Source organism: Erpetoichthys calabaricus, chromosome 1 (genome assembly GCF_900747795.2).
Source record: "Erpetoichthys calabaricus chromosome 1, fErpCal1.3, whole genome shotgun sequence".
In the NCBI taxonomy this organism is placed as follows: Eukaryota; Metazoa; Chordata; class Cladistia; order Polypteriformes; family Polypteridae; genus Erpetoichthys; species Erpetoichthys calabaricus.
In genome coordinates, this window is record NC_041394.2 from 170,999,532 (window position 1) to 171,121,427 (window position 121,896).

At 38.5% G+C, this 121,896-nt stretch overlaps 1 protein-coding gene across 1 annotated transcript; it reads left to right on the plus strand.

The window, feature by feature from the left end:
• Window positions 1–5,600: 5,600 nt before the first annotated feature.
• On the plus strand, window positions 5,601–121,588 carry LOC114642687 (protein FAM180A). The gene is made up of 3 exons (XM_028791531.2): window positions 5,601–5,886; window positions 62,685–62,782; window positions 121,127–121,588. Exons 1-3 carry the CDS (start codon window positions 5,811–5,813, stop codon window positions 121,442–121,444), a joined length of 492 nt encoding a protein of 163 aa, XP_028647364.1. The 5' UTR covers window positions 5,601–5,810; the 3' UTR covers window positions 121,445–121,588.
• The last annotated feature ends 308 nt before the right edge of the window (window positions 121,589–121,896 follow it).

Sequence of the window (121,896 nt, forward strand, 5' to 3'; positions counted from 1 at the left end):
AGGTAGCAGGAAGCAGGTGGAGAAAGCTGGTGTGAGGAAGGAGAGCGAGTGAGCAAGAGCAGGCTCGCATTAGAGAAAACAGGCAGCTGGGAAGAGAGCCCATGAAAGGAGAGTATGGCCGACACTCAGTGGGGCTGAGAAAGCGGTCGCTCCAGCTGAGCGACTAAGTAGCTGGAGTGACCAGTAGAGGTATCGACTTGGCCGTTGCTAGGAGCAGGAGTCGAGGAGGCTTTGGGCTGGTGTAGCCCCAGCGTGAGCGCCTTGGCTTCTGGGATATATCCCAATTCTCAGTCCAGTTGGGAGCCCGACGAAGCCAAGGTTCGGAGGGCTACCGGACCTGAATGAAGGGCAGCTGTTCCTGCAGGTAGGCGACTCTCCTGTCGAGCAGTCCAAATGGGAGTAGCAGGGGAGCCGCCATGGTAAAGGAAGACACCGGGCTTTATAACCTTAAAGGATTGCTTTTTGGTGGATTTTTAATCTCGTTATTTTTAGAAGAGTTTTTCTATTTATTGATTTTAACCTTCACGTTTCATTTTATGGATTATTTATTTAATGAAGACATTTGAATGAACTGTACAGCACTTTATTAGAACACTGATTGTTTTGATTGTTCTTTGAATAAAAGCACTTTGCACATTTAATACATCATCCCACCTGGGTTCGATTCCCGGGTCCTCCCTGCGTGGAGTTTGCATGTTCTCCCTGTGTCTGCGTGGGTTTCCTCCGGGCGCTCCGGTTTCCTCCCACATTCCAAAGACATGCAGGTTAGGTGGATTGGCGATTCTAAATTGGCCCTAGTGTGCTTGGTGTGTGGATGTGTTTGTGTGTGTCCTGCGGTGGGTTGGCACCCTGCCCGGGATTGGTCCCTGCCTTGTGCCCTGTGTTGGCTGGGATTGGCTCCAGCAGACCCCTGTGACCCTGTGTTCGGATTCAGCAGGTTGGAAACTGGATGGATGGATGGATACATCATCCCCTTGCTCAATTGTTTATTGCCTCACTGTCTAGCTCATCGGTGACATTACCGACGGTGTTGGGTTCAAGAGCTCCCTAACAGGAGATGGGAGCATGTTGCAGAACCCGCATCGTCACATTGCAACAGCAAACACTTGGACTCAACAAACCCATTCATTCCTATTAACCCAATTTTAAATACTGTATATATTCAGGATAAATAATACGTAACTGAGAAACTGGACCATCTGGGACTAAATGAGGGACTGCACAATCCCTCTCAGGCTGTAAAATTCTTTGTAATGCTTATATCTCCTGTTATTGGTTATTATGCAAAAAATATGTTTAAGTAAAAGATCAAATCAAAGTCTCTGTCTGAATTGCTACTAATGAGTTAAGAATCTAAGATTGATGTTTCCTTGTTAAGTTGCAGTCCCTTAAGGGCTTATGGGAATTCATTTTAGAAGTCATTTATTGTTGCATACTAGGATGAAGTAAAGAAGTAAAAGTAAAGACAGTCCAAGTCACTGAAGTAGCCCTGAAAGAGATCCCTAAGGTGAAATACCTGGGGTATAATATAGACAGTGAGACTGTGAGATTACATGTAACAGTGGTATATACAGTAATATTTGTTTTTGACAATTCTTTCTATCACCAATTAAGAACAGAACCTAAACAAGGTTAGTTTAGTTTGTACGTTTAGTATTACTGTAGGTGCAAGTCATAGGGGATCTGATTACATGACAAAACAGATCCAAATAGCCATATCTCACTAAGATGTGTCTCATTATTCATTTGAAGCAGACATGCATTTATTTAAATTCTCTTTTAGATAAATAGCAATCCCATCACCATTTCAACATTGTCTGTCTTTCCTAAAGAATGCTTTCCCATCTAATGGATTTAGCCACTTTTCAGTTATTGCTATAAAAACTAACTACCTGGAGCTACATAAAACTCTTTATTTTATTCTTGATACTTCTGGCATAACAAAAAAACAGGTCCCATTTTTTCTTGAATGCAGCCAATGTTTCATAAACCTATGCTACATGCAACATGTTAAAACTTCTAATCTTCTCAGTCTTACCTTGACTGGTACATGGCACAGGAAGAACTTTGGACAACACCACCTGGTCAGTTTTGCTCTTCAGCTTTGCAACCAACTCATTAAATTCTGATTGCAGAACTAACAGTCCGTGTGATAATTCGCCTACCAGGCATTATCACCTTATAGGGGAAAAGTACTAAGAATAGGGTAAAGTCGACTTTTGCCAAATAAAAGTTAAAACACTTACCTGTTTATGTCGTTAAAGTGCAGGGTGTGCTTTCACGGTCATTTTAACTTTGGCTTCAGCAGGTTCACACAGCGGGATGCTGGTGACAGGTCGGGCCAAACGTATTTAATATACCAAACAATGGCTTCGGAATATATACCAGCAAACCCGCGATTCTCAAAAGAATCGCAAATCCAAGAATGGCAATCACTTTCTGTTTCTTCTGATATTTGGAGGGAAGAAAAATCATGGAGGGTGGGTGCGTCTTGGGAAAGTTTTCATTGAATTAAATAAATATATTTGTAATAAAGCGGTTTCTTTTTGGAGCCGTGACTCATCTGGTTCTGGTGTTTCAGAAGTGCGTTGTAGGCGCCTGCGTTCATTGTTATTATCCATGCGGTCTCATTTTTTTTTTTCTATAGCTGTGTCGTTAGCTAGAAGTCGTTTGCTGATGGAGGCGGATTTCGCATGCTGAAGTGACCATGGCGGCGGATCCGGGCTTGGAGAGCTACATTACTAAATGAAGGTGGTATATGCGGTTGGTGTGTGCGGTCGCGTTCGGGCGGCGAATGTACTGTGTACGGCTTGCTTCTGGCCTCTGGCATCTGTGCATATATACAACCTGGCGTGCACGCTTTACCTGAAGTTTAGTTTAGAGGTTGTGTTGTTTGGGCGCCACCTACTGACTCTGGGAAGCTGTTGGGTTTGACTCGAGGGCGCTGAGGCACAGTGCGGGTGCACTTTCGGTGCTTCTTCCTTGCATATATACAAACATCACTAAAGGTTGTATATGCGGTGGTGTTCACGTTCAGGCGGCGGTTGTATTGTAACGTGAAGTTTAGTTTACAGGTTGTGTTGTGTTGTTTGGGCGCCACCTACTGACTCTGGGAAGCCGTTGGGTTTGACTCTGAGGCGCTGAGGCGCAGTGTGCGTGCGCCTTCGGTGCGTCTGGCATCCGTGCATATATACAACCTTCGTTTAGTAATATAGATTTGTAAATAGTTTTATATCGATATCTTCTAGTTGTAGTATTGTATTGTATTGGATTTTTTTCTTTGATTTTCATTGTGTATAGTTTCTTGTTTTTTTTTCTTTAGGAAGACTACAATTTTGTGTATATACATTCTTATATTTGTTATTCATTTTGGGACTGGAAAATTCACTGCATATATTGCTCACTATTGCTCACTATTTTAGCGATGATGCTGGTTATTCACTTACTTGTCCTGCCAGTTTCTGCTGCTACTCATGCTTATTACCTGGCATATACTGCAATGGTTTACAGAATTTATTTTTCAGCTGCTCTCAAACTCTTAGCTTTTTGTTCTTGTGCAAAGGACAAGCATAAAGGATATAAAGCTGTAAAATGTGCTCTGTATAACAGCAAAGTCATTTGGGTGATTCAGGAAAAGATTCAAGTAGCTGTGAGGCATAGAGTGTTGTTGGGAAAACAGTTGTTTTGAATAGTATGACTTAATGATCCCTCTCTAATATTAGTAGGTAGATCATTCCAGAGTTTTAGCAGCCATATGGTTCAAGTCTTTGCTTGGAATTTTAAGAAGGTCATGGTATCTTTCATTGGTGGCTTCATGTTTTCTTTGGTTCTCTCAAAAAAAGTCAACAATACATCTACAGTATATGTAAGGTTAAAGTAAGTCAAAACAGTAGGTGGTGCTTTTTTGGAATGACTTTATTGGGTAAAGGAGATCTGTGCCCTAAACTGACAACACTGAGCCAGAGCCAGGCCCTCTGCCTTGATTTAATGTTGGACTACTGCAGGATTCATAAAAAATGACAGATGCATTTCAATTAATATTGTTAAGTAGGTAGTAGTGGCTCTGAGGCTAAGGATTTTGCGCGGTATCTGGTTGCTGGGTTGAATCCCCATTGCTGGCAAAAGAGATTCTGCTCTGCTGGGCCCTTGAGCAAGGCCCTTTAATCTGCAATTGCTCCAGGGGTGATATACAATGGCTGAACCCTGCACTCTAGCCCCAAGGAGTACGTGAAAACTAACAAATTCCTAATACAAGAAATTGTGTAAGGCGAAATAAAGTACTAAAAAAAAACTTTAAAGTGACACATTTTCTGTGGATTGTATAGGAAAACATGCCCATACAAGTCAAAGAAAGGTTAATTTTTTGAATGAACTAGAATATAATCACCTGCGGGGGGGGGTGTTTTTATCTCCATTGACTTATCATTTTACTGTACCTTAAAACACACTGCACTTTATATTTAACAGCACTTTATTTTTACAGAAAGGAATACCTTAGTAGGGGCTAGAAGCTGCATTAACTCATGAGCCACACTCTTACTGGGATTCACAAATATGTCAGCACTGAAGCCTCTCCTTACCAAGACACGAATATAGCAGTCCATGTTTGGACTGCTACTCCTGAAAGAATTTAATCTGAACGAACACAGCTCATATTAACACTCATCAGTCATTGTCAAATGTCAGTAAACAGTATTGCAGAAAAACTGCACATAAATGTTAGATGTGAAATACTTGCAACCTGAACGATTCAAATTAGGGTCACACAGCAGGTTACATATTAGGTGGCTATAGTTTTAATTGTTGCAGACTTGTTTGTCTTCTTAAGCCTGGTGCGATGCTTGGGAGCAGAGGGATGGAAAATGGCAAATCTGACAGAGATGTCTTCTCTCTCTGGCAATAGTGATATCTCCGAAAATGTTTTTAAAAATGTTTCCTTTATAGGGTGTCTTTGTTGGCTGTTTTAAATAAGATCTTGTATCAGCTGAAATTACAGAATTGATAAATTCCCATAGTCTGGATAGTTGTCAGTGAGGTTATACAGTATTTAGTTACAGTAATTTTGAGAGACATGTTGACTCCAAGACCCTATTTCATATTTTCTTACATGCATAAACACACTGGTTAGTTTTTCTGAGCTTAAACATATATATGGATAAAATAATAACACTCTTAATAGTTATTTGTAAACTAGTCTTCCCAGAATTCTTTAATATGTCTGTATTCATTCAAAATTCTTATGCTATCTTCTATGATATATCCTATGAGTTATCATGTCCCTGTATGTATCTGGAACCTCCTGCTAAAAATAATGCTAGCTTTAGTCACACGGTTAGTTCACTTAAACGCAACATCTAAATCAACCTGAAACAAAAACTCATAAATTAAATATTAAATGTTGTAAAGCAAAATGGAAATGTATTATCCTTATGTCCACTTTAATTATTTTCCCTCACTTCACTTCAAAAAGATGAACTGCCACTGCAAGCAAATTTAGTCTGGACTCTTAACACGGTGTGTACTGACAATCTAGAAACTCCAGTAGTTGGATTATTCCTTGAGCAGAGAGTCTAACAGGAAACAGCTGCCAAGAGTTTCGGCACTCATTTTGATCACTTCCAGATGAAGTAAAAATCACAAGGTCTGGAAAGCAGACAGTGAAAAAAAATATAAAGAGTCACGCTTAGAGAGGGAGAAATACACAGCAGATAGGCTTGTTATTTTGTTTTATGCAAGAGTGTTGAGCACACATCTGGATGGACACTGAATAAGCTGCAATCAATTGTATCTATTTTTCTTACAAAGAAAGGATGCATTGGATAATCTTCTTTATTTCCCTTTTTTATTATAATGTCGGTATATGTGCTGACTCTGAAAAGAATAAAGGTAAGTTAATTTGGTTATTTAACTTTTTTGGTTTTACATAGTAATGTGAATGTGATATTCCATAATTGCTATTATTGTATGAAAATAAAAACAAAAAACATACAAATAATTAAAATCAATACACAAACTTTAATTGATAAAAATCACTGCAAAGAAACATTTAAAATTAGGAATAGCTAAACCCCAGCAATATGTAAGTACGGGTATTAGCAGCATTTAAATGCTACATAATTATATCACACTTTTCTTAAGGAATAAAATGACTAGCTGTTCAAAGTAAGATCAACAAAATTATGATATACTTAAGGCAGTATTTATTTTATTGTTACATCATAGAATTTCCATCTGCTGAGTTGATTTAAGTAATAAATGTTAAGTTTTATACCTGATGCAGTTTATTACCTATAAAAATATGTACTTGTTAAATACTTTTGTTTGAAAATTCACTTTTTAAGCTCTCTTCCAAGCAACATTTCTGAAGAAATGCCTAGATGATTTGTTTTTGTTTAAAAGGATAACTGCCCATCACTGCACTTTTGCAGATACAAAAGATAATTAACCTTTAATTAAATATCATACTGTAGTTTTCTGATGCTGTATTCCTAAAGTAAAGTAAATCTATAGTTAAGTATGGTATTATACAAATGATTCTTTTAGTTTCAACTGTCTAAAGTATAGACAGTTACAGTAGACAGTACAAAATCAATGCACTTGCAGTTTGTGTTCACTGACAGTAGACTGTCTGTGTTTAATTCAAAAATTTAAATTAGAATAAAAAAATTTTAAAAATTAATTCAAAAATAAAAAAATAAATTACAAAATTACATGAAGAAATTCAAACCTAACCAGATGAATTGCACATTACAAGCCAAGTCACTGTGTACCCAGAGAATGTAAAAGTGGGTGTGGATATAATGTAAAAGCCCATCATAATCTTTCTGTCTGTACCAACATCAGTCCTCTCTAAAGAAGTTCAATGTGACCATTTCTGAGGAAAAATGATCTCATAAAGAGCAGTAAACAAATTTAAATGTTTTCCCAGAAAAGTGAACATTTTTTTTTTTTTTTACATAACACATTAAATAACAACTGGCACACTGCTGTATTTGATTTATGCACATTTATAAGTCATGTGACCCACTCACAGGAAAGTCGCCTGAACACATTAGGTGGGGTTCCAGTCAGAAGGAGGAAAAATTCTTGCAATGTCTTATTCAGAATTTAGGCCAAGAAGAAAAGAGGATGCAGATTTTGTTGGCATGCCACGTATCAGAGAAAAAAAACATTCCCAGAATCTGTCCTAACAGGGCTGCAACCACTAGGGAGTGACAGTCTCTTAATTTATATTAAGTGCACAATTGTAGAAGTTTGAAAAAGGTAGTGCTCTGTACAGGCTAGGGTAGGCAGTCAAGAGTCTTTAAGAGAATATAAAATATCAGGGATGCATAAACATCAGGGGCCACTAAACCATATGGTTGCAAGGTTGTTTACCATTGATTTTAAAAATCAATCTTGACTTTGTGAATTTTTGCATAAATGAGATGGATGGGAATCCCATTTGGCGTAAAAAAAATTGCCACACAATTGAGTTTCAAGGAAGATGTTGACAACTCTCCTGGAGAGACAGAGAAGAATAATAATAAACAATAAGATATACTTTGAAGAGCTAAGTGAATTGAAAACCAGGTGAGAAAGTATACTAGCTGATCTCTCACTTAGAAGGGGGTATCTGACAACTGTTGGTCATACCTGTTTAACTGTGTTTTAATTTCAAATTCTGTAAAAAGAGACACTGTAGTTAGGATATAATGGGTTAGATAATGGATGGATGGACGGATATTTCAAGGATTTAATGTTTTCCTTAATTAGCTGATATTCACTCTTCAGTAGTTTTCCTTGCTTTTTAAAATAGTATTTTTTGTGACAAAGTATTTTGCAGCATACATTTAAATAAATTGAAGTTGAAACCCTTTATAAAGTTGATTTTTGTATCTTCCCTTACTCCCAATAGCAGGGTTCAATATGTTCAAACATCTGAAATTATGAAACAATGTATATCCAAGAAGGCCTTAGCTTTACCACTGTATTTGGCAGGACTGCATATTGCTCAGTATAGTTGATGCAAAGCATTCCATGAAGTCCTCCCACACAAAACTTTTACTGTGTTGTAGGATATCACAAGCTAAAATGATGTGACTTCTCTGATTTGCAGAAAAGAAGAAGGTTGTGAGAACTGCTGCCCATGGCAGAAGGGAGTGGTAATACTATCCCTACAAAAAGAATGAAAAACAAAATAAATAAACCCAGGTCTTCAATGAAATTACTGTGTTTATGTGTTAAAAGCTATCACTGCTTGGCTGGTTTTAGAGCAGGATGCTGTGGACCTCAGTGTATTGGATTTACGTTCCATTGTTGTGCTGTCTATATTCAGTGACATTTTCAGTAAGTTATGTGATGGCAATGAGGATGTTTTTATTTTATGTGATAAAAGGACAATTCTAATTTTCAACTGCTGTCCTTTTACATACTTGCAGGTGGAAATATCTGAGGTTTTAATTGGTGAACATCAGGGGCCTCATGTATAAATGGTGCGTATGCACAAAAAGGTGGCACTTTGGTGCCACTTGGTTTTGCAAACTGGCAGCACCCACTGTCAAAGCAGTGTTACTGTTCCTGTGTGGTTACCTTTTCTTTTTTAGATCCACATCCCTGACGTGCCTTTATCATATACACTGAAACTAACTGCATGTTGTTTATTAGTTTAAGGCATCTGATTGTAATTAACTTGTAACAATATAATGGTCCAGGGAATAGCCAAAGTATTCCAAACACCATAGCCGCTTTAGCGTTGTTACTCTCACTGCACTTTGTTTTTCTTCTTTCAGCTGCTCCCTTTAGGGGTTGCCACAGTGGATCATCTTTTTCTTTATAACTCTCACTGCACCACTCGGAGTATTTATATCACTATATCTGAGTGGGGAATCACAGCTCTACAGCAGCTGATTGGAAAGAGAATTATCGGTATACAACATCAAGCACACGCTGCCTCAGCCATGCTGTCTATTGAAATGCTCTCAAATGGCAAATACTTCAAAGCCTCTCCTGTACGGACATCGCGGTTCAGAAACAGTTTCATCCCAAGAAATATAAATGCACTCAATCAGTCCATCAAGTGCTCCTTGTAGAACTGTTTGTACTTATAAGTACAATTCTGATGTTTTGGTGGAGGGATATACATATTTTTTTTTTTTTACATTGGGAATGTGCAGTAGTGTTTTGTTTTCTATTTAATATATCCACTTATTTGACATACCTGTTTTTGCGTGCTTGTGTAAACCGTCGATTGAGGAGAAAATTTCATTTGTTAGAGGTACGGCTTGATATATAAGATTCAATCTCAGCAATTTATCCAGGCCACAGGTCTTGGAGGTGTAGCTGCCGGCTGGGTAAGGGGTCGGCTGTTACATAAGTGGGGGAAGGGGTATGCGAATTTGTTCATAAATCAAAAGAAGATCTGGGTTCAGAATTAATTGGTTTCTACGCGGCAGTGAAGAGCGACGCAAGCACCTCGGCGGCAGCCCCTGTGGAGGAACAGCCCGAAGAGGTGAGGCCGGTGCTGAAGAAGTGGGCAGAGGTGTGGACTGAAAAATTAGGAGTCGCCCGTGGGGTTAGCCACGTGATCCACACCTCGGACAAAATTCCAGTAAGGCACGAGCCTACCACGTTTCTCTACTAAATAAGGGCATAATTAAAGAACATCTTGATCGAATGCTCGCTGAGGAAATAATCGAACCATCTTCCTCCTACTGGGCGTTCTCTGTAGTCCTCGTGAAGAAGACTGATGACACATATCGTTTCTATGTGGACTACAGGGGGGTTAACGGAAAGACGAGCCTGGACGCATATCCCATGCCCCTGGTTCATGAGATTCTGGAGTCACTGCATGGAGCTGTAGTTTTCAGCACACTGCACCTCCGCAGTGGCTATTGGCAGGTGCCGATGCACGAGGGGAGTAAGAGGAAGACGGCAGTCATCACCCCCGAAGGCTTTTTATAACTCAAAGTCATGCCTTTTGGGCTTAAAAATGCTGGGGCCACCTTCCAGCGGCTCATGAAACAAGTACTGAGGGGGTTGATAGGCAAGGTCTGCTTTGTTTACATCGACAACGTCATTGTTTACTCCCCTTCTATTAAACAACATCTCCAGGACTTGGACACCATCTTCCAACGATTTCATCAAGCGCACCTCACGCTGAACACGAAGAAATGTACCTTCATTCAACCCCACATCCGCTTCCTCGAGCACATTCTTTCATCGGAGGGGGTCTCTGTAGACCACAAGAAGACCTTAGCCATCCAGGACTACCTCACAGTAATCCAGCAACCTGGGGCTTGGCGCCGTGCTTACTCAGAAAATCCACCAGGCTGAACATGTCATCGCGTACGCCTCTCGAGCATTGCATGGCGCTGAGCTGAATTATTCGACAGCTGAAAAAGAGTGTTTGGCTGTCGTGTGGGCTGTGGAACAATGGAGACACTTTCTGGAGGGGGTTGAGTTTGAAGTATACACAGACCATCACGCTCTGACCTGGGTATTTAATCACCCGAAGACCTCCTCCCGTCTAACAAGGTGGGTGCTCCGCCTCCAGAACTTTACTTTCAAGGTGACCTATTGGAAGGGCTGTGGCAATATCGTACCTGATGCTCTGTCCAGGGCGTCAGAGCCACTGGGGATGGTGTGTTTGGCAGAGGCAAAGAAGATGGTCCTCCCTCTGCCAAGAAGCCTTCAAGACCTGGCTCAAACACAAGCCACCAGTCCATTCTGCCAGAACATCAGGGAGGGACTGGAGCAGCAGCGTACTGACCGGGTACACTGTAAACTTGCACTGCTGTAAAGTAATAATATTGCACAACCTGAGCCACTTTATAAAGTGTGTATTTACATTGATGATGATTCCATTTTTAAGATGAGCAGCAATATATGTTTATTACACAGATAAAACTTTAACTTCATTTAAATAACCAATATTGTTAATAATTAAACGTGAGGACACTGTGCCGCAGTGCTAGCGAGGAGCTGGCGCCCCATTCATGATTGTTCCTGCCTCACGCTGTATTCTTGCTGGTGCTGGCGTGACATTGGAAGGATAGATGGATAGAATAATTAAATACGTACTACGAAGATATTTCAATGTTCCTTAAAAGTTTTGAAGAATCGGTGTTCTAAGCTTACAGATGGCTTAATGTCTATTACAGAGCTGATTGTGTGGTGATTGGGTATTTGGAGAAAGAAAAGTAACGACAGGAATTGGGGCTTAGTACGTTTGAAAGAGACGTTACTGCCACAATGCAAGCATCTTACGTGAGACATGAACAATCACTGCATCACCGTGTTCCCATGGTTAATAACATGCTTTAACTCCTATCATCATGAAAATGATATCACGTATACATCTCAGTATTTTAATTATTCAGAGAGCTGTAATATTACGAATGTAATGGATTCTGTGTCCTGTCGGAGGAAGAGAAAGCCGGGAAGCACACTTAGAGCACATAGAAGATCAAATATAAAACAAAGCATTTAACGTGCTACTTTAGTTATGATGGGATTTGAGAAACTAGTAAATTAAACGATTTTAAGATGGTTTATGATGTTCTATTTTAATGACAAAATAAACTACGTGATTAAAGTGGAAATTTCGAGATTAAAGTTAACATTTCGTGCTTTTTTCCCCACTGTGTGCCTTTTTTTTCTCTGTATCCTAATAAGCTTTCATATGACACTCAGACAGTGGGCTACGACTCGCCTTTTCACGGCGATTTTGATATGTGACAACTTCTTTTTTATTTTGAGCATTGTGCGACTTGAGCTTTTGAGTTTCTCTGACATGCTATGTCACTCGATCAACTTCCTTTTGTTGTTTATACCACTGTTTAAACCAACAAATAGAACGTTTTTTCCCTGCTTCTACTTGGTATTCGCTGAAATTCTTCTATTTTCCCTCATGCTTTTGCCATTGTCTTTTCACAGAAGGCTGAGCTGAAGGGCTATTTAAATTGATTTTCATATTCAAAGAGGCGTAATTCTGGGAGGAGTTGGGGCGGGAGAGCAGGCACATGCACGTACGTTATCTTTTCACGCTGACCGGGATTTATGTAGCGGAAGAACGTGGAAGTTGGCGTTCGCACAGATTTATGCATCTGGATTTTTTTGTGCATATGAACATTTCCGCTTTTGTGCTTAGGCCATGTTATAGTTTGAGTTCTACGCACGCCGTTATATATGAGGCCCCAGGACACTTAATTGTGAATACTTAAGATAAAATTGCTTTGTAGTTATAATAGTATTTTTCTGGAAAGTACATGTAAATGTATAAAATAAGTGACTTATAAAACAAAACATTTTTTTTCATTATTCTTCCAGTTGTTTAGTTATAAATTATTTAATTCTGAAGTTTAATCTGAGATGCTATATATTTTTTGTCTATTTGGCAGATTTATTAGAATTGCAATCTTAGTGCATTTGCGAAGCTCTGTCAAATATAGCAAAGACAGTGTATTTCCCCAGTGCACTTTATGTGGCTCAAGATAGAATTTTGATCTCTTTAGTATTTTTGGTTGAGATAAATTAATTTGCATGGAGGCTTGCAAGTTCTTTCAGCACCCCTTCCAGTGGGTTGACTCTTTACAAGTACTTTCACTATCTATTACACCTATCAAATAAAATTAAACAGCAAAAATAAAACACACCAATATCATATCTAAGAAAAGACAGTGTATAAATGGAAGTAAATCTCTGTAAATATTGATTCACTTGTATAACACAGCCACACAAGAAACTCCTTTGTTTTAAATAAATAGAATGCATATTAAAATGCACAAAAAATAATGAAAAATAATTTAGAATTGCCTTAATTTTGATTTTGTTTCTTATGAGCAATTCTCAGTTTATTGTGTCCTAAAATACCACTGTACATAAGGAGAAATTTTATTTAGTGTATTCATCCATTTTTGGATTATGAAGTCTTAAGAAGCCAGAATTTATCTCAGCATATGGTTGGATCCAAGCATATTTACTCTTTCATACTAGGCTAAATGAAGGTGCCAGTTAATCTAACATATGCATGCTTAGAATGAGGGAGGAAATCTAAAATAAGCTGAGATAATTTATCTGAACACAAGAAAAAGTGCAGGATCTGCAATAACAGTAAACAAGGTGGAACTGAACCTAGATCTCTGCATCTATGAAATCCCTGCATCTGAGTCATAATTGTGCCATAATAGGAGGTGTTTTTAAATTAATTTGCATTACCTCATAATATTCAGGAAAAATATAAGACATAGTTTAGTCATTTATGTTAAGTTACCAAGTTTATGTATTATACGTTAGTGCTGACAAGTATTATTATACTAGCATGGAAGTCTGTATGGCTGCTTGTATCCTCTTAATGTTATTCTGTCAATGTTTACAGAACTCGCATGCCATAGATATTCTCTGAGTTATCTAAATAAAAATTAAATTTACATGCAATTCAACTTTTCAGTATTGACTGCAAAAAGAACAAAAATATTTGTTTGAGCATATTCATTATTGTCATATAATGTTTTACACATCCCTTTTACCATGTTGTCTAAGCTCTCTGGTCTTTGTCATGTTTAATTTTAGGTTACTAGATTACATACTGATTTTAAAGAATTTTGATATTTAAGTGCAAAAAATAAAAAAAGCCAAAAATCACTAACTGGGTGCCATGTTGCAAATGAAATTAATTTGTAGAGACTCTGCTCCACCCGTTAGGTTTCTAAAGTAACTGCGGTCATCAATCTGCACTACTCTAGACAGACTAAAGAATAGCAACTGATCTTGTGAAAGGGGAGAACAGTGAGTAATGTTCTAAATATAATATATATATCACCCATTCTAACATCAAAGGATTTTCTTTTTTATGTCAGTGATGTTATTTAAAACAAATGTACATATCTGTCTTGTTGAAACAGTGTTATATTGCTCAAAACTAGTACAGGATTCTATGTGCTCCCTGCTTCAATGTCAGAAGTGAAGTAGACAAGAAAGAAAGGCTGCGGGCAATAAGTATAGTCATGTCCCAATTTTGTATTGTGCTGCCTAAAGTTAAATAATTTTTCCAAAGCACCACTGCAATGTTTCATTATCACTCTTTAATTTATAAGGTACACTGTGAAGCAGTTATCTGTTTAGCTAGTTACTCATGATGTTGGCTGTCTGTCCTGGCTTTCTCCCTTTGTTGATCACAGAGTTGTTTAATCCAGTGAATTAAAACACTGCCAGTGCAGTTGCAGATTCCGTGTAAACTCCCACAGCAATGGAGTAAGGAAAAAGTGCTAGTACCCAGGAGTGCTGGTTTTGCCGATGTGAATACTAAAGCTTCTGGAGGTGAAGCTTGTGGTGATCCAAGAAGTGGTAACTGCAAAAAATTAAAACATATGAAGCATGCAAAGAGGTAAAGGGCACAAAATATTAAGAGTTGGCACACATAATTGTCTGTCCTGAAAATGTATGCATTTAAAATGAAGCTGGCTGGAAAAAATTGTCAATCACTGATTAAAAGTAAGTGAAATCTTATTTATTGAAATATTTTATTTTTTATTGGAGTGGCTTTGATAGTGATGGCTTACATCTCTAAAAATGAAATGAACCTGGCCTATTAATACTCAGGTGGAAGAATCCTTTGAGTATCAAGATAAAATATACCTTGACGTTCTTACATCTAATAAAGGATTTACTTTTCACATGGTGGCATGAGGTTTGTTTCTAGATCTTTCTTAAAATTAATACATTTTTTTTCTTTCCTTTCTGCCTTTTGACTGGCAATTACGGTTCATGACAGTATTGAGTTAAAACAAAGATATATTAAATTTATTTGCCCTTAAAATAAGAGAAAAAAATCTTGGATGGAAGTTAAGCAAATAGCACAATAACAAATATTGATTTAAAAGGCTTGAACTGTATTTTGGGTGACTCCACATGAAATGTAGGTGTTGCCTTTGAAAGTGATTTAACCTTTGTAGTCATATTTTTACACTTTCCCAAGCCTGCTTTCTCCTGCTTATAAATATTGCAAAACTCAGGTGGCTTATTAATATGCAGGGAAACATGTATATTGTAATATTTTTGTCAAAATTTTCAAAGTATAAGCTTACTGCTCTACAGCTGTTGCACAGACTTCCATGTAATCTGGTGAACATTAAAAACATGTTTTTTTGGCATACAAAGATGTAAATTGCTTTACATTCTGTTATTTTACATAACTTTTTAATATTAGTATTCCAGGCTAAACTCTGTGGTTACAAGATGCAAGGGATATAAAATTTCCAGAATAAGCAAAAACATTGTAGAGGGAAGACCTTTTAGCTATTGTGCCACACAATTCTAGAATGATACCTGCCATTATTAGTCCTAGCATTTAAATCCAATTCAATTACTTTTTTTAGTATGGCATACTCTAGGTTTACATTTTGTCTTTTGTAATATCTATGGCAATGCATTTTATTTGGTTTTAACTAAGTCTTCCCTTTCCTCTTTCTTTTTCATGTCTTGTACCTTATAATGGAACCTTACAGTGGACTTACAATATTAGTATAGTATATAGGAATAAACTAAATTGAAGGTAACACACATATTTAAAATCAGATTTTTGTGGCCTTCTAGCATGATTCTTTTATTATTAACGCCTTTAAATCCAGTGGAAGACATTGTACTTTTTGATGAGCAGTAGTGAATGAATCTTGCTGAGTGGCTTTCTCTCTTTCACCATTCAGTCATGATCTGAGATCCTTGTTTTGTTAGCTAAAAATCACTCAGTCTTAACAATAATAAGTAAAAACCAAGACTTCCTGCTATTCATTCTTTGAATGGAAAAAAGAAATATTACTTAAAAACATTTCATTGTGAAAAAGTTGAATTTTCAAGCTGTTTCTGCCAAGGGTTTCATCTCCTAAGTAGTATTATATATATATATGATTTGGAACTGCTTGCAAAAGGATACTATTAAACAGAGAAGTTGAATATTTTGGCATTATTATTTTAAAATGACTGTCCTATTCCTATATTTGAAAGGTCTAACTAAAATGATACTCTTAAAAAATAAAAAAAAAATACGTTGGTTATGCTTTGAAGAATTCATGTGAAGCTTTTGTGTATTAAAATTATCGTCACTAATGCAATCCACATAGAAACTATTTAAAGAAAATAAAACTGAAACCAATTTAAAGTACAGTTAAACTTCTCTGAAATAAACAAAAATTCCTCTGTTACTCATTTAATATTATGTAACCAGCCTTTAACATTCACTTCTTTGGGTCTTCTTAACACTTACAGACCATCAGTAAAGTGGTCTGAGGTGGGTTAACTGAGACACATTTATTTCGATATTACATAGTTAGTATAAGACCTAGTGAATTTCTCACATTAACAAGTTATTTTACCAGCATGTTAATATGCCTCACTGCACAAAGATGAATAACCAATCTACTGATGTTTTATAAGTGTTATGGAAACCAAATGAAGCCTTTGCTAAGGGCTTCTTATATGCGAGTAAATGAGTAACAGAGGCATTTTTGCAGTGTTACCTTTAACTGTTTTTGTTTTATTTCTTGCTTTGTATTTGCATTTGGATTCCTTCCCATTTCTTCTGTTTAAAAAAAAAAAAACAACCAACCTACAGCATCCCTGTGATCAGATGCTGTCATAAGTTAACTGGCCCTCCCTGTGCTCTTATATATTTCTTTTTTATGCTGGCAACTCTCCACCTCTGGGTCATTTTACACACCTGTAAAACATTTGTACAAGATCCTACACATAAACAGCGTGTCCTGCTACCCATATGTTCACCTACTGATATCATATGTGGGTGCTTAGTTGAAATGCTTCTGCTGGAATGTTGCCTCTATGTGTTGGAAAAGCTGGAATGTAATAATGTTTTTCTTCAATGCTGCCTTGCAGATCCAGTGACCCAGGTTTTAACCCTGGCTGATAACTGTTTGTATGGTTTTTCTCAAGGTACTCAGCTTTTCCTTTTGAGTCCCAAGACATGAATATTTGGTTATGTGCTGAATCTAAACTACCATTTGCTGGTATTAATGGATGTCTATGAGATTATACACTGTGTGTGCCTGCTTTATACCCAGTACTGTCAGGATATTGTCTAGCCAAAGTGATTTTCTGCTATTCAATCCTTCTGCTATTCGATTCTTAGGCAATGTTTCCATTTTAATTAATCTCTTCGGCCTCTTTATTTTTCTTCCACTTCCTACATGTTATTTATTTCTTCAAAACCTGAAAATATATTGTGTATCTGCAATCATGTCCACTTAAATGTTGTGAAACACAGTCAAAAAGTTCATGATTATTATGATTATTCTGTAATGGACACAAGTCACATTCATTATGCATCTGAAACACTGAATCTTCACAACCTCAATAGGGGAATATGTTCAATGGCTTGAGCTTTGTCAAGTGTTTTCATAAACCTAACAAAAGTTATGTGAGCCAGAAACTCTGGTTTCCATGGGCTTTTGTGGTATACTGTGATATACTACTTAGCAAGTCTATGGCTACTCACATATCGTGTTACTTCTTTTCTTTTACTTATCATTTTTCATCTTTTATGACTTTACTCACTAAAGGTTCTAACCAAAATATGAACCATTAAGCATTAGTTATTTCACTTGTATCTTTTTTCTCTCTAATCATACTGTCTTTCAGTACCGTTTTACTCATATTCTACTCATTTTAGCAATATTTTTCATAGACATCCATGAGTTACTTTGTCATTTGTTTGAACATGCAAAGATCTAAAGTAGGCGTAACAGTGCTAAAGTCATTTTTCCTGTCTTCCCTCTAATTTATTTCATCACTAAATAAGAATAGGTTTTGAATTCCATGTCACCTAGATTTCATATACTATATATCTGCTCATCTCTAATGACCTTCTAGACTGCCTCACTCAGAAGAATCTCAGTATAAGAATGTTAATATGTACTAGTGTATCATTTCTTAGCCTTTTTATTTCTTTTGTGTTAAAGATATTATGCATTTTTTAAAATTATTTCCTCTTGCAGTATAAATATTTTGTGATATAGTTGGAATAACTCCCATTTATTATTTTCAATAATGTCATATAAATTATGTTGTTCTTTTTTAAATTTTGCTTTAATGTTTCAAAAAAAATTTTCTCTATAAATTTAAGTCGTTCTGTTTTCTATTGATACAATCTCATTTATTTCTTTTAGCTTTTGCACAACATATTTATTTTAACCTTGGTTTTTATACTGATGATTCAGTATCAACTTTATTCTTCTTCCTTATCTATTAACTTTTCTATTTTTCATTTTAATTACCTTCTTTGCTTTTTTAAGTGAAATATTTTATTATTTCTGACCATTTTTGTACTGTGCTTATTAATTGCATTCTTTTTTCCTTTTCTCTTAATAAGAGGCACTCTGATCTTTTCATTTACAGTTTTCTTTATCTACTCTATATTTTTTCATTTATTTTTTATTTTATATATTTTATTATTTTCAGCATTTCTCATCTTATTACACAGTTCTTTAAATATAACCTACTACTTATAAGTTTTGCAATGCAATAGTTATTCATATCTAACTCTAAGGTTTACATCCTGTTTCTCTTCTCTCATGAACTGACAATCTAATTTGTTTTTAGATGTTGCTCATTCAAAATCTTTTCTCTTATTATTTTATTTATCATATGAAGACTCTGTTGCTTTCTTTTGCAAATTTTCTTTTTCAAGTTCCAGTATTTTTCAGTCTCTCTTGTTTATCAGTCACTGCATATGTGATAATTGCAGTAATTATTTCCTCATTGTGCATTTTACCTTTCTTCATTAAAAACCTGCATTTTATAATCTCCTCACTCTGCTTGATTTAAGTCTCATGATTTTTAATTAGTATTCCCACTCATTCCATTTTCAGTTGTCCCAAAAAGAAAGCTTAGGACTTTTCTCTGTCTTCCTGTTATTCATTATACAATCATTTAACCAGTTGCTTATAAGAGGTTTGACAAACTACCACAGACTAAGCTTGTATGGTTAATGTATAGCTAAATTGTCCCAATATTTTATTTTAATAATTCTTTTTAAAGATTTCATGTTTTCTGCTTAAATTACTGTATATCAGTTATTTGTTGTGGTCTTCATGACATTTTTTGTTTAAAGAAATATTCCCTGGTCTCCTTTAATTTGCACCAGTATCCTTGAGCATGTGATTCACTACTTAAAAGAAAGAATGCTACTGGATTATGTTTATATTAAGTCCTTAGATTAGGTCCCCACAAAGCCACCTCTGCTCAAAACTGAGAAAGTTTAAATTCCCTTAGTCTGTCATTGTAGGCCATACCCATTAGTCCTGGGATGCACTTGGCTGCTGTACTTGGTTGTAGTATGATGCCCAGGACTGAATACACTACTCCAGATGTGATCTCAGTAACTCATTATACAGTCTGTGCTTTGTATCCCTTAATATTTATGCAACAGTTTTTGCAATATAACCAAATCTTTTATTTGCTTCTCGTTATCACTTAGATGCTGAAAATATTATATCAGTGTAAAACTCCAAATTCTTTTTAAACCTGAGCTGAATGATTTTTTTTCATTAAGTCATGCATTGGCTAAGTTAAAGCTTGTAATACCCCTCTTAATTTAAGTAAAGACACCATTACACAAAATACTGTCTACAAATGCAACCCAATAATGCAGCTAATGCACTGAAAATCTTCTACCAGGACCAACATAGTTACCACAAAACATTCAGAAGCCATGATATGTGAAGCATATACTTTGTTATAGTATGAGTGTAAGTTTTAAAATATTATGTTATTTTACAAAGTGTAATTAACCTTCCAAACACAAATAAGCAAAGCCTCTTTTTGTTAGTTTTTGTTTTCATTGTTTTAAAAATTCTTTGTTGTCAAAAGATTACATTTAATAAACCACTGGAGATTCACTCACCTACTTTAGAATGCAGGTAAAAGACCTATGAGATCTAATAAGGAATTTAGTGTTTGCATTGACTTTTGTCTAATGGTTCCTTGGTCTTAGCAAAAATACAAATCTTAACACTGTATTTTGAAAATTTGTCTAAAAGTTTAAATTAAGTTGAAAACCATATGCACTCATCAAGACATTCGCATTTCAAAAATGTCAGCAATAGCCAAATTTTATATTGATAATACTAAAATAGCTAGTTTTATCTTGAACCATTTAATAAAAAATAGTACCATAAATTATCTAAAACTGCTTAATCTAGTTCACAGTTATTGAGGCCCAGAGTCCACCCCAGCAGCTCTGGGAAAAGGCTAGAAACAAAATTGGACAGGGTGTCAGCCTTTGAAGGGTCCACTACTTCACACAATATGGTGAGTTTAGAGTTGCAGGTTAACATGTCCCACATGTCTATGGGGATGTGGGAAAGGAAAACACTCAAAATCAACACAGAAATGACTAAGGGCAAGATTTGAATCCTGACACTGGATCCATGAAGCAGCACTACACTGCTGTGCCACTCTGTAAACAAATGAGTTTGAAACAAATTAAATTAATTCAATGTATTATTTAAAATGGAAGCAATATTAAAAAAAACGTATATTTCATCAATGATGGCATGGACTAAATTGATGATTACTACTGTCTCTCAGATCCAGCATTCTAGGGTTTGAATTTCATGCTCTGTTATTTGTATAGAGTTTGTGTGATCTCCCTGTGTCTATGTGATCTTTACTCCAGGTTTCTTCTCACATACCAAAGATATACAGTACATGCTAATTTAATGGGTGATTTTAGATGGACCTAGTGTCAGTGTCTGCTTTAGTTGGACCGTCTTTAGGTTGGCACCTGGTGCAAGGTTAGTTCCTTTCTTGCACCCCATACACTGGCCACCTAAATTTTAATTTATACATTTTATAAATGTTGTGCCATGTATTTTTGTTGATAAATCCAACATTTTAAATCATACAGGCTCACAGTTAATGTAGTAAACTTATTTGTAGCATAAATGAAGGTGGTGACCATAACATCTTGACAACCATTCAGCTTTGTTCAGTTTTATGATGTTCTTGCAGGTATTTTTGACAGTTCATATAACATGTACAAAAAATCTACAAAACATGTACAAAAAATTTTTCTATGCGATCAGGATATTTTTGTATGCCTTTGCCATAACTTTTTTTGAGGCACAGCACACTTGTTTGCAAAACATCAAAGAATATTTACTTATTTAGAAACCTTGCACTTTAGACTTTATATTTGGTAAAAAATATGAAAATGTCAAGTCAAATGCCAATATTAGTTATCTCCCACAAATTGGATTATACTGAATGGTTTTGAGATGTGATAAGAAACTGTAGTTGGTGGAGAAAGCTCATGGACACAGAAGTACAACATTTAAAGTCCACATATAAGGTATCCCAATCAGAAAATTGACATACCTGGACTGTAGGTTATAATACATCAAGGGAGCTTGGTCCCCCTTGGTGTTACGCGCTTGGACTGTATACAGTGTCCATCCTCTCATCCCCATCCCTGTCTGTCATGAGGAATCAAGCACCTTCTGGATTTCTCTCTCCCTCCCTGATTGCTCTAGACACCTACATTTGATAATAATAGCACTTATAGTTGACAGATCTAGCAGAACAGATATTTCATGTGCTGATTTTGATGAAAGTGGCATCCTATGACAGTGCCTCACTTAACGTCGCTAAGCTCTTCAGTAGGATGCATTCAACTGCCATTGTTTGTCAATGGAGATTGCATGGCTACGTATGTGCTTGATTTTAAACATCTTTGGGTGTACACAAAACCACTTTTTAGTTTTGAGGGGTGTTCACATACTTTTGGCTGTATGGTGTACCTCTCAAACTCCAAAACATAGCTAAAAAACAGCATAGTGGTATAATGGTTACCACTACTGCCTCCTACTGTAAAGGACTGGGTTGGAATCCTAACCGTGACAATGTATATGTAAAGTCTGAGTGTTTTGTTCATCCCCTCTAGTCCAAAATGATAGAAGACAAAGCCAAGACACTCCAGCAATCAAAATATTAACAATTTCCATATAGTCATGCTCCTTTTGTTAAACAAGTGTTTTTTTCCAAATCAATGGAGAAAACAATTTTTGCAAAGCATGTATATGGGCATAGCAATATACCATATGAAGAATAAATGTTCACAACTCACAATATTGAACTATGAATTAAACACTATATAAAGTAGGAACTTGGATTGCAAGCAAGTCAAAATTTGAAAATGTGAACTGTGAGAGCTAATACTGATTAACGTACCAGCAATTAGGACACCTGAGTAAACAGTATTTAGAGAACCTGGACCCTTTTCTTTGCTTCAACAGAGCCTCCTTAAATTTTTAAACTCTGGACTCTAAATTCCATTTCAAACTAACTCTTGTGCATCTCTTTAAGTGACTGCTATAGATTGATTCTATGTCCTGTATTTTTACTGACTTGAACATTGTATTTTTTTAGATCATTCTTTTAAAATCCTAAAAAACAAATTGTTACAAATACATTTTGTAATTTATTAGCCTGGGATAATTAGATTAGAATGGAATTAGAATGGAAAAGAAAAACAAACACTTATTGATTATTTTTGTTATCATTGCTAGTTCCACACAAAATTATCAGTTTATGTTTGGGATGCATGCTGCACATAGAAGGGAAAGCAGAGAAGAGCACAACAAAAGAAAGAAGAACCCAAAGAAACTGGCAAGACCTCTGCGGACTGAAGAAAATCCGAGGTAGCTTAGCACCCAGACTTGAAAAGACTAATCTTCATCACTTGAATTTTTACACAAATATTTTTTAACAAGACTCTTTTTCAAAGACATTTTTAACATTTTAGGACTCTTTTCAAGTATATTTCCTACTAAAAGCCTATAGTTAAAAACAAAGTACTAGCATATATCTGGAGAATCAGGATGAAGAGCTAACTTGCCTGTTTATATTTTTAGAATTTATAATGGTTCTAATTGCTAGATTGTGAGCTGAATACATCTTCAAACATTTTGTATTAATACAGCAAATTCTAATCTGTAACGTTTACACTGCTCCTAAAAAAACATGATTAAAGATGCTGATAAATCTAATAAGACATGTCCCAAACAACATGGATTATTCTTGCAAAAGCAAATTGCATACATTTTCTCAATATAAATCAATTTGTACCATTACATAACGAATAATAGAACACACTTTTTATTGCTTTTCCCTCACCCATTAGTAACATCTTATTATATACTGTAATAATAATAAATATTGTCAATTCAGAATTCATTCAATGAAAATATTTATTGATTTAATTACCTCAGGCAGGGAGATTACCTCCGGGCCTTGAGAGCAGAAGTGGCAGCAAGTATTAATCCAATCAGTTGAGGCTTTTGGTTTAATAAGATAACAGGTACTATCATTTTGATATGTATCAAGCAATAATCCATCATATATTTTAATTTTATACAAAAATCAAAATAGAATGGAGAAATTTATAATCTCTCAGTAAATCAACTTTTTATTCTTTCTGTCATTTTTAAATATGGCACAGTGACTTACAGTAGTGTTAGTAAAGAAAAGGAGTTTAGCACCTTTTTGTCATATTACAAGTAGTTTTATCCAAGACTTAGAAGAATAAATACATTTTTACTCGATTCATACTCTTTAAAGGCCACTAAAACATCATTTTGCTACATAATTAATCACACATTGTGGACAGAATGATATACTATACATTGTCAGAGGCTTGCTAACCCACACAAGAGAGTCTAGAAAAGCAGTTACTGAGGTTATCCCATGCATTTTCTATATTAGGAATGACCCCGGAGGGTTGTAGTGTTTGATTTTTATTAAAGTCACACTAAAAGTGAGGTTTTTTCATGACTTTAATTAAACTTCTCGCTTAATTAAACTTTACTTTTCTTTATTGATGAACATAATATTTAACTGATTAGTTAAGCACAGAAAATACTCATGGGAAAACTTGTTCTCTAGGTAGCCTCATTAAAATAGAAATTCTCTTCTATCTTTAAAAAAAGCTTTTTTGTCTACAATGTATTAGAATAAGCAAGTTAGAGACATAATCAAATGGCAGCTTCAGCCTTCTACAGTCACAGTCATATAATCCTTTGGGAGATCATTAAAAGGTTGGTTCATGTTATAGATGTATAAATAAAGTTGGAATGAAGAGTCACTGAAGAATAGGAATAGCAAAATTAAGTGAATAGAACGGAGTAGAAATTAAGAAGCATATTGCATTTGATGATTGTTTATACTATGTATGCTACATTTTTTATTTTTGTAATATATATACACTGTTACATCCATCCATCCATTTTCCAACCCGCTGAATCCAAACACAGGGTCACGGGGGTCTGCTGGAGCTAATCCCAGCCAACACAGGGCACAAGGCAGGAACCAATCCCGGGCAGGGTGCCAACCCACCGCAGACACTGTTACATTTGATTACCAATATACTGTTCTATAAAAAGAATTGAAGGGAGATGGGAGAAAGAGTGCTGATATTAATTTATAGAAAAGTGGGTCACTTCTCTAATTCACGCTATAAGAATTTCCTCCAACTACAGATCATTCAGCTTAAATCTGAAGTTACTTACAGTCTTATCCACATTTCATTTCAAACAAGTGGAGATCAAAGTCAGGTTTCCTTTTGCCATAAAAGAAAACATAAAAGCTCTGGGGGAGTTTTGTATGTAAAATGCAGGTTTTCTAGATGTGGCATTGCAGCTGCTCAAGATTAATCTCTTTTCATACATGCTATAACAGTTTCAGCAGAGGCTAATAGTTTGTGTACATTCTCATTTCTTTTAAAACTATCTGAAGGTACTTAAAGATCTATTTCCTCCATACTACCTAGCAATCTGTTCAATGTGTCTAAGGTTCTTTGCATGAAGAAAAACATTTGTGTCAAATGTGCTCTTAGCAAGTTTCCAACTGTGTCTCTGTATTCTTGTTACAGAATTTATTTTAAAGAAACAACTGGAATCCACTATGCTTATTCCTTTCATAATTTTACAATAGTATTCTACCCATAATGATTTTTGTTTTTATATGTTACTTATCCTATGTAGTTTGAAGTGGTGGCTGAGAAAAAGAATGTAATCTCATGTTTTCATGGCAAAGGAACATAACAGAGTTTTTGACAGAACAGGAATTAATGGTAACCAGCATTGAACAATAACAAACAATATAAAATACTCCTGCAAAAATCTCATATTACTTGTGTTGCATAATCCACACATTAAGTCATCCAGTCATATCCTCAGAATGTGCAAAACACACATTTTTGCAAAATATTGTTAAATAAAATAAAATAAAAAGTAATTCACAAACACGAAGCCTCTTCACATGCAGTTGCGCATTTGCATTAAAGAAACGCCTCCCGTCCCCATCATTAGTCAAGAGTCCTGTTTTCAAATCAGAAGCTGCATAAATAAGTGAGGCTTTTTGCAGACATTTTATATTGTTTTCTATTGTCCAGTGCTGGTCGCTATCACATCCTGTTCTATCAGAAACTTGCCCTTTGTCCATGAAAACATGAGCTTAAAAATTGTTCTGTCACCACTAAAAACTACATGGGAAAAGTAACATATAAAGTAACATACGCATTTTTGGTGGAGTATTCTTTCAAATGTTTCAGTCATGTCAGCTCTTAATCCCTGTTTTCTTAAACTGAAAAGGTTCAAATCCTTAATTTTCCCCTCATAATTTATACCTCTTAATCACAGATTCCACACAGTCCACCTTCTCAGGACTTTCTTTACCTCTATGTCTTTTTTTGTAATATACAGAGCAGCAATACGTAAAGTACTGCAAGAGAAGACCTTCTAGTGTGTTATATAACTTAAGCATGACTCCCCCATGACTTATACGCTACAATTCTGATATATAACCTAACATCCTATTAGGCTTCTTTATCGCTTCTGTACATTGTCTAGATATTGATAGTGACGAGTCCAATATGACTCTAAGATCCTTCACATAAATCGTACTTTCAAATTTCAAACCCCACATTGTGTACTTAAAAATAATGTTTCTACTTCCTATGTTTAATACCTTAAATTTACTTATACTACATTTCATATGCCACAAATCTGCCCAAGCCTGTATTATATCCCAGTTCCTCTCTAAAAATTTAACCGATCCTTGAAGGACGCCAGTTTCTAAATCAGCTAATTCTGAAAAAATTCTCCTCACCATAACCCTTTTCTTCCTGTGTTCAAGTGAACTTTTGTACCAAACTATAGAATTACCTGAATTTCCACTTCTTTTAATCAATAAGCTTTCATATGGTACTTTATCAAAAGCCTTCTGAAAATCAAGATAAATAATATATGCAAGTCTCTTCTTGTATGCTTTTCTTGCTTTCTCATATAATTCCAGCATATTAGTGAAGCACAACTTTCCTCATTTGAACCCATTTTGAATATGTACTAATACAACTGTTCTAGACTTGTGGTGCTCAATCTTGTCCTTAATTACTGCCTCCTTTAATTTACATGTGATACATGCTAAGCCTACTGGCTTATAGTAAATTGGATCAGTCTGATCGTCCATTTTATACAATAGGATAATATTTTCTAGCCTCCCAGTATTTAGGAATATCCCCAATGTGCAGAGATTCAAAAAGAAATGTTGTTATTGGTGATTTGTTTGATTTTAGACTATTTAATCTAAGCAGTATCTACTTAGTAGCCCCTGTTAACTTTTGGGAGGTTATTCACTTCTTCACATGTATAAACGTCAATAAAATCCAAGTTTCAAAGCATTTGCTATTTCAATGTCTTTATATTCTAAATTGCTGATTACTATTCCTTATATTCCTCAACTTTTCCTTATTCAGTCTTTTACTACTAAAATAATTGGTATCACTTTAGTTTAGGTACTACAATAGTTGCTGAGCTACTCTTATGTAACACAACCATAACAAAAAGCTTCTTTTGGTCTTCATAACATTTATAATACATCAGTAGATAGTATAACCACAAGGAAGCGTCACTGAGCCCCACACCTCAGGTACAACAATACCCAACACAATACTGGGATGAAATAAAAGATGTTGACCGAAGACACTTTTAAACATTCACCTGTGCAAAGATCAATGAACAAACCACAATACAAAAGCAATTCTTCCTCTTTCTGTCCTTCAATTGAGTGTTGCCTCCTCACATCAGGAGGTCAGAATCAGGAGACAGTGGGCTCCTTTTCAAGGTGGACCCGGGAATGCCACAACGGGTCTTCATGGAAACATATGGTCAAAAGCAAAGCAGGAAAATCCTTTTCCAACAGTGCTTCCGACCGGCACCCAGAGACCCTGAGATGGTTGGACTTCTGGACAGCAACTCCCAAGCACCTCTGTGGGTGTCCCAACTGGGCTGACACAAGAGGAAAACTCCCAGCTTCTGGCTTCCGCTGGTCCAACCGAGCATAAAGTTGTCTCTTTGTGCAGCCGGCCAACCCATCTGTCCTTCCTCTCTGTCCTCCTATCCAGGTAAGAAACTATCCTCCTTCCTGGCCTGGATGCCTGTTCTCCTTCTTGTATATCCACAATAGGTTAGTAAACTCTGTGCGGTGTAGTGTATTGATATGATAGTAAAATTACTTGCTAATATAAAAGATGTACAGGTCCTACACTAAATATGTAATATCAAGAGAAATGTATCTGAGTTAAGCCACCTCAGACCACTCTGAAGGAAAGTGTTCTTACTAGAACACATTACAGAGATGAATAAACACTTTACTGACACTCTGTAATGTTATGAAGACCCTAAAAAGTGTATGTTAAGTTTTTATTACATAATAGTAAATGAGAAATAGATGCATTTTTTCAGTACCTAAACTAAATTGTTATCAAATAATTAAAGAATCTCTTTGGGTTATCTTTTAATATTTCTCTCTTCCTAATGTGCATTTTAGCCATTGCTGTAATGCTCTCATATGCCCTACAGATACAGCTGGAGTTATTAGTCTTATATCCCTTTTAAAACTTTATTTATTTATTTTTAAGTTCCTTTTTAGCTCCTTATTTATCTACCTTCTAGTTTCCTTTGTATTCTTACTGCTTCTAAATTTCGGAATTAACTTGTTCTGCATTATATGTAAAACACTTTAACCCAGCTGCCACACACTTAAAAGCCTACCCCAATTTGTCATACTTAGGCTTTGCTGCATCTATTTAATGTTTGCCCTACTAAAATTAATTGTAACTGTTTTAGTTTTAGAGTATGCTCTTTGCCAAAACACTATGAAATCTATTATATTATGGTCACTAAATCCAAAATAATCTGTCTTTCCTAAATAATGCTCATCTCTGTTCTTTAAACAGGTTTCTGCCATTCATATTATATCAAAGTTATGGGCAACTACATTTAGTTCATTTTGTATTCTTAACACTCCTAGCATTATGGCAAGCAATATTTAATGAATTACTTACTTTATTTTGGCTAATCTGTCTATTTATACTATTGTTTATCTCCTTAAGTAAAGTTTGGAAGCAGACCTCCCCTAAACTCTCTGCCCATCCTGAGCTTAAACAATTCTCAACTCACCTACTCATATGTGTCCCCAATACATTGGTATCCCGTATGATCAAATGTAAACTGTCATGATGGACCAACTTTTACATCTCTGATCTGAACTCTCCTCCCATGCCACTTTTGGGGATGCACACTATCTTCCTAAAGGATACCTGGGAAAAACCTGCCAGTTCTATACCACAATGCAGGCTAACTACCTCCTCTTCCTCTTCCAGTTCAGCAACCCTGAGCTTCAGTTGATAAATCAGCTGGCATCTTCTGCAAATGTAACATTCCTGGAAGTGGACTTTCTTAAAGTCGGCTTACAAACAATTCAAAATCATATAGGAATTGCTTTTTGCTGGCCTCGTTATTATAATTTGTTTGGGAGACCATTAAGCCCTCTTAAATAAAAATTATGAGTTTAGAAAACTACAGTGCCTGTATAATATTCTCAAAAGATTAGAGAGGGCCAGTATTAACTGCTTAACTCTATGAGGGCAGAATATTTTTTCCAAAAAACAGTTTCTGAAAAGCAATGGTTTCAGACAGAAATCAACATAAAACGTCTGTTGCTGCATGCTGTGGCTGCCAGTTTGCGAAGAATGTGCAGCAGTGTTGCCCGGCTGTGTTCACGTGGCTGGGGCAGCAGCAGCAGCGATCATGGTCGCAGTGCATTGCAATGTGGTTTCTACCTCTTGTCATTATTAAGTGGCAGTTCTACCTGATGAACATTGTAGCACAAGCTGGAACCTCACATTTGTTTTCAATCACTTGTATCAAAATCAGAGTCCGACAAGTCATAGTCCAATTCAGAGATAATAGACAAAATGTTTGCAAATGCAAAGTATTTTGCATTACACATTTGCTTTGATCTCTTGTCAGATGTCAGTCCCATTTTTGCCGTTGTTTGTGCCTTGCTACTCACGTGAGTGCAGGAAATCTCGGTCAAACCCATGAATCTAATGTTTCTTCAGACAACGAGAGTCCAACTAAAGCCTAACAGTTGGTTTTGTCACAGTTTACAGTTGATTACCATCGTCAACTCCTCCTTTTGACAAAAGTCAACATCAGCCCTGAAAGAGTTAAGATAATCTCCCTGCTAAACGCTAACTCTCCTCTGCTACTTGACTTACAAGCTTATGCAAGCTGCATAAGTGTTTTTATGTCATACAAGACTTTTCTTTAACAATGTCTTTTTTCTAAGAAATTAACTTTACTGGTTCCATGTTTTTCTAACCCAACACAATTATAATAATAATAATAATACATTTTATTTATATAGCGCCTTCCCCATGCTCAAGGCACTTACAGAATATAAGAAAGAACGGCAGGGTATACAGTATATAGCATTGTACAAACCAGATAAATAAATAAAGAAGATTACGACAGTGAATTCAGAGAAAGAAAGCCTAACAGACAACATAATTGATGGTCTAGCACACACCCACACATACAGGTTACAAGAGCATCTTGACAGAGAAGTAAACTGAGAGAAAGGTAATATAGTTAAGTAGAGCTAAAAGCATTCCTGAACAGATGAGTTTTGAGTTGTTTTTTAAAAGAATTCATGGAGTCAGCTGACCTGATTAATTTCGGTAGGTCATTCCAGAGTCTGGGCGCTATACAGCTGAAGGCCCTGTCACCCATGGACTGTAGATTAGTGTGGGGCACAACAAGATTGCCAGAATCAGAGGACCTTAGTGGGAGAGCAGGCATATAGTGATGGAGAATGTCACTGATGTAGTTTGGCGCGAGGTTATTTAAGGCTTTGTAGGTTATTAGTAGGATTTTATATTTGATTCTGTAAGACACAGGGAGCCAGTGAAGACGGAGCAGGATGGGTGTGATGTGCTTGCTACTGCTGGTTCGAGTAAGGACTCTTACAGATGAGTTTTGAATAAGCTGGAGCTGTGATATAAGATTAGAAGGGGCAGCTGCCAGTAGGGAATTACAATAATCGATGCGGGATGTGATAAAAGCATGGACAAGTTTCTCAGCATTAGAGAAGGATATGTTACGGAGGTGAAAGTAAGAAAGTTTCTTAATGTGATTTATGTGGGCAGAATAAGAGAGGGAGGCATCAAAAATGACACCAAGATTCTTTACAGTAGAGGCAGGACTGATGAAATCACTGCCAAGATTGACTGGGAAGGAGCTCATTTTATTAAGCTGCATTTTAGTCCCAATTTGCAGGAGTTCAGTTTTGTTGCAATTTAATTTAAAGAGTTCTGCTCCATCCAGGTTTTAATTTCACTAAGGCATGTTGTGAGCTGAGAAAGCTCTGATGAAGTTCCACTTTTAACATTGAAGTGGAGTTGAGTATCGTCTGCATAAAAATGATAACCCAGTCCATAGCTACAGATAATATGGCCAAGGGGTAGTATATAAATACAGAAGAGAAGAGGGCCGAGGACACAGCCATGAGGGACTCCTTGTGTGACTGGCGTTGAGCTGGACCTGCTGTTGCCAAGACTAACAAACTCTTGCCTATCAGTCAGATAGGACTTGAACCGCTGGAGGGCAGTGCCAGAGATACCCAGCATGTTCTCCATTCTGGACAATAGAATGTCATGTCTGACAGAGTCAAATGCTGCACTGAGGTCTAACAGAATTAATATGCTGGTTTTTCCAGAGTCTGCTGCAATAAGCAAATCATTGGTTACCCGTAGCAGAGCAGTTTCACAGGTGTACCGCACCCTGAAACCAGACTGAAAGGGTTCCATCAAGTTATTAGAGGTTAAGTAACTGGTGAGTTGGGAAGCTACAACATGCTCGAGAACTTTTGACAGGAAAGATATGTGGGAAATAGGCAGGAAATTGTTAAGATTGTCAGCATCAAGACAAGACTTTTTTAACATTGGGGTTACAGAAGCAATTTTAAAAGTGAGCGGCACAAAGCCAGTGTCAAGGGATGAGTTTATTATTGTTGTAACAGTTGGGATTATGGCATGAAGGCATGATTTAAGTAGTGTGCTGGGGATGTGGTCCAGTACACAAGTAGATGGCCTCATTTTACAAAGCAGGTTATTAACAAATGCAGATGTGACTGTTGAGGACTTAGAGAAGGAGCTGGATGGAGTGGGAAAACAGGGAGAGATATAAACAGATGATGTATTTATGTTAGTTGAATTATTTAGATCTTTAATTTTGTTATGGAAAAAGTGGAGGAATTCCTCACAGACTTCAGTAGAAGAGGTAGTTGGGCCAGATGCGGGTTCGAGTAGTTTATTAACTACAGAGAACAAAACCCTTGGATTATCGTGGCTACTTTCTATTATTCTGCCATAATGGGTGTTCTTGGCAGAAGTTAGTGCTTTTCTGTGAGATCTTTGGTGGTCAGAGAAAGCCTGGATATGAACAGTGAGGCCAGTCTTACGTGACATTCTCTCAAGGCATTGGCCAGCTGCTTTCATAGATCGCAATTCTGAATTATACCAAGGAGATGAACATTTAAAGGAAAAATTATAAGTACTATAACTATTTAATTTCCTTCCTTTTAAAAATGTGTCATTTACCTTTCCCTCTAGCACCAATGCTTAATGTTTTTGAGTTAAATAGTAACCTTTTATTAGTACTTTATTGGGAAACCCACTTGATTATTTACTATTAACAGATATGAAGCTGGCTAATTACTTATTTATTGCCTGCCGCTAAAGTTTATTGCTTGCATTTTCTACCAATGTGCAATACACCAAACACACTAGCCCTTGGCTTTGCTCCTGGGTAGTTGAAAAAACAGCAAATATCATTCTAAAGGAAAAAATTCTGAAAAGACATGTACCAAATCTCTTTGTGGCAACCAAAAGCAAAGTTTTAGAAGCAATCAATGCAATTTAATTAAGTTTCACATACAGACAAAACACCACACTACACAGTAAGTACACTAGCAGAGATGATGCGCCAGTGCATAAAGTATTCAGTAAATGTTCTGCATGACAATAAAGAAAAGCTCCAAGCTGAGTCAAATCTCCAAACCAATTTTTTATGATCTTCTTTACTACACATAGTGAAAGATTGTGTGTGATTGTAAGTGTGACATTTTTTAGTGAGTATTGTCTAGTTGTCAACAGAACTGTGTGACGATGCGGGTTCTGCTCCATGCTCCCTTCGGCTGTTAGGGAGCCCTTGAACCCAACACCGTCGGTAATGTCACCGATGAGCTAGACAGTGAGGCAATAAACAATTGAGCAAGGGGATGATGTATAAAAGTGCAAAGTGCACTTCAAATAGAACAAAACAGTGTTCAAAATAAAGTGCTGTGCAGTTCAAATGTCTTCATTAAATAAATAAACAATCCACAAAAAAGCAAGTGAAAAACCAAACGAACAAACGTGGAGGTTAAAATCCATTAGGAAAACTCTTCTAAAAACCACGAGGTAAAAATGTCACAGGAAGTAATATGTTAAAACCAAAAGCCCGGTGTCTTCTGTTTTCATGGCGGCTCCCCTGCTACACCCATCTGGACTGCTCTACAGGAGAGTCGCCTACCTGCAGGATCAGCTGCCCTTCAATCAGGTCCGGTAGCCCTCCGACCCTTGGCTTCATCAGGCTTCCAACCGGGCCAAGACTTTGGACCATTCCCCAGCGGCCAAGGTGCTCACACTGATGCTACACCAGTCCAAAACGTCATCGACTCTCACTGCCTTCTACGGTCAGTCGACTTCTCCACTGGTCACTCTGGCTCCTAAATCGCTCAGCTGGAGTGACTATATATGCGTATATATATACTCTATATATGCGGAGAGGACATGGCAGCTGCAGCCCATTAGCCACAGGAACGATCATGGATGTGGGCAGTCTCTCACCTGTGCACTTAGGTGAGAAATGCCCACACCGCAGATCGCCCTGCGGCTTGCTACAGTTACCACGCCCCCTCACTAAGCTGCAAGTGCGGTGATTATTTATTTAACTGACCATTGCTGGGAGAGCTGTGGACCCATAACACCACAAACTGTGGTAGAGTTCACCATCAGACAGCAACATTCAATAATGTCTGAAGATGCAGCTTAATACTCTGTAACACTCTTTGTTTGAAAGAATGTTTGTTAAGATTTAAGGCGTTTGTTTTCATATTTGGACTTCTGCCCCTTGAAAATATTACACTGCAAGAACTCAGAGAGTCACGGTTGACCTGCTGGATAGCAGTGAATCGGCCAAATGTAGACCACAAATAACATACTCAAGGAATGTACTGCTGAGTCTGGAGTCTGCAAACTTAAGTTTCTATCATGCATGATTCTCTTGGGACATCCACCAACTGCTACAAAAGACCTTATAGTAATCAAATGTGGCAATAAGGAGAGTTGCAGACTGTGATAAAGAGGAAATCATTCAGACAGCCACTTCCAACGATTATACTGGGGAACGTGCAAAGTATTCAAAATAAGACAGATAAGCTTCATGTCTGCATGCAATATTTATTTGAATTTCATCAGTCCTGTTTGATTTGTCTTTCGGAGACCTGGCTAACAGAAGCAGACCCCAACTCTGCTGTTGAACTAGTGGGATTCAGTCTAGTGAGAATGAACCAGAACCTGGATTGTGGAATGTGCTTTAATAATAACTAGATATACTGCAATCTTGCTCATATCATAACAAAAACCCTGGGTATGTACAAAGGACATTGAAATTTTAGATGTTGATCTTAGACCATATTTTTTGCCAAGACAAATCCATCAGATCAGAGGTTTTATTGTTTACATTGCCCCAACCTGCAGACACACAGGCAGCTGCTAGCATCATTCAGAATCATGTTTCTTTAGCCAAGGAACATTCACCAGATCCAGCTAATTTGATTATTGGAGTGCCAGCAATATGTTTTGTGTCCTATGCAAAACAGCGCCTGTGTCAGTCATTGGTATTACCTAGTCTGGGGAAACTCTGACCGTAATATAATACATTTACACAACTTTACACAGTACACGCTAAGACTTTGTACAAAATGAAAGCTCATGTATTGAAAGTTTCAGCATGTACAGAAATCACACTTGAGGATGTTATTTCACAGTTCACTTGTGCAAAGCAAGGTAAAGTTCACAGGCCGGATACCATTAGTTGTAAAATACTACAGGTATACTCTAATCAATTAGCGTGACCTTTTTCAAGTTGTTCCAATGGCCTCTAAATAAGGGAGTCATTCCAGATCTCTGTAAATGATCTGTGATTTTCCTGGTGTCCAAGAGCAGTAAGCCAAAAGAAATGAATGATATGTACCCAGTTGCATTAACATCTATTAATTTAAAACTGCTTACTTCCGGAGATTTACCACCATCTTTATCTACACCAGCTCACCTTTTATACAGGAATGGAATGGAAGATATGCTGTTGGGTTGGCTTAACAATGTCCCTGATCATCTGGAACAAAGTAAAAGCTTCATTAAGATTGTGTTTATATATTTTAGCTGTGCATTTAGTACTATTCAGCCACTTCTATTAGACGATAAATTGTTAGAATTTGGGGTAAGCTCTAAACTTACTATCTGACCTTTCAGTTTTCTTATAAATCACACCTAGAAAGTGAAATTTAGCAACACTGTTTCCTCCATGCAAATCATTTATACCAGAATGGCCCAGGGCTGTGTGTTGTCTTCAGTCTTCTGTATGCATACACTGTATACTTTATTACAAACTAGTGCCAGGCTGCGTTATCAGCCAGTATGGAAATATATATACATGAATATTTACTGGATATTTTTGTATAAAATAACACTGGATAATTAGAATATAGTATGCACAGAAATAGAATGTTTAAATTGATTAAACACTTATTTCAATTAAGCACTTGTGTAATTCTGCGCCTTATCTATCTATTATAAAAAGAAATCCTGTCCCCTGTCCTGATAGTCCATTATATGTGATAATCTCGAAAGACATTTTAAAGACCCGCGAGACCAAGGAGACTTGCCACGGTGCGTCTCGCGGGGACCGTAAACATGAGACGCACGGACGTGGGCCAGAAATAAAAGACAGGTATTGCTTTTACAATGTCACGCGAGACCAGGCAGTGAGCCATCATTTAAAACAAATTAACAGACCTCTAAGCTAGCAGTTGTTGGATTGCTTTTGGCAGGCAAGCATCATGTGTTCCCAGCTCTTAAAACAACGACATGCGACAGGCAGAAGAGGCAGCTAGCAAGCAACAAAAAGACAGCAAATGATCCAAAGGCATATCCTTAACGTACGTTCAGCCGCAACACCCTTCACAACATGAGCAGTATTATACGTCTGGGAAGAAAGAGATGTAACCTCGCGTGGGGCAGGAAATAAAGAAACAAGTATTGTTTTTACAAAAGTTTTTAAAGTAAAAGTGAAAATAATGCATATGTAACAATTCCCAAGAAAATGACAATCTCTTTAAATTGTAGATTGCCTGCCTAAGGTAAAGTCATCCCTGATGAATGGGGACGTGGGAATGAGGGGTTCTTTCATCAGATTAGCGCTATTTCAGATGTTGAAATGTTAAAATGGGGGAGGCAGCTTGATGAATGAGGTCTCCGGGACATAAAACAAATCCAAATCATATTATGTGATATCATCTAATGTGAAATTCTACTCCGTACTTCTAGAATTTTCATTTTTATACTGTATTGAGGATTTATTCTGTTCTATGTATTGTACTGTATGGCTCAGAATTAAAAGACAATGAGTAAAATGACAAAGTAGAACTTCATAAAGACGTTTACAAACGTTGGCACTAAACACATGCAGAGCAGGTTAGAGACTATGAAACCAGTGAAATTAGAAAGGCTAAAAAAAAAAAAAAACGGCGCTACACATGTGGAGAAAGTTAAAGGATATGCAAGTAGGAAAATTAGAAAATATAAAAAAAGAAAGTAAAGATCGCAGTAGCACAAACAAACAAACTGCCTCATTTAACTATGCACCAGTCTAACTTTGGTTTTGCACAATAATTACTACACTATTGCACCTTAACACTTAATCCTACTTTATTCACATAATTTTACTTATTTATTATGTTCTACTATACTGTTATCTTTCAATCTATGACTTTTTGTTAATCTAACTGATATTCTTCTAACTTTGCACAGTTTTTGATAAGCAGATCAGGATGCATTTCACTGCATGTTGTCCTGTATAACTATGCATGTGACAAATAAAGAATCTTGAGAATTTCAAAAACGGAGTTTACCGCACATGCATTTATTGGTTACTTTGTTAATGTATATATATTTATCTGTCTGCTTATTTAAAAAGCTAAAATTACCCCAGGAGTCAAAAACATTCTGTCTAGCCCTTGTACAAAAACCTAGACAAAAGCTGGGGTATGACCTTGGTAACCCCATGTACCTTTGGAACTGTGAGAGGAAAATAGCACGACTTTACAGACAGGAGTCCAATGCAGAACTCTACTTACTTTTTTACTTTGTAAAAAAAAATTATTAACTGCTGATGATGTAGATCGTTTTGTCTGTGCTGAAATTCCAAACAGAGAAACCTGTCCTGATCTCATTAGAAAGATTCAGCATATCGGGACTCGCAAGATTCCAAATATTGTTTTTACAGAAGTTCTGAAATAAAAGTGAAACTAATGAAACAGCAACAATTCAAAGAAAAAAAATCTTAAAAGTGTGTATCTGGAAAACCAAACACGGGGGTTGGCAAGCGAAGCGAGCAGGGGGCGAAGCCCCCTAGTAAGATATTATTTTTAAAGCATATTGTAATCTCACCACCAATATGGGTTAAGAACTGAATTGCGCTGAGCCTTAGATTGTTAAAATAATGAAAGCCAACACCTAATTAGGAGAAGAAACCATCAGCCCAAAGTTTTTCATCCAGCGGTGAACAGTTGGAACACGAGTTTAGCGAACCATCAAAAGGCACAGAAGCAACTGAAAACATCTCAACAATAATGAACTCATCGCTTAACATAAATTCAATTTGTTCTCAGTGTCCTGCAAGATTTACTGTTTGGTTTTTCTGGCCATCAATAAGGACAACGTCACTTGCCAAAAATATATAGTTAACTTAGAGCTATTAGGGAAAATACATGCTTATGGGAACCACATTGGAAACTTAGAGCCAATTGAGCAACTTGGGTGAAAACAAATGTGATTTTTTTTTTTTTTTGATGAGCAATAAGGTTGGGTGTGGTTAACTCACAATCACAGTTTCAAACATTCCCAGCAGATGCTGTGTTTTAGTCAACTGATTAACTTGATGCTGTGTTTGTGTTTCAGTCTACTTATCATTTGAGTGTGCTGTGAGAATAACTAAGACTGTATTGCACACTGTCTTCTCCTTACTCTTCCAATCACTCTGTCTGGTGAGAGAAGTTTTTCATCCTTAAAGCTGATTAAATCTTGTATTTGTGATCTGTCATGTGCCAGGAGAGGCTTTCAGCCTTAGCTCCAATTTAAATAGAGATCAGTGTTCAAAGGTCTTTGGTCCTGGAGGACATAGTTGCTGCATTTGCTGTAGGCCTAAAACCTTTATGAGCAATTTTTTGGTTTTTCATAATTTTTTAAACATTATGATGTGCAGTTTGTATTTATTTTTATTACAATGTGCACCTTGTATTTATTTTGCATTTTATTTGCTTTTTTGGAGGGCCCCATGGAGTTTATTGCCTGGGGGCCCCAGACACCCCAAAATCACCTCTTTATGTATGTTAGCACAAAGCTATTTTTCCTGACTGAGTAACTGAATAATTTCTGTTAGATTTTAGCCAAAGTTTTCTAATTTTTGTCTTATTAATTCCTATTTCAGATATGTGTATTTGTGTGCAACAAGCACTAAAGTAAAGCATAATGGAACAAAGCACTGGAATAAAGCACACCCATTTTATCTCATATAGTCCATTGAGTGAGTACTGCTGTTAGACAAGGCAATTGGAACAAAACAACTACAAAATCCTTGAGATCTGTTCTTGCCCTACTCTCACTGCCTGTCCATGTGCTGTCCTAATGCTCTCATTCATTTTCTGACTTTTCTGATATTTTTCTATTGCTTGATCTTTTTCCTCTCTTCTCAGTCCTTCTGCAGTGCTCAGATTCATGCGTTGCAACTAGCCTACCATTATATATTCATTTTCTGGCATCATCTGTGGGTATTTAATTTGCACAGTATTACAGCTGCACTTCTATAGCAAGAATGTTACATTATGTAAATATTTTATGGTTATATCATTTACAGTTTGTAAATCTGTGTAACTGCAGCCTGTATTCACTGAGAGTGCAATATAAGAATACACTTAATTGGAAGTTCTCTTTAACATCTCATGCTGCTACATCTGCAACTTGTTTTTAACTCATCAAAAATAAAACCGCTGTATATAAACTGATTAGTGTATTGAAATTGATGTAAAAAGTCCCATTACAAAAAAGCAAAGCAACAGAAAAAAAGGAAAAACAAGGATCAGGAGATGGAAAAGTCACCCAAAAAGCTCAAGTGGTGTTAAAGCCTGGTGTTACTTGATTGCAATGGGAGCAGCATCACCAACACAAGTAAGAAAATGGTGTCATCTGGGCAAAATGGTGGCACTAAAATATATAAAAATAACAATTTAAATATTATGGTTATTTGAAAATGTAAAAACTATTGTGAATCAAGTAAAAAGAATAAATTGTGTCAAGGTCAAAATGAGTCATGATTAAAGCTATAATAATTTAGTTAAAGTAGTTACAACAGTAGTGTTTGGTTGAATTAACTTAGTGATTCAGAAATGAATCACAAATATTTTATCTGGGCGTGTCTACTAATCTGCTGTATAATGCCACAAAAGGAAATAACAAATCACAATTTTTAAATACTACTTGAACATGGGTTTAGTACAATTAAGCAAAGATTATGTTATCATATAAACAATATTCCCTGTTCTATTTTTATTTACTCATTTATTTCAAATTTTACTACAAAAACAAATAACTTAAAGTTCTGTTTCCAGTAAATGAGTTTTTGCATGAGAAAGTTGGGACAGTAATATTTTTAGAGAGGCCCAGAATCCCAGTGTTTTAAGACCTTCCCAAAAGATATTTTATATCTGAATTTGGCTGCACTGAAAATCCAAACAATCCGTGAGTAAAGTCACAGACGGAAATTCCAGAAGTCTTTGTGACTTATATTAACAAGCAAGCAGTTCTCAAATGATTTCATAAAGGAAATATTCCTCTGCTGTTTTCTTTTACAAATCTAAAGTATATAAAAAAGGAGTCTTGCATTAGTTTTATTCCAACTTGAGATAAAAGAAAGTAGAAGCTAAACAAATGACCGCTTTTTTAATTTTATTTTTTGTATAACATACAGGTTATAAAACAGTATAATGTTAATGCTTCATTCCCCTTTACATGAAATGGATCATCTGCTCACTTTGATAAAAATATGTAACTTCAGGTTTTCATGCAGCAGTGCACCTTAAAGCTTTTACACAGCATTCTCTTTTTGTATATTATGATGCCCCATGTGCCTGCAGCCTTGGCACTGCTTGCTTTCCAGAGCATTGATAGCCAGAACTGAAGATGGACCAAGGTGAGGGAGAAAACAAGCTTGAGACCTGCTAGTCACAAGAATAACAGTTTATTGAAAACATTGAAAATACAAAGTGCTTTCCAAAAGTGCAAACAGTGCATGACCCAAAGCACAAATAATCTAGTTAATAAATAATCTATAAAATCATGTCATAAAATCTAAATCTGGGTCAGAGGGTGTTTGAAATGCATGATCTCATAAAAGTTAAAATCTGCATCGGAAAGGTAAAATTACAAATGTTCTTTCTTACTCAATCCCAGTCCTCATCAGGACCCTGGGTATGAACACAGCCTGCTGCATCCCCATCGATCTGCCATGTCAGCTGGTACCCAGAGCTACCACCTCTATCGGTCACCAGAACTCTAAAGTACTGCTGCTACCCCCACCTTCTATCAGCTTCTGTGGCCTCACTCTCCCTCCCACCTGCTCTGCATTTCAGTCCGTCAGTTGTCGAAAGCCCATCCACCTCTAGAGTTCACCTAGCCTTCTATCCGGCATGACACAGACTAATCAGCAGTCAGGACGCTGTTCATCTTGTCCTCTTCCATTTACCTCTCTCATCAACAGTGAACGCTTTTTCTTCTAATTTTGTCTTTCCTTTTCTTTATATTTTTTTTCAGTATTTCTATTGCACTAAATCAACTCCCTTTGATTCTAAAATAAATGTTAAGCTGTGCTGCTGTTATCTGGCAATCATTAAATAACCCAAGTATGTGTGTGTTCCACACCAACACGGGTTGTGTTGCAACTGCTAAAATGATTAAAAGGAATTAAAACAATCCACACCATGTCTCACCACATATATTCAACACAATTCACTTGAATTTATTATACATGTCCCTTCCAGTATCATGAAAAATGTATGTTGCTAGTGCCACAGGTTCTGAAACATCAAAAGAAAAATGATAAAGTACATGTTATAATTAAATGCTGTAACGGACACAATTATGTCTTTCTAAAATTGACAGTAAACAGAATTATGGCAAAATATATAGTGTATTATGAAATAAATGCACAACAACATCAAATTAACAATGTGAACATCAAGAATCAAGAACTATGGATTAGACTGCAAACACAGAGACAACAAAAAGGTCAGAAGTAGCTGTGTTATCTTATAATTGTCAGGTCCTTTGGAATTGCTGGAACAATTCTGTGCAGTAATGTATGTTTTTTCACTCTGCTGTATAGTGGTATAAGAACAGTGGATACCAATACTAACTGATTTAATTAGGTTAATTACTGGCACTAACATGGACTGGAAGGAATATTTTGAATTTGTTTGAATAATCTCATGATAACTGCATATTACCTTTATCAATCTACAGAGCACCTTCAGCACAAAGCTAATTCTACAATATGCTCCAGGGAGCACTACTGTTTTCTTTTATTTCTTTTCTTCTTATCAGCTGCCATTATATGTTACAAGATATCATCTGGATAAATAATGTTTTTCTATTATTTCACTTTATTCATTTAGATCGAAAGTATAATATTCTCAAACTCCTGTGTACTACTTCAAGGTGGTTGGTGCCGGTGCCTTTCTTGGCAGCATCATATGTACTGTAAATGATAAACTAGCCCTGCTAGAGCCCAGGCCATTACAAGACCATCTAATGCATACTGTATGTCCATATTTAGACATTTTACAAGGATAAATCAACCTAACATCACCATTCTTGGTATGTGAGAGAAAATATATGCAGATGTGGACTGTCTGATATGAATGTGGAATGTATGCATCTCATTCATAAAGACAGGATATGGGAATTAAACTCAGAATGCAAGATTCGAGAGACTGCAGCAACAGTCACACTACCAACATACTGCCCTCTTATTAAATTTGTCATAAGCATATTTATTTTATTATACATACTGTACTTGAGTGTTATTTCTGCTATAAATGATGTTCAGTATTTTTTCAAGTCAAAGTTATTTCTTCACAAACCTGCCATGTATGCATTTGCCATGTGAAATTGTGTTCTAAAGTTAAGCGTAGTCTATGAGTAATGGCAGAGTGGTGGCTCTGAGGCTAAGGAGCTGCACTGGCAATCGGAAGGTTGCTGGTTTGAATCCCGTAAATGCCAAAAGAGATCAAAAGAGATTCTGCTCTGTTGGACCCTTGAGCAAGGCCCTTAACCTGCAATTGCTGAGCACTTTGAGTAGTGAGAAAAGTGCTATATAAATGCAAAGTATTATTTATTATTATGAGGCATGGAGGAAAAGCTTAAAAATTTGAAAATAAAGGGATCTGGAAATAGTCATTTTATCACATATTCCTGGTAATACTCAAATGAATGAATCAATGAATGCCATTTTTGCCATTGCATGTGAACATACAATGAAATTTGCTGTCTCTCTTTAAAGAAAAGTTATTCATCATACACTCCACTTCTACTCATATACACATACTTTAGTTATAAATAATGTTAAAAAAATGAAAGTAAATTGGTTATATTACATGTAAAATGAAATTATTATAATGACATAAAGGATAGGGGGTGTATGTTTACAACAACAACAACAACATTTATTTATATAGCACATTTTCATACAAAAAGTAGCTCAAAGTGCTTTACATAATGAAGAAAAGAAAAATAAAAGACAAAATAAGAAATTAAAATAAGACAAGATTAGTTAACATAGAAAAAGAGTAATGTCCGATGGCCAGGGGGGACAGAAAAAACAAAAAAAAAACTCCAGATGGGCAGCCACAAGACCGCCCAGTCCCTCTGGGCATTCTACCTAACATAAATGAAATAGTCCTCTTTGTTTTTAGGGTTCTCACGGAAGAACTTGATGATGATGGTCATGCAGACTTCTAGCTTTTAATCCATCACTGTTGGAACATCACGGTGCTTTGAGTAGATGGTGATGGTGCAAGCCACCACCAAAAGGACACCGGAAAAGGAAACAGAAGAGAGAGTAGGGGTTAGTACAGATTTTAAAGCCACCATGAATAGTTATTATAATGAATTGGATATACAGAGTATCAGTTTAGTTCTTTAATGAGTGTTGAATAAAAACTATTCCTTAATCTGGAAGTGTGATTCTTCAGGGCTCTGTAGCGTCTTCCAGTAGTAATAAAACAAATGATGGAAAGGATGAAAATTATCCTTTCTCAGGTAGCAAGACCTATAGGTAAACTCCAGGATAGACAGAGAGAGTCCAATAATCTTCTGAGGCATGTTAATAACTCTCTGTGAAGCTACTTGGTCTGCTGCTGCACAGTTTTCATACCAGGCCATTATACAGTATATCAGTATGCTTTCCACTGAGCAGTAGTAGAAAGATTCCAGTTACTTTGTAGAAAAGTTGTTCTTCTTTAGAGTTCTGTAGAAGTAAACTCTCTGATGAGCCTTCCTGACCAAAACTGTGGAATTTACAGTCTATCTAAGATCTTCACTGATAGAAATGTCCAGAACTTGAAACTACTGACACTCTCCCCTTATTTTCCCCTTATTTTCAGTGGCAGTGGCTCAGTTGAATGCCATCCAAAATCCATAATAAACTCCTTTGTCTTTTTGATGTTCAAAGACAAATTATCAGCACAACATTCACTCAACTTGTAGACCTCATCCCTATAGGCTGTCTCATTACTGTCAGAGATAAGTCCCACTACCGTTGTATCATCTGCAAATTTTATAAGCATATTTGTGGAGTGAATAGGTGTGCAGTCATACATATAAAGTGAGTAGAGGAGGGGACTGAACACACAGCCTTGTTGTGCTCCAATGCGATTACAGAGAAAATCCTTGATTGAAGCACACATTTAATTGCTAAAAACCAAGTCCAGTAACTTCCTCACCAACCTGCTGGGACAACAGTGTAGAATACACTGCTGTAGTTAACAAAAAGCATCCCCACATACATCCCCTTTTTCTCCAAATGGGTCAATGCAATGTGAAGAGTTATATTTATGGCATCCTCTGTAGATCAGTTTGACCTGTAATCATACTGGTGCTTGTCTTTGGTTTGGAGAAGAGTGGATTTGATATGTTTCAGAACTAGCCTTTCAAAGCATTTGGATATGATGGGTATCAGTGCGACTGGTCTGTAGTCATTCAGAGACTTGATATTAGTCTGCTTTGGCACTGGGATGATAGTGGCAGTTTTCAGACAGGCTAGAACAGTAGCACATCCTAAGGAGAGGTTAAAGATGTTAGTAAAAACCTCTGCCAATTGGTAGGCACAGTTCCTGAGCACCCTTCCTGGGATCACATCTGCACTTGCTGCCTTCTTGACATTGACAGTTTTCAACACTCACTTACTCTGCAAAGTAAAAAATGCTTGGTCAGCAATGTCCAGCTGAGATGTAGCTACAGCTACTGCACATGGTCCTTTCTCGAATCGGGCAATTCAGATCCTTAGCAAGAAGGGCATTGGATCCTGTCCGTAAATCTCTCCCATTTTTAAAGTTGGTTATCTGCTGAATACCGTGCCACATATGAGTCAGTTCCCTAGATTTAAAGTGATCCTCAATCTTCTCCCTATATGCAGCCTTCACTCTTTTTATACCTTTCTTGAGGTTATGTCTGGCATCCCTGCACAGGTCTCTATTGCCAGATCTATAGGCTGCATTGCAGTCCTTCAGGAGAACATGAACCTCCTTTGTTATCCATGGTTTCCTATTTGTGAATACATTGACATGTTTGTTAATGATAACATTTTCAATACAGTTCTAGATGTAAATCAATAAAGTTGATGTATTTTCCTCTATATATCCTTAGTGGAAAACAGACTCCCGTTAGTGCTTTGAAAGCAGTCCTGCAATTGCTGACATGCTTCCTCTGGCCTGGTTTTGATTGTTCTGTTAATGATTTGTTGTTTCATAATAATAGGACAATAAGCTGGAATTAAAAAAGTGACAAGTGATCAGACTGTCCAAGATGTGGAAAGGGTATAGCTCTATATCCTTTGGGAACTTTTAAATACACACAGTCCAGTGTGCTTTCCCCTCTGGTTGAGCATTTAACATGTTGTTCAAACCCTGCAAGCACATTTTTCAAATTGATGTTATTAAAATCACCGGCCACAATAAAAACCCAACAAGGGTATGCATTCTGTTGTTTGTTTATTATTGATAGCATGCACTCAAGTGATGTATTAACATTTGCTTCCGGCTGATTATACATGGCTATAATAACAACAACAGAACTCTCCCGAGGTAGATAAAAAGGTCTACACTCAACTACTAAAAACTCTGCATCAGGGAGACAGCATTTATCATTAATATCAGTATATGTATACCAGTTATTATTTATGTAAACACACACATCACTTCCATGGCCCATACTGGATTCTTTGTCTCTGTTGCTGCAGTGGGTAATCAGCTTAGCTCAGTAGCTGAGTCTGGTACACCTGGATGTAGCCAGGTCTTTGCAATAATCATCATACAACTGTTTTGGATAGGTGACCATTATGATAAACAAAGTCTAAGCTCATCCAATTTGTCCTTAAGAGACTTGATGTTTAAGACGAAGAGACTGGGTAGCGGTGGCCTATGTGGAATCCTCCTCAGCCAAGCTAGAGTGGTGGCTCAACATTCTCATTTTTGCTTCTGCTCTCTCTGCCGCCTTCATCATCTGCTGCTCAGTATGATGATCCACGGAGGCCCCGGTGCTCTAGTAATCTCTAATGAAATCTGGTGAGTATGATAAAAATCTCCAATATCGTATTGTTTTTTCGTTGACCCGATGCTAATCAATGATTCCCAAGTGTAATGGATCAGTTTCAGTGCACCTGAGCTGATTTCCAAAGACATGATTAAAAACAAGATACATTTCCATTTAAGAGAACTTCTGGCCTCAGCCTCCGAGTGCACCACCATATCCGCCTTACTTTTCATATGGCAAGGATACATTTTCTATTCGCTTGCATGAATTCTCAAGTAAATATGAAAGTAAATCAAAATTAAACCAACCAAATGGTACGAAAAGTGATTTGGTCTGTCGGGAGGAAGCTACTCCCTCTGGAGTGGTTAAAGGTTGTTGCCCATGAAGACTAACTGACGAGCTTATTGCTTATGGCTGGTCTTCTTTTAAAATGGCTGAATCTCATAATAATAATGGTATTTTTTTGTTTAAAAATGACATGTATAAACCATTTTACATTGTGTGTGTAATCTGAAGATACAAATCAATACATTACAAATATATTGCATTGCAAAATGAACACAATTGTTAAGTTTTAAAGCTTTTCCTTTATGCCCCGCCCCATAAACTGCAATGTAAAGCACCAGATGGAGTAAGATATTTATTTTTTAATTTATAGAAAGCAATTAACTTTAGAACACAATTTCATGTGGTAAATTCATATATAGCATTTTTGTGAAGAAATAACTTTGACTTGAAAAACACCAGTTATCCTTTAATATATGCTGGCAACTTTAACATTGCAATTTCCTCCTGGGATTAATAGATAGATAGATACGGTCCATCTATCAAACAGAGCAGTCTTCGTCCGACCCTGTGACAAAATGATGACAATTGGTTGAAAAACAAGGATTTTATTACAACTAATCATATCAGACAGTTTCAAGTTATTAGATACTACATTACAAAACAATAATGGAAAGAATAAATAAATATATGTCCACATTGGGCACCTAGCAAAAGAAGGGTTCAAACCCTGTCTCCTTGCTTGTGTGGCTGGTCTCCTTCCTCACTTCTTAATTTGTCTCTTTCTGCTTTCTCCTTCCAACTTTAACTAGCAGCTATATCACATGCACTTCAGAACAGGACATCCACCTGAGACTAACCATGTTCAGGCCCAACCAGTACTTGGATGGTAGACCAACCAGAAAAAAGTTTGAATTGCTTCTTGAAGAGGTGAGGTCAGCAGGAAGTGCTTACCCTGTGGTCTGAATGTGGATCCCAATGCTCCAGTGTAGTGATGGGGAAACCGTGCTGTAAAAATGGTGTCTTCCTTCTAATGAGATGTAAAACCAAGGTCCTGACCCTCTGTGGTCATAAAAGATCACCAGGCATCATTCGTAAGGAGAAGACAAAGTATAGAAAGTTAAAAGCAGCGTAGTATTTATTACATGAATAATAATATCAAATAGAACAAGGAATAATAGAAAAAAGATTGATAGTAAAATCTGGATATATCTATAGTCTTTAGAAAAATACTTATGAAAGTTAAAGATGTCAAAGATGAATGTTTTAGAGCAGTGTAAATTTAGTAATCGATATTCAAGAAATCCTTCAGCTAACAATCAAATGAAAATGGTTGCACATTGCTGGTGCACTCTCCTGACGTCTTCTCCTCTTGATGTCGCTCTTGCCCTTTTCTGATGTTTATACTCTGATGAGGCATATTTTTTATAAAATTCCACGGAGGATTTGCAACATGTGATTGTTACATACTCTGATTGGCTGGCTGCCAATATGATGGATGAATTTGCTCAAACTCTTTAATCTGTTTGAGCAGTCAGTTTCCCAAACAATAAGGTTTTTGATGTTTTAAGAACCTGCTTATCCCAACATGTAAACTGGTTTGACCGTTTCTAGTGCCACAGCATCTCCTTCTGTTTGCAGGTTGTAAAGTAATCAGGTGCAGCTTGAAACATCAGCATGTCTTCCAATCCCAAGCTGTAAACCAATTTAGTCCTGGTGCCACAGATGTTATTGTGATTGATACTGGTAAAATTCAGGACAACAGAATGCTTTGATGTTAAGGCTGTCCATGCATATGTCTTGTATTTAAGTTCATCTTGTTTTGTCTTGAGCAAATTATAATGGAAATATTGAGAAACATTTGGAGATTTTGCACACCACAACAGCCCTAAACACCAGAATTAATCCTGCCACTTTTGCCAGCAGTCATATCATCAATAAACATTAGTGACTGACTTGCCTTCACAGCCATGCATGATCATGCCATAAAATTGCCTCCACTATTTTTCACAGATGATGTGGTATTCATCGGATTGTTCCAGAATTGGACAGGCTTTTAAAAAATGTTTTCTGGCAAAGTCTAATCTGTCCTTCCTATGCTTGAGGTTTATCAGTAGTTTGCACCTTGTGGAAACCCTCTGTCTTTACTTTCTTCTCTTGATTGAAGGTTTGGCTAAATATTGTGAAGGGGTGGTTCTTTAGCAAGGACAGAATTCTGCAATCATCCAGCACAGTTGTCATCTGTGGTTTTCCAGACCTCCTGGTGTTGTTGAGTTCACCTGTGTGTTCCTTCTTTTTAAGAATGTACCAGATGATTGATTTGACCACTCCTCATGTTTCTGCTATCTCTCTAAAGGGTTTGTTTTGTTTTCTCAGCCTAATGATGGACTGTTTTTACTTGCATGGACAGCTCTTTGGACCTCATATTGAGAGTTCACAGTGACAGCTTTCAAATGCAAATTCCACACTGGGAATCAATTACAGACCTTTTACCAACTTATTACTTAATGCAATAATGAGGGAACTGCTCCCACCTGGCTATGGAACAGCTTGTCAGTCAAATGTCCATATACCTTTGAACCCCTGGAAATGGGGGGCTAGGCAGAAAAATGTCTGTCATTCTTAAATGGCTCATATGATATTTTTGGCAAACCCCTTAACCTAAAGCTGAAAGTCTACATTTCAGTCACATAATGGTTGCTTTATTTCAAATCTTTTGTGATGGTGTACAGAGCCAAAATTATGAAAACTATGTTATTGTTCAAATAATTATGGACCTGACTATACCTGGGATAGCACTTTATCTGCAAGTCCTTCCAATTGACACCAAGGTGACGTCATCTTTACCCCTAACTACATGCATAGTTGCAAGTCTCAGACTCCTTAGCCTGAATGTTTTCATGTTTGTAATTGGAGAACCTCTTAGTACCCAAGACAGATTAATAACTTACAAAAGCATATACATCCTTATATTCAATTATTGTCTTGTTAAATTTGATTAATACAAATTAGCATTACAACTCTCACAGACTTCTCACAGCAAAGCTTTAAAACAGTTAAAAAATATTTGGCAAGCACAGCAAAGTGATGTGGTGAATTTGGAAGTTCACGGTACCACCCTGTACCTTATAGTTTCAATGTCATGAAGGGATACTCCATCTTTACTGATAACTCTCAAAACTCCAAACTAATAACAGATTTGTAAAATGGTGCCACAGCTTGTGACCAACCACTCAGCACAATTCATCGCCCTAGCCCCCGCATAATAGTTCCTGATTGAACAAAAAATACAAGTCTGGAGCTAAAAACAATATCAGGAACTACCTACCTGGGACTACAAATGGCTGCATTCTTGTGTAGGGAATGCTACAAAAGTTCCTTAGTTTCTAAAAAGTCTCCAGTTCCAGAAAAAAGTTCATGTGGTGGGAAAGCACCTAACAAATGTTTTCAAGTCTGCTAGTATAAAGACTATTATATGTCAGTTGCTCAAAGCAAGGAATTAAACATTTTTCTTGTTGGGATCTGTAGGATTTTAAATGAGAAAAATTATTTTCTTCTAGAATCCTCAGTCATAAATGTCTTGTACAAAGGCAAACATGGCCCAGTATCAGATGTTAAAGTATAGGAATTACATAAAATGAGCCAAAAACCTTATCATAGTGTCGGCATGTAATATTCTTAGCCTGCAGAGAAATGCATATATCTTCTTAAAAAAGTGATATGATATGTATTATTACCGTACATGAGGAGTCTGATATACAAAACAGAATGGGAGTGTAAGAGGAAAAATGTTAGTTTTTGGATTAAGATTAAACTTAATCACTGCACTCCAAAATCACTGCCAGTCATCCTAAAACTGTTAAATTCTATCTTTTAAATGACATAAACTTTGAACATTTAGAACAATGAGTAGAAAAGCAAGATTAGACTATATACAAAAACTCACTTTTTTTAATTAATTTTTTAAAAAGCATGAACAGCAGATCTATAGCCTTGGGTTGCATAAAATGTGTTAATTCTACAGTCATATAGTAGTAGTAGTGTCAGCCATTTCCAAACACTTACCCAGAGTAGGATATGTGGACCCGGAGTAGTGAAGGTGTTATTTTGGAAAAACTCTTGCTTATAGCAGAATTTTTATGGTGTGGTTACGTCAAACATAAGCCGAGTCTGTTTAATGAAATTAAGTTTTCAGTGGTGACATTCACTTTAGTGTATGCATATTTAGGATGCATCCACTTATACTGAGCTCACTCTACATGAAAACAATCTGTTGAGACACGATGCAAAGTGAATAACGTTCACCAAGCAGTAGTAAGCTAGCATGTAGAATATATCTAGTATCTGATACACAGAGGTACCAGACATATTGACTTAACATTCTAGTAAAAAAGGAACAGATTTTTCTTTTTACTTTTTTTGCCTCACAGGCAACGTTTGCTCTTGTCTCAATAGCACCCTCTAGAGACCACAAATGACATATGTGGTGATAGACATTTTTCCATACTGTACCGACCTATTAAAAATGTTGCATAAAGGAGTAGATAGTATCAGCATATCTGGGAAGGTTTATCTAAAAGTATGGTACAGGCAGTCTGAAAAAGTGAAAGTACTGCAGCTGCCAATGGTAACTCAGGAATCTATATTATAGCATAGTATTATTTTAGAAAAAGAAGTTGTGTCCTGTCTTAATCTTTTGGTTTCATTCATATTCAACAATATAAAATAAAATAGTGTTTGGTCATCAGCAGAATAACTGGATATTAAAGTTAAAGTCTAAAATGGAGTGGTAGCTCCAGCCAATGAATCAGGCCAGAACATGTCAGGCTGGGGAGCACTGGTACAGCACGTTGCTGCACCCATCACACAATGAAACAGTTCGGGATCCCAGTTGGCAACCCCCCAGGCAGACACACGGTTCAGTCCCACCTTCCGATAATGACCATCTATCTGCCACAGTCAGGTGTTACATGGGCATCCCCTTGGTCTGGCTCATCCACTCGGGTCCTCAACAATGAGAATCCTGTGAGCCGGATCATCATCAGGGAATTGTGACACATGGCCACATTGACTCTTCCTCACAATGCAGTTAATGTGCCTCATTCGGGACTCCATGAGCAACTGATTGTTCGACACAAAGTCAAACCAGCAGTACCTAAGGATTCTCCAAAGAGACACAGTATCAAAAGAGTCCATTCTTTGTCACAGTTCACTGGATAGTGTTCATGTCTCACAACCATATAGCAAAATAGGGAGCAACGGGACTTTAAAGACTTGGACCTTCGTCTTTTTGCAAAGGTATTGGGAGCACCACATACCCCTTTCCAGCAACCTCATGACCCTTCATGCTTTCCCAATCTGTCTATTGACTTAAAAGGAAGAGTCGCCAAAGACATAAATGTCGCTACCGAGGTAAGTAACCCTCTCAACACGGTCGACACTCTCTCCGTAAACATACACTACTGATAGCTGTGCCCAAGAGGTCATTAAAGGCTTGGATCTTGGTTTTTATCCTGGACACTTGCAAGCCCAGACACTCAGACTCCTCACTTAGTCTCTTGAGAGCCCCAATCAGAGCCTCCATTGACTCTGTGAAGATCAAAGCATTATCGGCAAAATCAAAATCAGTGAATCTTTCTTCACCAACAGATGCCCCACACGAGCTGGACCCCACAACCCTGCCAAACATCCTGTCCGTGCAAGCATTGAACAGAGTAGGAGCTGGGAACACCACTGATGAACCCCAGAATCAACTGGAAAGAGCACCAAAGAGTTCTCCCTCCAGTCTGCATAGCATTCACAGTATCACTATACAGGCCAGCTATGGCATCCAGCAAGTTTGTCCCACAGGTCAGCTTTATCAACTGAGTCGAAAGCTTTACAAAAATTGACAAAAGCTGCAAAGAAACTCTGCCAATATTCACCTATGTGCTCAATGAGAACCCTCAGTGCCAGGATGCAGTCGATGGTAGACATGTTAGGTGTAAAACCAGACTGCTCCAGTCGCTGATAGGTTAGCAAGTGGTCACGAATCCTATCTATACATATTAATAAAAGGCAAAGCCCTCACTGACTCACTGACTGACTGACTGACTCATCACTAATTCTCGAACTTCCGGTGTAGGTGGAAGGCTGAAATTTGGCAGGCTCATTCCTTACAGCTTACTTACAAAAGTTAGGCAGGTTTCATTTCGAAATTCTACGCGTAATGGTCATAACTGGAACATATTTTTTGTCCATATACTCTAATGGAGGAGGCGGAGTCACGTATCGCGTCATCACGCCTCCTACGTAATCATGTGAACTAAAAACAAGGAAGAGATTTACAGCACGAGTCAAACGCGGGAATGAAGGTAAATGACATTAATTTTTGACTGTCTTTTAATACTGTGTAAGCATACATATTAACACATGTGCAATTAAACATGTGCATTTACGGGGTGATTTCTCAGGCTTAAAAGCTCGCCTTTTATCAAACGCGGGAACAAAGGTAACTGACGTTGTTCACTGTCTTTTAATACTGTGTAACCATACATATTAACACATGTGCAATTAAACGTGTGCATTTACGGGGTGATTTCTCAGGCTTAAAAGCTCGCCTTTTACTGAAAAGGTAAATGCAAAACTATTTTCAATCATTCTATGATCTGCTTCTCACAACTGAAGGCACCGTGGCTGATGGTAAATGACGTTAATTTTTGAGTGTCTTTTAATACTGTGTAACCATACATATTAACACATGTGCAATTAAACGTGTGCATTTACGGGGTGATTTCTCAGGCTTAAAAGCTCGCCTTTTACTAAAAAGGTAAATGCAAAACTATTTTCAATCATTCTATGATCTGCTTTTCACAACTGAAGGCACCGTGGCTGATGTTACGTCACTTGATGGCCAACCATAAGCGTTACCTGGTAGGTAACCGGACACTCACTTCACTCCCTTACGGGAATCGAACCTCTGAGGTTTTCTTTTGTTCTTAATTAAAATTTAAAAGCAGTACTTCACCGCTGCTAAGCCCCTCTAGCGCTGACGTCCGAGGTTCGATTACCGTGAGCAAGTGCAGTGAGTGTGTAATTACATTCACGACATTCGTAGTCTGATTCACAATCTGATTGTATGGGTGGTTACCTACCAGGTAACGCTTATACTTGGCCACCAACTCAGGTCGAAGTGATCACTCGAGTAAAGGCAGCTTCACAAAAAAACAGATCCTTAACAAACTGTTATTAGTATATTTTCCCTCAATTTAAAAATGTTTTCTTCTTAATAAAAATTTAAAAGTGGTACTTCGCCGGTGCGAAGCGCGTGGATTTGACCGACTGACACATACAGACATATTCATGAGTGCAGGTACTTCGGAAAGAAAGCACAGTGTAAACCTAAAGTTTAAATTAAGTTCATAGACCTACAAAAGGTTGCCATTCATCTGAGGCAAGATTGCTTTTCTTCTATACAACAATACGTTGCATTCTCAAGAGTGTGCTTGCACGGCTTCGGATATATATATATATATATATATATATATATATATATATATATATATATATATATATATATATATATATATATATATATGTATGTCTATATATAAATATGTAAGCTTATAAGTACTGCCTTACTTCTCTTTAAGAAAGGAAGATGTAATGATACTTGATTTAAACGATTCCATGTCTTCCTGGGTTTGCGTAGCTTATTGTCAATATCTTTACACCTGTTTTTAAGACTTATTTACTGAAACGGGCTTTCACGAAAAAAGTTAGGGCTTTGCTACAGGATACACCCTCCACAAGTTAAGCAAGTAAAAATAAAATATATATTTCTGTTTTATTTAAACCTTTTAAGTTCGTATGCATAGCCCCATTTGGCTGTTTAATTTTTTTTTTTCTTTCTTCAGTAATATTTAATCTCCTTAAAGAAAAAGAACATATCCATTTTACTTTTTTTGTATCTCTTTAGTAATATTTTAGTGTAAAAGGATAACCAGTATTTAAACCTTTTATGTTACTTTATACATTTATTTTACACAATGTTGAAAAATTAATAAGAAAGCTACATATTTTGGCAGCTGCTGCTTTCATTTTCAATGAAATGAAAAAAGCTCTCCAAGACAAAACGTCAATGAAGAAGAAACAGTTTGCACTATCTAAAAATCAGAAACCCTCATTTATAAAAGTTTGCTGCAGATGACTTAACTGAAAATAAATGAATAGTTCCTATGTGTATAATACATATTTATCTATTTTACTTATGCCTTTATTCCACCAACTTACAACATCTGAGGTACAATTTGTTACATTACTTTTGTTTTTTGCAGCACAGGCAGGTGAAGTGACTTCCTCAGGGTCACACAGTGGTGTCAGTACCAGGATTTGAACTGACAAGCTCCGGGTTTACTGAAATATTACTGAACAAAGAAAAAAAACGAAAACGGGCAAATACGGCTATGCATACAGATGTCCATCCGTCCATTATCCAACCTGCTATATCCTAAATACAGGAGCCAATAAGTACATATGTATATATACAGTATATATATATATATATATATATATATATATATATATATATATATATGTGAATGTATGTATGTATATATGTATGTCTATATATATATATATGTAGATATGTAAATTTATATATGTATATATATGTTTATGTGGATGTGTATATGTGTATATACGTATGTATATGTAGATATGTGTATATGTAGATATGTATATATATATATATATGTATATATATGTTTATGTGTGTGTGTGTGTATATATTATATATATAAAAGACAGCAACACTCATAACAATGACAACACAATTACATTGACAATCATGTTACGTTATTTTTAAAATGTTTCCTTTTTTTTTTTTTTCATAACCTCTTTAACACACTACTTCTCCGCTGCGAAGCGCGGGTATTTTGCTAGTTGAGGATAACCCTAGCAAGGACCTTCCCCAGTACCAAGAGCAGTATTATCCCCCTGTAGTTGTCGCAATCTCAGTGATCACCCTTCCCTTTCCAGTCAGTTAGGTTGACACTCGTCTCCCAAATGGAAACAAAGATTGCTTGCAATGCCAGGAGGACTACCTTACCACCAGCCTGGAGAAGTTCACCCGGATACCACAGATCTCTGCAGTCTTCTCTACCCTCAGCTGGCTTATATCAGTGATATTGGGTGTTTCACTGCCAATTGGATGATCAGCCTCAAGAACTGAGGACCAAGAGATGTCCAACATTTTAGCTAGAGGATCAACTTTAAACAGCTGCTCAAAGTAGCCATCTCAGCTGGTCACAGCTGCAGACTCATCCATAATGACCGTTCCATCTCGTTCACTGACTGCAACAATCTGAGGAACATATTCGGATTTGCACAATGCTTCAATTCCTCTGTAAGCAGGATGTGGGTCACTAGGCCATAGATGGTGTGTCACTTGCTCATATATTCCTGTAACAAAAACCTCCTTATCTGCTCTCAGAGCCCTCATGGCCGTCCTTCTCAGTTCTTGGTAGAGACTGGAGTTGCCATAAACCTGTGCACTCCTCTTTATAATATCTATCGTGCCCTGTAAGATGAAACACCTCCTTCTGGGAACACCAGCAACATCAGCACAACCCTCGGCAACCTTCAGGGTCTTGTTGTGGAAGCTCTCCCACATTATATTACAATTGGCGGTTGCACCCAGGTCTACAAATTCCTCACACAAACTGTGTGCAAACTCATTAGAAACAGCCTGATTTTGCAGTCTGGCCAAGTCCAGTCTCTTTCTCCATGTAGGTGGTAGCCTAGGCTCAATCTTCAAATAGCAAAAATGTCTGTGGTCAGAATTCACAAACTGGGCACTGCACTAGACCCTGCAGTTCTGTAGGAGCCTCCAGTGTCTGCCCACAAGGATGTGATCAATCTCCTTCACCCGACCATTAGTATTGGAGTACCAAGTCTAACGATGCGGCTCAGGGCACTGGAACCAGGATCCAGCAATATGCAGCCCCTGACCTTTTGCAAAGCAAAGGAACATGGAGCCACTTTCACCATATTCGATCGGACTGACACAATCCTCATAGCCAGCCCTGTCAATGCCGATGGTCGCATTGAAGTCACCCATGACCTGAGAAGTGTCACCTCGCAGGCACCCATCAATCACTGAGTGAAGTTGGGAATAGTATGTCTCACTCATCAAGACATCACTTACCGCAGTTGGACCCAAGACACCCAGAAAGTGGTTTAAACTAATACGCTAATTTAAAGGCGTGACATCGGACAACATCAGGAAGAGCCGGTCCACCACAACAACAGCTACTTCCTGAGTATGACAGCAATCAGAGTAACCAGATCAATAAAAGGTGTACTCACCTTACTCTCAGGTCTGCATATCTCAGAGAGTGCCGGCACTGCAATGCGGAGTTAAGAACCTCCTCCAACAGGAAGGTGGTCGTCATGCTGGAGAGACAAGATGTTCCACGCACCCACCTGGATGGGCCACCTTCTATTAGGACCTAAGTGCTGCCGTACATCAGGAGATGCCTCTGCACCACACTAGTTCCGATTCCCAATTGGACTGACAATATAAGCTCTCTGGTGGTTACAACTCTTCTGGTGATGAGGCTCCCAAGGGCTTTCCCACATTCCCTTCTTAATGCGAACAGCCTTCCTGTGGGTGGCTGCAGCAGAGCTACTCCCACAGAGAGCAGAAAGGAGTCTTGTATACCGTTTCTGAGCTGTGTGAAGATTTTTATGGTAGTTGAAGTGCCAGTACTGCCACCAACCTCCAAGTTTTCCTTGAAGATGGAGGACCATTTGCAGGGCTGGATGCAGTTTAATGTAATACCCAGGACAGATGCAGAAATTAAATGCATAAGTTAAATCTATGTATGTAATGCATTTTTATTTCTTGATATTTTACTTGATAATTATGATTTTTGAAAGTCTACAGCACACAAGGCTTGTCACTAGGGATGCTCTGATCAGGCTTTTTAAGACCAATAACCATTACTGATTTTCATAGTACTTGATTAGCCAATTCCAATACTGATTCCAATTTTTTTTCCTTTATCCATTTAAACAACTTTTTACACTAAGCTCCTGCATAACCAGATGCATAAAAGACTTATGTCCTATATTAAAGTGTATTTTTATAATTAAATTATAGACCACATGTGTTAATTTTTTTTATTAAACAATGTTGTAGGCTTATTGTTGAGTGACCATAAAATACAAAAATAAATAACATTTCCTTAAAATACATACTTTAACTAATAAAATAATGTGTGCAAAATATATATCTATAATACATATGGCATAAAAGAAAATAAAATGCTTCTCATAATTACGAGCTGTCATATTGTTTCATTTTTTCTGCAGTGTACCTATGTGATACAAGGCTTGATTAAAAAAAGTAGTTTTCACCATTTCACTAACAATAAATTATATATATATATATATATATATATTCACACAATCAAATGATATTGGCAATTAAACACTGCTTAAATGTAAATATATACTTATAGGTTTTAATCATTTCAAGTCATTAATTGCACTACAGCTTTTTGCTGTTAAAATATACATTTACTATATTCATAAAGGTGTGTTATTTCCTTCAGTGTATCAGCTAGGCATTTGTAATTCTTAAGGTGTAATTATAGAATACGGATTACCATTTTACAGTTTTTCTCAGTTGCTTTGGTGCATGACTCACAACAGACTTAACATTTGCATAACAGCAAGTGCATTTCTCAAAACACTTAGTGCAAATGGCAAAACATCATGGATGACCAGCAAAAGCAGGTAACCTCTTCAAAATCCTTAATCCATGCCTCAAAAGCAAGTATTTACATCGCTGAATATGTCAGTGCCATCAAAATGCCAAGTCCATGAATCATCGTCCACGGACATGACAGCCAAAATGTAAAGTCATGTTATCAATATAAAATTGGCACAATCTAAACATTTTCTGATGCACAAAACATCTGAATGACAAGGGCAGGAAACATAAAAATACAAAACACCAATTGCGGGAGATTGATTCAAGAAGAATATTTTATTGATTGCACAGGTATATGGTGACATACCATGCACTGCACTTGGAGTCTAGCAAAAAAATGCATTTCAATACTTTATGCATAACATATGAAATGAAGGAAAAAAAATTACAACATCGAAAACAATATATGCATACTGAAACTCCAAATGCTCTCTACAATTGCTGCTGATCCTGTATATTGGGCCACATGTTCTCATCCACATCACAATGGATATCTTCCTTTGCAATGCAGCATGGAAAGAACCTCCTAGAATGTCTTATCCAGCCTCTGCAGGCGTCAGCTGTTATATCCCCCACACGCAGCTTCCATGGCAGCAAGCAGTGTCATTTATGTATGTGGGTTACGCTCATATACCTTCCACCTCCAAGCTGAGAAGAACTCCTCAATTGGGTTGAGGAATGAGGAGGTAGGAATTCCATCAGCATCCTGGTGTGGTTGGCAAACCATTGTCCGATTAGGTTGGAGTGATGGAAACTCACATTATCACAACTGATCACATACTGTGGTACATTTTCTTGACCAATCTCCTCTTCAGGAATGAGATCCCTGTAGAGGGTGTTCAAGAAGGTCAGCAGATGTTGGGTGTTGTATGGTCCCACAAGAGGAATATGAGTGTGGACCCCATTGTCCGAAATAGCCGCACACATAGTGATGTTCCCACACCACTGGCCTGGCATGTCAACAGTAGCTCTCTTGTCCAATCAGATTACGCCCACGTCTTCTTCCTTTGGCCAAGTTGAAGCCAGCCTCATCCATGTATATGAAAATATGTGGTGGTTCACTTGATTCCAGGTCCATTATACGCTGTATCAAACAAGATACTACAGTAAGTTTGATGTAAAATGCATTTTCATTTTGGAGACAATAGAGTCAAATCTAACATTCATGTTGCTTTCACAGCGGTAGCAAGTGTGTCAAGGTGAAATCAACTGTACTGCATGTTGATATACAATGTTGGACTATTTGCTGTACAGTAGATTACAGTTACAGTATTACTGCACATGTTCATTCTTACCTGCACATACTGGTACCGACGTTCCTTCACTTCACTATTCCTTTCAAATGGTACATAGTATAACTGCTTCATACTTATTTGGTTTCTCCTCAGCACTCTGTCAATAGTTGAGATGCTGACAGACTGGACATTCTCAAACACATCGTTGTCAGCAATAATGGCAGTTTGTAATTCCTTGAGTCTTATGGCATTATTGCTATGACCATAGCACAAATAGCCTCTTCATGTCGAGGAGTGCAAACAGGCCCCCTGCCACCTCTTCCAGGAAGTCTTGAAGTCCTATGTGTCACAGTAAAATACAACACTGAATGGACAACAGTAACATACATATTGTCTAGTGTGGACTATTGTAAATATATGACATACTGTAACATTATAAAGTAATACACACAAATACAGAGTAAAATCGTTGATTTAAAAACCTGTTCTCTCTGCGAAATTTCTGAACATTCGAGGATACGGTTGTTCTCCCCAAATTTGGCTGCACCCTTTGACCTTCTTCAGCCATTGAAAGGCCATGATTTATAACATGGTCCAGAATTGTGGCCCTTATTTCATCAGAAACTGACCTATGTGTTGAACCTCTTCTACCTCTTCTGTTTTGTCTCCTTACACCACACATCCCTACTCTTCTTGGTCTGGGCTGTTGGCCCTGTTCATTTTCTTGCTGTTCTTCCATTTTCAGGTTGTCCTTCCTTGATGTGCTTCCACACTGCATTGTGCCTTGTCTTTATATGCTTGCCAGCTGCAGGTTCAGGAGCAATTTTAGGGGACTGCTCAGTGATTAGTTGCTTGATTGATCTAAGATCTCACACCTGCCCCGAATAATGTGTCACCTGAGAGCAATTTAAGGTGGTGCAGGAATCATTAGTATTGTGAATACAAACCAAAAAAAGTTTTGTAGAAACCTATAAAATACACTTGACAGCCAATGATATCTTGTTGAACAAGATATCATGAAAAAATGACAAGTTTGTCTGGAGTGTAAGACTATGCAAAAGAGGGCTACACAATGCATTTTGATCATCATGACATAAGCAACCGCTGATGCATGATATAGCTGAGAATTGCACATAAGCATCTGCCTGAGTGAACTAAAGCAATTTCAAAATGACGAAAACACCCAGAAATTGCTGTTATGATGTGCACAACTGACTAAAGGTTGTGGGAATTGAACGAGCAGTTTTGAGAACTGCAATTCTGTTGTGAGAAATGCACCAAAGCAATTGAGAAAAACTGTAATTATGTAGTACTTGCTTCTTACCAAAACTTATGCTGTATGATGCATAGCAACAAATAATAAACACAGTACAAACCTTTAAAAGAAACCTATTGTTTACGAAGCAACAATTTATCTTTTCTTTTTCCAATTAAAACCATAGGCTTCTGCATTTATAACAAGCTCACTGTCCAAACTCAAGTGGTGCCTTTCTTGCCTTTCGTCTGTTTGCACAGGATGACTTCTCCAATTACTTTTTTCAGTTAATTACTCCACTTTTTTTAACATAAAGGCTAATATACCAATCATCTCTTATTCACTGATAAAACAAGCCTCCAATTGCTGCTGTTTGTTTACACTACATAAAGTATACTGCAAAAGAAAAAAAAAGGATGCTAGCTGGCTCAACTACAAAAATACCTTGTGTAAAGGAACACTATAACTAAATTACCGTAAAGCTTAGAAACAGCAGGGACTGAAAATATCAGTTTTGGTAATTGGCCTTTTCACCTATCATCGATCAACTCTTTTTTTAGTGAGAATTGTCTGATACCAATTGGCAGCCGATCAATTGGAGCATTCCTACTTGTCATAGAAATGTGCACTACAGAAGTATTAAATAAATATACTGTGCATCATTTGTCATTCATTCATTCATTTTTGTTATATGTAAAATAAAAATCACCCTTTACACAAGTATCAATTTAAAAGAGAATTAACAATATTTAATAATTAACAAATATTAATAATTAACTATTAAAGATAAATTCCCAACTGCTATCTGGTTATGGAAACTATTTATATATACAGAAGGTATGTATCAGCTGAGTATGTTTCTGGAAACAGGGATTTTAAGGTTAGGCAGAGGTGTTTGTATCAGCAGTGTGTCATAAGTATACTCAACACATTTTTGATGTTCATGTCTATCAACAATTGGATATGTGATTTATGCAAAGAAGACTGGTGACATCTGTTCATTTTACAACAACAAAGAGAAAATTAACTTCTTGTTTTTCATTATGAATAATGGAATTTATTACTCTCTAAAGTATATGTTTATAAAAAGCCTTTTTCTTACATTATTGTCATTTAGTCAGTCATTTTGTAAACTGTTTTGTCCTGAACAGAGTTGCGCAGGTTTCTGGAGCCTATACTGGCTAGCATAAGGCTTAAGGCAGGAACAAATGTCTGCTCTCCTTACTGCTCCCCAGTCTCCTTACTGCAAGGCAGCAGCACTACTTCTGCATCACCATGTCACCTTTACACTATTGTGTTACACTATTGTGTTTACTGTATATGTGATGTTTACTGAAAAATAAATAGTACCAAGGATATCCAAATATGCTTGATCTGTCAATTAAAAAGTCCAAAATCTAGCTACTGAGGATTGCATTTGTCATGTCTTGGGGTTTAGTGATCATTTATGATGAAATAATGCTGATAAGGATAGTTGATAGCAGTACTCTGGTAAATACATTTTAATATCCAAGTATGAAAAAACATGATAAATCCTCTGGTGCTGCAGGTACATGCTAGGAATTTTGTTGTGATGAAAGTGGGTGTTGAAAACATTAAATTCATCCAAGAGATAAAATGTGAATTCATCTGGATTATAAAAATGTCCTGTTACATTCTACACTAAAGCATGATGGATTCTACTCTACTTTTTCTGTCTTATTCTGTGTTAATTTTTAGCAATTTTAATTACTTTCACTTTGACCTGAACACTTACTCAGAGTCAGAAGCAGGTTTTCTGTATTGTGCATGTTTAAAAGTGGCATTAGTTTATGTGTCTTTGGATGACTAACAAAATATTAAAAGTTAACTCAGCAAACTAATATCTTCTTTGAACAAGAAATGGACATTTGAAAAAGTCTAAAAAGAACAACCGGACACATTTTCCCACAGCCACAACTCTTGGTGTGTTGTACATATTTCACTTTTTCTTTGAATATACTACTTCCTTTATACTATTCTTATACTAGTATACTTCCCTTTGCCTTATGGAAGCAGAAAGCTCTTGCCTTATTTTTGATAAAATGCTGTATTATATTTTTCTATACTCATGGGGTATGATCACAACATAGAATCTTCTTCATATCCAACCAAGTTTTCCTTCCTGTCCCCAGAAGAACAGAAACATACTCAAGATATGGCTAATATAACGCACAACAAAGCTTATCTGAAATCAAGTATATACAATTTAAAACAGAAATAAGTGTGCAGAGTCAATGTATATTTTAACTCTTAATCAGAATTTACAATTGATCATTGTTTTATTGTCACTAAGTACTGATTTTTCCCAATTTCCTGGAACATTTTGTCCAAATTATGAAACTTGTCTTTAATGGCATCTCTACTCTTTACTCATTGTTCTCCAAAAGTTTCATTGCCAGAGAAAATAACTGTGAGCATGGTGTTAGAGGACTTAGAACAAAATGTACTAGAGGAAAATGTACCACACCCCAGTAGTATGAGATAAGGAAAATGCCTGTGCTCCTAGCTCTATGATATTACTTATTCCAAAACAAATAAAATTCTTGTCTTTTTCAGCTCTATTCCCCAGGGCTGCAAGAGTAAAAAGAGGATCTGTTGTATTGTTTAATCCTTATTTCCAGACATCTTTTAAAGAAGTGTACCTGTTGTATGAGGTAAGCAGTTGTTGTTTTTTGGTGGACTGATTTTTAAGACAGCAAGTTACTTACTGTGCCAAGAGATGGTGTGACCAACAGGCAAGAGTGTATCCAATATTATAAAGGCATGGAAAATCCTTAAGCCAGAGAAAGAACAAGCCTAGCATCAGGAGGAGAGGCTGGGGTGAATGTTTACTGCAGAAGGGAAGAAAGCCACCTATCAGTTGAGACTTGATGTGAGATGAAAGAAACCTTTGTTAGTGGCTGGGTTTGTAAAACTATCTACTTGATAGAGAGTTTTTTGTAACAAGGCCTCATGACTGGAAGGATTTTGTTATTTTCCATTTTATCATGTCTTTTTGTGCCTTGTCTTCTCACTTTGTATGAGGCTCTACTGAATGATAAAACAACAATATAAACAAATAAACACAAAACCTTTGAGATATCAATGCCCTTAGCATTATGCTGGACATGTATAAATGGTATTTATAAAAGGAATTATGAAAACAAGTGGGGGAGAAACATTTTTACTGTTATTTGAAAGGAAGAGGTTTGTTTTGTAAGGTGAGTAGTAGGTACTCAAAAACTGTTTCTTATGTGAACAGTAGATTAGAAATTTAATGCTGTACTTAAAATGACTAATACATGAGAAACACATAACTCTTAATTTTGAAATTAAAACCTTAGTGATGGTGGGGTTAAGAAAAATACTGAAATAATATTGACACAATGTTTATTCTATCTTTAAAGAGCAGGTTTGTTTGTACTAATATGTTCTCTGGTGGTCAAACAGTGATGCACATCACTAGGATTAATAACCAAATGTCATAAAATGCTGCACAGATGAGAAGATTACTTGATTTGTTTTAAAGACATATGTAAGAAGAATATGTTCTTTGTATTTCTTATGTAGTTCTGTCCAAATATATGTATACAATAATTATCATACATGTATTTTATACAGTAATTCAATAATAAGATTAACCTTAACTATGTATTCTTATATTCCTTCATGAGAGACTCTGGACTAAAAATAAATATTTGCAAAGGATAAACACACATGAATATGAGTAGTGAGTTCCAAATCCAATAGATATCAATCATGCCAAGGTTAGCACTAACCATTGCTCTACCTTGCTGCTCATATACTGTATCTAATGTGTAAATATTGCAGATGGAAGAGCACTAACCACTGCACTTATCACTTAAGAGCACTTATCACTTTCATAAACGTTTAAACTTCTCAGAATGATTACTTTATTTTAAGTAAAATAAACAAACGGCAGACAAGCAAGCAGAGAACAGAAAAATATTGAAGTAAATAGACTAACAAAAAATTGCTGCTTATCTTTGCTCTCTTTCTCAGATTGTTGCTCTGACTGTCCTTTGGAGTACTTTTACCACTTTGTACCCTCCTAGCACATTCACAACACACTGCCACTTTCACCTCCCATCTTTCCTCTACAGTATGTCTCTGGCTTCTTCTTTTCACTTTGTGCACACATTTGTTTAACAGATTAATTTATTATCTGACCAGGAAAGGGATTTTTAAAAACAATTCATGAGTTATTTCTGCATGACACTCTCAAAATATAGTGCCACCATCATAGATAGATAGATAGATAGATAGTGTGACTCCCAGGGCATGTACAGCTCCCCTTTCACCGACAAAGATAGGCAGGACACGACTTTGCCACACAGTTTATTTATTTAAACACAGTCCAGAACAAGCCCATTCCACAGTCCTTTTACTGCCAGTCCTTCCGCTTCCACCTCCTCCCAACTCTGGCTTCCCAATTGGAGTGATGACTGGCTCCTTTTATAGGGCATTCGGAAGGAGTCCAGGTGCCCAACAAGTTTCTTCCGGCATCACTTCTGGGTGTGGTGGAAGTGCCACCGAATAGGGCCCTGTAAAAGTCCAGGCGCCTCCTGGCGGTGGCCATGGGCCCCAGCAGGGTTGAGCTTCCATGCTCACAACCCATTGCCCCACTGCAAGCCAAGGGGGCTGCCCACTGTCAGTCCAGGGGAGAAACTGTCTTGAAAATACTCTCCCCTGGTCCTTCCTGCTGAGGTTGTCTCAGCTGGAAAAGTGCTCCGGCCGTCCACCACAATAGATAGATAATAGATAATGTATTTGCCCCAAGGGGTAATTAAAATTTTACAGAAGCTCAAAAAATATGATAAAAAAAACTTCAACAACCTCATCCAAAAAAACCCAACACACATAATAACTTCTGGCTTGTATAACAAAGAGCGTGCGGTTGTCAATACAGAATTGTAGTTAATAGTAAGATGAGGTCACAGCTGCTTGGATTGTTCCATAGGTTTACATTTAAAGACACTAATATTTGGATAGAGCAACACAAAAGGAACAGGCCTAATACTGTAGGTCTTGATTCCATCTTTGAAGTCACCAGCATTAAGAATGTTTCATCAAAAAGACACTGGTGCAGAGTGAATCATTTCTGTAGCTGATTCAAGTTTATTGGAGAAGGTTCATAAGCATTCTGAATTTTTATTCCGAAAGTGCTTGTTGCTGACCTTTTGTGTCAATCAAACTGTTTCCTCAGGGGACAATTGAATGTGATTTGTAATAATAAACCAAGCAATGCTGTGTTGTTCTTTTGTGGAAACCATTTTATCCAGCTGGCCGACTTTTGTTATTCTTGTGGGAAGTGTGATACATTGTTCTATAAGCCATTTCAATGAAAGCCACTCCATTGATGTACATCATTGGCACAATGTCCTCTTTACATGATGTAAACATTAGTTTCTAGTATCTTAAACTAAACTAAGAGTAGCCAGGATGTATAATACCGGGAAAGCACTACCGGGAATGCCATTAGGTTGCAGCTTCATGGACCTGGATGACTTTTTGGCTACCAAATGATGAGGCAAGGATTCAAACAAAAGTACAATTTGCAAGTAAACTCCAGGAGTGAAATCCTCAAGGATGCAAGAGGAGAGCATGCATAAGTCTCACAGCTTCTGAGACTTGTGCTAAAATTCTGGGTTAATCATCATTAGTGTGAAATGTACATGGTCCATCTCTGAGTACTCTGTCTCTCCCATATCCCAAAACTGTTAATTGTGTAACATTTAAAAATTTTCTTTTTATTAATTACAACCCCTTTCAACTTAGCTTATTGGGTCTAATGGTAAAGCAGATGTGTATGGGATTTCAATCAAAACTGTTTTTAATAGGCTGAAAACTTTATCTTTGCAAACACTTGCAAATTATCATTGCAGGGCCATCAAATTCTTGAATATTGCTAAAATGTAGATGCCTTTCCTATGTTTTTAGTGACATTGATCTGAGCTAGGACTCAGATGTGAAAACTATGTTAAAACAAAAATGAAAAGCTTTCTGGTATTAATAACATAAACCATGCTTTTTCTGTTGAACTTGTTATTTTAAATGAGAATTATATGCATGTCAAAAAGTCTTTGATTATGGGTCAAGAATATATTTCTAAGTGTTGTTATAATTATCACTTTTATGGCACTTTGAACAGAGTAAAGATTTTCCAGCATAAAAAAAGGTTGTGGTGACTCAGTGCCACAGTGGTTATCCCTGCTTCCTCACAGTACAAAGTGATAGGGATTTAAACAATATGCCAAATTGCTCTCTGTATAGACTTTATATGTTTTTCCAGTGTCTGCCCTTTATTTCTGGTTACTTTGGGTTGACTTACCCAAAGCAACACATGCATTAAATGATTGGTGAACTGAAATTGCACCTGCAATTGAGAGTGTATCAGGTGGTTCACAGTTAGACGCAAGTACAATGGACAACAGATGCACATTGTCCATTGGCATCATTCCCAGAGTTTGACGTTTCCAACTGTTTTCAGGACCTTGCAGAGCTGAATGGTAGTTTTGATAATACATAGGGATGAGGAGGCCCAACAGGTCACCTAAAAACAATCCACAGAAAGAGAAAAGTAGTGATAGTGGGGAACTCAAGGGTTATTAAGATGTACAGTATGTATGTTCCAGAGACACTGAGGCTATCGTCGTGTGTTGCCCTCTGGTTGCACAGGTAGGAGACCTCCCTGGAAGGGTGGACATGTTCTTGGCCGGAGTCAAGGTGGATCCAGTTTTAATTGTTCATGTTAAGCAACTGACATATATAAATGCAGGCCATCAGTTATGTCATCCACATTTAAATATTTATTTGCCAGGCTGAAGCTCATAACTGAACAGGCGGTCTATCCTGATGCTCTGTATATGTAATGCACAAGTCCAGGGAAGGCTTTGGAGAACAGAAAGTTGAATGCATGGCTCAAATCTTGGTGTAGGTATAATGATGCATAGGCTTATGAGGCATTGGGAATTCTGGAACACATTGGGCAATTGTAACAGTAAGTGTATCAATGTAATGAGGAGATGTGTGAGTAGGTTAGTTGAGGATTGATTAAAACAGGGAATGGGGGGGGGGGGTGGAATTAGTGGCAGGGACTTTAGGACAGATCTGTAGTATAGTAAAAATACAAACAAATATGCAAGATACATTTAAAAATTCTAGTGTAGTAAAGTACTGCATAAAAAAATTGACTGACATAATGCTAGGAGTGAAAAGAATAGAGTAAGTGAGTAAGAGTTGTATGTAGCTTTACTTAACTTTGAAATAATAGGAATAACAGAAACCAGACTAAACAATAGTGATGCTTAGGAGTATAAGATACAGAAGACAGATGCACATTATTTAAGAAAGAAAAAACAAAACTAAAAAGGTTTAGGAGTCGTAATTTATGTAAAACAAAATTTGAATGTAAGTCTTCGTCAATTTGATATTGAACCATAGCTTGACTATATGTGTTATAGACCCCTTAATGCAGACAGCAGTTTCAATGGACATCTTTAAAAGGCAAGTTTTGAGGGGGATAATATAGTCATTGTGTTTCATTTCCCAAACATCAACTGGGCTAACCTTACAAAGTAAAACACAAGATCAGGAATTTGTGGTGGTAATCAATGACTCTAATAACATGGTATGTTAAAGCACCAATGAAGGGGAAAGTCTTTCTAGATTTAGTATTCTGTAATACTCATGATATGATTAAGGGTTTAAATGTGATTGAAGCAATAGGTTCTAATGACCATAATATAATACATTTTAAAGTAGGGCAAATTTTCAGCAAATGCCGCAAAGCCTAAGTAATAAAAATTGTGAAAACCTTCAAGTGGGGACATAGTTGGTGAGGTTTAAAAGTGTTTTATATATACTGCATAACAAGTTTATCCCAAAATTTAGAAGCAATAAGAAGTAACTAACCACAGCTAAAAAAAGAAGTTACTCCGCTGTATAAGACATTAAAGACTAATAGCTCCATTACTAATCGGTCATATGAAAGCAATGGTTAAAAATGATATTAGGAAGGATAAAAGGCAGTTGAAGAGAAATATCGCAGTAAAAGTATGAAATGACTTAAAGAGATTCTTTCAGCATTTTAGTTGTAAAAAATTGGCCAAGGAGAAAGGTGAAGAGTATTTAGAGTGGTAAAGGAGAGCTAGAATATACAGATGATAAAATAGCAAATGCTTTGAACTTTTTTTGTGGGAAGAAGTCAATAACCTCCCAAAAGCAGGGCCATCTTAACACATGGGCATGCTGGGCAGTTGCCCGGGGGCCCCACAAGTATAGGGGCCCCATGCTACTCTATGTATGTTGTGACTTGCTGAGTGGTTGTGTAGGTAGGGGGGCCCCAGTGCACTGCTTTGCCCCGGGGCCTATAATGCTGCTAAGACAGCCCTGCCCATAAGGAACAGGAACTACTAAGGAGGTACTTAGTGATTTGGAAATTGTAGAGGTTGAACTAATTTACTTCTTAGAATAAATAGGCTGAAATCTAATTAATCACTATAACCAGATAACATGTTTCCTAGAATACTTAAAGAATTTAGTGAATACATGCAATACCTTGTGGACGAAAAAGGCACACTGGAAAGCAGACAGATAATATTTTCTCAATTCACTTTATATATTCATTCGGAGTCGCAGTAAGTAGAGATTCAAAAGAGTATAACTTATTGCCGCAAAGCTCAATTGAACCCTGATCAAAAGCCAGGAGGGTTTTTTTATACTTCAGCATCTCATGATTAATAAGACAGAAAGAACATCCTTATCAAAACAGTAAAGTTAAACAATATGTCTGTTGAGCTAAGCATTATCTGTGTTTTGGAAGCTGAGCACAGGAGAGACGCCTTTGCATAAACTACATGTACAGTTCTGCAGCCTTGTGACCTTGTCCCTGAAACATTCACTCTGAGAAAGGGAGAAACAAGAAACAGCTTACATTTTATTCATCTGGACACTATTTCTCCTGAACCCTGGAATAACATATTTTTGTTAGTTCATAAGCCAAAGCGTCTCTCACTGGCAAGTTACAAAATAGTTATTATAAAGATTCTAATTTACTAAACACACAAAATACATGGTGCTGAGGAGAACATTCTTCTTCTACATTCCCCCCTTTTTTGAACCAACAAAAATATGGGTTACACAGGAGTAACAAGGGAGAGAGTAGGAGAAGGGGAAGGAGTGGAAGGAAAGGAGGAAGAAATGGGAAGCATGCATTCTTCGTGTAACATATAAGCCTTGGCCACGGAGGCAGTGAAATACTGGGACACAAGATATCTAATTAGGGGGACTACACAGCAGGCCACAAGTAACAGAATGATAAAAGCAACGGCCAGTGAAATAAAAACTGACCTGAGCCATTGGCCCCAGGATCCAAAAGTAGACATAAACCATTGATCCCAGGGGTCAGAAATGCCAGAATTGGTAGCTAATTCATTTGAAAGGGCAGTTAAACCTGTCAAAGCACGGGTGATTGATCCATCAGGAGCCGTATTATTAGGGATGTAAGTGCAGCACGCATCACCAAACATAGCACATACACCCCCCTTTTCAGCAAGGAGCATATCTAATGCTAATCGATTTTGCCAAGTCATAAGAGATGTTCTATCAAGCTGTTCATGTATCCCTTCAACAGCCTCTTTAGTAAAATTCAGGAAACGCTGTTGGTTGTAATATAAGTAATTAATCCAATCTACATTTTTATTTATTGTAATTTGGGGGAAAATAGACTCAAATCCAGCAGCAACTTGATCTTGCGCTTTAAATTTATCAGGGACTCCGCGAGGGACACCAATGGAATCAAAGTAAATGCCAGGGCCGTGAAGAGAGAATGTGGAGGGGTCAGCAGAGCGGGGTCGACGACGTCGGCCAGAGCTGGACGACACGCGAGGAGAATTCAAAGGGAGGAGGCGGGAAGGCATAATAAGTTGGGTTAATGCGCATGTGCCGGTCCAAACAGGGGGAAGAATATCAAGTAATTTTAATGTACTGCACATCCACCAAATATCAGCACGCGGAGTGGACTGTGTCAACAGGAAAAGTGATAATGTAGAATTAAATGAGGTGGAGTTAACCTGGAAAGTCTGTGAACAGAAGGAAGAAGGGATATGACCAACATTAGTACCTCGGAAGGGGAACTATAATTACTAGAGAAGCAGGTATAATTGCCTTCATGAGACTGGAACATCGGGGGAGTCATTTGAGGAGTGGGGGGGAAAGAGGAGAGAAAGTGTAATGCAGTTAGAGTCTTTTGGTGTGGATGAAGAGGTAAAAAGGGCAAGGAGACAAGGAAGACCAACAGGGTCAGAAATATTAGAAAGAGGGAAAGGGACAGTAGCCAAATGTGGCCTGGCCGTAGCACAGGCATAGCAATCAGATTGATTTACTTACTTAGCCAAATATAATACCCACTGTAACCAACGATTCTGATCGCCATAGCCAGTTTCAATTGAAAAAGTGGATGAGAGGGTGGAAATATTCATAATCTTAACAGAAGAAAAGTCTGAACCAGAAGTTGGGGAGACAGGTGTGTGTGCAGGAGAATGAGAGGTGTTAGTAACAGGATTGTCAATCTTAATTTGAAATCTCCCTAACGGGTCTGTTCCAGATACATATGCCCCTAATATATAGGTTCCTGAGTCATGTAAAGAGGAGTTCTTCAAAATGATGATCAAGGGGTTACAATGGTTGTCAACACATTTATGAGAAGCATGTCCTTTTATGATAGAAAATCGATTTTTCAAACTGTATTTTTGGGCCTCAAAAGGTTGATAACCCCAGTCCTCAGGTCCAGTATTAGCAAAAACCCATTGCCAGGTGTCGCAGTTACTTCCCCAATAATACCTTGAAACAGTCATACACACGTATTTGTCAGACCAGGTCCACTGGGCTTGTCGACCAGTCCCACAGTTGATAATAGAGCAGAAATCAACCTGCACTGATGTGGTGATTCCTAACGGGAAAGTCAAGGTGACCAGGGCAGTAGACAAGGGAAAAGAAAGCATAGTAGCACAGCAATCAAGGGTGCCATCTCTTGCAATGTGAGGTGTGAATCCAGGCGGGCAATCCTTCCATTTTCACTGCATGTGGTGTGGATAGAAGAACTTGGAACGGTCCTCTCCACCTCGGCTGATGCCAATGTTTCCTCCGAGTGTCACGGACGAGGATCCAAGTGCCTAAGGGAATCGGCGTGTCTTTAGATGGAAGACTAGTCCTCCAGGCCTGGTTAACCTACTCGTGGACTTCTTTCAGAGAAGCTCGGAGACCTGTAAGACAAGAGAGAAGATCATTGTCCACAGTATGCAGGTTAACATTTCCTAGAACCATGCCCACAGGCATGGGTCGTCCAGTCAGAATTTCAAACGGCGACAGTCCTAATTGCCAGTGTGTTCTTGCCCTCAATCTCATTAAGGCCAGAGGCAAAGCGTCCGGCCAGGATAAATTTGTCTGCTCACAGATTTTTGCTAATTTAGATTTTAGGGTGCCATTATCAATTTGCAATTTCTGTGGTATGCCCCACCTAGGAATAATTTCTTTGATTAAAGCTTTGGCTACAGTTTTAGCATCAGCGTGTTTAGCAGGAAAAGTTCTACCCATCAGGAGAACACATCAACAATTACTAGACAATAACGGTAACCTTTAGACGGAGTTAGTTCAATGAAATCCATTTGGAGGTGTTCAAACGGACCCATTGGATTAGGTGTAACGGCGGGATTTACCTGGACTTACCTGGGTGCCCTTTCCTACATTAGACTTTTGACATAATGCACAGCATCTGCAGAACTGCTCTGCATATGTAGAAAAGCCTGCAGCTTCCCAGTGTTTTTCAACATCCTGAATCATGGCGTCCCTTCCAGTATGGTCTAGACCATGAGCGATTTTTGCCATACCTGGGAAAGAAGCCTTTGGGAGGAAAGGTTTGTTAGTTTGCCTATGGGTCCAGACTCCATCAGAGAGGGACCATTCTTTGGACCATTTTCTTTTTTCTCTGTCCGTGGCTGCACTCTGTAAAGAAACAAGTTGATTATCAGGGTCCGGGTTATTTCTCTGTTGGAATAAAGAAATTGGTGTGTTATTATATGCAGCCTGTTTAGCAAAGTGATCAGCTAATTAGTTTCCTTTGCTGACAGGATCTTGTTTTCCTGTGTGAGCTTGACATTTAACGATCGCTAACTTTGATGGTTTAGTTATAGCTTCTAAGAGGGATTCAATCAGTTTTTGATGTTGGATCGGTTCGCCAGCGCTGGTCTTAAATCCTCTACTAAAATAGAATGAATGGCGTGAGGTACCTTTACTGTTAGGGGCTCATGAGCACTTTGTTTGTCTGTATGTGGTTGCGTTAAAACTGCATTCATTAATCCCCCCTTTTTCGTCCACGAACACAGTGAATGGACGAGAATATAGTCAGTGAGAGTAATGCATTTTTTTTTTTTTTTAAATCACATAGAGCCTTGTCAGCCTGCTATATCACTTATATCACTGCATGCAGCCAGATCGCAGTGTTAGCTAGATTTTGTAAAGGCTGTGCTCCTCCTGAAAAACTTACAAGCAAACAACTTCTCAGGCCGCAAGCTGGTACTACTTTTAAATTAGGAATTCATCTCACCGTGGTGCCATACATGCTAGCCTCCAGATCATGGAAAAGTCCGAGGCGGAACCGGGTCAGCGACAACAAGGAAACACTAATTTCCGTGGTGACCCAAATGCCAACTGCAAACAAAAATAATCCATTTCGGGAAACACACAGCACAACTCCACAACAAGAAAACATTCCCACCAAAAGCTATGCAGCCACAGAGAAATATGCTGACTTAACCTGTTGTTTTGTGACCGGTCTTGGAAGGTTTTGAATGATGGTTAAACGGCCGCTAGAGAGAGCTCTTGTATCGCATGAAATGTCATGACCTAAATATTTAACGATAGCTTGAAGTAACTGCAGTTTTTTCTTTTTTCTCTTTTTTTTTTTTTTCTCGACACTTTTTTATGGCCATTTTCACCTAAAAAGAATAGCAATTTTTCTGAGTGTCATGTGCACTTGTTGTTTATTTATTTTTCTTTTCTTTTTTCTTATCTATATACTGTATCAATTTATTATCTTTTTCCGGCCAAAACCATAAACACAAGGGGCTTCAGTATATCCCTGAGGCATGACGGTCCAGGTCCATCGGCGGTTTTGAAAGGTAAAAGCAAACCAGGATTGAGAATCAGGGTGCACGGGAAATGGAAAAGAAAGCGTTAGTAAGGTCAATAACAGAGAAGTACCGGGCGGACGGGGGTATCGTGGAAAGAATAGTGGATGGATTAGGAACAATAGGTGTTCTAGGAAAAAAACCGCAGAGTTAACTTGTCATAGGACCCGTCAGCCTTTTTACAGGTAAAAATGGGGGAGTTGACTGGAAAGTATGTAATTGGAATAATCGCTCCTCGCCTCACGAGATCAGAATGTACGGCGGCGATGCCAGCCTCTGCCTCTGGAGACAGAGGATCCTGGACACAGTATGGGCGGAAGGAAGATTTTGAGAAAATCACCAGTGGCTCAGTGTGCTATCCTTCCATAATCAATTTTTCCCTTGGGACCACAGTGCTAAGGAAACATGGGGAACCAAATCTCCTAAATAGAAAACGCTTTGTGAATATGTGAGGTGCACTGAAGCAACTGCTTTAGTAGACAACAAAAATACATGGAATGTGCAAAGTTTCAGGGCATGTGCTGGAGGAAAGAAAAGATTCTAACCAAGGTGTGTCCACTTCAGTAGGGAAATACTGGGCAGTACAAGGCAGGGTGTCCAGGACTTGTGAGGAAAATAGGAATGAGGGGAAAGAATGAAGGGCTTTCAAGAGGAAGGTGTGCGGGGAGATGTTCAGGGTCCAGGCTGTAAAAGAGGGCTTGGGGTGTGAAGTGTGGCACAGGAGCTTATGAATGGAGCAGCAAAAATCCTTTGTCAGGTAAACAAAATTGAGACTGACAATTAAGTCATAAGATCCCATCCCAGCAGTTTCACAGGACACAAATGATTTAACAGAAAGCAACGAGTCAATAATGAAACTGTTAATGCTGAGCTGTAATTGCACAGGAACCTCCTTCAGCGCATGGCTCCTGTGTCCATTTCAAAGGCAGTTTCTTTGCCATTAAAGTCAATAAAAGATCAGTTTCAGCATGACGAGTAAGCAAAGGAAACTGGAAAAAGTGGCTGGGGTCCCTGATAATTCTTAGGACCAAGAAATGTCATTAGGCTCAGGGAGAGGGGGTGACGGAGGCGCTTGTGTGGGCAGTTGCGTCTGAAATGTCCAAGTTCACCGCAGCCGTAACAGGCATATGACGCTGGCATCTGCTCCGAAGGGTTAGGCATCTGAGCAAAAGGATTATTAGGGTTTGATAAAAGGAACCCGCGTCCTTTTCTGTGCCCTCGCCCTCGACCTCCAAATAATTTTCCACGTCCTCTCCCCCTAGCCAGGTCAGTTCTTCCAGTATAGTAATTTATTTGTGCAGCCAAAAGTTTGGTCTGTGTCTCTGACTCTTTTAATTTAGTCTGTCTGTCAGCATGCTCTGCATGACACTTGTCTTCCTCGAACGTTGCGGTTTTCCAGCCTTTTTGCAGGACGTGCAGACTTTGCTTTGAATGGCACTTCTCAGTCTCGAGATGAAAGGAGGCACTGCAGCATGAGTTCTATCGTTTATATTGTCTAGCCCAGAGTGATTAGCCATCAGATCTTGCAATCGGTGAGCCGGCTGAAAGTAGTGACCAGTTTGTGCCCTTTTTATATTTTTCTGCCAGGGCTCCTTTCAAAGGCTCTCACTGGGCGAGGAAAGGACCTTCATTCCAACACCAAGGGATACCGTTATGATCACCGTGATTTACAGTTGCCCATGTGGTGCTCAGCTGTCGACGGAGCACCTGTGTCCACTCTGCAGCATTTGTTTTATACATGTTATCCAGCTGCTGTAACAGCTCCACAAATTGCAGTCCACGGACTGCTCGTGCGCTGGGAGACAGATGACTCTTTTAATTTCTGCCATTACAATCCAGTAGCACCTTGTGAATGATCTGAATTATCTTCCTCAGGGTCAATATGTGAGGATGGGTCATAATGATATTGTTCATCGTAAAAACCTGCTCCAGACGGTTCGTCTGTTAACAGGGGTGTTGTTGGAGAAGAGGGTGCAGGAGGTGGAAGCGGGGGAGTTTTGGTAAGGAGGGGGTGGACAGATTACGGGGTATAGGGGGTCTTTCTTTTCGGTCTGCTTTCTTTTACTTTCAGGCTTGGGCGCTGTCTCTATCTTCATTTTCTGCAACGCTAGCAATAATTCTTCCTTGTCTTTTTTGTGTTTTGACTTCAGCAGCCAGCAGGTTGTTACGCCTCTGCTTATTCCACTTCTTACATGCCTTTTTAAATCCAACCCAGTCTGCTTCTCTATTAACTGTTTAGGGGACCCGCCTTTCAATCCCGACGGTGTACTAGGAGCTTGGTGATTCTCTGAAAATAATCCTTCTAACATTAAGTTTTGAGGACCCTGGGGGACCTGTTTGACTGGCGTGCCATTATAATTTCCCATAGTAAGCGGCAGGCCTTCAACAGAGAGCAACTCAATCCCCGATTATTTCTCGTCCCACTTGTCGTCCCCGGAATCAACCAGTCGACAAGTGGAAATCAACCTCCCCTCTTCCAAATTTCACACGTACTCTAACTGCCCCTTTCACCCCTATTCCTCTTAATATAGGAACGTGCCACTCGGTCCTTTCTACTCGAATTCTTAAGGGATGACTTACTAGCATTCACACTGTGCCGTCACTCTCTATGAACCCCTAAAACCCTTCTAGGTCGATACGGTATGATTCTCTATTCTTTCAGCATGCTTTTATTTTTTATTCTCTTTTATTATTATTTTCTTTTTTCTTTTCCCCATATACTTCTATTTCTTCCAGCACACCAGTCAAACCAACGGGAATCCCCCGAATCTACTCACCGCGACTCCTTCTGCCTGCCTGGAAAAATCCCATCCAGTTGCTTTTTGTTTCGATCAGGAGGAGGTCAGCGACTCCCCACGCAGGAAAACGCCCGAGGTTGGCCAGTCCTAACTTTTACCGGAGCTGGTCCTCGATCCGCGGAAATCGGTCCACTTGGACGAACCCGCCCAGGGAGTCGTCTGCCCGTCTCCTGCCCCACGTTCGGGCACCAAAAACTGTGGACGAAAAAGGCACACTGGAAAGCAGACAGATAATATTTTCTCAATTCACTTTATTTATTCATTCGGAGTCGCAGTAAGTAGAGATTCAAAAGAGTATAACTTATTGCCGCAAAGCTCAATTGAACCCTGATCAAAAGCCAGGAGGGGTTTTTTATACTTCAGCATCTCATGATTAATAAGACAGAAAGAACATCCTTATCAAAACAGTAAAGTTAAACAATATGTCTGTTGAGCTAAGCATTATCTGTGTTTTGGAAGCTGAGCACAGGAGAGACGCCTTTGCATAAACTACATGTACAGTTCTGCAGCCTTGTGACCTTGTCCCTGAAACATTCACTCTGAGAAAGGGAAAAACAAGAAACAGCTTACATTTTATTCATCTGGACACTATTTCTCCTGAACCCTGGAATAACATATTTTTGTTAGTTCATAAGCCAAAGCGTCTCTCACTGGCAAGTTACAAAATAGTTATTATAAAGATTCTAATTTACTAAACACACAAAATACATGGTGCTGAGGAGAACATTCTTCTTCTACAACCTAAACCCTTAGTACATATTTTTCAAAAATCTCTGCACACTCGGGAAATTCCAAAAAACTGAAGGCTAGCAAATATGATCCCATTGTATAAAAAGATTGGGCAGAACCAAGTAATTGTAGGCCAGTTATGCTTTACATGCATCACAGGTAAATTAAGGGAAGCCATTATTAAGGAAAAAATTCAGCAGCATATGTCAGGAATCAGTGTATTAGCAAACAAACAGCATGGCTTCAGATGAGGAAGGTTGTGCTTCACTAATGTGATGGAATTCTATGAGGCAATATAAGCATACAATGAGAGAGGTACATATGATATTATTAAAATCATTTTATAAATCAAAATAAATAAGGTACCAGATGAAATATTATTGATCAAAATAAAAAAGTGTGAATTCAAGGGGAAGTGTCTGGGTGAGTACAAAATCCACTTAAACGCAGAGCTATGGTGAGTGAAACTTAAAATTATGTAATGTTAAATGTTAAAAATGGTCTCCCTCAAGGATCATTGCTGGAGCTGCTGCTCTTTTCAGGTGTATTTGAATATAATGTGAAGCACCTTTTGAAAAAGTTTATGTCTGTCTGTCTGCATGAAACAACAGCCTCCTGTGGACCAGTTTTGTTGAAATACGTCATTCTTTTTTCTCAAAGACAATTCAATTTTCAATCATTGAAATATCTTGAACAGTTTTAAAATTACAAAATTTCCCATTGAAATACTGTAGTACTAGGGTGTTGTATCGTATTAGCCATTATGAATGTAGAGAAAAGCCAAGCAAAATGACACCTTTTATTGGCTAACTAGAAAGATTACAATATGCAAGCTTTCGAGGCAACTCAGGCCCCTTCTTCAGGCAAGATGTAATAATTATTGATTATTGATTATCTGAGTACTGGGGTGTTTTTTGCGAACTAAGATTTTTAGGGAAGCAGTATTTAGTTGTATGAAATTAAATCAAATGTGAAAAACTGGCTGTGCAAAAATGTGGGTCCCCTTGTAATTTTGCTGATTTGAATGCATGTAACTGCTCAATACTGATTACTTGCAACACCACATTGGTTGGATTAGTTCGTTAAGTCTTAAACTTCATAGACAGGTGTGTCCAATCATGAGAAAAGGTATTTAAGGTGGTCAGTTGCAAGTTGTGCTTCCCTTTGACTCTCCTCTGAAGAGTGACAGCATGGGATCCTCAAAGCAACTCTCAAAAGATCTGAAAACAAAGATTGTTGAGTATCACGGTTTAGGGGAAGGCGACAAAAAGCTATCTTAGAGGTTTGGACTGTCAGTTTCAACTGTAAGGAATGTACTCAGGATATGGAAGGCCACAGGCACAGTTGCTGTTAAACCCAGGTCTGGCAGGCCAAGAAAAATACAGGAGCGGCATATGCGCAGGATTGTGAGAATGGTTACAGACAACCCACAGATCACCTCCAAAGACCTGCAAGAACATCTTGCTGCAGATGGTGTATCTGTACATCGTTCTACAATTCAGCACAATTTGCACAAAGAACATCTGTATGGCAGGGTGATGAGAAAGAAGCCTTTTCTGTACTCACACCACAAACACTGTCGCTTGTTGTATGCAAATGCTCATTTAGACAAGCCAGATTCATTTTATACACACTGCTCAAAAAAATGAAAGGAACAGTTTGAAAACACATTAGATCTCAATGGGGACAAAACTATCATGCTGGATATCTATACTGATATGAACTGGGCATTGTGTTAGGAATCAAAGGATGCCACATCGTTCAATGGAAATGAAAATGATCAACCTACAGAGGGCTGAATTCAAAATTTCATTGTGATGTGTCATTGAAAGGGCAACTTAATATGTATGCTAGAATCATGGAAACAAATTTACCAATCTGCAGTTCTGTTCAAAACTGACAAGGTATGAATGGTTAGATGTCGGGTGTTTGTAAATATCATGTCAATATCAATGCATATGCAATCTTAGTCATGCATGAACCAGGTCAAAGCTCAGTTCAAGTAAAATTTTTATAAACTGAATGAATAACACAACGAAAAACATTTTTAAATTCTACTTTTGTAAATTACAGCGCAGTGCTCAGTGACACCTGACAGTAAAATTTGCATCAAGTTTAAAAAATAAATTGTAGAGTTTATGGATAGTGGCAAGCTTCCTATGAAGTGGTTTGCTTCATATTTTTAGTGTTAATGTTGGTCCTTTTTCATTCATCTTAGCCTATATGATCTTGAGTAACTTCTTCTATTTCAGTGCAATTGTTGCATGAGCAGGCAATTGTAAGATAAGTGAGCAATATCTGTGTTAATTCTGTACCTCAATTACAAAAAACCATAGCAATGAAAAGTACAAGAAAATATGTCATACCTCAGAAGAATTTGGTTACCTTATAAAAATTGACAAACCAAAACAGATCCCAGATCATACAATAATTTTTACTTAACCACACTCCTACTTGTGTTGCCCTGAGCTATATCATGCCATGTTGCACTTCTTTATGAGGTGCCATGAAACCTCTCCTGGCATTGCATTTAGTTAATGGCCCTAGCTATCCACCCACCTGAGTGCCTGGTTCTCTGATTGGTTTAACAAAAACAGTTTACAGGCACCAGTTCCCATTCCTTCCTTAACAGGATGGAATTGTATTCACTTGACCACTCTGTACATCCTTTGTGATGACTTCTTTATGTGTACAGTGCATTAAATAATCAAAGGCATCTTAAAATTGAATAAATATAGTAGTAATAATAATTAAAGAGAATGCACTTATATGTGGTGAATGGTATACATATGAATAGTTATGAATAAAAAGAGTGCTTTATTCTGAAAATAACTAAGAATCAAATAATAAATCACATACCGTGCACAGCTTTAAGCTAAGCTTTGATTGTCATTAAATTACTGTACAGTATACCAAAGTAAAGATTTTAGATTTGACAGTAAATGTAAAAGTTAATGTGATTATAGCCTTATTTGTTTTCTGATATAAAATTGAAGAAAGGATTAGTAAAATTTTGAAGCGTTTACGGTGTATAACCAATAAAAGGTTTTATTCTGTCTGGGGTAGTACCAGATCTAGTAGCATGACAGGGAAATTATTAGGTTCAGTACAACAAATTAACCAACACATAACATATGAATCTACAGGGACATAATTAAGAGAATTTGATGGATGGATAATTATTAGCACACTATATGATTATTGAGTTTGCTTCTTTTTTCTGTTTAATCAAATTAAAGTTTATTGTACATGCACTAAATGGCTAAGACAATGCACAAAAATATTTTATGTTTAATGCATTGCTCTGCACTACATAATGTTTAAAACTTTGCTTTAGAAAATGTGACTATAGAATTATTTGTCAAAAACGGCTCAAAGATGTTTCAAAATTATTTCAAAAAAATCTCCTATTAGTGTTTCAACAGCATGCAAATGCTAATGAAATGCTTAATTTTTAAGTTCTGAAGTGTTATTTTGAATCTTAAGTAATGTTAAAATATATTTCCCCCATGAGAATTCCATTTCAGAGATCAAAGGGAGTTACTGTGAGCCTTAAAAATCCTCTTTTCTCCAATTTCTGTTATCTGTTTCTTAGTATAAAGAAGAAGCTTAAGTTCTGTCTTCCAAAAACTAAACCAAAAGCTTATAAGCTTCTGGATTCTTATTGTGGCTTAATATCTGGATTTTACACTGTCTTTATAGATTCCTTGTTGTTGCCTTGAAATTAGCATTATATTACTTGGTTTTTAGTATTTTGCAACTCTATCAATAACACAGTTTTTGTATACTAAGTATTGTGGTGAGCAGCTGGGGGCGGTACCCAGCTGGGACGCCTAGAACGACCGGAAGAGGGACTACGCCTCCTCCGGACCATGAGAGGGCAGCCGCCCTGGTTGGTATGGGTACCATGGGAACATAGCATGGAAGCTCAACCCTGTAGGGGCCTGTGGTTCTCGCCAGGGGGCACCAGGATGCCTAAGAAGCCCTGGACGTCAGCACTTCCGCCACACCCAGAGGTGCTGGCGGAAGGAGAATCAGGGACACCCGGAGTGCTTCTGGGTGCTTGTGCGGCACTTCCGCCACACCAGGAAGTGCCGCAGGAAGCTCATCGGGAGGCACCTGGAGCACGTCCAGGTGGACATAAAAGGGGCTGTCTCCCTCCATTTGTCAGCTGGAGTCGGGTGGAAGAGGACAGAGCTCGGAGGAGAGGAGTAGAGGCGGTAAAGGGAGGCATTGTTGGAGGCCTGGACTGAGGGTGCTTGGTGCAGGGGCACAGGGTTGTGCAGCACTTTGTAAATAGTTAAATAATGTACAATAAATGTGTGTGTGGTTTTCAACCATCGTTGTCTGCCTGTCTGTGTCCAGGCTGCTTACCACAATGGCATCCCAGATGGGACTATCTGCCTGGTTCAAGGCAGGGGCCCATCTACAAAAATAGTTTTGTGGACAGCCCGGCGCAGCAGGAGAACCCACACATGTACCGCGGTAGCAACTCACCCAAGAGACCGGCGATGGTTCATGGAAGCACCATCCCCACCTGATGCAGGAAGCCAAGACCCCGCATAGCAGGAGTGCAGCGGACTCCCACAAGCACGCCGCCACTGAGGACACCTGGGACGGCATCGCGTCTACCAAGGCCACACTGAGGAAATCCCCTCGGACAGACGGGATCCGGGAGGTAAGTTCCCTGCCCAACGGCAGTCAGCCCTGGGGGTTAGTTAGCGTGGCGGCACCAGAAGAAGCTGTGCCAGCTGCGGAGCTGCTCGGAGGCTCACCACCGCATCAGGGGCTGGACGGGGAAGATGGCTGAGAACCAGAAGTCTCTCTCCGAGGCAGGCAAAGGATTGGATGGTGTGTGTCGTGTGCCCGTCGATGGTTGGCCAGAGGTGGGACCAACGAATGTCCATCCTGAGCCGGAGAAGGACCCGATTGGGCCAAGGAGAAGGCCCCAGGGCATGCAGCCGGTGTGTAGGGCTGATCAAAAGGTAAGTCCACCGCTGGCTGATGGACTGTGCTTGCTGGTGGCTCTGCGTGAGCTGGAGGATTGTCTTCAGGGCGCAGAATCGCTATTTCAGGTAATATGCGCCCTCCGTGACATATTGAAGGAACTGGAGGGGAAGGCGGCCGCGTCCGTGAAGACGCTGAGACAGTGGGCAGAACGGCGCAACGCTGGTTTCTCCGGCTGGAGCAGCGGTGCAGGTGAGTGGAACTGGCACTGTAAAAGAAAAGGGAGAACCCAAAGAAAAGAATTGTGATACTGCTGATCGGATTCAAGTAGCGGGGGCTACAATAGTGGATACGGCGGTGAGGGCCGATCGCATGGAGGGGGCGGAGAGAGTGAGAGGGCAGTCAGGACAACGGCTGATGTGTGCTGGGTGTTCAAAGGCCCTATGCTCCGAGCCAGCGTCGGTCTCATGTCACTCTGTAGGGACGCAGATGGCACGGGGTCTCTTCCTTTCCCATAGGGAGACCCAAATCGTCATGGCATCCCAGAGAAAAAGGAGGACCCGGAGGAAGAGAGCCGGCTCCTCCAATAAAGGATGTGAGGCAGGGAGCTCACATCCGGAGACGGGCCGCCCTCTGTGGAGGCAGAGGGAAGGCCTGAAGTTGGCTGAGGAGACAGGGGTGAGAGCGGTCCCATCAGATGTCCCAACCCGGGGGGCACAGAGGTCTCAGAGTGGAGGCCGAAGTGGCAAGTGCCGGGGTACCGGTCAGAGGGGGGAGCATTGCCTGTGTATGAGACAGAGAGACACCGAGTGGTGGCATCAAGGCAACGTATCCGCCCCTTGTTCCAGCTTGTGTTTTGCGGGACGGGGCCCTGGACTGGAGTGTGTCAGCACCCTGCTGTGGGAGACCTGCCAGAGTGGGACTGGCTGCTGGCCTCTATGGGTCTCAGCTGGCAGTGGGGCAGTATGGCGAGTGGCTGGGGGCGGTACCCAGCCAGGATGCCTGGAAGGACCGGTGCTTAGTACAGGGGCACTGGGTTGTGCAGCACTTTGTAAATAGTTAAATAATGTACAATAAATGTGTGTGTGGTTTTGAACCATTGGTGTCTGCCTGTCTGTGTCCGGGTTGCTTACCACAATGGCATCCCAGATGGCATTGGCAGAACTTCTGTAAATTGTATATTGGTGTATTTACTGCTGAGAATGTTGTAAAATGCAATATATTTGTAATAAGCTGCACAGTTGACAGAATTCAAGTTACTACACAAATAGCTGGGTATGTTTCTACAAGATTATCCACTAAAATAACACACATTTATCTATGCATTCAATTACTTAACCTAATTTTCCAGTCAAAGTTGGGGGAGTGAAAGGGCATCCCACCAACAAAAGTCACAAGTCAGGTTTCTGCCTTAGACAGTGTGTCAGACTATAATGAAAAAATATGATGACATAATTCATGCATACAAAACATATTTTTCAGTTTCGTGCATCTTACAGTGTTTATGACAGACTCCTCTTATAAATCATGTTCTATTATGTTCTGTCTTTTTATTAAATTTCTCCTTTTTTTTTCCTTCAACTATCTAGCAATGCATGTTATAATCAAATAAAACTGAAAACTTAATTTCTAATCAGCCACATTTTTAATTTTTTTTTTCATTTTCTTTGACAGTGTTGCTCTAATCCTTGTTTCAATTCAAATTCTTTCTTTGAGCATTTTAACGTGCTTCAAGTATTCAGTGAGATTTGAAACTTTAAAGACTTCTTATAATTTATAATTCAAGCCTGATCTATAACAATTTTTAAATTGCCTTTATAATCTGAACTTTCTTATCTGGTGCCTTTTTTGTTCTACCTTGTTCAAAGCAATGTTCTGGCAATGTTCTTAGTGCCTGAGAATCAGCTAGAGTTATCAATTCGTGCCTTTGGGAAATACAGCCTTGTGCTAAAATCACTTAAATTATTTGTTTCTCTCATCTTATTAACACTCAGTGTAGTACTCTTTATTCGCTCTGGAAGCTTCCGTGAATGATTCAGTGCAAGGCAGATGGTTAACTCAGAAAGGCGTTTAATTTATTAGAGCACACCAAACAGAACTCTACAAAAGACACCCGTCTCCATTACTCTCCATTACTAACCACTCCCCATTATTTATTCATTGGTTATCTGGTTTATAACAACTTTATTTAAAACCTTAATTCACAATATACCACACTCAGTACCTCAGAGTGACAAAAGAAAAAATTGCATTTTAGAATTTTTTGAAAACTTATTAATAATAAAAATACATTGACACAAGTGTTCAGATCCATTACCCAGTACTTGGCAGAAGCACATTTTGATAGTGATTACAGCCTGGAAGTCTGGTAAGACTCAACAAGCTTCACACACCAATACTGGGGGCATTTCCTGTCATTCTTCTCTGCAAATCCTTTTAACCTTTGTCAGGTTGGATGAATACAATTGGTGGACAGAACAGCAGAGAATAGCAGAGATTATTACAGATTGCTGAAACCTTGATGAAAGTGATAATTCAATGCACATATAGCTTAACAGAGCTACACCATATTAGTCTGGTGAATTTCCATCGGTAAAATATTCCAGATCTTAGGTGCATAACAGCAGAAGGCAGTCTCACTATTTAAATTAAGTTTAGCTCTTGGAATTATAAGCCGACATTCATTTGAAGATCTAAGGTTACAACTTGGAGTGTAAGGTGACAGGCATTCCAAAATATAGGACGGAGTGAGATTATTTAGGAATTTGTAAACCATTGCAGTATTTTAAAGACAATTCTGAATAATAATAATAATACATTGTATTTATATAGTGCCTTTCCCATGCTCAAGGTGCTTCACAGAGTCTTAGAAATAAAAAAGCAGGGTATATGTAACATTAGATACAAATGTTTTCCGGAATAGAACAATGAAACAGATAACAAAGCATTAAATAGAATAAAGAACAATAAACCAGAGTAAAATACTAAATTCAATACTAAAAGAAAAACCTAACAAATAACCTAATTTTTGATATAACAGACACACAAATTATCCTGAGCACCTGGACAGATAGGTAAACTGAAAGAAAGGGCGGAATGTTAAGTTAAAAGCCTGCCTAAATAGATGAGTTTTAAGTTGTTTTAAGAATGAATGGAGTCAGCTGATCTAATTAATTCCGGATGTCATTCCAAAGTCTGGGTGCTATGGAGCTGAAGGCCCTGTCACCCATAGAGTGCAGGTTAGTGTGAGGCACAACAAGATTACCAGAATCAGTTTACCTTAGTAGGCAAACAGGAGCATAGCGATTGAGAAGGTCACTGATGTAGTCCGGTTAAGGCCATTTAAAGCTTTGTAGGTTATTAATAGAATTTTATGTTGAATCCTGTAAGACACAGGAAGCCAGTGAAGGCGAAGCAGGAATGGATGTGATGTGCTCACTATTGCTGTTTCGTGTAAGGACTCTTGTAGCAGAGTTTTGAATCAACTGGAGCTGTGATATAAGATTAGAAGTAGCACCTGCGAGCAGCGAGTTACAATAATGATTGCAGGATGTGATAAAAGCATGGACAGGTTTCTCAGCATTAGAAAAGGAGAGGAATGAGCGAATATGGGAAATGTTATGGTGGTGAAAGTAAGAAAGTTTCTTAATGTGGTTTATGTGGGTGGAATAAGAAAGGGAGGAATCAAAAATGACACCAAGATTCCTTGCATCAGAAGAAGATCTGATGAGATCACCATCAAGAGTGACTGAAAAGGAGCTCATTTTCTTAAGTAGCACTTTAGTGCAAATTTGTAGGAGTTCAATTTTGTTGCAATTTAATTTTAAAGAGTTCTGCTCCATCCAGGTATTAATTTCACTGAGGCAGGTTGTGAGCTGAGAAAGCTCTGAATAAGTTCCACTTTTAACAATGAAATAGAATTGAGTATTGTCTGCATAAAAATGATAACCCAGTCCAAAGCTGCGAATAATATGGCCAAGGGGAAGCATATAAATACAGAGGAGAAAAGGGCCGAAGACAGAGCCCTGAGGAACTCCTTGTGTGACTGGCGCTGAGCTGGATCTGCTGTTGCCAAGACTAACAAACTCTTGCCTATCAGTCAGATAGGACTTGAACCACTGGAGGGCAGTGCCAGAGATACCCAGCATGTTCTCCATTCTGGACAGTAGAATGTTATGTCTGACAGTGTCAAATGCTATACTGAGGTTTAACAGAATTAATATGCTGGTTTGTCCAGAGTCTGCCGCTATAAGCAAATCATCGGTTACCCGAAGAAGAGCAGTTTCACAGCTGTGCTGCACCCTGAAACCAGACTGAAAGGATTCCATCAAATTATTAGAGTTTAAGTAATTGGTGTGTTTGGAGGCTACAACATGCTCAAGAACTTTTGACAGAAAAGGTAAGTGGGAAATAGGCCGAAAATTGTTAAGATCGTTACCATCAAGACCAGACTTTTTAAAATGGGGATTACAGAAGCAATTTTAAAAGTGGCTGGTACAAACCCAGTGTCGAGGTATGTATTGATTATTGTCGTAACAGTTGGGATTATGGCATGAAAGCATGATTTAAGAAGTGTGGTGGGGATGGAGTCCAGTACACAAGTAGACTGGTGAAAATTTACAAAAGGAGCTGGATGGAGTGGGAAGACAGGGAAGGATATAAATGGATGATTAATTTATGTTAGTTGAATTATTTAGATCTTTAATTTTATTGCAGAAAAAGTGGAGGAATGTTTCACAGACTTCAGTAGAGGACATAATTGGGCCAGATGCAGGTTGAAGTAATTTATTAACTACAGATAACAAAACCCTTGGGTTATCATGGCCACTTTCTATGATTCTGCCATAATGTGTATTCTTGGCTGTAGTTAGTGCATCCCTGTAAGCCTTTTGATGGTCAGAGAAAGCCTGAATGTGAACAATGAGGCCAGTCTTACGTGACATTCTCTCAAGGCGTCGGCCGGTTGCTTTCATAGATCGTAGCTCTGAATTATACCATGGAGCTGAATGCTTAAAGTAAACCTCCTTATGTTTTAAAGGAGCTGTTTTATCGAGTGGTGAATGAAGGGCTGAGTTGTAGTGATCAACAAGACTATCTAATGTTGATGGAATAGCTGAAGACAGAAAAAGATCAGAAATGGATCCAGCAAGAACAGAGAGACAGATATTTTTATGATTTCGGAAAGAAATTTGATGTTTATAGGTAAGAGGAGGGATGAGGTAATGAGTCAGTGAAAAGCACTGCTTGATTGTCGGAGAGTCCCAAATCACTGCTATAAGTGTTGCCGACAGATAATCCAGATGTGCAGATCAGGTCCAATATATGACCACCAGAGTGGGTGGGAAAATCAACATGCTGCACCAAGTCAAAACAGTCCGGTAAGGATAGGAATTAATTTCTCAGTGTACATGTAGTAATGTCAATATGGATGTTCAAATCGCCAAGAAGAATGACTCTCTCGGAAAGTGAACTTAAGTGGTTTTATAATTCAGTCAAATCAGATTAGAAAGACGCATTGTATTTCGGGGGACGATAGACAACAATAAGTGAGACAGGACCAGATCTTGTTATTAGCTTAAGAACCAAACACTCGAAAGACTGTGAACCATTAGTGGGGATACTTTTGTTGTTTAACTTCAATCTAGTAATTACTGCGACTCCTCTGCCTTGTCTTGAGCTGCGAGGCTCCATGAAGTGAATGTATCCAGGTGGGGTCACTTCCGTGACAGATGTAAAATCATTCTGTTAAGCATAGCAAGTCAAGGTTTGAGTCTGTAATGAATTCTGATAGCACCAGTGCTTTGCCATTAACACTAGAATTACCAGAACCAACGAAAAAACTCGTAGATCCGGCCCACCTTAAATCTGTTCGCATCTCTCCCTCAGCGTCTTTTGTCCTGTAAATGTGCCGATTAAGACAAGCAGCAAGCAGCCTGCTATTCCATCCACCACAGCCGCAGACTGTGCACAAACTTCTCCCAGCTCATCCCTTGATTGATTTTCTGGGAGTGAACTGCTGGAGTTTTAGAGTGGAAATAATAGATCATTATTTGGAACACATGCATTTCATGTGTGTTCAGTTTCTATAATAATCTGTGTAAACACATTGTTAAAACAGAAACGTTTGTCATATTTTTGTAGTAAATGACAAAATGTTGGCATAAACTATATAATACATGAAGTCTGAAGTCCAACGATCAAATAAACACTTTCATAAAAGGTTCAAGGATGATATAACAGCTTCCATTGCGTAGCGGTAAGATTTGCTGACTTGTAATCAAGAGTCCCCGGTTCAATCCCATCTGCCTCCTGTATTTGCCGTTTTCAGTAGTGAGCTGCTCTTATTGTTAATATTATACAGTATACACATACATTTGGTTTGGTCTGTAACAGACAGTGTACCTTTATAGGACTTGTGAAAGTTACCGTTTTTTTTTCACTTTTATTCTCTCAGTCACGATCGCGATACATACTACCGCCCTAGGGATCTGACGCTGTTAGTTTTTATTTGAAACAGGGAGTAACTGCAGATGTTAGTGGTGTTTTGAGGCAATGGAACTGGAAATACACTGATCTGAAGGGATAAAAGCTAACACGTCAAACATTGGTGAATCTGCCTTCTTCGTATCTCACTATCACTTGATTTTTTTTTAATTCAGTTTTAGTGAGTGTTCCTGCTCACGCTGAATTAGTATGCACCTTATGGTCTATGATGTCAAAAAAAAAGCAAAAAACAGACATAGGTATATATGATATTTGGAATTATTCATTTTATGACCTGTATAGTACATTTCAGAAAACATTGTTTTTTTTTTTTTTTTTTTTTTTTATTTCACCTTATACAATTTCTTGTATTAGGTAGTTTTCGCATACCCCTTGGGGTCAGAGCGCAGGGTCAGCCATTGTACAGTGCCCTTGGAGCAATTACAGGTTAAGGGCCTTGCTCAAGGGCCCAGCAGAGCAGTGGCCTTTTTTTTTTTTGGCAGTGACGGGGATTCGAACTGGTAACCTTCGGGATACCAGCGCAGATCCTTAGCCTCAGAGCCACCACTCCGCCCGCAACATTATTCATATTATTCATATTCATTCGCATAACACCGCATGTTTTTTTTTCCCCGATCTTGCCAGTCTCCACATGTTGCTGTTTCTTTTGTACTCCAGGACATGCAGAGGCAACAATAGTATAGAGAGGTCAGTTCAGCGCTATATACGATCATCACATTCAAATGTTAACAGTTCACACACACGCAAGGACCTGTCCTTCCTACATTTACGACGTGTGTACCTGTTGCAATGCGCACACTTCTCCCTATACTGTGGTTTCTATTACACACCTGAAAGAGAGACAATATATGTGACATTTTGAAGAAATCATTTTATGACCTGAATAGTACCAACCAGAAAACATCATTGCACTAATGCAATATTATTTGAATGTGTGAATTTATGCTGGCGTTGTTACTTAGAGTCAGGTCAGGAGGGGCATAGTTGGGGGTGGGGGGTACAGCGTGATCGTGATTCAGAGAATAAAGCTGAAAAATCTAACTTTTACAAGTGCAACAATTTTATATCCAATGTCCCATATACAGTATTTGTCTCTTTCTTTTTTTCTCCGTGCTGCGTTGACATTCGTGCACCAGGAACTTATTCAGTGCACGCAGGAACACACAGGGGGCCAGCTGCTGTGTGCTATAACAAGCTTGACCTGGCAGCGATCAACGCACATGTACTGTGCAAGGCATGCACAGAGGCCACTAAGAAAAGAAGAGTGTTCATGGCTCACTTTGCAGAGGAACTTCGTCGTTGCATCTTACTAGAAAAGGCGAAGGAAAAAGAAAAGGAGGATGCAACATCGACAGGCTTCTGTTCCAAGACAGCCGCTTCCCCAGGAAAGTAAACTGAGTCAGTGTCAGGTGCCCTTTCAATGTAATAGAAACCACAGTATAGAGAGAAGTGTGCGCATTGCAACAGGTACACACATCGTAAATGTAGGAAGGACAGGTCCTTGCGTGTGTGTGAACTGTTAACATTTGAATGTGATGATTGCATATAGCGCTGAACTGACCTCTCTGTACTATTGTTGCCTCTGTATGTCCTGGAGTACAAAAGAAACAGCAACATGTGGGGACTGGCAAGATCGGGGAAAAAAAACATGCGGTGTTATGCGAATGAATATGAATAATATGAATAATGTTGCATCCGTGCCACAATGTTTTCCGAAATGTACTATACAGGTCATAAAATGAATAATTCCAAATATCATATATACCTATGTCTGTTTTTTGCTTTTTTTTTGACATCATAGACCATAAGGTGCATATTAATTCAGCGTGAGCAGGAACACTCAATAAAACTGAATAAAAAAATCAAGTGACAGTGAGATACGAAGAAGGCAGATTCACAGTTTGTGTGTCAGCTTTTATCCCTCCAGATCAGAGAATATCCAGTTCCATTGCCTCAAAACACCACTCACATAATAATAATAATAATAATAATAATACATTTTATTTATATAGCGCCTTTCCCATGCTCAAGGCACTTACAGAATATAATAAAGAACGGCAGAATATACAGTATATAGCATTGTACAAACCAGATAAATAAATAAAGAAGATTAAGACAGTAAATTCTGAAAAAAAACAGACAACATAATTGATGGTCTAGCACACACATACAGGTTACATTGGCATCTTGACAGAGATGTAAACTGAGAGAAAGGTAATAAAGTCAAATAGAGCTAAAAGTCAAATAGAGCTAAAAGCCTTCCTGAACAGATGAGTTTTGAGTTGTTTTTTAAAGGAATTCATGGAGTCAGCTGACCTGATTAATTTTGGTAGGTCATTCCAGAGTCTGGGCGCTATACAGCTGAAGGCCCTGTCACCCATGGAGTGTAGATTAGTGAGGGGCACAACAAGATTACCAGAATCAGAGGACCTTAGTGGCGGGCAGGCACATAGTGATGGAGGAGGTCACTGATGTAGTTTGGTGCGAGGTTATTTAAAGCTTTGTAGGTTATTAGTAGGATTTTATATTCGATTCTGTAGGACACAGGGAGCCAGTGAAGACGGAGCAGGATGGGTGTGATGTGCTCGCTGCTGCTGGTTCGAGTAAGGACTCTTGCAGCTGAGTTTTGAATAAGCTGGAGCTGTGATATAAGATTAGAAGGGGCACCTGCCAGTAGGGGATTACAATAATCGATGCGGGATGTGATAAAAGCATGGACAAGTTTCTCAGCATTAGAGAAGGAGAGGAAGGAGCGAACATGGGATATGTTACGGAGGTGAAAGTAAGAAAGTTTCTTAATGTGATTTATGTGGGTGGAATAAGTGAGGGAGGAATCAAAAATGACACCAAGATTTTTTACAGTAGAGGCAGGTCTGATGAGATCACTGCCAAGATGGACTGGGAAGGAGCTCATTTTATTAAGTTGCATTTTAGTCCCAATTTGCAGGAGTTCAGTTTTATTGCAATTTAATTTTAAAGAGTTCTGCTCCATCCAGGTTTTAATTTCACTAAGGCAGGTTGTGAGCTGAGAAAGCTCTGATGAAGTTCCACTTTTAACATTGAAGTAGAGCTGGGTATCATCTGCATAAAAATGATAACCCAATCCATAACTACGGATAATATGGCCAAGGGGAAGCATATAAATACAGAAAAGCAGAGGACCAAGGATAGAGCCCTGAGGGACTTCTTGTGTGACTGGCACGGAGTTGGATCTGCTGTTGCCAAGACTAACAAACTCTTGCCTATCACTCAGATAGGACTTGAACCACTGGAGGGCAGTGCCAGAGATACCCAGCATGTTCTCCATTCTGGACAGTAGGATGTCATGTCTGACTGTGTCAAATGCTGCACTGAGGTCTAACAGAATTAATATGCTAGTTTGTCCAGAGTCTGCTGCCATAAGCAAATCATTGGTTACCCGTAGAAGAGCAGTTTCACAGCTGTGCCGCGCCCTGAATCCAGACTGAAAGGGTTCCATCAAATTATTAGAGGTTAGGTAATTGGTGAGTTGGGAAGCTACAACACGCTCAAGAACTTTTGACAGGAAAGGTAAGTGGGAAATAGGCCGGAAATTGTTAAGATTGTCAGCATCAAGGCCAGACTTTTTTAACATTGGGGTTACAGAAGCAATTTTAAAAGTGAGTGGCACGGAGCCAGTGTCAAGGGATGAGTTTATTATTGTTGTAACAGTCGGGATTATGGCACGAAGGCAGGATTTAAGTAGTGTGGTGGGGATGGGGTCCAGTACACAAGTAGTCGGCCTCATCTTACAAAGCAGGTTATTAACAAACGCAGAGGTGACTGGTGAGAACTTAGAGAAGGAGCTGGATGGAGTGGGAAAACAGGGAGAGATATAAACAGATGATATATTTATGTTAGTTGAATTATTTAGATCTTTAATTTTGTTACGGAAAAAGTGGAGGAATTCCTCACAGACTTCACTAGAAGAGGTAGTTGGACCAGATGCGGGTTCGAGTAGTTTATTAACTACAGAGAACAAAACCCTTGGGTTATCATGGCCACTTTCTATTATTCTGCCATAATGGGTGTTCTTGGCAGAAGTTAGTGCTTCTCTGTAAGCTCTTTGGTGGTCAGAGAAAGCCTGGATGTGCACGGTGAGGCCAGTCTTACGTGACATTCTCTCAAGGCGTCGGCCAGCTGCTTTCATAGATCGCAATTCTGAGTTATACCAAGGAGCTGAGCGCTTAAAGGAAACCTCCTTATGTTTTAAAGGAGCTGTTTTATCTAATGCTGAGTGAAGGGCTGAGTTATAGTGGTCAACAAAACTATCTAGTGTTGGTGGAATAGGTGCAGACAGTAAAAGATCAGAAATGGATCCAGAAAGGATAGAGGGACAGATATTTTTAAGGTTTCTGTAAGAAATTTGTCGTTTACAGGTAAGAGGTGGGATAGGTAATGAGACAGTGAAAAATACTGCTTTATGGTCAGAGAGTCCCAAATCAGTGCTGTAAATGTTGGCAACAGATAGTCCAGAAGTGCAGATCAGGTCCAATATATGACCGCCAGAATGGGTTGGAAAATCAACATGTTGTGTCAAGTCAAAACAGTCCAGTACGGACAGGAATTCATTTCTCAGTTTAGATGTAGTAATGTCAATATGGATGTTGAAATCACCAAGAAGCATAATTCTCTGAGAGTAAGAGCTTAGGTGGGTCAAACGTTCAATCAGATCGGATAAGAAGGATGCATTGTATTTTGGGGGACGATAGAGAACAATGAGTGAGACAGGACCTGATTCCGTTATTAGTTTAAGAGCCAGGCACTCAAAAGACAATGGGCAGTCAATTGGGATTCTTTTAATGTTTAAGTCTTCTCTGATAATTACTGCCAGCCCGCCTCCCTGTCTTGAGCTGCGAGGCTCTGAGTGGAAAGTGAAACCAATTGGAGTCGCCTCTGTGAGGGACGCAAATTCATTCGATTTTTGCCAAGTCTCCGTTAAACACAGAATATCAAGTTTGGTGTCAGTGATGAGTTCTGACAGCACCAATGCTTTGCCATTAAGAGACCTCGAGTTAAACAGTGCAACATTGCATAATGAGGCTTCTTTCTGCACAGAGCCGCAATCAGGGTTTATTTCCACATAATGCAAATTTGGCACACCGACAATTCTATTTCCAGGGTAATGAGAAGGACGGCGTATTCCTGAGCAAATGCTGCCGGTGGTCTTTTCATTCGCAGCCCGGCGGTGGCGGCGACCTGACCCGCGATGTATATATTTCGGGCGCTGCAAAATACCGGCGTCCTTTAGGATGTTGCAGTCAGATCATTTGCTCTGGACAAACTGTTTAATAAGAAGGAGTTTGTCATGAGAGTATTTTAGCATGATACTGGGCAATACTTATCTGAATAGCAGTGGAGAAGCAGCACAGCACAGCGGAACCGGTAGGACAGGCGGGTGTGGTAGAGTAGGTGAGCGGCGATAGTAAAGCTGCAGAAAGCATAGCATGAGGAGGTAGCAGGAGTTGGAGGTTCCAATACACAGCCACAAACTGTAACGCTTGGTAATTTCAGGCGTGATTGCCCCGGAGCCAAAAGCCAGATTAGTATGAATATCAGATCAGTTCCCAGTCGTAGAGTATTGTAGGATGAAACGGGAGCAGATCAGCAAAGCGAATTTAATATAATCACGGAGACAGATCATCCCAAGGTCCTAGATTGCCAGGCACAAAGAAATGCTTGTAGGTTCTTGTCCCGTGATCCACAGACTCAGCTGTTCCCAGTCAAAGTAAAGTCCAAAAAATCTGTAAATATAAGCCAAATCCATACAATTCGAGTCAGCTGTATCCACGAACTATACGTACAATAAAAGAAATAAAACAAACGTAAGAAAGTGTAGAATTAGGCGAATTTTGCGAAAAGTGTTGTTTACAGGGAGGAGCGGCAACAACATGCGTGCGCCAGCGTCCCCTCACCTGATAGAAGTGACATCATCAAAGGTGCCGGGACTGGAAGTGACATCTTCAGAGGTGCCAGAACCTGGCAGGATTTCCCAAGAATGGTCTGCAAGGAACTGAGAGAGCCAGTTTCAAATAAAAACTAACAGCGTCAGATCCCTAGGGCGGTAGTATGCATCGTTATCGTGACTGAGAGAATAAAAGTGAAAAAAAAAACAGTAACTTTCACAAGTCCTATAAATGTACACCGTCTGTTACAGATGCAAACCAAATGTATGTGTGTACTGTATAATATTAACAATAAGAGCAGCTCACTACTGAAAACGGCACATACAGGAGGCAGATGGGATCAAACCGGGGACTCTTGATTACAAGTCAGCAAATCTTACCGCTACACCACAGAAGCTGTTGTGTCATCCTTGAACCTTTTGTGAAAGTGTTTATTTGATCGGTGCACTTCAGGCTTCATACATTACATAGTTTATGCCAACATTTTGTCATTTACTACTAAAATATGACAAATGCTTCAGTTTTAACAATGTGTTTACACAGATTATTATAGAAACGGAACACACATGAAATGCATGTGTTCCAAATAACGATCTATTATTTCCACTTTAAAACTCCAGCAGTTCACTCCCAGATAATCAATCAAGGCATGAGCTGGGAGACATTTGTGCATGGTCTGTGGTGGTGGTGGATGGAATAGCAGGCTGCTTGCTGCTTGCCTTAATTGGCACATTTACAGGACAAAAGAAGCTGAGGGAGAGATGTGAACAGATTTAAGATGGGCCGGATCTACAAGTTTTTTCTTAGGCTCTGGTAATTCTAGTGTTAAGAGATTTTGAGTTAAACAATGCAATGTTTATTGATTTGGGTTCGTTGTGCACAGACCCATGACCAGAGTTTATTTTAACATATTGCAGATTTGGCACACTGAAACTCCTATTCCAAAGCCATGAGCAGGATGGCATATTCCTGAGGAAATGCTGCTGCTGAACTTTCCATTCGCAGTCCAGCAGTGGCAGCGACCTGACCCAGGATGTAAATATTACGGGCGCTGCACAATACCATTGTCTTTTAGGACATTCCGGTCTGACTATTTGCTCTGGACAAACTGTTTAATATGAAGGAGTTTGTCACAAGAGTATTTTAGCATAGTAGAGGGCAATACTTATCTGATAGTAGCAGAGCAGCAGCACAGCACAGCGGAGAAGGTGAGATGAGAGGATGGGTGGTACAGATGAGTGGCAAGCAGCAGAAAAAGCATAGTGGGAGATATTACAAAATGCACATGAAGATAACAAAATTCGGACGTTCCAACATACAGCCACATACATATAACGCTGGGTATTACAGGCAAGATCGCCCAGAGCTGCATCCTGTTGGGTGTAAACCTCAGATCATTTCTTAGTCATTAAGCACGTATAGAAGGAATCGAGAGCAATCCAGTGTAAAAATTATAATCAAGAAGACAGACCATCCCCAGCTCATAGATCATCACGGTGCAAAGAAATGTCCATAGGGCTCGTCCAATGTGCGACAGAAAGATTTGGTTGTCCCCAAGGCTGCAAACCCAGTCAAGGCAAAGTCTATAAAAGTAAATCCAAATCAACACAGTTCAAGTCAATTGCATCCATGAACTATACATACAATAAAAAGAAAGTGAACAATTGCAGAAAGTTTAAGTTTAACGCGAATTTTAACAAAAAGTGTTGATAACAGGGATGAGCGGCAGCAACGTGCGTGCACCAGCATCCCCTCCACAGCTACTATCAAGTCAAGTCATGTTGGGGAGCATGCACTGGTACAGTGTGTTGCCGCACCCACTACACAACAAAACAACTCGGGATCCCAGTTTGCAACCCCCCAGGCAGACAAGCGGTCCAGTCCCACCCTCCGGAAATGACCCTCTCTCTGCCACAGCCAGGTGTTACGTGGGCGAACTCCTTGGTCTGGTCCAGCCACTCGGGTCCTTAACAATGAGGATCTTACGAGCTGGGTCACCCTCGGCAAAACGCGCCACATAACTGACGCTCCCTCACAATGCAGTTAATGTGCCTCATTCGGGACCCCATGAGCATCTGCTCATTCGACACAAAGTGAAACCAACGGTACCCAAGGATTTTCCGGAGAGACACAGTACCAAAGGAGTCCAGTCTTCATCTCAGGTCACTGGATAGCGTCCATGTCTCACAACCATATAGCAAGACAGGAAGCACCAGGACTCTAAAGACTTGGACCTTCGTCCTTTTGCATAGATATTGGGAGCACCACACACCCCTTTCTAGCGAACTCATGACCCCCCATGCTCTCCCAATCCGTCTACTGACTTCATAGGAAGAGTCACCAGAAACATGAATGTCACTGCCAAGGTAAGTAAACATTTCGACAAGTGCTACCATGCAGCGGCCGACGATCCCCAACAAACCTAACCCTATTGGCTCTCCAACGGTTTTGACTCTTCCGGGGATGGGACTCTCGAGGGCTTTCCCCCATCCCCTTCATGATGCGAGCAGTCTTCCTGTGGGCGGCTGCAGCAGAGCTACTCCCGCGGAGAGCAAAAGGAGTCCTTTCTGTAGTCTCGGAGCTTTGTGAAGTTTTCTTTACGGTGGCTGGAGTGCCAATCCTGCCACCAACCAACCCCCATGATTTCCCTGCAAGTTGGATGACCACTTGCTGGGTCAGATGTAGTTTAACGTCATACCCAAGACATACAGCTACAATAATGTAATGAATGGCACTGATAACCAAACTGGAGAGATGTGCATATATTTTTTTTCCTAGTTAAGATTCTGGCAGCTGCATTCTGTACTAGTTGCAACCGATTGATGTCTATCTTGTGTAGTCCTGAAGGGAGTGCATTACAGTAATCTGGTCGACTGAAAACAAAAGCGTGAACTAACTTTTCAGCATCTTGCAAAGTTATAAGGGATCTAACTTTTGCTATATTCCTTAAATGAAAAAATGCTGTCCTGGTAATGTGACTAATATGTGATTTAAAATTTAGGTCAATAATTGCCCCTAAATTCTTTACATCATTCTTGACATTTAAGCCTAATGGATTCAGTTTATTTCTAATACCCTCACTATATCCATTTTTTCCAATAACTAAGAATTCTGTTTTCTCCTTATTTAGTTTGAGAAAATGACTACTCATCCATTCAGAAACACAAGTAAGACACTAGGTCAATGAACCAAGAGAGTCGGGGTCATCAGGTGCTGTTGATAAATACAGTTGTGCATCATCAGCATAGCTGTAGTAGCTCATGTTATGCCTTGAGATTATCTGACCTAATGGAAGCATGTAGATTGAAAAGAGCAGTGGATCCAGGATAGATCCTTCTGGAACAACATATAGAATATCATGTGTCTTCGAAGTATAATTACCATAACTAACAAAGTATTTTCTATCTGTTATGTAAGACTCAAACCAATTTAAGACATTGCCAGAGAGGCCCACCCACTGACTAAGGCGATTTAAAAGAATATTGTGATCAATAGTATCAAATTCTGCACTCAGATTTTAGAGGATGAGAACAGATAAACTGCCTCTGTTTGTATTTACCTGCAAGTCATTTACTACTTTAACAAGTGCAGTTTCTATACTGTGATTTGTTCTAAAACCTGACTGAAACTTGTCAAGAATAGCATGTTTATTCAAATGATCATTTAGCTGCGTAATGACTGCCTTTTCTAGAATTTTACTTAAGAAAAGCAGGTTAGAAATAGGTCTAAAATTGTCAAAAACAGAAGAGTCGAGATTATTTTTCTTGAGCAGGGGTTTAACAACAGCAGTCTTAAGAGAGTCTGGGAAGACCTCTGTATCTAACGATGAGTTTACTATGTCAAGCACACTATCAATTATTACATTGGATACTTCTTTGAAAAAGCTTGTTGGTATTGGGTCAAGGACGCAAGTGGAGGATTTCAGTTGAGAGACTATTCTACATAGATCAGGTAAATCTGTCCTGGTGAACAAATTTAATTTGCTTAAAAAGGAATAACGGGATTCAGTAGGATCATCTTTGGGTGTATGTACTATATTATTTCTAATATCATTATTTTTGTGTTTAAGAATATATCAAAAGCCTCACAAGTTTCACTGGTAGTTTTTGGAGGCATTCTATTGAGTGACCTAGGTTTAGTAAATGGACAATAATAGAGAATAAAACTCTTGGATTACTAGCATTGTTATTTATAATTTTCGAGAAGTATCACCACCTCTCAAGACGAAGTATGTTGTTATATTCCACTATTTTACCCTTCAGTATTTCATAGTGAACTATCAATTTAGTTTTTCTTCATTTATGCCCAGCTCCCTGGCATGTTTTTTATATCAGACTGTTAGAGAGGTATCAATTATAAAGAGACACGGATCACATTTAAGGGTGCACCTCCCAGCATGCATGAGAGTGTCTATTATGGGATGTTAAAAAGTGAAGAAGGTGCGCGAGTGTCGCAATAGTCAATCCGCAAAAAGAAACATTTATTTGTTATAAGTAAGAATCAGCAGTGTACCGAGTTAAGATAAGTGTGCGTTGATGACCAGAGGTGGGTTCGTTTGCATTTTCCTTGTATTTTATGTTTTTATATGTTAAGATGTAAAGTCGTTTAAATGTACTGATTACGTTATTGACTTGAATTCTATACTGCCGGTAAGCTAGTGCTTAATTTCAGTAATACTGCCATCTAGTGGACTTTGGGTACTTTATCAATAAGTTTTATGTATTCTTTTTTATTGTAGACCACACACACAAATACAAATACACCTATACCTATTCGAATGCAGGTGTATATCTCCAAATAAATAAGTTCAATTTCAAACTAAGCTGCTGTGTGGAATACTCTGCATCATTTGCCAGTGTCCTGATCGACACTCCGGAGTGAACACTATAAGTCTTGAACATTCGAAAGATAAAGTGGTCCTTTGCTACAAATTTTGGTCCTTCGAGCCGGATTAGTGTGTTTACAACGGAAGAAGGATGTCGGGGTATCAGTCCTACAGTGACCGTCCTCGACGCTTGACCCGTCCACCAGCCTATCTTAAAGAATTTGAAGTTCAGTATCCTGGTCAAGTTCCTTTACCACCTGTGGCCCATACAGCACGCCCATCACCTGATAAGGAAAGGTATCAAGAGTATACCAATAAATACTACATCCCAATGAAGTCAACAAATCACTTTACAGCCTCATCTCCTACCAGTCAGTACAGTTCCTATGGAGGAGAGAATAGATTGCACACTACAGTGGATCGGTGGGATGTACAAGATGTGAAAACAACTTTACTTCAAACAGAAGATGCTGATTTCTTACCACTGAGATACAACTTAGTTATTCACGACCTTGAACTTGAGAATCAACAGTTAAGACAGACTACACAGTCCATGAGAGAGAAGATCAGGCGCTTATGGGAGATGCAGGTAGGCATTCAAGAGCAGTTAAAATTAAATCAACAACTGCCCTCAACCCACAGGCAACTGACCCAAGATCAAGTTCCCCCAGTGCCTGCACCCAGAACTCGTATTAGATCAGCAGAGAAGATTGCCTTTAACTTTGATCGAAATACTCCACCACTACCCGCTCCGAGGCGTAGACAAGTGGCAGATAAACAAGAAAGTGCCTCTCTTGACGACAACCAACCTAGTACGGGCCGAAACTTCATTCATCATAGACCATCAGGAGAGCAGCAAGCTCTTATGGTTCCAGAACCCCCAGGCATTCAATACGTATGTGAAGAATCTTCTATGTATGGATCTGTAAACCATTGCTCTCCACAACCAAGTTTTTTATTGCATACTCCTATTAGACAATATCAAGATCTTCAGAAGTCGGAACCACTAGAACTGACTCAAACCTATTCAGTACCACACGAACAACACTGTTCTTATCCTCCCATGTTGCACTCTGCTCAAACGGAACAACAGCATGGTGTTATTAAGCAAGAAATGACGTATAGAGGTCCAAAACCAACAATTCCACATTTCAGTCATAGGGATCCCAGTGAGTTTGCCTGTCTCAGATTAGCTCTGGTGAACCTACTGCCAGAAGATGCCACCAAGCTCTTTAAATATCAGGTGTTGTTGGATCATCTGAAGCTAGAAGAGGCACATCTAATAGCTGACTCATTTCTGAACCCAGTTACTCCCTATACAGACACAATGGCAGCATTAACAGAAAGATTCGGACAACCTCATCACCTAGCTTTAAGCAAAACAGCCGCAGTTATGGACTCGCCTGATATTCAACCTGGTGATGCAGCAGGATTTGAAAAGTTTGCCCTTCAGATACAAGCCTCAGTGGGCCTACTCCAAACTTTAGGTCCAAAAGGTGATATCGAATTACATTGTGGCTCACATGTCGCTCGTTTACTAACCAAATTACCTTTGGAGTTGCGATCATCCTTTAGAAGACAAATGTGCTACCAACCGGGCACTATTTATACCCTTCTGGATCTAGCAAAATGGCTTAAATTTGAATCTTGGTGCCAAAACTATGAAGGCCAGACCAGAGGCAAAGGACACAAGGATCGAGCGATGCACAGACCAGACAACAGAAGAGATATAGGAGCTAAAACCCGACAGACCACTATCTTTCATGGCACAGAGCAATCTTCAGCGTCACCTACTTTGACATCATCAGCATCCGTGTCACAGTCTACAAGTAAGAAGCCTGAGAAGAGCAAAGTTTTCTGCCCATACTGTGATAGCACTGAGCATTACCTGAGTCAATGCTCTCAATTTCAACAGCTTAATAAGGAGCAGATAATCAACTGGATTAAAACTAAGAGTAGATGCTGGAGGTGTGGACGAGCCCATCAAGCTGCTCAGTGCATACTGAAGAAACCATGTCATCTCTGTAACAGGAAGCATCTTCAAATCCTGCATGAAGTAAACGACAGATCACCAAAGGAAGAAACTTGTTTAGTGAGTTCTACAAGTGAAACTCTTTACCTAGATAAACTTGAAGGCTCCAGCCGTGTCCTCCTTAAAATAATCAAAGTTCGTCTACAACACCAAGATAAAGTTTTAGACACTTATGCTATTCTTGATGATGGATCAGAGAGAACAATCCTGTTATCTGATGCTACCCAGAAACTAGGTCTGAAAGGAGAACCAGAGGATCTAATACTAAGGACTATTAGACAAGATGTGAAGACACTACATGGTGCTTCAGTATCCTTCAGAATAGCTTCAGTTTCACAGCCTAACAAGAATTACCTTATCACAAGAGCCTTTACAGCTGATCAACTGAGTCTGGCAGAACATTCATACCCAATAGCAGACCTACAGCAACGATACAATCACTTAAAGGGTCTTCCACTACAACCTGTTCATAAAGCATGCCCTCTCTTGTTGATTGGAGCTGATCATCCACACTTGATCACCCCTATTGCACCTGTGCGCCTTGGACCACCAGGGGGTCCTGCAGCAGTTAAGACCAGATTAGGGTGGACATTACAAGGTCCAGCGCAACTGCTTAAGGAGAACCTGCAACCACAGCAATGCCTTCATATTACCCTCACCCCTTTAATGTCTGAACTTTTCAGAAATGTTGAAAGACTCTGGCAAACAGTCATCATACCTTACAGAAATGAGAGACTCCTAACAAGGTCTAAACAAGATCAAGAGGCCATAGATCTACTGCATGCGAAAACGATAAAGGTAATGGTAGATGGTGTAAACCGCTATGCCACACCACTGCTACGCAAGAAAGATATGCCTTGTCTACAAGCATACCAAGAAGCTGTTATGCCAAGTTTGCGAAGCATTGAAAGACGTCTGTCAAAGGACTTTACAAAGGCAGCTGCATACAATGAAGAAAATAAAAAACTGGAGGAGGCTGGATATGTTATTAAGTTACCAGCAGAAACAATCACCTCCTCTGAAGAATCTTGGTTTATTCCTCACCATCTGGTTCAGCATAATGGTAAGAACCGGGTTGTATTCAATTGCTCCTTTAAATATCATGGACATAGCCTGAATGAATACCTACTCCCTGGGCCAGCCCTCAGTCCGTCCCAATTAGGAGTGCTCTTACGTTTTAGGGAACATCCTGTAGCAGTGGGTAGCGACATTAAAGGAATGTTTCATCAAATCCACCTTTTACCTGAAGATAAACCTCTTCTCCGTTTTGTATGGCATAATTTGGAAAGTAGCCTTTCCCCCCTTATCTATGAATGGCAAGTACTTCCCTTTGGCACCACCTGTAGTCCTTGTTGTGCAATTTTTGCTCTTCAATGACATGTAATGGACAACACTGAATCAGGGGATGAGATCCGATCCTTAGTTGAAAGGAACTTCTATGTAGACAACTATTTACAGAGTCTACCATCAACCCAGAGGGCAAAGCAACTGATAGACAAACTAAGAGATCTTTTGTCAAATGGTGGATTTGACCTTCGTCAATGGACTAGCAATTTTCCCAAGATACTAGAACATCTGCCACAAGAAGCTCGTTCAATCAGTACAGAACTCTGGTTGTCTCAGGATCGATCAGATTCCACCGAATCCACTTTAGGCTTGAAGTGGCATTGTTCCTCAGACACGTTCAAGTACAAGTCTCATGCAGTGCAGAAGACAACTGTTACTATGCACCACATATACAGAGTACTCGCCAGTCAGTATGATCCTTTGGGGTATATTCTTCCATTCACCACACATGCCAAAGTCCTTGTCCAAAAATTGTGGGATAAACAAAGAGATTGGGATGACCCTATGTTGCCTGAAGATTTATTAAGAGCCTGGAATGAATGGGAAGGAGAACTTCACGCTCTGGATAACATTAGTATCCCAAGATGTTATACACCTGTTGATATGGACTTATTTCCTATTACCAGACAGATTCACATATTCTGTGATGCCTCTGAACAAGCTTATGGGTTCGTGTCTTACCTAAGAACCGAAGATAAAGATGGTAATATTCATCTTACCTTCATTATGGCCAGATCTAGAGTTGCACCAAAGCGTCGACAAACCATACCAAGACTAGAGCTATGTGCTGCATTAAATGGAGCACAGGTAGCTAAACTCTTAGAAAATTAGCTTACTTTAACAATAAACCAAGTGGTTCTGTGGTCTGATTCCACAACTGTGTTATCCTGGCTTCAGTCTGAATCCTGCCGCTTTAAAGTATTTGTGGGAACCAGAATAGCTGAAATCCAAGAATTAACAGATCGCCATTCTTGGAGGTATGTGGACTCCAACAGGAATCCAGCAGATGATATCACACGGGGTCGAACACTAGCTGAATTGTCTGTGCCACACAGATGGAATCAAGGCCCATTATTCCTTTATAAACCTGAGTCAGAATGGCCAGTAAGGCCGAATATTACGGTTCCAGAAGTTGAAGCAGAGCAACGGAAGAGTGTTTTCTGTGGTAGTACGGTGACGTCTCATCTAATTCCTAACCCTAAGGAATACCATACATGGATGGAATTAGTAGAAGCTGTAGTTCAAAGCAGGAGTGACCAAACCATTCCTACCGCTGAAGACTATCGAATATCAGAATTTCTTATCTTTCAAAATTCACAGTTAGACAGTTTTCCTGAGGAATATATGTTGCTGAAGAATGGAAAGCCTGTTCCTGCCACCAGCCGACTTCTTACTTTAGCACCAGAGTTTGACACATCATGTCAGCTTATCCGAGTTGGAGGGCGATTGCGCCGTATTGAAGAGATTGATCAGTCATCAATTCATCCTATTATTTTAGACCCTCACCATCCAGTCACTAAATTAATTATGATGCCAAGATGATATGATAAGAATATGTTGCCAAACTTCATCATCCAGGTCCAGAGAGAGTGTTTGCCAAATTAAGGAGAAATGTCTGGATCCTAAGAGGCAGAGAAGCAGTTCGCAAATTCCAACATACTTGCACCGATTGCTGTAAACAAAAGGCAAAGCCCCTTATCCCTAAAATGGCAGACCTACCCCTAGCAAGATTTAGGCTTCAAAAACCTGCTTTTTTCAGCACTGGCATGGACTGCTTTGGACCATTTCAGGTTAAGATAGGTAGGCATTGTGAGAAGAGATGGACCATTATCTTTAAGTGTCTCACTACCCGATGTGTGCATTTGGATGTTCTCAATAGTATTGACACAGATTCCTTCCTAATGGCACTCCGAAGGTTCATAGCTCGAAAGGGCACACCCTACGAGCTATTGTCTGACCAAGGCACAAATTTCCATGGTGGAGAGAGGGAGTTAAGAGAAACATTTTCCACCCTTAGTTCAGAGCTTCAGAAATTGCTTGCAAAGCAAAAAATCAATTTCCGATTTAACCCACCAGGAGCACCACATTTTGGTGGCGCATGGGAGAGAGAAATTCGGTCCGTGAAGCAGGCCCTTTACACCACAATAGGTTCACAGTCGGTGTCTGAAGAAGTACTTAAAAACGTTCTCATTGAAATAGAAGGAATCTTGAACAGTAAGCCTCTGGGGTATGTGTCATCAAACATTGCCGACTTGGACCCAGTTACACCTAATTTCCTGCTGATGGGGCGGCCTGATAGTTCTCTACCACAGGTTGTCTATCCCGTTAATGAGCTGATGGGGCGGTGGAGATGGAGACAGAGTCAAGTGCTTACTGAACAATTTTGGTCAAGTTTTGTTAAATACTATCTGCCCAGTTTACAGGTCAGACAGAAGTGGCATAAGGAGCCTGAAAACCTACTAGAAGGAATGGCAGTCATGCTTGTTGATCCTCAGCTTCCTTGAGCACTTTGGTTAATAGGCCGAATTGTTAGAACCTTCCCCAGCCCAGATGGTCATGTAAGAGCTCTAGAGGTGAAGGTGAAGGATAGACTCTATGCTAGGCCTGTTGCTCGTCTTATTCCCCTTCCGGACATTCAACATCAGGACTCTGATATTAATAAATCATAAGTTTAATAATATTTTTTGTTTGAAATAAATAGCAAATATGCATAGCATATTTGGGGGCGGCAATGTTAGAGAGGTATCAATTATAAAGAGACACGGATCACATTTAAAGGTGCACCTCCCAGCATGCATGAGAGTGTCTATTATGGGATGTTAAAAAGTGAAGAAGGTGCGCGAGTGTCGCAATAGTTAATCCGCAAAAAGAAACATTTATTTGTTATAAGTAAGAATCAGCAGTGTACCGAGTTAAGATAAGTGTGCGTTGATGACCAGAGGTGGGTTCATTTGCATTTTCCTTGTATTTTATGTTTTTATATGTTAAGATGTAAAGTTGTTTAAATGTACTGATTACGTTATTGATTTGAATTCTATACTGCCGGTAAGCTAGTGCTTAATTTCAGTAATACTGCCATCTAGTGGACTTTGGGTACTTTATCAATAAGTTTTATGTATTCTTTTTTATTGTAGACCACACACACAAATACAAATACACCTATACCTATTCGAATGCAGGTGTATATCTCCAAATAAATAAGTTCAATTTCAAACTAAGCTGCTGTGTGGAATACTCTGCATCATTTGCCAGTGTCCTGATCGACACTCCGGAGTGAACACTATAAGTCCTGAACATACGAAAGATAAAGTGGTCCTTTGCTACACAGACACTCTTTGGGTCTTCCATGGTATAATAGTGCTGGAAGGTTTTTTAATAAACTTTTCAGAAGTGACTATGTCAGCAGTAGCTCTCACTTTAGCATTAAAATATTCCACCTTACTATTTACATTGTAATAACTATTGTACTAAGCATTACAAAAGGAATGGTTGTTTAGAATATTAGCAAACTTTGAAGCTGCAGATGTATCAAAATAGTGTTTTTTAATAATACGCTTCTTATTAATTGTAGTTATCTGTATTTCTACTTAAAATAATATGAAAAAATGGACAGATAAACCAATATCAATGATCTGTCTCACATCAGCTTTTACTAGACCTCCAGACCCTGCCACTGAAAAACAACATTACAACATGATTTTATTACCACCATGCTTCACTAATGAAATAGTATTGCACAGATGGTGAGTGGTGCCTGTGTTCCTCCAGACAGGATACTTAGAATTGAGGCCAAATAGTTCAATCTTCGTCTCATCAGACCAGAGAATCTTGTTTCTAATTATGAACATTTTTTATTTGCCTCTATGAAAACTCCAGGTGGGCTTTCCTGCGTCTTATACAGAGGAGCAACTTCCATTCATGCCACTCCGCTATAAAGTCCAGATCAGTGTAGTGTTGCAGTCATGCTTATCCTTTAGAATGTTTCTCCCATGTCCACACATGTTCTCTAAAAATCAGTCAGTGACCAATGACTTCTTGAGCGCCTCTCTTACCAGGGCTGTTTTTCTCTGATTGCTCAGTTTGGCCAGGTACACAGATTTAGGAAGAGTCATGGTTATTCCGAACATTTCCCATTTTACACTGTAATTACCAAAGCCTACAAAAAAACTCGCAATTCTGGCCCACCTTCCCTTCGCACCTCTCCGTCAGCGGTAAGAGCAAAACGTTTTCCCAGCTGAAGCCTTGATTATCTGGGAGTGAGGTACCTAGAGTTGTATAGGGTAAATAATATATTGTTAGGTACCTCACTCAAATGGATGGATGGGGGTAACACAGAGTTCAGAGTCCAGACAGCCAAGTGGTAGAAACAGTTGCAGAAAATGGCAGAACTGGTTTGGATTCTACATTACATTCTGCCAGACAGAAGTGGAACAAAGAGAAAGGAAAGAGCAGTCTTGCATAATGCCATAGGCTTTGTGGATGCAACGCTTTATAAAGATATCTTTAATGTAGGGCAGAGAGGTCTCAATGATCATGTCTGCTGTGTGTACTATCTGGTGTAGAACCTTATGGTGAGAGACACTGCAGTTTCCAAACCAGACAGTGATTCCATTGGTCAGAACGCTCTCAATGGTGCCCCTGTAGAATGTAGCGAGAAAGGGGGGAGGCTTGATTTCTTCAGCCTCCAATGGAAGTGGAGATGCTGCTGCTCCTTCTTGGCTGTGAAGGTGGTGTTAAGCTGCCAGGTGAACACCAAGGAATTTGGTGCACTTGATCCCTCCTGAAGTCAACAATCATCTCTTCTGCCTTGTCCACATTAACACTAGAATTACCAGAGTCTACGAAAAAACTCGTAGATCCGGCCCACCTTAAAACCATTCGCAGCTCTCTTTTGTCTTCTAAATGTGCCGATTAAGACGAGCCAGCAAGCAGCCAGCTATTCCATCCCCCACCGTCGCAGAGCGTTCACTAAGTTTTCCCAGCTCATGCCTTGTTTGATTATCTGGGAGTGACTGAACTGCTAGAGTTTTAGTGTGGAAATAATAGATCGCTATTTGGAACACACACAGTTCATGTGTGTTCCATTTCTACAGCAATCTGTGTAAACACATTTTTAAAACAGAAACGTTTTTCATATTTTATTAGTAAATGACAAAATGTAGGCATAAACTATATAATGTATGAAGCCTGAAGTCCAAAGATCAAGTAAAAACACTTCCACAAAAGGTTCAAGACTGATACAATAGCTTCCGTGGCGTAGCAGTAAGATTTGCTGACTTGTAATTGAGAGTCCCCGGTTTGATCCCCACTCACTCCTATATTTGCCGTTTTCAGTAGTGAGCTCCTCTTTTTGTTAATATTATACAGTACACACATACATTTGGTTTGCGTCTGTAACACACGGTGTGCATTTATAGGACTTGTAAAAGTTACCGTTTTTTTTTTTACTTTTATTCTCTCTAAATCTCGATCACGATACATACTACCCCCCAACACCAGGGATCTGACGCTGTTATTTTTTATTTGAAACGGAATAACTGGAGATGTGAGTGGTGTTTTGAGACAATGGAACTGGACATTCTCTCATCTGGAGGGATAAAAGCTGACACACAAACGCTGGCGAATCTGCCTTCTTCGTATCTCACTGTCACTTGATTTTTTTATTCGGTTTTATTGAGTGTTCCTGCTCATGCTGAATTAGAGTGCACCTTATGGTGAATGATGTCAAAACAACAAAAAAACACAGACGTAGGTATATATGATATTTGGAATTATTCGTTTTATGACCTGTATAGTACATTTCGGAAAACTTTGTGGCACGGATTCAACATTATTCATATTATTCATATTCATTCGCATAACATCTCGCGTTTTGTAATCAGTGAATGCATATTTTTTTTTCCCGATCTTGCCAGCCCCCGCATGTTGCTGTATGCTGTTTCTTTTGTACTCCAGGACATGCAGAGGATAGAATAGTACAGAGCAGTAAGTTCAGCGTTATATGCAATCATCAGATTCAAATGTTAACTGTTCACACACACGCAAGGATAGTCTTTCCTACATTTACAACGTGTGTATTGCACTAATGCAATATTATTTGAAAACGAACAGCGTCAGATCGGGTGTGGATTTATGTTGGCGCTATTACTGAAAGAAAAAAAGATCAACATATGCGTTGATCCAGCAGAACTGAATAAGCTCACGCGCTCTAGCATCCCCACCCCCGATCTGACTCTAAGAAACAGCGCAAGTACAGACGCAAACCAAGTGTGATCAAGATTTCCCGGTTTGATCTCACTCACTCCTATATTTGCAGTTTTCAACACTGAATAAGCTGACCCGCTCTAACCCCCCCCCCCCCCCCAAAAGAGCAGCTTACTACTGAAAACGGACATAAAATTTATAAATTGGTATGCACTGTAAATCGTTAAGTTTAAAATGTCGATCGCAGTTATTTCTGTTAATTAATTCATGCTTTTTACTTAGAGTCAGAACAGGAGCTTGTTCAGCTTATTCAGCTTCTGATCTGACTCAAACAGCACCAGTATAACTTCACACCCAACCTGACGCTGTTCGTTTTCAAATAATATTGCATTACTTCGACGATGTTTTCTGATTGGTACTATTCGCGTCATAAAATGATTTCTTCACATATATTTGTCTCTTTCTTTTTTAAAATGTGCGTTGTAGCACTCAGCAACTGGCCACCTGCATGTTCTTGCGCACACTGAATAAGACAGTGCTATATCTAATCATCAGATTCAAATGTTAACAGTTAACAGTTATATAGCACGGAATGGAAATCAGCAGTTCTTAGCATTGCACCACGCAAGCTGTCATATCAACCGCCTACTGTAACTTGCTTTCTTTTTTCTTCAGTTATATTCTTGAATAAAAGTGCACTTGTTTTATTATACTTTTACATGGGGTAGGGAAGGATCCTGAACACAACTGAGACAATGAAAAGTGAATTAAAAAAAAAACCAAAGCTAACCTTTGCAAATATCATAAATTACACCGGCTGTTACAGACTGAAATCAAATGTATCTTTTTATTCTAAAATAGTAAAAATAAGAACACTTCACTTCTCATAAGGGAGTCATATAGGATCGAACTCATAACCTTCTGATTGCCAGTCAGCAACTGATACTGTAAATAAGTGTCAATGTCCCACACTAAGGCAGCTTTTTTTGGCGGCGGCTTTTTTTTTTGTACCTTTTGTGAAAGTGTTTCTTTGATATTTGGACTTCAGGCTTCATACATTATATAGTTTATGCCTACATTTTGTCATTTGTTACTAGAGTATAAAAAACGATTCTGTTTTAAAAATGTGTTTACACAGATTACTGCAGAAACGCAACACACATGAAATGCGTGTGTTCCAAATAGCGATTTATTATTTCCATTCTAAAACTCCACTCACTCCCAGATAATCAATCAAGGCATGAGCTGGGAAAAGTTCGTTTACGTTCTAAGTCGGTGGGGGGATGGAATAGCCGGCTGCTGGCAGTATGTCTTTATCAGTACATTTAGATGACAAAAGACGCTGGCAGAGAGGTGAGAACGGTTTTAAGAAGCGATTTAAGGTGGGCCGGATCTACGAGTTTTTTCGTAGGCTCTGGTAATTCTAGTGTTAAGGGACAGATTGTTGCACATGCACCAGTTCATCAATTGTCACATATCTATTCTTTAAGCTGATTTGTCCCCATTGCTGAGTCCCACTACACTTGTGTAGTCATCAAACTTAAAGATGGTGTTGTATGCAGATTTACAGTTGTGAGTCAGCAGAATTAACAAAAGTGGGCTGAATGTGTAACCCAGGGGTGGTTCCAGTGCTCAGTGTGATGGTACTGACATGGACTATCTGGGGTCTCTTCTTCAGGATTACTGTTGCATAGAGAAGGTATATTTTTTGTTCCAGCATCTTTGTTTGGATTTACATTAAAACAAAGTTCTTTTCACACCAGCATTTCTGCAAACAGTGTCTCCAGTATCATCCCAGTACCACATCCATATGAGCAAAGTGTGTTGTGTCTCACAAAGGCTGAAATCTCTCATTTTTTTGCCCACTGCTAATGAAAGTATCATTGTGGCATTTCATGTTTCCTGCATCAGCAGTGCATGCCTCACAAGTCCATCATGATTCAGTTTTATACTTTTATCTGTTTTATGATGAGCACAAAGCATCTGGCTAGCACAACTGGCTAAACTGACAACTTCAGCCAATTTTCAAACAATTCATAAATGAGGCATGTATTTTTTCAGCACTGGGAATCACACATGAATATGAGAATTGTTATTGTTACTTACACTTTATTCATTATAAAATTATGCATAACCAAATCATTAAAAAAAAATGCTAAAAATAATAAGCACACAAAAACTATTTTTTTGCTTTGAACACTCTTATTTTATATACTTGAATTACATAAACGTCAGTGTATTAAACCACTTTGCTTGATCAGTAGCTGTGAAAAGTAAAATTTATTATATTTAATTAAGTCAATTAAATACATTCTTACATAGCACTCTTCCCAGCAGACAGGCTTAGCATTAATAGATTTCTAATTATAACACACTTTGAGTAAAATACTACTCATTACTAGCACATTCATAGATATGAGCTGTGACCACTCAAAATGTAAACTAGAAAAACCTTTAAAAGTCTTTATAATAATATAAACACTATGTGGCACGTATCCTAGTTAGGATGGCTGGTGTTCCTTTACCCAGTCAGAGGGCCAAAAAACTATTTTCTGTGGTCATTTGTTCCTCCAATTTATTGGGTGGAAGCATCCCTATTGTTGAGATCCTATTTGGACACTTGCAGGGTTATGAGGAGTCATAGTCCCAAATTGCACTCCAGGCGGGGTCCTTGGATGCTGCTGGAGGCTACCAGGCAGAAGATACTCTCTCCTGTAGAGATTCTGCCTGATCTGGTAGTGTATCCTCAATATAGTATGGTTGTACTGGAAGTACTCATGGTTCTGTTTTGAGAAGCAGCTCCACTGCCTCAGCCAGGCAAGTGGGGAGCAGTTGGGGATATTACTTGTGTGGAATAGAAGAGTAGGGAGGAGGGACAAAGGAGAAAGACTGATTATGAAGGGTATAGCATGTCTAAAATGTTATTTGTACAGAAATAAAGGTCATTAATCTTATTAGAGACTTGCTTATTGTAGTTGTGTTTCTGGGACTGGGGTCTGAGACTCCCCTATCGTCCACTATATGTGAATACAGAATTCTTAAGAACTATTGTATTAAATGTTACAAAAAGGTTTACAATATTAAAAAGCTTAAATTAAAAACTATAAAATTACTTGTTTACTTTCAGTGAACTTAATTACAAAGGAAATGCTACAGATATCCTCACTATTTTGTATAACATTGTCTTTAGTTTTTTAACTTTTAGATCAATCCATTGTTCTAATTATGGAAAAGTGAAAATATTAACATACTCGGGGCTTAAACCTGCTTGACATTTGGACACACTGCTCCCCACAGCAGAGTACAAGCACTCTGAAGGTGTGGAGGTAGCAGAAGGGCAAAGAAACAACTTGGCCATGGTGGCTCAGAATAGAAATGATGAGAATTTTTAGTCACCTGCAATTCAACAGAGGTGCCACCATTGAAGAAGTGCTGTAGCCATATATTTTAATTCATTACTGAATATTTTTTCTTAATGATTTCAGTAACAAAGATGTTTTTTTCCATACACTTTTTAATAATAAAAAACTATGATTCAGTGCTTTACATTTCAGCTTTTGTATGAAGAGAGTAAGCTAAGCTGCATTTGGTAGATTTTATACTTGCCTAGTATTCAAGCAAACATTGAATCGCTTTAATTTTTCATGCAAGAAAAACATTAAAAAAAATCTGAATGAACCACAAACCAGTCTTAACATACTGTAAATACAACATGAATACAAAAACCACTGGACTCAAAGTTGTTTAAAAATATGTTAGCTTAATTTACTGCAGTCTAATTCTCACAATGCAAAAGAACCCAAGGAAAGGACTCAATCCATTTAAAATAAAAAACTATACCACTGTGACATAATTCATCCAAAGACCTTAACCCCAGATTCATAGCTACTAACCTAATATCAGCTGTACATGTTATTACAAAGTAAGTAATACTGTTTTGTATCAGTTTTATTGAAGACAGTAAGTGACATTTCACCTTCTCTTTCTATTGTGTTTGCGTGAATTTCTGATTGTATTTTTGGGAGAAATCCAAGGTTGATATTGATTTGTTACCTGGTCTGCAAAAAAAAAAAAAAAACAATTAAAGATAAGATGTTTTCAAGTGAAAATAAAGAGCAGACTAAACACCATCCCTTTTGTTGACCTCATGGCAAAATGAATTCAGTGGAACTTGCTTATCACTATCCAAAATAACCTCAATGGACAATTTTTGTAAGTAAATGCTATGCTGCACTGCAAGCACCTTATTTCATGAAATTTCCAGAGTGCAAATACTGTACATGTATTGTTTGAAAGTATTTATTTGTTCAGTTGTATGACTGTAAAGCCTGCTTATTGTTAATTGGTTTATGTGAATGTGAATTTCCCATTGGGATTAATAAAGTATCTATCTATCTATCTATCTATCTATCTATCTATCTATCTATCTATCTATCTATCTATCTATCTATCTATCTATCTATCTATCTATCTATCTATCTATCTATCTATCTATCTATCTATCTATATGTTTGTCATTAGCAAGGCTACAAGGTTGTGTCAGAGAAGGCCATTCAGTGTTTCTTTAACTTAATGTATATATACTCAAGGCGGACACTAGGAAAGTTTGACAGTACAGCCCAGAAAGTATAGGAGAAAGAAAAGAGGTGTTAAAAAAGGCAACTAAATTAACAAATATTTAAAAATCTGTCGATGGTAATGCAGTAGCAAGACCATTGTTCTTCTCACAGTCTCAAACGTATGTTGAAATTGAGACAGTTAGTGTTACTGCTAGTTATAACTTTAACATAAGAGCATCATCTCCGCCATAGTCTGAACCTGAGATGTGCTTAACAGCTAAACCAGAGGGCACAAAATTGACATTCCCCACTATAGTAGATCCTTATAGTACTGATCCTGTTCAGTGGGGAAAGACTGATGATTCAGTCCATGCTTACCATACTAAGAAAGGACCAGAAGCCTGTCAAAATCAGGATGCTGATATTTAAAGCTTCTGAATACTCATACACACAGAAACAACAAACATTTTATTTTCCAAATTTCACTTCAAATGCAAGCTTGCACATGCTAAGCACATCTCAAGTCAATGGCATTTGTATTTCTATCCACCAGATCTGTGTTTTGGTTTGTGTACCACATCTTCAGCCATAGTAACTCTCAGTTCTGCTTTTAAACTAGTTTTGTGACTGGAAATATGCCACAGTGCATAGAGAGCATGAAAATAGTGAAAACCATAGAAATGCAATATTGACTTACATTACACTAGCATCCAGCAGCAAAAGAATAGACACAGACCTGGAAAAACAGTTGGAGTCAGAGTGTGTGTACTGGACTGAAGTTTTGAGAAGAGTGTCTGCTGTTTTTAAGATTTTGGCAGAATGGAAATTAGCTGTTTGAGACTCGAATGATATTTTTGGCAGGACTGATAATGATAATTAAATGGGCATTCTAGAATTAATAAGTGAGTCTGATCCATTTTTCAAGTATCACATAGAGTGACATATGTGAAGAATTTATTGAATTGATGGGACACCACATTCTGTCTGAGTTTCCCAGTGAAGTCGAAATAGCCAAATATTTTTCATTTAGTGTTGATTCAAATTCAGATGTTTCACATTCCTAAGATTTGTGTCCATTTCGAGCCACACAGAGGAATCTTTATGTGAGTCTGTGCTCCAGGTTTTAGAACAGATAAGCATTGACATTACCAACTGCAGGGGACAGTGCTATGACATCTCTGCTAATATGTCTGGAGTATATAAATGCTTTTCAAGCCCGCATCAAGAGATCAGTTCACTAGTTTAGTGGATTTCATGTGTTGCACACACATTGAATCTAATTTGTGTGAAGAGTGTCAGCTTTTTTGCTGAAACAAGAAATAGTTTCCAGCTTGTTCAAAATGTATTGAACTCTTGCTTCAGGTCAGCCATTAGGTGAAAGGTGGTGTTCTGCAGGACAGTAGCCCAAAAGCAAACAAAGCATTGAAACTTTGATGTCCCTCTGTAATACCAGATAGGCTTCACACACAAATGTCACCCAGGAATTGAGTATAAATTATGCCAACATTCAAGAATCATTGATGAGCATTGCAAATAACATTAATCACAATGTGGCAATAAGAAATTAAGCAAGCTCACTATAAAAAAAATAGACAAACTTGAGATTGGTCTTCTGTGCAAAATGTGGCATAGCATTCTCTGATGATTTAAAAAGGCAAGTGGTTTCACTGCTGTGACCTGTGTAATGCTGTGGATTTAGTGAGATCACTACTGAATTACAAAGGAAATTTTCAAGCTCAATTTGATACATTTGAGGCCCAAGTAAAAAGTTTTAAGTTTACAACGATGAAGAAAACACAAAACATGTCTTGGTTAATCTATAACTCCTGAGGTTGTATTGTCTGGTAGATGTTTATTTGGTTGTTGTGAATAGACTGCCTACAGAAGATGATTGCATTTATGAAATTGTACAATAAACTCAGTAACACATTTGAAATCCAAAACCATATTTCTGCCCTGTCTGTATAAGAACTGCTCAACAGAGCCTCTGATCTCCCAAACAAATATTCAGTTGACCTGGAGCTGGACTTTGTGGAAGAGATTGTCCAGATTGGTTAATTCATATGCCATCTAAAGACTAAGTTGTCAGAAAGGGTGGGGAAAAGTTGACCTCAGATCTGAATCTCATTGAAAGGTAAAAGTAGCACTTTGAGGAGCTCCTAAAGTCAATGAACATGCCCCCCTCAGATGATGTAATATCAGAAGCACTATAGTTGGGGATGGATAGATCTCGGTGGCTGAGGTTTCTGCTGTGATTAAAAGTTCCATAGCAGCAAGGTTGCTGGGGTTGATGGGACCTGACCAGACATGCTGAAGTCATTGTATATTGTGGGGGTGTTTTCACTATTGTGCCTCTTTAATGTTGGAAAATATAGTGCATAATGACACACATCTTTGCCTCCCTGGAAATATTATGCCAAAGGTAATGGAATAGAGACTCCATTAATTAATTTAATCTTAGGTTCAGGAAGAGTGACTGGAATTCCATCCTGACTTGAACAGTGGACAAAGTCTTTGCCCTTGCATAGACAGTTGAGGGATCATTGGAGTTTTCAATTCTGTTTACATGTTCTAAATTAGGTTGTAAGAAGATTATTACCGTGTACACCATGGCATTTTGTGGAAGGTGCTTCTGGAATATAAGGTTCCAGGAAATGAAAGTTTGAATACTTAATATTAGGTTGAGACTATTCAATGTGGGTGTTTTCATTCCATCAATGGATCCTTAGTTTTCTCCTTTGCTGTTTATGATTTTCTTACTCAGAATATTAAAATGTACCTGAGGCTTGGCAGGTATCCAGTTTGGTTGCAACTATATTGACTACTGTTGATACTGTACTTTTGGCTTCATCATACTGCAATCCCTTGTGCACAGCAAAATGGTTAGTAGCAAAATGTTACATAAGTAGAATGAGGATTATCACTTCTGATCTAAGGTCAATGTCCCTATTCTGGAAAGAGTGGTATGTTCACTGCAGTTAAGGGCTTAGATTGTTCCTTAAGTAGAGGAGTTCAAATTGGGATCTCGTCCATGAGTTAGAGTGTAGGTAATCATGAAATTGACCAATAAATTGGTTCAGTAAGAGCAGTTTTACAAATGTTTTACTGGAATGTGGTGGTGAAGCAGGTTCTCAGTCAGTGAATGATGTTGTAAATTTACCTGTGAGTCTGCAAGGCTATGGTCTTAAGATGTGAGTAGTAACTTAAAGAAAAAGATCACAAGTAGCTGAGATAAGGTTCCTTTGCAGTGAAGATGGGATCACTCTCCTTAAGATGATAAGGAGCTTAGCTATACATAAAGACGTTGACGTTGAACTGCTGCTTCTTCAGTTGAGGTGGGTTGGCATGTACTCAGAATACCTCCTAGGCATCTCCCATTGGATGTATCCAAGGCACAGTCCAATGAGAGAGAAGTGATGGACAGAGCCAAGACACAGTGAAAGGACTAGAGTAACCTGGCTTCAATTTTCATTACTGCAACCATTTCACACACCAGAGCGCTCAGTGGGAGTGTAGTAGGTTTGAATAGCTAAGCTTGAGACACATCAGTCTCAGACTACATTAGGTGTTATGTGGGCCAACATTCATTAAATAATATTAAAATACCACATCTGGCACAGATTAACTAGTAAACATTAGAAATTTTACTTTCAACTTTTGAAAATACAGTGGTTACCATACATCTAAAGTAAAACACAGGAATAACCATCATTAAAAATTACAGAAAAGGTCAGCATAAAATGGAGAAAACATGATAGACCATGTCTTGAGAAATAAAATTTCTGTTAATGACAAAACTGGTCAAGGAGTCCAAAGATATACAATATATGATGCATTTATTATGAGTTAGGCTCAGAAGCAGGGAAGAAGAAAGGGAGAACATAAATGTTAGTATTTTGGCACCACCCTATCATTCTTAAAGGGTTTGCGTAACTTTCAAGTAGTGTACTTCTCTCATCTCCAGTCTCTCATAGTCTTGGCATCTCTTCATCCTGGTAGTGAAATCTTGTCTCATTTCATCTTCTAAATAATTCTATGGTTTGAGGAATTTCAAAACTCATTGGAATCATTTCCAGGCTCACTGACTGCTCTCCAAGCCTCCATAACTCTTAAAATGGCAGGGGCCTCATTTGTAAAACTTTGTGTGGATCTGAGTATGAACATAGGCACACGCCAATACAACAGGAAAAATAAGATTAATAAAATCTAGCGTATGCACATTTCTATGCAACTTACCCTTTATAAATCACAACCCCCTTGTTTCTATGTAACTTACCCTTTATAAATCACAACCATCTTGTAAATGTGCATTCGTGAATGCACCTCAATGGTAATCAAGTTCATACATATGCTATCACAATATTGCCGACATTCATGGTAGAGCAGCCTTCCTTCCTAAATGTTGAGACCCCACCACCTGCATTCAGGAGCATCTGTCTGCACTCTGCAACTGAACATGCGAGATCATTTGTGGCATTATAGCGCTTCTCCTCTGTGTTCTGGATGTCCAGGAAAGGTTTATGGTATGAGCATCTGAGTCAGTAGCCGCTATTACCAGGCGCTTGTAGTGATAGCTGATATGATGAAAAGTATACAACATATGAAAAACTGAGGTGTACCAAAGCTACTTTGCGCTTTAAAATAAATGAATCATGGGTTGACCAAGGTCACAGAGACATCTTGGTATCACATATGACATATGTGTTAATGGAATGTACGGAAACAGCTTATAGTGAACAAAAAACCTTATTCCAATATGAGTGCACTAAAGTGATCCAATTATGTTAGGAAAACCGAACAGTGCTGCAAATTGCCTTTTTATGTTGGCAAAAATATGTAATGTATAATGGATTTATACCAATACCATATGATAACTGTATATAGTGTCTCCTTAGTCAGCTAATTGCTTTTAGTGCAGCAGGTATGACTGAGTGAAGCTTGGCTGAGATATTCCTGATCTGTTGGTCACTTCTGTGAGAACTGACAATAGGTAGCCAATATAAACTGACAATAAAACAAAAAAGTTCTTCAGTGAAAATGTGCAGCATTGTTCATCTTAAAAGGGAACTGAAACAGAGTCTGTACATCATGTAAATATGTCTGTCACATTAACACACATTACTGCATAATAATGGCTTGTCAATATAAATTATTATAATATTCATATAACCAAGCAATTATTATTATATATTATAATACTATCATAAAATTATAAAAATGCATGTGAGTTGTCTTTTAGCCGGTTTGGATGCATTTCCTGTTTTATCAATGGTGTCATTCCCAGTTTCCCCAAAAAATTGCATAGGCATTGATCAGAGTTGTCATAAATATACACACATTTCCCTATCAAGTTTTTTTTTTTTTGTAAATCCCAACGTTTGTGTGGGAAGTTGCCTTTCCACATTTATATATATATGATATGATATGATTTATAAATGAGACCCCAGGTACATCAGGAATCTTCTGCTACACTTAAAAGAGAGATATAGTCCCACTCCTACCTCATGAATATCAAGTGCTACCACACATTGAGCTGAAGGGCAATAACTGTTAGTCCCCATAGACTTCACCTTGAAAAGGCAGTCATTGTCCTGTTCCTTCTGACTGCCAATGTGCCACTGCTGTCTAGAAGCAACAACATATTCAACTTGCCTGCCAACCCTTACTGTCTCTACATAGAAGGCAAGGTTTGCCTGACATCTGTTGTACCACTTACCCTTCAGTGTCCTGGGATAATATTATCAGTTGCCTCTCCACCTGCACTTCTCTTTTTTGTTTCCCGGTACACTGTGTTTTATGCTCAGTACATACAATATGCTTTCCACCCTCAAGTGGTCATTAATCATACCAGTGAGCATTTTCCTAACTCCATCACTGCCATGGACCTTGGACTTGTAAGACTGCAATAAGTAGAAAATGTAAATAAAAAGCCCACTTTCAATAGGGCCTAGAGCTGTGTTTCCCAAACTCGGTCCTGTGAACCCCTGTGGCTGTAGGTTTTTGTTCCAACCAGCTTCTGTTTTTAATTGAACTCCTAGGCTAATTAAGTGAACTGATTTTTCCCAAGTTCTGTGTTTAGGGAACAATATAGAAATTAGAAAACTAAGTTTGCTAAAAAAAATTAAAAAAATTAAAATGTACCAAGCAGTTATATAGGAATAATGTATTTTTTTCTTTTTAACAGTATTTTCATCTTGATTTTCATTCTACTTTTCTAGGTCTTCTAATTGTTTAATTAATCCATTATTTACTCATTCATGGGTCGGTTGCTAAAGTACTTGCAGCCTTTGATTATTTAGTGTTGTTTGCCTGCGTGTCTGCTCTGCTTGTTTTAAATTGTCATTATTAAGATACAACAAAGGGGGAAAAACTGCACAGAGAAAGGGCAAAGTATAATGAAATCAACAAAAGAGAGTTAAGCATTTAAATCTATAGCAAAAGCAGAAATATTTCAAAATGTCTTATAAATGTAAAAAACATGCTGCTGTGCTTTTCTGAATGTCGAATAAAAGAAAAAAAAAATACCAGCTAATTAACCTGCTATCAGGTGCTGTCACTGATTAGAAATCCGGTTGGAGCAAAAACCTGCAGCCACAGGGGGTCACCAGGACTGAGTTTGGGAAACACTGGCTTAGAATGTTTCAAAGTATTTAATTTCATAACCTAATAGATTCAATGAAAAAATGAATTAATATTTATTTATAGAGGAAAATGGGAGATTAATTAAAAAATAAATGAGAAATTAAAAAATAGACTGGCTTCTATGAATTTTTTAACTAATAATTCTGTCTGCTGACTAAAGTGATACTAGTAAAATGTGAAAAATCCATCCATCCATTTTCCAACCCGCTGAATCCGAACACAGGGTCACGGGGGTCTGCTGGAGCCAATCCCAGCCAACACAGGGCAGGAACCAATCCCGGGCAGGGTGCCAACCCACCGCAGGACACACACAAACACACCCACACACCAAGCACACACTAGGGCCAATTTAGAATCGCCAATCCACCTAACCTGCATGTCTTTGGACTGTGGGAGGAAACCGGAGCGCTCAGAGGAAACCCACGCAGACACAGGGAGAACATGCAAACTCCACGCAGGGAGGACCCAGGAAGCGAACCCAGGTCCCCAGGTCTCCCAACTGCGAGGCAGCAGCACTACCCACTGCGCTACCGTGCTGCCCTATGTGAAAATCAAAGTGCATTAATAATGCACATCTACATTTTGTTTTATTCAAATGAGAGTCACAGTAATGCAGTCCTAAACAATTATAAAGTAATACTTTGATTAAACTAAAAATATTTGCATCACCTTTAGTGTTTGTAAACACATTACGCACACGACTCCCCAACGTTATCTGTATGTATTGGAAAGAGAATGTTTAAGAATTAAAAGGATGGCTTTTCTGTACATTTGTACATTATAAAATGGGGAATCTGACAAAGTTTTTTGCAGAAGGGTAAATCTAATTGTTCCGATAGACACAATAGCCTGGAAGAGGTGATTTCAATGGCTTAAACCTGGATACTTGACTAAAATAAAAAGAAACCTCTAACTCAACAAATGATAAGTTATGATGCCAAATATACTTTCAGAAAGCAACATATCAATGCCAATTTCCTACTGGGTTCATAGAGGAGATCCTACAGATTGTTTTGGTTAAGAACAGACATCTACAATTCATTATCTTCCAAAATGTCAAATAAATGTTTTATCTTTGAATGGTCAGCCAGGAAAATATTGTATGAATGCAGGGTAATTCGGTCACACACCATATGCTTAGTGTTTTATAATTAGACATATATTGCCTATGTCTTTAATGCAAAACATTTCAATGCACAGAAAATGAATATACAATAACATTATATGGCATAATTACTGAATAAGATCATTTATATTTTATATAATATATATATATATATATTTTTTTTTTACTTTTTAGATTTTGCTCTCAGGTCTGGAGATTAAAAACAACAAACTGTCTGTCAAAGATGAGGAGCTGGCTTCTCTAAAGAAAACAGAAAAACTTAAAGCCATTTTTGAAGAAGTGCTTCCAAGAAATCTTCAGGATGTTCAACAGTTGACTTCTGGCCTTTCATATCTCAATGGGACTTTAAACAAAGATGATTTTGAAAGACTTATTCTAACACTAGTCTACACAGTGTACCAGGTAGTTCACGTCAAAGACCACTGGAAAGATGCTTGGGCAGAAGCATTTGTAGAACTGTACAACGCAATAAAACAAGACATCATGCTTTAAAAATGAGAAATGCTGTATTTGCACATTTACACTAAGAAAGTATGCTAAACGTTTCTTATATTACCCAAATTTAAGCATTTTCTGAAGCTAATTAACCATTTATAGACTTGTAGGCAAAGGAAGGCTTTCCATCAGTTACTATGCAGGGACCAAAACTGGGTGACATGCCATAAACTGTATTAGCCATAAGGTAAAATTTGATGTGAAAACAAGTCAAAGGCCTACTGTCATATATGCTGGATCATATATGTTGGATGTATGTTATCCTGAATTCATGTTAATTTAGCTTATTAACACTTTACTACAACTGTAATTACATAAAATGTTACAATTTACGTTATTATGGTGCTGCAAAGCACTAACAATCATGACAGTAACAATCAATGCCTGTGGCTTCCCACTATCTGCAAGGCCTTTGCAATCTGAATTAATCTGGGGCCCACTCTTCTATC

What these genes read in the sequence shown, in the direction of transcription:
- LOC114642687 (XM_028791531.2), top strand. Translation starts at nt 5,811, where the DNA reads ATGCATTGGATAATCTTCTTTATTTCCCTTTTTTATTATAATGTCGGT. An exon ending in TGACTCTGAAAAGAATAAAG is followed by an intron (nt 5,887 to 62,684) that starts GTAAGTTAATTT and finishes TGTCTTTTTCAG; the next exon opens with CTCTATTCCCCAGGGCTGCA. An exon ending in AAGTGTACCTGTTGTATGAG is followed by an intron (nt 62,783 to 121,126) that starts GTAAGCAGTTGT and finishes TTTACTTTTTAG; the next exon opens with ATTTTGCTCTCAGGTCTGGA.